Genomic DNA, 144,179 nt, shown 5'->3' on the forward strand with positions numbered 1-144,179 from the left:
TGGTAGCGGGAGCCGGAGGGGTGCCCCAGCTGGAGGGCCGCTGGCTGAGGGGAGGTGTTGGGGGCGGCCCGCGGGGTGGGGGTGACCGACAGTCCCCTCCGCGCTGTGCAGCCTCCGGCCAGGTGTGTGCATGTTGCACGTGTGAGTGTGCGCGTGTGTTTGTCCGGCGCGCGCGCCCCGCGCCCGCCCCGCGCCGTTCCGGGGATTTCCCCCTTGGAAATGGGTCCGCGCCAGGGGCTCGCGAGAGAAGTTGAGCGCGGCCGCTGCACTCCAGCCATGTCCTCGAGGACAGGCCTGGGCGACGGCGGTTCCGTGGGCGTTTGCGGTTGGAGAGGGGCCTTCCCTCCTCCGGCGCGGGGCTCTGGCTCCCCAGTGTGCCTCGACCTTCATTTTGATCTAGATCTGAAGGGTCTGAGGATCATCAGAGGCTTAGCTACCTGGTGGAAAGGACGGGTTTTGTTCCGGGAGTTTATGCGGTTATTCGGTGGGCTGTGAGGTGGGAGCTTTTGCAGAGGCTTCCTGTGTTCTATGGAGGGCTGCTGGATTCCTCCAGATTTGTGTAGGTTCTTCCCCGCTCCCTCTAACAACCCCCTCCAAACGCTTTTGGAAAGCCAATCTGTGTGCTTCTATTTTTAGAAACTAGATGATGGGCATTTAAACAACTCCTTGGGCTCTCCAGTTCAAGCCGACGTGTACTTCCCACGACTGGTAAATGATTTTGTTCTGTGCTCTGTGTCTGCCTGTACCCTCTTCTTTCTTCTTTCCTTAGGTCAGGTCCTAAGGATCTGAGGCCTTGGCTCTTCCCTAACAGGCTGTAAACTTTCTGTTTTTCCTCTCATCCTTTGCAGATCGTGCCATTTTGTGGGCACATCAAAGGTGGCATGAGACCAGGCAAGAAGATATTAGTGATGGGCATCGTAGACCTCAACCCTGAGAGGTAAGGCAGAGTCCTTGTCACCTAGACCCATCAGGCAGTTACAAGGTCCTGCCCACTCCTGTTGTGGTTTACTGCCCCTCCTCTTCCCACCGCTGTGGCCAGTGTTACTAGTTTTAAAGTGCCAAGAAAGTACTATGTTCCCATGAAAAGAATGTGTATGAATCCCAGCCATCATTTCTCTAGACAGCTATTTATATCAGAGATTATAAATATAGACCCACATCATTTTCTCTAAGACCCTTAGGGAGGCTAAAGGATTTTTTTTTTTTCCCCAAACATGGTGTTTGGAGTAAGAACTATCAATATAAATGAGAACCAAACTTTACAAGATATTGTTTCCCCTGGTCAATTAATGGGGCTGTTTTTGAGTCTTCTGAAATGGATTAAGACACAGATGTGTGGGTAGTTTAGGGTATATGAAATGTCTATAGTTAGTTATTTTCATCTCCACTGAAATTTTCACCAGGGCCTCCTCTGGTATACAAAATAAACCAGTTTGATTGTAATCCTATTTCTCCATAGTCTAAAACCCCCCAACGCCCGCCCCCATATGAAGAGTAGTGGCCCATTAAAAGCTGACAAATCCAAAGAAGAAGAAGGAAATGGGAGTCTGGGTCATTGTTAATGTTGTTTTGCTCAACCGTGAATAAATGAGATGATTTTCTTTTCAGCTTTGCCATCAGCTTGACCTGTGGTGATTCGGAGGATCCTCCTGCCGATGTGGCAATTGAACTCAAAGCTGTGTTCACGGATCGGCAGCTACTCAGAAATTCTTGTATATCTGGGGAAAGGGGTGAAGAACAGTCAGCGATCCCTTACTTCCCATTCATCCCAGACCAACCATTCAGGGTGAGTGCCTCGAGTGCTTCCGCTCCAACCACTGGCAGGATGGTGATGTTCTCATCTAGTATCTGCCAAGAACACTTTAAGCAGCCAGAATTTTTGCAATTCTGTTTAGCCAATACATGTAAATAAACCCATATTTACATGTCTAGATTGTTAAAAATAAATACTTTTCCATGTAGTATTTAACATAGTACTAGGCATATAATAGACACCTGTCCCAAAATATCTGTTTGATTAATAAATAATAATAAGTATCTAGAATTTTCCTCATTTTTTTTCTCAACCTTTAAGTAGCACCAAACCATATCAGTTATGTCTTTTTTTAAGAATCTAGTGATTATCATTTTATTTTCTCTTGTTCCCTTTGCTAGTGAGGACTAGTCATGTCCTTATTTCCCTCTCCGGGTTAAGTAGCCTCAGTCTGTTTCACTGTCACAGTCTCTGTGGCTGACAGGTTCCTTCCCTTGGGCCTGGATGAGTATAGATTTGCTCCCCACTATCTGTCAGGCAGGAAGCACAGCCCAAACTTCGATTTCAATCAAGCAGCATTAGCAGCACCTTCCTCTCTGAAGGACGATACCAAGTAAGAGATGCAAGTCAGTAATGTGTTAGGAAAGAATGTACTGACATGTCAGACCTGGTGATGAAGTGTCTACATTACACCTTGTTAACATACATCACAATAATGACAACCCAGTTAAAAGCTCCCTGTTGCATAAACACCTAACAAAGCAGAACTACCCTTAACCTGTTGCTCCTCATCTAAAAATTTACAGGGGCCTGTGAATTAGTCATAATTTTTCTTCCCATCTTACAGTCTGGGGGAAAACAAGAATCCACGACTGTCACATCAATGATAGAGTAGAGACTAATTGCCCTTCTAATTGTAGCCTGGGGAAGACACCCCTACCCTTCTCTAGAATGGTAATGACCCTGAGGCTCCCCTGAACTGTGACAGTTTCTTACTGGTGAATCTTAATGCAGAGCTCATGAGTGTGAGTAACCAAAGCTTCTGCCAGGAGGAATAGTGCTCCCCAACAGTAAAACAAATGGAATCACCCCTTCTTGGTGATATAATTTTAGTAATAATATGAATTAAATGTGACTAATATCACATACGGAGTCCCTCCTTGCATGATGAATACAAATGCTTTTAATAAATACATAGCACAGAACACAGTGATTAAACTCTATGGTGAATTACTTAAGTTAAAAAAAAAGAGGAAGAAAAAGCTTTTACCATATGGAATCAGTATTTCTGTTTGGCTTAACAGAGCCTTGTTAATTACACATCCTTGGTCAAATGGTAATTACTGTGTAACCTCTCTGCTTAGTGTTTAGGAGTGTCTAGACTGTTATTACATGCTACTAATGGGTACCAGTTCTGCTTAGTGAGGGGCTTCTCTGAAGGTGGGATAGAATTGTTCAGGGGATGAGGATGGAGGCATTAAGTGCCATATAAATAAATCTCTGCCACTTTACATCACTTTCTGGCATGCAAGGAGAAGGGAGAAATAGTAAAGCAATTTTAAATCTTTAAAGGACGTTGAATAGTGTAGAGCAATGCTTCACAGAGTGTGTTCCTTATTCTAGCAACACCAGCATCATCTTGGAACTTGATGGAAAAGCACATTCTTAGACCTTACCCTAGCCCTAATAAATGGAAATTTTGGTGGGTGGAGTCCAGCAATCTGTGTTCTAACACGCCTTCTGTATGATCCCAGCGCACTCCCGTGTTTGAGAACCACTGAGGATGTTGCCTTTCTCCAAAATGAAGTACTGTTTGTTCGTTTTCCCCAGCAGCGTTCATTGAAATTATGAACTGAGGTTATAATTTTGTTTCTTCCAGGTGGAAATCCTTTGTGAGCACCCACGTTTCAGAGTGTTTGTGGATGGACACCAACTTTTTGATTTTTACCACCGCATTCAAACGTTATCTGCAATCGACACCATAAAGATAAACGGGGACCTCCAGATCACTAAGCTTGGCTGATGATGTTTAAACCACGTCTGTTTCAGACAGCATCAGGTGCCACAACTGTATGACTGTTGGTCTGGAAGAAGTGTCCTAGCAAGATCTGAGGACTTAAAAAGAAAACAAAAACGAAAAGGGAAACTTCACCGTCTCTTCTTTCTGTGCAGTTTAAACCCAAAATGACTTCAACGGTGGTTTGCCCTTAGGAAGCTGTCGGAACAAAGACACCGAGCCATTATTTCCAGAACAAAGTAATACACTTACGCTGGATTTTATTCAGACTAAACTGAACTGGATTTGTGATTTGGTAGTAAGTTATTCATCGTTTCAAAGCAAGGTGATGTTTAGAACAAAAGTGCTAAAGACTTAAAACAACAACAACAAAGACGGTACACAGGAGTCAACTCATTTCTGCACTGAAGTGGAATTGTGTAGCACAACCGACATTTTAGTCAGGGTATTTAACATAGAATGTAGGTTGTTCAAGGTTTGTTTTGTTTTGTTTTGTTGCACAGCATAATGTTAATTCAGATTTTTAAAGCTTTCTTGTAGTTATTTATTTCTACTCAGTGTATGAGAGAATGATTAATGTCTCAAGAACAGCAAGTTATGAACTTTTGAATGTACAATTATCTTAGGTCTGAGGGGGGAAATTACCTATTACAATCATGATAAAGGTGAATTTCTACCTTAAAGAGTTGAGTCTTATCCTCCATACCCCTAAACTTAGGATATCTTGATATAAATTGCTGTAAGTGCTTTTGGGAAAACTTTGCAACGTTTCGTAAGACTGCTTTTCAAGTTATTGATGATTATTTACATTGCTTCATCTCCTTACTGTGAATTAGCACAGTATTGGCTTCCTTAAGACTAACTACTTTTCCCTAGACCTACATAATAGCTCATTAAGTTGTTATTAAGCTAATTGAAAACACGTAAGAAGTGATTGCATAGACAATTTTTAAATGACTGTTATATAAACTTTTAAAAGTACAGTATGAAAATGATTCTGGAATGCAATGGAAAGCAGAAGCAAATGGCCCCAAATAACTTACCTGGAAATAATTTATATCAACTTAAGCTGTTAGTTCATTGTATCACTTTTATTATGTGACCCTCACTGATATCCCTAAGCAATGCCTTTGGAGCTTCGGAGTGGAGGATGCTTCCTACTGTGTTGGCTCTGCTGAGATATTAGGATAAGACAGGATCCAAATTAGGAAATGATCCAGTTAGTTTATCTGAAAAATTAACTCCCAGGACTCTAGGTCTTTGAGTCCAGCCAATAGTGTGAATGCTTCCAATTAAGCTTTAGGTGTTTCCCTGTACTTGTGGAACTGGTTAGAGAGCAGGGAGTCTCCAGGAGAAGCCTGCAGTGATACAGATGTCACCGCACAGCAAGGGATAGTTGGAGTCCTGGGTGCTGGATTTCACAAACAGCACTGGCCCTGGAGAGTAGGACCCTTGGCATTGCTTTGGTCAGCTGGTGGGGAGAAGAGGGGGTGCTGGGGTGGGGTGTGTATTTATATATAATTTAGGTTTTGTCTGTAGAGCATACTGCGTCTTGTTATGACACGTCCTTCTCCTGCTTTGCTTTTGAGTTTTTTTACACAACATGCAGAGGCACTGAAGTGGCCATGTCATATTCATGTGTCGAGAATGTAGACAGTGTTTCAGTACCAAAGTCTAAGAAAAAGCAAACTAAAATCATGAATTTTTTATAGGTGATATATTTGGATTCTTCTCAACTTTTAAACTGTTTAGCACAGCTCCACTGTGTTATATAAGAAGATGCTTTATCCAACAAGGCTGGCTGAGCATTGAAAAGCTATATGTACCAGCTGAGTTAAGCAGCCATATTCAGCCAGGAGGGCTGTTCTGTGGCTCCGGCTATTTTTGAGCCTGTGATTAACTTGTAGAGCCACTAGGTTTTGATATGTGTTTGTAGAGAGACTTAGAGGGCACCCTGAAATATATTGGTAGGGGTTTTGATTCTCCTTATGGTGGAAGACCCCCACAGGAGGTTTCCTTTGAGTGGCCATCCATTCCCACCCACTGCATAATTCAGCAGAAACTAGAGGAGTTGGGAGTGTAACTGTTTGGAACTGACACTGTTCTCTCTACCTATCAGCTAACTGGTTAGCAGCCAAGCCCTTAGGCAGCCTAGTGTAAAGATTCACTGTTAACCCTTCGTTTCTGTATGGGGAACCTCTTGGTTAAGCCTACTGGAATTAATCTAAATGATGTGATGATTTGATTCAGGTATGGTTAAATTAGCAAGGGGCTAATCCAGCTGTACTAATCATTAGCTGTAAACTGGAAACAATGTTCACATCCTCTCATCAACATGCGAGGTCTAAGGTGGGAATTCAGGATGGAAAGTGCAATTTTAAGCTTCACAGGAAAGCATTTGGGTATGTAAGGTGTTATTTCTGACCAGAGCCCTAATTTTGCAATATGACCAAAACCAAGGAACATAAATAACAATCAGGCTCTGGGGGAATAATAGGCAGGCTTTAGACAATCTGTTCATTTCTGCATCAAAATTGGAGTGAATGTATATATCTACTTAAAAGCTAATAGAAGTGACTTCTACTTTCTGGGCTATCCCAGAATTGTCTTAAATTTTTTTTTTTTAATTTGAAACCCCATTTCATATCTTGCCAACCTCAGTTCAAAACCTCCTAAGAGATGACTCTTAGAATTGTTGGTGATTTGTTAAAATGGCAAGTCCTTTCATTTGTATTAAAAAGCAAATATCCAAAAAGAGGGAGGGAGCCCTGTTGCCTTGAGAGAAACAGCCTTGGCATTTTCCAGCTACATTATTAATGTAGAAATAATGTTCCTATGATGACATATTTTCAAAGAAACACTTTCTTATTTACTGCGTGGTGTAAAATGTTGCTAAACGTGTTCTTACATTACTATGTCACTGCTGAAAGTTATTTGCACTATAATAAAGGAATTTTCTACAAAATGGTTTCCAGTTTATAAGGTGCTAAATTTGGCACGGGGTGTAATGTACTTAGCATGGACCGTATGGTAGAGCAATCCTCCCTCACTTTCACACACACACTCCAAGACCACTTGTTTGTGTGTTGCCAACATTAATAAACTGATCAAGGGAAGGAAAGTGTCTGAGGGCCCTCAGAGACCTAATGAGTTCATGTTATGTGTGCAATGGGTTCTTTTAAAATATTTGCATACAGTAAATTCACATTTTTCTTGGTGTGCAGTTTTACGAGTTTTAACACATGCATAGATTCACATAACAATCACCTCGATCAGGATGTAGAATCCTTCCATCAACCCCCCAAAATTCCCTTATGCTACCCCTTTGTAGTTAAACTTGCCCCCTACTCCTAGCACTAATCAGGCAACCACTGACCCATTCCACCTGCCTGTAGTTTTGCCTTTTCCTGAATATCATTTAAAGAGAATTATACCGTATATAATCCTTGGAGATTGGCTTCTTGCATAATGCAATTGAGATTCATATTGTGTGTATCAAGTTTTTCCTTTTTATTGCTGAGTAGTATTCCATTGTGTGGATGTACCAGTTTCTTTATTCATTCACCTGTTAAGGATGCAATCGGTTCTTAATCATTAATATAGTCTTATTAGAACAGTGTCTATACAAAAGCAAGATTGCATTTCTCTTGCCTTCTCTTTCCTGTGGTTTGAATGATTAGGAAGGAAACTTGATCCCTTAGCTATTTTGACTACAAATAAAACTGGCTTATAGAATTTTGCCTAGCTTCAGTTATGGGTGGTTTAGCGGAGATAATTTACTCAATATGCTGGATTTAGGGTACCTACTTATACCTTAGTTGGTTTTATTAATCCTTTATTTTTTTTTCATTTTTATTTTTTAAGGAAGCAAAGCTGTGAGGCCAGTCTTTGTCACAGCTTTTGCAGTGAAGTATAGGCAGGGAAGGTCCTGTCAAAGTGGGGACAATTTGCTTCGACTGTTGGGCAGAGATAGGAGAGCTTCCCCTGCCCCTGTGGGATATAACATTATACTTGTCCTATGACAGCATTTTGAATTAGACAGTCTGGAAGATATGTATAACTGGAGCCTCCGAGTGCCACAAACACTCAGGACCTTCATTCATTCAGCAGGTATTTATTGAGGTCTGTCAATTGCAGTTCTAGGTACTTGGATACATCAGTGAGTAAAACAGACTCTGGTGCTTTTAAACTTTAGTGTGCTTAAGAATCACCCAGGGGCTTCCCTGGTGGCGCAGTGGTTGAGAGTCCGCCTGCCGACGCAGGGGACACGGGTTTGTGCCCCGGTCCGGGAGGATCCCACATGCCGCGGAGCGGCTAGGCCCATGAGCCATGGCCGCTGAGCTTGCTCGTCCGGAGCCTGTGCTCCGCAAGGGGAGAGGCCACAACAGTGAGAGGCCCGCGTACCGCAAAAAAAAAAAAAAAAAAAGCATCACCCAGGAGTAGAAGTCCAATCTCACCCAGGGAAATTATGTTTCAGTAGGTCTGGAGAAGGTCTCAGGAGTTTGTATTTTTAAGAAACACCCTGTATGGTGTTGGTGGTCCCAGATCCCAAATTAAGCAGCTCTGCCTTTGGGAATTCCAAAAACATTCACTGAATCAAACTTGAATTGTTCCAGGCTGTGGGATTCTGATCTGTGGATATCTTTCTGTGGGAATTTCATTTCAACACTGGGGCATTCTGCTCTGCCAAAAAACAATCATGCAACTTTCATTATAACTTTACAACTAAGTGTCTTCACCCCTGATGTAACCTCTCCTCACTCCCACCCCTACCTCAATACAAACACTGTAGTAAAAGGAAGTGCCTTTCAGTCGAGTTTTGTAAAATATCCTCCTTATTGGGGTTGGTTTAGGACCTCAGTAGAACCCTGACACCTATTGTAAGCAGTGGATTCTCTGAGAAAGATTAAGGTTCATAAGCATTTCAATTAGTTATTCGTTTGCAGAATCACCATGGTGGTTCCCAAACGTTCTGTAAGGCAAATACACAAGGTGGCTTATAACTTGTGAAGAGGGCAGAGGGCAAGTGGTAATGGCCCAAATGAGATTTTCACAACATTTTGGAAATGAATTTCAAGTCTTCCTTTCACCAAATGCAGCTGACTTTGTACAAGGTACTGCATGCCTAACTTGCTTCCTAATCACCATGTTAATTTCACGGTGATATTCTCCTAAAAAAGAAAGTCTCCTGCAAAAGGCAAAGAACTGCCTTGCAAGGCATATATTTCATAATGAATTTAAATGGGTATATACAAGGTACCAAACCAATATTCAACAGAGAGAGAAGGAGAAGAAATAGCCGTTGACGCTTTCTCTTGCTTGGATATACACTTCCATCTCCCAGGGAAAGATGGTGACTAGGTGAGCAAACACAGAAGGTAAGGAGGCATCGTTGTTTGATAGGACAACACAGACAGTTCTAAATAATGGGCCCTGGGAAGTGGCAAGCCGTCCACAGGTGTTGGGGATGATGTGGGGTTTTGGGGACCTTCCAAGCTTTCATGAGTAAGAACAATAATAAACATTTGCCAGTAACTCCAGCACTTCCCTTTCTGTCAGTATTCCGTCATTAATTCTAAAAAGACAGATGCAAATAATCAAAGCTTACCTGAACAGTTGGTCTTGAAAGGGGAAGAAGAGAAGCAGTGAGGCTGTGATAAGGTGAGAAGGAAGAGGCACCTGGGCTTCAGGGATTTGTTGTGTGTTCAGGCAGGCACGTTATTTTTATTTATTTATAAATGTTATTTATTTATTTTTGGCTGCGTTGGGTCTTCGTTGCTGTGCGCAGGCTTTCTCTAGTTGTGGTGAGCGGAGGCTACTCTTGGTTTCGGTGTGCAGGCTTCTCATTGCAGTGGCCTCTCTTGTTGTGGAGCATGGGCTCTAGGCGTGCAGGCTCAATAGTTGTGGCGTGCAGACTCAGGAGTTGTGGCGCACGGGCTTAGTTGCTCCGCGGCACGTGAGACCTTCTGGACCAGGGCTCGAACCTGTGTCTCCTGCATTGGCAGGCGGATTCTTAACCACTGCGCCACCAAGGAAGTCCCAGGTGGGCACTTTAAATCTCCCGTCTTAATTTGCCTCCCGTGGGAAATGGAAATAATGAAACTTGTGACGCTGTGTTTAGAGAGCCATAGGTGACAACGGAGTAAAACATTTCTTACAGCTGATAAGGCCAAAGTTAAAATAATCATGATACCAATTTCTACAATACTCTTCTACGATTTTGTAACGAAACAGCATTAAAAGTATTAATCCTTGAGCCTGTGTCTAATCCATTGGAACATGCTTTTCATATCATTTAATTGAAGCCTATTTTATTTAAAATCTAGCCAAAATTAGCAGTGTATTAGGCAATATTTAGAATGATGTTTGTAAAACGTACTCAGGGATTTTTTACTCTGAATTATTACAGCTGTTCCAACATTAGAAAGCATGGGTTTCTCCTAATGCAATAAAAACGATATTTAGTTCAGCATAAAATGATTTTTAATGTTGTTAAAAGGTGAACAAGGAAGATATGCACAACATGATGAGAAACTACTGAAAAGAAATAATTTTTTTAAATGAGAATCTTCCTGGAGTTGTGTGGTCTGTTACTCTAAGATTCTAATTAACCATTCATTTATCCCGCATTTTTTAAATCCTCAAATGAAAAAAACAAAACAAAACAAAAAACCACATACATATATGGAGCACAAGACCACAGTCTCTTTCTTTGAGAAGGTTAGAAACAGATCTGCTTTTTTTGGTAAGGCTTTGATTAATGTCAAATATTGAGGTTACCTCACCATTTGGGGTTTTTTAAGGCAACTAACATTCTCTTTGCTTTTGCAAATGACGTAAATTCCTGAGTTGGGAACCCCTTTGCAATCCTCAACTTCAAAATTAAGTAAATGGTTTTAAAAATTCAGCTTCCTAAGTTGAAAGGGCAAATACTGGCCTTTTCATATAGTTGGTACTCTTAAAGCATGTCTATAGAGTTAGTTCATATCCTGAGAGAATCACTCATAACTGTTGCTAATGAAGCTACATAGGAATGGAGCACTTTTATATGAAGGTACCGTGTTAAGACACTGTGGGTTGTTAAAAGAGATAAAAGACCTCTGCCATCTGCCCTTGAAGAATTTATGATCAAACTGGAAAGACAGTTGTATGTATAACATATACATAAAGATGACTGTCAATATATAGGACCAGTCCGAGCTGGCAGAACACTGCACCTTACAGGAGTTCCCGGGGACACAGCTTGCCGCTTGCTGGGGTGACCCAGGAGGGCATCTGGGTCTAAAGGATTTTAACTGGGCTTCCAAGGGCCTGAATGCCCTTTGACCTCTGTGCTGCCCTCAAACACCCCAGTATATAGAACAACTTCAGGTTTGATCTGAGGGCCAGTGTCGTGTTTTCCAAAGCTCAGTGATGTAGTTGAAATTCTGGCCTCCCAAAGAAAGAGTTCAAGGAGAAACCTGGTGTTCTTTAACTACAAAACACATGGGTCTCTGGTGGAGAGGAGACCCTTCCTTTAACCAAGCCCCCAGCAAAGAAAGGACGGCCTCATGGAATGTGTGTGGGGAAATCGTATTGTAAATGCGTTTAATGTACTCAACTTCACCTCTCACTGTTGTGGCCTCTCCCGTTGCAGAGCACAGGCTCAGCGGCCATGGCTCACGGGCCTAGCTGCTCTGCGGCATGTGGGATCTTCCCGGACCGGAGCACGAACCCGTGTCCCCTGCATCGGCAGGCAGACTCTCAACCACTACGCCACCAGGGAAGCCCAGCCCTTGAGTTTTAGTGACTGAAAACACAAAGGTTTACATCATGCTCATCACTACGTGTCTATCTCAGGTCGGTGGAGAGTGTTGGGCTCTGCATCATCTTCATTCAAAGATCCAGGCTGATGGAGCCTCCACATTTGGAAAGTCACCAGTCACCCTGGCAGTAAGCACTCAATAAATGGACCTAGCGTTCTCATTCTGGAGTTGGTTCTGTTGAAGATGGTGGAATCAGGGATAGAGAGGATGAGCATATTCAGCACAGGGCAGTGGGAAAGCCAAACAATAAAGGTTCAGGAGACTGATTCCCCCTTTTAAAACTGCCAGTTACTAGCTGTGTGACCTAGGACACCTCATACATGTTATGAACTGTTTCTGTGGCCTTGATTTTGGTCACTGTGATGATTAAATTATCCTCAGTGTGAGTGTGCTTTAAGATGTAGGCTTTGACCATAAAAAGAAACGAAATTGAGTTATTTGTAGTGAGGTGGGTGGACCTAGAGACTGTCATACAGAGTGAAGTAAATCAGAAAGAGAAAAACAAATACCGTATGCTAACACATATATATATGGAATCTAAAAAAAAAAAGTTCTGAAGAACCTAGGGGCAGGACAGGAATAAAGACGCAGACATAGAGAATGGACTTGAGGACACAGGGATGGGGAAGGGTAAGCTGGGACGAAGTGAGAGAGTGGCATGGACTTATATATACTACCAAATGTAAAACAGATAGTGGGAAGCAGACACATAGCACAGGGAGATCAGCTCAGTGCTTTGTGTCCACCTAGAGGGGTGGGATAGGGAGGGTGGGAGGGAGACACAAAAGGGAGGAGATATGGGGATATATGTATATGTATAGCTGATTCACTTTGTTATAAAGCAGAAACTAACACACCATTGTAAAGCAATTATACTTCAAAAAAGATGTTAACAAAATTTTTTTAAAGATGTAGGCTTTGTCTTCAGGCGTAACACATTCTGGCTCTCAGTTCATTGGTGATAAGCCTGGTCATCTAGGGCTTTGGCCCAAGCAGGACTCAGGCTCACCTCCATTCCATGTGGGAAGGAGCCAGGTGGCAGCCTTGTGTGGTCCTCAGACTCACGCTACACTCACTTGATCAACGAGACATACCTGTAGCCATAGTATCCTGTGGCCTCTGGTCTCAAAAGGGTTCAATTTCTGCTGAAAACACTGTAAAAAGAAATCTCTCTGCTTGTCAAACAACACTTTGCAAGCTTCAGAGGGTGTGGACACTGAGACTTCCGTTCTTCTGTTCCTTTTCTGAAATGCAAAGGGCAGCTGATGGGCCAAGAGGCTGTTCCAGATCAAAGCCCTCCTGACAAGCTTCCCACGGACTTGCCAGCACACAGCCTCCTGAAGCACCAAGATGCCCGGGCCAGTCTTTCCGGTCAGGAGTCTCACCTGGACAGGAAGAACAGACAGGCTTCCTAAAAGCATTTGATAAAGCAGAAGAGAACACTTTTAAAAAATCAGACCTTTAAAAAGAGACACTCTCAAACAGTGCTAGGAGAAGCGTGCATTGGAGAGCCTGGTTGGCAAGACATTTGGCAGAAAGTATCAAAGGCATCAAAAGTGCATCTGCCATTTGAGCTGGGAATTCCACTTCCAGGAACTTACCCCAAGGAAACAGTCTAAGATATGCCTAAAGACTGAGATGCCAGGGAATACATTACAGCCTGTTTAGAATAGGGAAAAAGCTGGAAACAACTTAAAGGAGAGCAGCTTCAATAAATAAGTGTGATCATAAGATGAATCTTACCTAGTCTGCCACTACAAGTGATGCCCCGAAAATATTGTAAAATGAAAGAAAGGAGAAAAGAAAGGTGGGGGGAGAGGGAGAGGAAGGAAGGAAACAAACAAAATAGTATGTACCATAAAATCTTATTTTTGTAAAAATGTATGAAGGACACATTTCAAGAGGTAGTTGTGGGATTATGTGTAAATTTTATTGTCTTCCTTTTGCTGCTCAGTACGCTCTAATTTTTCTTCAGGAAACATAAGTACATTCAATCTTTCAACAAATATGTATTGAGTAACTACTAGGTATCAAAGACTGTGTTAGATTGGTACTGAGAGATAAGATTCCTGTCCACCAGAACTTCTGGTCTATTAATACTTGTACAATTAAAAAAAAATTTAATTGTATTATTTAGTACTGTAGTACAAATAGTACTAATCATACTACTTAGGTAATTTTCAGTCTAGAGTCCAGGACGTGAGTTATACCAGAGGCTCTCCAAACGTTCTAGTCTACAAAGCACCTTGCAGTGCTGAAACCCAGGGCCCTCCTGCCTCTTTCTCCCACACCCCACTCCTGCTTGTCATGACAAACCAAGCAAAAGCTTTGGCAGGGCAGTGGGGAAAGCAAGACCTGCTTTTGGAGAAGGCTATACTTTTGTTAAATATCAAAAGCCATTACTAAGTTGTGTGGAAAGCAGGATACCTGTGGTGAGAGATGGAGCAATGGGATGAAGAGAAAGGGTGGCTGTGGTACCAGCCCTGCTGAGGCGTCTGGGTAGCTCTCAGAAAGTCATTAACGTCTCCGTGCCACACTTCCCTTGTGGGAACGTCTGCCCTGCCTGTATGTCTAATCGTATGAAAAGAGGAAAACATATCTGCCCTGTCTACATACATGGGGAGTTGCCCCAGGATGGGCCATGTTTATATACCGTGGCCACAGCTGGTTGGACTGGGAGTGGACACCACCCTCACCCAGGCACAATCAGACTTCCTCTCCTGGGATTTTAGAATAAGCACCAGGAGGTTCAGGCTCAGTCTGGGTTGATTTTTTTTTTTTTAACTTTACTCTTTTTATTAATACATCCCAACCTTTTTATTTTTTATTTTATTTTTTTACTGGAGTATAATTGCTTTACAATGTTGTGTTAGTTCCTGCTGTATAACAAAGTGAATCAGCTATATGTATACATATGTCCCCATATCCCCTCCCTCTTGGGCCTCCCTCCCACCCTCCCTATCCTACCCCTCTAGGTGGACACAAAGCAGCAAGCTGATCTCCCTATGCTATGTGGCTGCTTCCCACTAGCTGTCTATTTTACATTTGGTAGTGTATGTATGTCAATGTTACTCTCTCACTTCATCCCAGCTTCCCTCCCCCACCCCACCATGTCCTCAAGTCCATTCTCTACGTCTGCATCTTTATTCCTGTCCTGCCACTAGGTTCATCAGAACCTTTTTTTTTTAATTCCATATATATGTGTTAGCATACGGTATTTGTTTTTCTCTTCCTGACTTATTTCACTCTGTATGACAGACTATAGGTCCATCCACCTCACTACAAATAACTCAAATTCATTTCTTTTTATGGCTGAGTAATATTCCATTGTATATATGTGCCACATCTTTATCCATTCATCTGTCAATGTAAGGCCAGACACTATAAAACTCTTAGAGGAAAACATAGGCAGAACACTCTATGACATAAATCACAGCAAGATCCTTTTTGCCCCACCTCCTAGAGTAATGGAAATAAAAACAAAAATAAACAAATGGGACCTAATGAAATTTAAAAGCTTTTGCACAGCAAAGGAAACCATAAGCAAGATGAAAAGACAACCCTCAGAATGAGAGAAAATATTTGCAAATGAAGCAACTGACAAAGGATTAATCTCCAAAATATACAAGCAACTCATGCAGCTCAATATCAAAAAAACAAACAACCCAATCCAAAAATGGGCAGAAGACCTAAATAGACATTTCTCCAAAGAAGATATACAGACTGACAACAAACACATGAAAGGATGCTCAGCATCACTAATCATTAGAGAAATGCAAATCAAAACTACAATGAGGTATCACCTCACACCGGTCAGAATGGCCATCATCAAAAAATCTACAAAGAGTAAATGCTGGAGAGGGTGTGGAGAAAAGGGAACCCTCTTGCACTGTTGGTGGGAATGTAAATTGATACAGCGACTATGGAGAACAGTATGGAGGTTCCTTAAAAGACTAAAAATAGAACTACCATATGACCCAGCAATCCCACCCCCGGGCATACACCCTGAGAAAACCATAATTCAAAAAGAGTCATGTACCACAATGTTCATGGCAGCTCTATTGCCAATAGCCAGGACATGGAAGCAACCTAAATGTCCATCGACAGATGAATGGGTTGATTTTTTGAAAGGAAGAAATGAGAAACCTCAGTTTCTGGGCTTGGCCAGAAAGGAAGCTGGCCAGAGAAGAAGCTGGGCTACAGAAGAACAGAGCAGCTTGCCGGGAGAAGCAGAGCTGAGAGACAATCTGACGGATTTCCAGTTCCTGAACCCTGGCCTGGCCTGGCCTGAGGCTGAGCTTTATGCCTATCCTCAAGTCTAAGGAAATGCTTTTATCTTTTTATCATAAATTCCCCAATTTTACTCATGCTAGCTTAAATGGTCTCGGCTTCTCATAACTGAAGAGTTCTAATGAATACCCTTGCTCACAAAGCTTCTATGAAAATCAGATAGATTCATTTTACACAAAACATTTGAAAACTCCTTTTAAAAGACTCCTGAATTTGCAGTTAGGGCAGCATCTCAGGTTCTGACTGTTTGGTTTTAATCTCCAAATTCAAAAAATTCTGCTGATTTCAATCCCACCCTCACCACAGGTTCAAAAGTGCATGTTGTATTCAATGTCTGGGTTTTCAGAGGGGGGTTGCTGTACCACAAAGTAACATGATCCTTGGATTCTGTATTACAGTGGATAACCCTGGCTGCTCTATCAACAAGCCCCCAATTCTCAGTGATTTGCAAAATAAAAAGTTAATGCCCGCTTCCTGTCAAAGTTCAAGGGTGTTGGCAAGGAAGCTGTGCTCCACCCCGTTATCGGGGAACCTAGGTTTCTTCTACCAAGTGCTCTTGCCACTTGGCATACTTTACTTCCAGAGTCTCAGAGTTCTCCACCAGATCCTCTGTACCCAGCCAGCAGATAAGGGAAGAGCAAGTGAGAACACAGAGATCTCCTGGGATGTTGTTAAGGACCCAGGCCTGAAAATAGCAGACTTTATTTCCGTTCATATGCCACTAGTATTCAGAACTCAGTCACGTAGCCCCACCTAACTATGAGAGAGGCTGGGAAAATGTAGGCCACCTACATGTCCATAAGGAAAAGGAAATGCTAGTGAACATAGCAGTCCCTGACCCCACTGTTCAGCCCTTCTTCCCCAACTCCTGTTTGGAGTTGTCTCTGGCCTGCTGTCATGGAACCAATAATCCAGAGACTGGCAAACGGCCTGTGGGTTAAATCCAACCCATGGTCTGTTTTTGTAAATCAAGATTTATTGGAACACAGCCACGCCCATATTGTCTTTGGCGGCATTCCTGTGATAATGGCAGCGTTGAACAATTTTGACGGAGCCCACAGTAACCCGCAATGCCTGAACCATTTACTGTCTAGACCTTTACAGAAAAATTTGACAATTCCTGCAAAAATACATCAGCTTTCCAAATTCCAAAAGTGTGTTGATCTCTCTGAACTCTGACTTTTCTTCTGTTTCTTTCCCCTTGCGGTGCAGCATGCTGCACTGGGCAAACCAGTGGATGAGACCACCTCTGGAGAAGGGTTCTGACGTGCTGGGGAAGAACTTGGAGGCTCGCTTACTCCTCGGTTCATTGGGGCATTTTGGTCATTTTCGTAACATTGCTGAAGTTTTCCATGTTTTTAGGTTTAAGGAAACTTTCTGAATTTAATTCTTTTCACTTATTCAGCTTCCAAATGAAGTTCTCGTATCACTTGGAAGTTTTATATATGTTTTCAAAAATGGAAGAGAAAGCAGACAATGTGACTGTGGTCAACTAAATGCAAAAAAAAAAAAAGGGTTATAGGAAGAGCAAAAATTGGAAAGAGAGCTGAGAAATGTTATGACTCACAAATGTTATCTCACAAACTGCAACCCCAACTCTACCCCTGTAAAATCATCTTATTGTTGCTACTGAAAAAAAGAATAACTGCAAATATGATTTATTGCATAAGTTGTGCTATCTTTGTAAATTCAAAGATTATATGTCACTTAGGTCATTTTTAACTAACAATAGCTATATGTTGCTTCATTTTCCTCTATTATATATAACATTATTAAACTTTGCTGTATGACCAAGGCCTCTTGGATCCTTTATTTAATAAAGATTTTGAGACTTCAAAAGAGGCTGCCTCCCCTCTCGGATGGCCTCTTCTTCCCTGGAGTTTCTGTGATTCACTGCAGCACCATCCAACTCCTGGCTGCTCTGCCGAGCCCTTCTGCCGTGTTTCTAAGGACACAGGTTTGGTTTCTAAAACATCAACACCTCCCCGCCTCTCCCAGTGCTCAGAAAAAGTTTCCACCTTCTGGTTTGGGGCTTTGGCCAGAGCCCACGCCCTGTTCGCAGATGTGCCGGAAGGGAGCCCAGGCCCTCTGGTGGAGGCGCTGTCTTCTCAGCCCATGGAGTGGCTGGTCGGAGGTGATGTGGATGCTGCCCCACGAAAGTCACCGGGAGACTCTGGGGTTGGGGCTGGAAGATTTGCAGACTCTTCCTCTGGGCTCCACCTGAAAGAGAAGTTCTAGGCTATGAAGCTTGTGAGGACTTCTTGTTTCCTGCTTTGTGAGTCTTTTTCACTAATCCCCCTTTTTCATGGATCACTGGGCCATCTGAGATCAGAGCTTCCCTGCACTCCAGCTCAGACCAGGGGAAATCTCTCTCTCCTCTGCCCCCAAAGGGTCCTGCTAAAATGTAAGCTTCATGAAGACAGGGACGTTTGTCTCTTCACTGATGGATTCTAGAACAGTCCTAGTACATATTAGGTGCTCAATAAATATTTGCTGAATGAATGGCTCTTAGATGACTGAGCAAATGGCACTTGGGAATGACTCTGTGTCTGCTTATTGATGATTCTTTTTTCATTTCTTAGAAAAAAAAACAAAAGCAAGAAGAAAAAACAAAACACAGGTTTTACTCAGGTAATATTTACACACAAAGAAACGTACAGGTCTTCAGTGCACAATCTGATGAGCTTTGAAGATATATATTCCCTATGCAACCAATATTCCAATCAAGATTTATAATATTTCCATCACCCCAGAAAATAACAATGCCTTTTATTAATCAGCTTGGGGTCCTACCTTATATTATGTATTCCCCTTCAGAATTCTCATTTCATTTTATCTTATTATAAGAACTCATGTCAGCCTTCACCTACCAAAGTATAAGCTCAGTGAAGTTGGGGACACCGTGACTCATCACGGCCTCTCCAGAGCCAGGTGGCTAAATAAATGTTAAAGAATGCACTCCTGGGCTTCCCTGGTGGCGCAGTGGTTGAGAGTCTGCCTGCCGATGCAGGGGACACGGGTTCGTGCCCCGGTCTGGGAAGATCCCACATGCCGTAGAGCGGTTGGGCCCGTGAGCCATGGCCGTGGAGCCTGCGCGTCCGGAGCCTGTGCTCTGCAACGGGAGAGGCCACAACAGTGAGAGGCCCACATACTGCAAACACACACACACACACACACACACACACAAAACAAAGAATGCACTCCTGGATAATCTGAAGATAAGGCTTACAACAAAGATGCACTGGGGCGCATGTGACCTATTTCTGAGTGAAGTGCTGGGTGGAGAGCACAGAGAGAAAGTACAGGGTGGAGGAGAAGGAAAAGCCAGCTTAGTTGAAGACAGAACAGAACAGAGTTCAAGAAGGGCCAAACAATGGGACACACAGAGACCTCATAATTTTGTCGCAGGTCAGATCTACTTGCAAGCAAAAGGATTCCCTTCCCAATCATTCAATGAAAGATTAGCATGCTTCATCTCCACACCAAAACCCACACCCCAGGTTTGCTAGTTAGCAGTGCTTTGCACCCCCAATGGATGTTCAACACAAGCTTCGTCAATAGAATTTATTGAATACCTGTCTTATCTCATGATACAGCTGTACCTGACCCAAACAACTAGGACTCAAAGGACCCTTCAGGAAATGGGCTAAGATCTGGAACCAACCAATAGCATCACGGCGCAGAATAGGGGATTTGGAGCCAGTTGACTGCATTCAACTTCCAGCACCACTACTAGATTTGCGCCTCTGGGCATGTTATTTAACATCTCTGTTCCACAGTGTTTGCATTTGTAAAGGAGGATGACAAGAGGGACAAGCTTCCTGTGAGGATTAATGAAAACAAAGCACATAAAGAGTTTAGCACGAGCCTAGCATATACTAAGTGCACAAGGACGGTTCTCATTATTAGCAACTCTTGGAAAGTGAGCCTGACAAGAACACCCCCAGCTGCGGGAGCTGAGCAAAAAGTATCTCATCCATTCTGGGGTCAGCTACAGTATTGGGAAGATGTGGCCTCAGCAGGTCCTAGTCCCAGCAGAGAGGGGACCTTGGAGAATCTGAAGGAGGCAGCAGAACAGCCCAATGAGCAGGAACAGAAAAAGCTTGGAATTCAGGGGCAGTGGAGATGGAAGATGAGCCTGGGAGAAATACTCAAAGAAAGGGTGGAAACTGACAATGAGTGACCGGTCCAGAAATGTGGAGGCAGTTCTGCCGTCAAACCTAATACATCAAATTCCTTCCCCCCATTTTTTTCTAATTAGGCTACTGGTACACAGAAGGTATGTGCTCAATGTTGGTACATGCACAAATACATCATGTGTTTGTCATGAGGAAAAGATTATGGTAATTAACACAGAATATTGAAAATACAAATGGAGGAAAAAGAATTTGTGATACATTTCCACGTTAGTGGTTCCCTGATAAAATGTGGCTCTCAGCTCTATAAATCAGACTGATGATGAAATGCAATTGTAAGTTGGTAAGAACTGTGAGAGCTGGGGTCTGGAAACTTGAGCTAAGCATCACTGCATCCCTAGATCAGAGCAAAGCAGGGAGGGAAGAGGCATGTCTTGGATGAGAAGTTGGTTCCATGTAATTTTTTTCCTTTTTCAGGCCACTTTCTCAATATCACAATTATTAATTATCCATTTCTATACTCCCTATTAGAAGGACTCCCTCCAGGGAAAAAGCAGTTGATGTTTAAAAAAATGTAGTTCTTTAAAGGCTTAGGCCTATGACTGTCCCCTCTGTGATGTTCTAAAAATGCTTCCCTTGGCAGTTCAGCTATGACTCACATGGATCAGAATGGCATTTCAGGGAAATTGTCTTTCTCTGTCTCTGAAACTAGGCCTACAGTCTAGTCTCTGTTCTTGGTTTCTCTTGTTCAGCTGATGAGGCTTTATGGTGCCATCTTGGTGAAGGAATCAGTTATACCTGCAAATAGAACCCCTCCACTCCATCATGTGTCCCATTTGCTGTGGCAGAAGCCAAGGCTGAGGGCTTCCGCTTCTTGGTGAGGAGGCCTGGGACAATCTCTCTGGGCCCCGAAATTCCTGGTTGTCCTTCTCCACTGGGGTGGGCTGTTGCAGGCACCCGTGGGAGCAGGTGGCACTGCATCCTCCCTGGCACATTCAGCCTTTGGCTTAACACAGAAGCAATCTGACTTGGAGAGTGAAGAAGGGATTCCTTCCCCAAGGGATCTGTTTAGCTGGCAGCAGTTCTGGTTAGAAATTTACCTGTTGGCACAGAAAGAAAAGAACAGGGTAATTCTGTCAAAGCTGTACAATCAAACTGGTCAGCCCTCTCTGAATGAAGGCCTAATGTTGGAGTTAGCTCCGTGCCCCATCAGCAGGAACAAGTGGACCTATTATTGGATAAAAACAATTACCTGCATGCCAGGAGGCAGCGTGCTACAGTGGAACCAACATGCTTTGCTTGTGTCCCATCACTGCCACTTTCCTGATAAGTGATCTTGAGAAAGTTATGTCAACTCCCCATGCTTCAATTTTCTTATCTATGAAATAGAACTAGTAAAACCAGTCTCATAGGGTTTGGGGAGATGACTAAATGAGACCGGTCATGGAAAGTGGGTTGCAAAGTGCTTGACACATAGTAGGCCCTCATTATTGCTAGTTTCTCAACATATGTCTCTTCCCTGTTCCTTTCCCTTTCCTGCTGGCTCTCAAAAACGCAAGGAGAATGGAAAGAAATAAAAGTTATGAAGAATAAAAGGGTAATACAGGCAGGCAGGAAGACAGAACTGGCAGGAAAAGTCTGAGAAGGAAAGCTCAGGAATTCGGAAACCAGAACAATGATGGTGTTTTGTGTACTAGTAGGTTCTGCAGCGGATATCTGTGTATTTTTTCTGTCTGCTGAATGTCCTTCCTCCCTGTTTAAGTTTTCTGTTGCTGCATAACAAATTACTCTGAAACTTAGCAGCTTAAAGCAATGTACATTGATGACCTCACAGATTTCCTATGGGTCAGGAATGTGAGTGTGGATCATCCAGCTCAGGGTCTCTCACAGGCTGCAATCAAGGAGTCGGCCAGGGCTGCCCTCACTCAAGGTTCAGGTGGGAAAGCATCCACTCCCAAACTCAGTCAGTGGTTATTGGCAGGACTCAGGTCCTTGTGGGCTATTGGATTGAGGGTCTCAGTTCCTCGCTGGCTATTGGCCAGAGGTGATCCTCAGTTTCTTGCCGCATGAGCCTTTCCATAGAGCAGCTTATAACATGGGAGCTGGCTTCATCTGAGTGAGCAAGGGAAAAAGGGGGAATCACAGACTTCAGTAAAATAATGTCAGAAGGAATATCCCATCACTTTCGCCATATTCTATTCATTAGAAGTGAGTCGCTTGGTCAAGCTCACATTCAAGGGGAGGGGATTACATGAAGGCCTAGACATCAGGAAGTGGTGATCTCTGGGAACCTAGAAGGCTGATTACCTCACTGCCCTTCTGGTGAGAGCAACCCTCCTCCCTCTATAAAGGCACATATGATTCTGGTAAGATCACTCTCCATGATACCTGCCATCCCCACCCCACCCCACACTGGGATAACATGACACCCAGGTCACCAATCATCACAACACATCCAGTTGGCCACAGTGATTGGTCCAAGAAGTAGCCATGTGACCCAAGCTGAGCCAATCAGAGTCTTTCCTTGGGATTTATATATACTGAAACAAGGAGGCAGAAGTTCTCTCTTTCATCTGAAATCACTAACATGGAATGATGTAGCCTGGGGTTTTCTTTGGCCATATCCTCTACCAACCATAAAAAAAAGAATTCCAGTTGTACCAGGAACAATTGAAGACATCACATTTTGAAGCAGAGACAAAAGATCTGAGATTAAAAAGAGAGCACAAATAAACTAATGACATTTGTTTTTCACCCTTGAAGCTAGTTCCACCCCTGAAAGCTAATGTAACTCCCTTTTTCACTTGAGATAGTTTAAATTGGGTTATGTCTCTTGAAGCAAAAAGAAACTTGGTTAATTCAGCCTCAGTTTTTGCATCTGTAAAATCAAAGATCTAAATCAAATGATCTCCATGGCTTTTTCCACGTTTCAGGTTCTAAGATTTGGACTTGAATGGTCTGATCCTTTACCAAGAAATAGATTTTTCAGAAGTGGGGAAAGAGTAGAAGGAGCAGCCTGAAGGAAGAGGAGTGCATAAGGGGGTCAGGGGTACTCCTATGACCTATGGAATCCAAAGACCATGTCTGCCTTCTTCATAATTTAGCAAGGTTCCAAGTTTTAACTCAGAACCTTAAGAATCCCACCAAAAAGGACTCATGCCTTAGTGATCCAGGGTAAGACTCAGACACTTGCTTCTTTCACATGCTGCTAGAGCCATGATAATACTGTCTCAGGGACATGGGCTTTAGAGGCAGTAGCCCTGGGCTTAATAATTATAATAATAGGGCTTCCCTGGTGGCGCAGTGGTTGAGAGTCCGCCTGCTGATGCGGGGGATACGGGTTCGTGCCCCGGTCCGGGAAGATCCCACATGCCGCGGAGCAGCTGGGCCCGTGAGCCATGGCCGCTGAGCCTGTGCGTCCGGAGCCTGTGCTCCACAACAGGAGAGGCCACAACAGTGAGAGGCCCGTGTACCGCAAAAAAATAAATAAATAAATTAAATAATTATAATAATAAAATAATAACATCTAATGATTACTGAGTGTGTACTACACACCTGGCAATATCTTACATCACAGCTTCTTGACTTACTAGGTATGTGACTTTAGGCAAGTGACTTACCCTCCCGAAGCCTCTGCTTCTTCATCTGTAAAATGGGGGTAATAATAGTTCCCTTCTCACAGGGCTGTTGTGAGCATTCCTATGAGTCAATGGAGGTAAAGCACCAAGCACAGTACCTGGCATGTGCTGTTCTTCTTCAAATGTTCTTCTTTGCCTTTTACACCCAGCTCAAATACCCTCCATTCCACAAGCTGTCCCCGGTTGCCCTCCACCTCCTCTGTGCTCCCACAGCACTTTACTTCTGCCTGCTTTTCTAGCCCTATGGCCCTGCAATATATTCACCTGTTCACCTAGCTATCACTCCTGGCCGACCATACCTTATTTATCTTTGGGTTCCTGAGGTCTAGATCCATGCCAAACACACAGTAGGATCTCAACAGATCCAAATGGGTTGATAAGCAAAATATATATCAGCCTCTCAAGCAGAGGAGCAGACAGTGTGATTGGGAGCAGGACACACCCAACCAGGACACCGCCTCATTGGGCATTTAGGATTTTTGTCAGGCGAAATTCTGATGTGTTTCTCTAAAACTACTCCTCCAATGAAACCACAAATTGCTCAAGTGAAAAGTAATAGTTCCTCACAACTGGCAGGACAATCCGCCAGTAACCAGTGTGGAGCCCAGTGTTAACGGGTGTGGTGCAGCTGGTTTGGAAGCCTACCAAAGAGACAGCAAGTAAACACGACGGTTGCCTGGGTGCACAAACACCAAACCAGCTTCTCATCACCTCATCCCTGAGACAGTCCAGTCACAGCATCTGTGACACCCAAAAGTGGTTACTTGTCAGCTCCTGTCAAGTGCAGCAGCAAGGGCCAACCACCCCCAAAATGCAGATCTTAAGGACAAAAACACAATAACAGCAGTTTTTATAGGAAACTAAGCAGTGTGTGTGTGTGTTTGTGTGTGAGTGTTCAGAAAAAGTGGTCATTTTCTAAGGTGAGTATAAGACAAGGGACTGTGTTAAAAGAGGAAATATTTCTCCCCTTCTAAGACCACATTCTTCTCTCCAGCTAGAGGCTAGGCAGGGCTAGAAGGGAAAATTGGTTAGAATTTTGCACCCACCCAACCAACTACAGAAAGACACCCTGGGGGACAGTCTGCTAGGCTACACGGGGCTGACCACATGGCACTTCATTTCTCACTCATGTGGGTCTCAGGGAAGCAGTGTGAAGTGCTTTTGGAATCTATAAGGAGAGTGGGGAAGGAAACTGGAAGCATGCCTGGCTGGGGTGGCATGAATAGAGGAATAAAAGATTTTAAATACAATTTTTATCCCCTTGTGTTGATTGGAATTCAACTACAGGGCATAGTAAAGCTTACAGGATTACGGTGGGTGGTCTCCCCCATGACAGGAATTCAATAAAACTCTCTTACCCCCAACTCCTCTTCCCCATCTCTTTGTTTCTATTCATTCACTCATTCATTTATCTATACCCTGCCTGGTTCCCAAAAGCAATGCAGCCTCATATTCTACAGGCCCTGGGGAGCTACCAATGGTTTTTAAGCATGGGAGCTCCATGATCAAATATGACTTTTAGAGCATCTAGAATCAGTGATGAGGATGGAATTAGAGAAGACAGAGGCCAGCAGCCATCCAGATGTGTACAAACTAGTGGCTGTGGAGGAGAGAGGATGGAGATTATTTAAGAGAGAGGATAATCAGGATTTCTTGGCTTGGCCAGAATGTGGTTGGTGGAGAGAGAGCAAAAAATAACTAGAAAATTTCTTCTTTAGGTGATTTTGTGAATTATGACACTACCAAAGATTGACAATACAGAGGAGGAGAATTTTGGAGAAGGGGAGATAAAAAGCACGAGGAACCACTTTAGTGAAAGATGCCATACAATGATACGTCCTGTTACCAGTGCAGGGGACAGATAATGTTGCTAACAAGGGGTCATTTTTTGCTCCAATCATCTGTTGTGGGTTGACCTCCAGCTGCATCACATGAGGTTGCTCTGATCCACATCTACAGCTGGTCTTAGATGCTGATCGTGCCCCATGGTATGATCACTATGGTCACTACAGGAACTTTGAGAGTGTAGGAATGGGGCAATACAAGCCTAGGCCCACCCCTTAGAGACCACCCAGAAGGCCTCTTTTACTGATAGTGCTCCCTGCGTGTACCACTTTCACATCTAAATATCTAGAGGTTGGACAGACATCCGCTGGTGGAAAACTGAGTACACCAGGGTAGGTGATCTGACTGTTGTGATCATCCTCAGGCCCTGCCTTGAGTCTCTGCTCAAATCTGACCTCCTAGCTTGAGGGATGGAGGGGGAAGAGGAATCCTTTCCAAGCAGCCTAGTCTTCTCTCTTTTCCCCCAAAACACCTTCTGCCCATCTCAGAGCCCCTGCTCCTCCTTCCTTGTCCCCAGAATGCCTTCCTTTTCCATACTGGGCAAGTCTATTAGCCGGGCAGCTTCCTGAGTGGGAGAGTTGTTATCTGTTGGAGCAGTCTACCTCTGGACTTGGTAGGCTGTCTGTCTCTGTTTGCTGCACACATAGAAAACTTTCGTTCAGCTTGGAAGTTTTTTTTTGTTTTGTATTGCTTATTTATTCTCACTTTGTTCTAAATAAAAGTTTGAGGGCTTCCCTGGTGGCGCAGTGGTTAAGAATCTGCCTGCCATTGCAGGGGACACGGTTTCGAGCCCTGGTCTAGGAAGATCCCACATGCCGCGGAGCAACTAAGCCCATGCGCTGCAACTACTGAGCCTGTGGTCTAGAGCCCGCGAGCCACAACTACTGAAGCCCGTGCGCCTAGAGCCTGTGCTCCACAACAAGAGAAGCCACCGCAATGAGAAGCACACACACGCAAGGAAGAGTAGCCCCCGCTCGCCACAACTAGAGAAAGCCAGTGTGCAGCAACAAAGACCCAATGCAGCCAAAAATAAAATAAATTAAAGGGAGACCAGGCTAGGCGTGAGGACCTCGCAAGCTCCTCCACGTGGGCTCCCCTCCCCCCTGCGGTGACCCCCGCTCCCACCGACTGGCCCCGAAATGGTGGCGGCGGTTTGTGGTCATTGGTCTCAGGCATTTAGGACCAACATTTGAAGACCGGAGGGGAACTGCAACCATGAATGAAGAAAATACAGATGGAACAAATGGATGCAGTAAAGTCCAAACTGGTACTCAGAATGAAGCAGCATTACTTGCTTTGATGGAAAAGACTGGATACAACATGGTTCAAGAAAATGGGCAAAGGAAGTTTGGTGGTCTGCCTCCAGGCTGGGAAGGTCCACTTCCACCTAGAGGCTGTGAAGTTTTTGTAGGAAAAATACCTCATGATATGTATGAAGATGAGTTAGTTCCTGTATTTGAAAGAGCTGGAAAGATATATGAATTTCGACTTAGGATGGAATTTAGTGGTGAAAATCGAGGTTATGCTTTTGTTATGTGTACTACAAAAGAAGAAGCCCAGTTAGCCATCAGAATTCTTAATAATTATGAGATTCGACCAGGGAAGTTATTCGGTGTGTGTGTAAGCTTGGATAATTGCAGATTAGTTACTGGAGCTATTCTGAAGGAAAAGAAGAAGGAAGAAATCTTGTATGAAATGAAGAAAGTTACAGAAGGAGTTGTAGATGTCATTGTTTACCCAAGCGCAACTGGTAAGACCAAAAATCGCGGTTTTGCGCTTGTTGAGTATGAATCTCACAGAGCTGCTGCTATGGCTAGGAGAAAACTAATTCCAGGAACTTTCAAACTGTAGGGCCATACCATTCAGGTAGATTGGGCTGACCCAGAGAAAGAGGTTGATGAGGAAACCACGCAGAGAGTTAAAGTTCTCTATGTTCGAAAAGTAACGATCTCAACTACAGAGGAAACAATTAAAGCAGAATTCAATAAATTCAAACCTGGTGCAGTTGAATGAGTAAAGAAACTTAGAGATTATGCTTTTGTTCACTTTTTCAACCGAGAAGATGCAGTGGCTGCTATGTCTGTTATGAATGGAAAATGCATTGATGGAGCAAGTATTGAGGTAACACTGGGAAAACCTGTAAATAAAGAAAACACTTGGAGACATCATCTTAATGGTCAGATTAGCCCCAATTTGGAAAACCTGATTGTGTTTGCTAACGAAGAAGAGAGCCACCCAAAAACTCCAGGCATGGCACCAACTCTTCCAGCTTGTCTCAATGGCCAGCATGGCCCAAGCCCCCCTGAAATTGAAAGATGCGCTTATCCATTTTTTCCTGGAACAAAGCTTACTCCAATTAGTATGTATTCTTTAAAATCCAATCATTTCAATTCTGAAGTAATGCATTTGGATTATTACTGCAACAAAAATAATTGGGCACGACCAGAGTATTATTTATATTCAACAACAAGTCAAGATGGGAAAGTACTCTTGGCATATAAAATCGTTATTCCTGCTATTGCAAATGCATCCCAGAGTTACTTCATGCCAGACAAATTCTGTACTACATTGGAAGATGCAAAGGAACTGGCAGCCCAGTTTACGTTACTTCGTTTGGACAGGGGACACAATCTCTTCAGCCTGGACCTATGTAGAAGAATTTGGAGAAAATAAACAGGTCCTTTCTGATGCTGCTTGAGCTTATTCTCCTGCAGTGGATCTCATTTCCGTTGGCTTAATATTAAGTCCCATGACAACACTAAGTTAACATTCATTTTTAGCCCTCATTTATAGCACCAGGAAACTATAGAAAAAATTTTACCTGTGCATTAAATGACCTAATTTCTTCTGTTCCTAGAAACACCGTACATTTTATAAATAATCACTTCATAGTCATTTTCACACCCTTGGCTTACACTACACCAAAGAACATAGTTGAGTTTTTGGAAAGTACAGGATTTACAGATTTGGTCTTTAGTACTCACACACATCTATAAACATTATAACTAATGAAGCAAGAAATTATTGATGCGTAAGATGAATGTTTATTGTGGAACAGTAATATTTCAAATGTTGGTTTTTAAGGAAATAATTTGGTTTAATTTTTGGATTTTTCTGTACTGTAAGTTGATAATAGTTTCTTGAAGTTTATTTTATAAAGATGATTCATTTTACTGTTTTATGGTACCAGTAGAATTCTAATGTTAAATTGGTTTATTGGGTTGTATAAATGTTTACGTTAGTATTTAAATAATGAAATATTAGAGAGTTTTTTCAGTCCAGGGGTAAGTGTTTCTGCTGGTTTGATACCTAATACAGTTTCAAAAAAGAAGCAAATATGAATTCACTGTTTTATATCTTTTCTTCATGGACGACCCCTTAGTGTCAGTACCACATTTAAAAGGAGCTTCACTGTGGATAGAGCAAGAGACATCAGAGATTCCCTTTTCTGGTGATCATAAAAAAACAATTAACAGATATCCAAGAAACAGATATCCAAGAATGCATTCTAGTAAGATCTCTGAAGCATTGTGTCAGTGAAAATTTACTTAATACTGACTGATGAAACTATCAGGATTTGCAATGCAGTGAATGCTGAAACAGTCTTTATCAGCAATATAAGATTATCAGGATTTTGAATGTTAGAACATTATGTGATTATAGTTTTAATGCTTTGTCTCTTTGAATTAAATTTGTAAGCATAAAGATGTGAAGCATAATTGTTATGTATTTATTTACAGACTACAATTTCTGTCACAGTTCAGTAAATAGTCTTTCCCCTGTTAGTGCTACTCTCTCTTCTGGGACTCCCAGTGTGCTTCCTTACACTTTAAGGCTTTATTCTTATCCAAGCTATCTATCCTTTGTCACCAACAGTATCACTTGCTAATGGCAGCCATGTTGGACAGCGGCTATATATCTCCAATCAGGCCTCATCCTTCTGAAGAAAATATTGTAAACAGGAGTATGAAACTTTCCTTGTAAAGCATGCAAATTAAAATACTGTTTTATTGGGCTTCCCTGGTGGCACAGTGGTTGAGAGTCCGCCTGACGATGCAGGGGACAAGGGTTCGTGCCCCGGTCTGGGAAGATCCCACATGCCGCAGAGTGTCTGGGCCCGTGAGCCATGGCCACTGAGCCTGCACGTCTGGAGCCTGTGCTCTGCAACGGGAGAGGCCACAACAGTGAGAGGCCCGTGTACCACAAATAAAATAAAATAAAATACTGTTTTATTTTAGAATCAGGTTTGTACATTTGGTTTTAAAATGATAATTATATATTTATTTCAACATAGTAAATATCAGTCACAATTCATAATAATCTACAGTTGTAAAACTTGTAAAAATGCTAAGTTTTAAAAGTTACTCAGTGATTTCTCTTGATAAAGGTATAACAAACTGCTGTTCTTTTTAAACTTTTGGGATTTTAAATAACTTCTGATTCCTGAGTGGTCAGTAGAACCCAGAAGTTTACATTAAATTTTTTCATTATAACTTTGCTAAATAGAGTTTTGCAAGTATTAAAGCACTTGCAGACAATGGTTACACTAGATTTGATTACCAAGGATCACTATCTGTATTAGCAATTAGACCAATTATATAAACGGAAGCATCTAATTATTATGTAGAAAGAAATGAAGGGCAAAAAGATTAAGATGCAAATTTTATGCAGTACTAAAGAAAAAGCAATCTACCATTGTGCTCCTTGAAAATAACTATAAATATTTTACTTAATAATTGTTGTAGAAATAATTATAATTTTGCTGTTAATGTATTTAAGGTTTTTATAGGTATGCTCCATTTGTGTTTTTGATATTCATTGTATAGTTCTTTGAGTAATAAGTGTTATGGTTTTTAATGTTGAAATCATGTGTTGTTTAATTTTTGTACTTGAATTCAAATTCTTTGACATTAAATATACAATGCTTCTAAAAAAAATAACTTTGTTTTAAATAAAAGTTTGAGGCATCTCTCAGTACAGTGGGTTTTTAAAAAAATAAGAGCAGAGGGCCTGGGGGATAGCTTGCTTAGGGCTAAAAGCCCAAGGAGCAAATGTAGAGTCTCCCCCTGCTGGCTGGTTTAGCCTTTGGGAAGCCCTGCGCAGTTTCACAGGGGAGAATCAGCCAACTTCAGAAGATACTCTTCCTTTCCGAAACAATGGTCAGTGCCCCGATAGACTGACCCTGTTTAAAACTCATTCCATCACTTTCTGCCCCTCTCTTTCACCAGCTCTTGCACAAATATTCAGGGTCTTAATTTGTTCGCCTGTGGAACATTTCCTGGCCCCTGACGCTGAGCCAGCACTTTGCCAGCAGTGGGAGCCTTCAGGCGAATGAATCACACTCCCCGCCCCGGGAGTCCAGCGTTAGCAGAGCTGCTCTCTTTCTGTAGCAAAGCCCTAGCCAGCCCCGGCTGGGCACACTCAGATTAAAGGGGCTCCCCTGCCAAGGGCCCAGATCCAGGCCCGTAAGGGAGGCTTAGAATCTATCTAGGATTTTCAGGAAACGGGTGTATTTTTTCAGGAGTTAATTTAGCAGTTATCCCAGAGCTTCTGCTGGGCTGAGGCAGAACCATGCTGCCCCCTACAGGTAGGAGGGAGAGGTACGCATCCTGAAGGCTGCAACCCTGGCTGGCTGTGCTCCACCTAGGTGACCTTCATCTCAGAGGGCTCCCCCAACTGGGCAATGCTCCCAGTGATGCTCAACACGTGATCCCCAGACTAGCGGCAGAAGCCACACTTGGGAACTCGTTAGAAATGTAAATTCTCAGGCCCCACCCCAGTCCTACTAAAAGGCAACTCCAGGAGTGGGACCAGCAGTCTGCTTTAGCAAGTCCTCCAGGGGATTCTGATGCACCTCAAGTTTGGGAACCACTGGTCCAGAGAGAGCGGTGTGGCCACCTCTGGGGGCCCTACTTTATGGCTTGGCTTCATGAGACTTGGCACCTCCTGCCTCATATCAGCCTCAGAACCACAGCATTTCAGAGGTACCTACTGCAGACCCCTTCCCCTTAAAATGAGAACAATGAGGTGCAAGGGTGTGGTTTGCCCAAGGCAATCCTGTCAGGGAATTCTTCCCCAAACCTCCCAAATTACACGAGAGGAAAAGGAAGGCCAGTAAATGTGACCCTCCCGGGGTTCCTCAGACCTACCTGCTCCGGGTTTGGGGGCTCTGCCCAGCCTCTCCTGTGGGTCTGGCTCTCCCACGCCTGTGCCTGGAGGACTCGGAGCTCTGGGCCCTCGGGACAGAGTCCCCTCCCCTTCTCTTTTCTTCCTTTGAGCCATGTTCCATTCAGCCTTCTTTTTTTTTATTGTTTTTTTTGCGGTACGTGGGCCTCTCACTGTTGTGGCCTCTCCCGTTGTGGAGCACAGGCTCCGGACGCGCAGGTTCAGCGGCCATGGCTCACGGGCCCAGCCGCTCCGCAGCATGTGGGATCTTCCCGGACCACGGCACGAACCCGTGTCCCCTGCATCGGCAGGTGGGTGGGCTTTGCGCAGGCCTGTTCCATTCAGAGGGGCTTCAGCAGGTATTTGTAGCATGGCTGGACTTGGGAACTGGAATTAAAAGAAGAAAAGAGACGATCTTGCAGTGGTGTGGGAAAGGGAGCTCAGGGTATAAAAGGCATGTTCATTACAAACACACTCACTCACACACAAAGCTAATTCTGTTTTGTTTTCTGGGTACCCCACCTCCTCATTCCAAGGAAGTGGCCAATCCTTGTATTTCTTAGCCTCAAGAGCACTTGCTAAGTGGAAAGGTGGTGTTTCCAGAAGATAAACTCTTTTCCTGGCCTAAATGAAAGTTTTCATCTCCTTGAGGATATTCTATTAGTCTGGAAGTGGGCAGTGTTTAGGGAAGGGAATGGGGGGTGAGCTGAAGGAAGAGGGAGATTCATGGGTTCATTGAGGACTGGGACCCACACTGTACTCTCAATGCCCCAGGTATACGGCAGGGCCTCTGGGAGGAATGATGCACCTCAGGAGGCTAGCTGGGGGTCTGGGGTACCCATTTCCCACAAAGTGGTTAAAAGAAATCAGGTGGCCTGGGCTTAAACTCAAGCTCTGCCACTGGCTGGCTATGTGCCATGGGATACCTGCTTCCCTTTATGTGCCTCAGTTTCCTCATCCATGAAAATTAAAATCACATATTCCAAAGCATTTATTGAACTATATGCTAGGTACTGTTCTAGGGGCTTGAGAGATAGAAGTAAACAGATAAAGATCCTACCCTTTTAGAGCTTACATTCTACTGGGGGGAGGCAGACAGAAAACACTATTAGTATGTAAATCATATAGCCTAGAATGTGCTATGGGAACAAAAGTAGAGCAGGGAAAAGGGATGGTGAGTGTAGGGGATGAGGCACAGAGGCAGGTGGTCAGGATAGGCCTCATTGAGAACATAATATTTGGCAAAGACTTAAAGGAGATGAGGGAGAACTGTGAGTTATCTGGGAAAAGTATGTTCTAGGCTAAAGAGCAGTTGGCTCATATGAACTTATTTTTGTAAAGCACTACTGAGTCCCTGGTACTTTAGTAACATTCCATAAACATTGTTGTTGTTTTTATTGTTATTATCATTTTCATGCCCAAGTGTGGTCCAGCAGCTACAAGATACCGGGTTGCCATGTGGGCTAGGAAAAGAGCATATCCACAGTAGCCAACGTGCCCTGAACTGGGGGGACCCCTCCAAATGTTTTGCTCTGTATAAGAGCCCCAAGACCTTTGCCTGACTCTAGAATGAAGGGAGGTATCCCTAATAATGACGAAGACTGAATTTCTCTCCAGCCCTGCCAAATGGGGACTCAGAGGCAGACTCTATGATGATTTAAAGAAATAATGTAGCTTTCTAACCTGAGTTGATAAAGTAAGCTTCCTACCCAACCCAGAGGAAAATGGAAGGAGGCAGTAAAAGGAAGAACAGTCTAGACACACAATAGGGCATGAAAGATCTAAAAATGTCTAAATGCTGCAGATTAAGTAAATGTGACTTTAGTGAGGCATGGGACAAGAAAGGGGAAAAGACAAATAAGAGCTGGGGTCAGGAAGAAGAAAAATGTGTCCACAAGGATCATGTTGGAGGACATATCTGGAGATACTAGAAGGACAATGCATGTGACTCTACCAACAGGAGCAAGTCCTGAACATGTGACCAGAAAAACCAACCCCCCAAAGGAGGTGGGAGCAATAGACAGTCAGAGGGGCTGCTGGAAATGGGGGCCAAGAGTGGCATGTGGCTCCAGTGAACCAAGTTTGCCCACAGTCACAAATGTTTGGGCTCCATAGATCAGTGACCTTAAATGTGTTAGAATTCTGAAATGTTAAAATCCTGGAAAGGGCTCTACTGCTTATCTAATCTGACCCCATCCTTTTTATAAGTGAGGAAGCTGAAACTCAGAAACATGAAACAGCTCACCCAAAGTCACATTAAATTTGTCAGGACTCTCATTCACAGGGACAGAAACCCAACTCAAACCAATTCAATAGGCAAAAGGGAATGTATTGGCTGGTGTAACTATGGGAACCACGACTGGTCCCCACACCAGGACTGAGACAGAAATTTGGCTGTGAACAATTCTAGGATTTTGAGCAGAGACAAGATGAGAAATAGTATTCTGTGAAGATACAGGCAGGCATGGGACTCCCTGGAATTTATAAGACTTTTCCTGAAACTCCTTGTGTTTTATTTCCCAGAACAAAATAAATCAAACATCTACTTTGTGGGAGGTGGGAAACTGCTTGCAGCTCTAAATGGCACTTTTCTCCAAGGACTTCTCAGTAAGGGTCTAAAACAGAAGTTGTAAACTCATGACCCATGAACTAAATCAGATCTCCAACTATGCATCATCTGACCCACATACTGGGTGTTTTTAAAAATTCATTTACTTAACAAATAAATGTTGAGCATTTTCTATGTCCCAGGTACTATTCTAGGCACTTGGCATACAAAAGTGAACAAGACAAAAAAATCCTTGCCTTCGTATACTTTGATCATAATGGTAGGAATGGGCAGATCAATCAAAAAGTTTTTAAGTTACTATCTATTTAGAAGGTAGTAAATAGTATAGAGAAGAAAAAAACAGGGAAGGAGGAGACAGTATAAGGTGGGAGGGAGAGTGTGTTGTGGTCTTAAAGAGGGTGGTTGGGAAAAGCCAAGAGGGTGACATTTGGGCAAAGGCATGGGAGAAGAAACAAGCCTTGCAGGTGCCTAGAGGAAGAACATTCCAGGCAGAAGGGCCAGCAAGTGCAAAAACCTTGAAGCAGAAACATACCTAAGACATTTAGGAAACAGCAAAGATGTCTGTGTTTTGGTTTTTTAATCCGTATGAACTGCCAGCATTTAAAAAGTTGGGAGACTTCACATCAACCCAGATTCCCAGCTTTTCTTGAGAAAATATTCAGTTAGGACCTGGCAATGCTGGCTCCGAAGTATCCCATAAGAGAATGAGCTAGATCTGAGCAGCAGCCCTTCCCCTGTAATGGGACAAGCTTAGTCCCAGAGTCAGGGTAGTCCCCTCCCCACCCGAGTCCTTGCTCTCTGTTAGGCTCTCAGCTACTTCATTCATTTCAGTTGCCTCCTGGTCAGGCCCCTGCAGGCATTGAAGCTCTTGTAGCTACATAGACCAGGCTACAGTCACAGGTAAACCCCGACAGCTCAGTGGCTTAATATAACAGAAGGTTTATTTCTTGTTCACACAAAATCCAACAGGAGTAGAGTGATTCTTCCAGGCATCTATCCTTCATGAAGTGACTTCAGGGGACAGCTTATTTCCATCTTGTGGCTCTGCCGTTTTAACTTGTGGGAGCCTAAAGTGTTTTGACTTTTACAGCACATGCAATTGACGTGCCAGTGGGAGAGAAAGGTGAGAGGCACGAAGAGCATGGTGTTATGGAAACCGTGGTAAGAATCCGAAGAAAGAGAGAACATCTAAGTTGTCTTCCACTCCTGGATATAGTGTTGGATTTGGAGTAACTTGGGTTCTTTAGATTAGATAAAGCTCACTTGGGGTGACCATTAGCAATATGCCTAAGTCCATAAAGTAAGGGGAAACCTCCCTGTGGGCTCTGGGATGTCTGTTCAAATCCCCAGAACAAAAGCCACACGGCCATTCCTCTGCCAAAGCAGTGCTGAACCCAAGCCCACCAGGATGGACAGGACCTTCTGTCTGGCTCCGACAGTAGGGCTTGGGAGCCAACTCTGCCTGCTCTGACCCCACAAAAAGAACAAAGCCCAAGGGCCTGGTGTGTTCGACTCAGCTTTACCTCTTAAATGACTGCTTGCAAAACTGCCCTTCCCTTCCGGAATCTCATTTATGTCCCTCTCACTCTCAAATCTTCACTGTTCCCCTTTTCTAAGCATGGCCCATAGTCAGGAGTGTCAAGGACTGAGGTCATTGGATGTGCTGTCTACTGATGACTTACGAGAGGCCAGTTTTAATAGAAATTGTGGTTCCAGATAAATTGACTAGAGCCTAGATTCTGATAGGAAAGCATAGTCATGCTATAGGTTTTTGCAGTCAAGACATTGGGGTATGTTTTCAATGAGCTAGAAGAGAACAGGATCTTGAAGATGCCAGAAATAGGGAGATAATGGTTGATGGAGGTGGAGATGGGGAGTTACTGGTAAAATCAAGAACTCCAGAAAAGATTAGCTTTGGGAATAAAAATAGGATGTGGCTTCTTTGGAAATATGTAGAAAGAATGAAGGAAAAAAGCAAAGGATGGATGATAATGCAGATCAAATTGAGAGAGTGGAGAGCTGAGGCCTTGACCCCCTCAGTAAACTAGGTGTGGAGGTCATCTATGGGGGTGGGGGAGGTCAGAAGTTCTTTGAGAAAAATGAAAAGGATTTGGAACAGCCGCCTTGAAGAATTCAATAAAAAGTTAAGAGGAATAAAAAGGCTACTCTGACAACAAAATGACTTATGAATTGGAAAAACAAACATGCCTGGATAATGCATTGGGTACAGATTGATTTCCTCCAGCAAAGTCTTTACAGGTCTCTGCTGACCGTAGTGCTGGTTCGAACATCTATCTGAATGTCTAAGTCTGATAGAAATCTTTGGCAGAATAACTAATGGCTGGGATAACTATTAGCCTGCACTTCTCAGTACTTAGAGAAATGAAATGTTCCACTCACAGTAAGCTGTTAAAATCCTAATTATCCCCTTGGAGCCCAGCCCTCCCCATTTCAGAAACTAGCTCCTTTACAAAGAAATCTCTCTCTCTCGCTCTCTCTCTCTCTCTCTCTCTCTCACACACACACACACACACATGCACATGCACACGTACCCATTCATACACACCATGACTAAAATAAATGGATCTTCATTTCCTCATCTGGTTAGATACTCTACGTCACTCCTTGACATGCTGACTTTCTGCTAACCCTATCGTTGATTGTTCCAAACAAAGTAAGCTTTCTCCCAGCTCCAGTGACAGCAGCGGCTGTTTTTTGTGGGAAAATGCATTTATATCAACACCGGACAACTTTTACTCCTTCATCACACTGTGGCTCATTATGAACGAAAGGCCAGTTCCTTTCCTCCTGGGCTTTTGTGGAGAGACTGAGAAAATCATTTCCTGGGGAAATGAAGGCTGAAAGCCCTGGCAGGGAGAGAGACAAGTCTGCAGAGAGGCATTGGAAAAGGCTGGCAGGGGGAGAGACGTAAGAGACTGATTCCAGAAACAAGGTACTGAATGATGACAGCACCTTCTTCGAAGCCTTAAAGGGCTTCTCCGTGGGCTCAGGCTTTTCAGCAAATAGCAGCCTGTGTGAAACAGCAAAAAGAGTTGCCTTTACTTGGTCCTAAGAACAAAGACTGAGTAACACAGCCTGCGAGGCCCCAGGTCAACCAGAAGCCCCATGGCAGGTTGCCCAAAAGGGAACCCAAGAACAGAGTGCAGGTTAGAGGAGGTTTGGGAAGCAGAGCCATGCTTTAACCAAAAGGTGAGCAACAATAGAAGGAAGGGGAATGAAAGTCCTCCTATGTGGTCATCCCTGCACAGAAGATTGAATTAATTAAATTAAAGGCTCCAGTAATACTCTACAAAATTTAGAATTTGCAGCATTTTGTTATTTGGGAGCTGGTTTTAGATTGCAGTTAGATGTGTAGTTTAGTATATACAGATCATATGTGTTATAATTATTATGAATCCACCGATGGTAAAAAGAAAGAAAGAAAGGAAGGAAGGAAGAAAGGAAGACAAAAAAAGAAGGAACCAGCAGGGCTATAAGGAGGGAAGCTGCTATGGGGACATAGTTATGGACAGTTAAAGAGTACAAAGAATGTGGAATTAAATGAATAGAATGGGGCTACCCCTGGGAGATAAACAACTGAGTTGAAGCACAACCAGACAGGTGATATATTGTGTTCTTTCCCAAGGCTGGCTGTTCTTTAATTGTGCTGTTTGTCTCTTTAAGAGCACTTCGGTATTTGCAAAGTCAACTTCTGACCTGAGAACTGAAGAACTGTAAGTTCACTTACAGCCCCCCGATTGCTGTAGACCCCTTGGTGCAGAAGTAAAGGCCCTCCATGGATTGGTCTCAGCCTACCTTTCCAAACTAAGGCATAGAAGAGCTAGTTGGTAAGGCACTAGGTTGGGAAAAGATGAGTTAACATGGGCCTCTCTAATACCATGTTGGTAACTGATAGAAATTACTGGTTGCCTAAAAAGGAGTGAGATGGTGGGTGGGTGAGCTTGCCCATGGGTCCAGGCATTGTCCCACCTCCTCTGCTGCCCTCTCCACTTCCTCCCTCCTTCACTCTCACCCCATTTCCAAGGCATCCAGTTGCACTCTGGAGGTGCTTACCATCACATCCAAAACTAGGCTTGCAGCTCTTCGACATCCTCCAGATTACTACCCCTTTTCCTTCCACTTTCTGCCCCACTCCCAGACAAATCCATCAAGAAATTACGGCATCATTTGTCACAGCAAAACACAGCAGAGACACCTTCGTGCTAATCATCATGGGAATTGGTTAAAAAAATTATAGCAGCATATTATGGAGTACCATACCGGCATAGAAAGGGGAAAGCACTGTGTAAATTGATGGGGGAGATGTCCATAATATATTGCTGAGTTTTTTCTTAGAAAGCAAATTTGCTTACATGAAATTTCTAAAAATCTTATATGCTCTAGTACAATGTTATAAGTCATAATTCTAGTTATTACTTTAAAATTTATATCTCAGAAATAACTAAATTTCCTTGTCAATTGCATTATTATGAACTTTCACCAAATCTTTAACCATGGTCATTTTTAAGTCTTTTGTCATTTACAGACAGTTCTGGATGTACTCTGATGCTTTTGCAAAAATGTTCCTATAAAAGGGTTTAATCTTCAAGGAATTCATGGAAAAGACTCTGACAAGTACAGGTTTCTGGTAACTGACTATACTGCTGAACTGAATGAATAAGCATTTTCAGAACTCTAATGGAAAACTGATGAATTCATAATAGTGCTAACAAAAGATCAAGATGAAAAAAAAATTAATTACATGGGACTGAGTGAACTGATGATTATAATTTTTGTGACTTTCTGTTTGAATAATAATAAAAAAATCCCACAAGGACTCAGAGGCAAAAAATATACATATCAATTTTCACTGCAAAGTAAAGGAGCTGTTACAGTGGAGGATTACTGGACTGAATATCAATATTATGACATAGTATGAGTGTGTTTTGTGTTTGGTAATTGCAATCATTGCTGCTTTTATTGCGGTCATCCATTTACAATGCTTGGTGTCAGTTTATTTATCTCTTGTAAAAATAAAATATAGTGTGTGTGGGTGAAAAAAATTATAACAAAAAGAAAGTCAAGGCTTTATTTAACATCTTAATTTTGAATATTTATTATTGGAATTTGCTACAGGTACTTTGATTAAATAAAACCAGTGTGGTTTGTTTAAATATAAAATTTACTCTTAATAGTAAATAATATTTAAATCATAAAAAAAAGCAAATTTGCTCAAAAGTATGTCTGGAGTCAGATGATTCCATCTTTGTAAAATAAATAAAACAAAACAAAAAATGTATAGATAGATGTCTTGAGACCCCAAGGGTAAGCCTGAGGAACAGCAGATGGTCTGCTTGGCGAGAGCCCAAGACTCACCTTGCTGGGTTGGGTTACACACACTGAGTGGATCTAGAGGTGGAGGTGGTGGAGAACCAGAGTCAGTTTTCCCTCAGAGAGGTTAGAAGGAGGTGGGTTTGGGAGGAGGATGGGCAGGAGAAAAGAAAGGGCTAGAGAGACGCCGTGCCATAGGGAGAGGAACTACTTCAGGGATGTCCTGACAGTTACTCTGCAAGTCATCAGGGCTGTGGTGTGATTGCCACTTTCTAGAGTCAGTTTCTCAGCTCAGATTTTTTTTTTTTTTTTTTGCACACTATTGAAAAACAAAACTCCTCACTGGGTTTTAGGTTTATAAATTGTCAGAAGAACTTTCATTTACTCATTTTTAAACCACTCAGAAGGAAGATAACAGAGCTGGTGTTTGCTGCCTCAAACACCAGAAATCACACTGTATGGTGTTAAAGAAGAAAAACCTGGAGAACAGTGAGAAAGGAGGAGAAAAATGCTTTGAATTTAATGGAAGTTCATGTCTATATTTCCATGTGTTAATAATAGGCAATGTACAAGCCATCATCATCTCCTACAATTGTTTTATTACCTTCCACGCCTCTCTAAGCCTTTATCACAAGACCTTCGTGTCCATACAGATGTAACAGGTTTACATTTTTAGAAAAACCATTTGACAACAATGGCAGTTTTATCCCTTTATAAGTAACGAGAAAATGTGTACCTTGATGGATATCAGTGCACAGACACATTTATTCTAATTTGAGACCTTCATCACTATCCCTGTAAGTCAGCTAACAAAGGTTTTTGGTTTAGTTCATTGGGTCTTCACTTCAGCTTCCTTATCAGCAAAGAGCAGGGCATTTACAATACAACATTGAATAAACAAAATATTTTAGATCGAAGTGATTTTTTATAGATTCCATTTAATAAAAACTGATTCACGAAGGTTGGACCTTCAAGATGGCAGAGCAGTAAGACGTGGAGATCATCGTCCTCCCCATAAATACATCAAAAATACATCTACATGTGGAGCAGCTCCTACAGAACACCTACTGAATGCTGGCAGAAGACCTCAGACTTCCCAAAACACAAGAAAATCCCCACATACCTGGGTAGGGCAAAAGAAAAAAGAAAGAACAGAGACAAAAGAATTGGGATGGGACCTGCACCAGTGGGAGGGAGCTGTGAAGGAGGAAAGGTTTCCACACACTAGGAAGCCCCTTCACTGGTGGAGACAGGGGGATGGCGGGGGGTAAGCTTTGGAGCCACGGAGGAGAGTGCAGCAACAGGGGTGCAGCAGGCAAAGCAGAGAGATTCCCGCACAGAGGATCAGTGCTGACCAGCTCTCACCAGCCTGAGAGCCTTGACTGCTCACCTGCCGGGGTGAGTGGGGACTGGGAGCTGAGGCTCGGGCTTCAGAGGTCAGATCCCAGGCAGAGGACTGAGGCTGGCTGGGTGAACACAGACTGAAGGGGGCTAGTCCACCACAGCTAGCCAGGATGGAGTCCAGGAAAAAGTCTGGACCTGCTGGAGAGGCAAGAGACCATTGTTTCGGGGTGCACAAGGAGAGGGGATTCCTTCCCTGTGTGCCCACAGAAGGCAGAGCACTGCCTAAGCGAGCTCCAGAGATGGGCGTGAGCTGTGGCTATCAGCTCGGACCCCAGAGATGGGCATGAAACTCTAAGGCTGCTGCCGCTGCCACCAAGGATCCTGTGTGCAAGCGTAGGTCACTATCCACACCCCCCTGGGAGCCCATGCAGCTCGCCACTGCCAGGGTTCCAAGATCCAGGAACAACTTCCCCGGGAGAAGACGTGGCGCGCCTCAGGCTGTTGCAACATCACGCTGGCCTCTGTCACCACAGGCTCGCCCCACATTCCAATTATGACTACCGTTCCCCCCCCCCGGCCTGAGTGAGCAAGACAGCCCTAATCAGACGTTGTTTTAACCCCCTCCTGTCCGAGCAGAAACAGATGCCTGAGGGCGACCTACATACAGAGGCAGGGTCAAACCCAAAGCTGAACCCCAGGAGCTATGAGAACAAAGAAAAGAAAGGGAAATTTCTCCCAGCAGCCTCAGGAGCAGCAACGAATGCTCCTAAAATTGAGGCAGTGGACTGTGGGAGCAACTATAGACTTGGGGTTTGCCTTCTGCATCTAATTTGTTTCTGGTTTTATGTTTACCTTAGTATAGTATTTAGTGCTTATTATCACTGGCAGATTTGCTTATTGGTTTGGTTGCTCTCTTCCTTTTATATATACATATTTTTTCCTTTTTCTCTTTTTGTGAGTGTGTATGTGTATGCTTCTTTGTGTGATTTTGTCTGTATAGGTTTGCTTTTACCATTTGTCCTAGGGTTCTGTCTGTTTGTTTTTTTGTTTTGTTTTGGTTTTTTTCTCTCTTCCTTTTCTTCTGAGCCATGTGGCTGGCAGGGTCTTGGTGCTCTGGCCAGCTGTCGGGCCTGAGCCTTTGAGGTGGGAGGGCCAAGTCCAGGACACTGGACCACCAGAAACCTCCCAGCCCCATGTAATATCAATCAGTGCGAGTTCTCCCAGAGATCTCCATCTCAACACTAAGACCCAATTCCACCCAACAGCCAGAAAACTCCAGTGCTGGACACCCCATGCCAAGCAACTAGCAAGACAGGAACACAACACCACCCATTAGCAAAGAGGCTGCCTAAAGTCATACTAAGTTTACAAGACACTCCAAAACACACCACCAGACACAGCCCTGCCCACAAGAAGGACAAGATACAGCCCCATCCACCAGAACACAGGCACTAGTCCCCTCCACCAGGAGGCCCACACAAACCACTGAACAAACCTCGCCCACTGGGGGCAGACACCAAAAATAACGAGAACTATGAACCTGCAGCCTGCGAAAAGGAGACCCCAAACACAGTGAGTTAAACAAAATGAGAAAACAGAGAAATATGCAGCAAATGAAGAAGCAAGGTAAAAACCCACCAGGCCAAACAAATGAAGAGGAAATAGGCAGTCTACCTGAAAAAGAATTCAGAGTAATAATAATAAAGATGACCCAAAATCTTGGAAATAGAATGGAGAAAATACAAGAAATGTTTAACAAAGACCTAGAAGAACTAAAGAGCAAACAAACAATGATGAACAACAAAATAAATGAAATTAAAAATTCTCTAGAAGGAATCAATAGCAGAATAACTGAGGCAGAAGAACGGATAAGTGACCTGGAAGATAAATTAGTGGAAATAACTGCCGCAGAGCAGAATAAAGAAAAAAGAAGGAAAAGAACTGAGGATAGTCTCAGAGACCTCTGGCACAACATTAAACACACCAACATTTGAATTACAGGGGTCCCAGTAGAAGAGAAAAAGAAAAAGTCTGAGAAAATATTTGAAGAGATTATAGCTGAAAACTTCCCTGACATGGAAAGGGAAATAGTCAATCAAGTCCAGGAAGCACAGAGAGTCCCATACAGAATAAATCCAAGGAGAAACAGGCCAAGACACATATTAATTAAACTAACAAAAATTAAATTCAAAGAAAAAAAAATTAAAAGCAGCAAGGGAAAAGCAACTAATAACATACAAGGGAATCCCCATAAGGTTAACCGCTGATCTTTCAAGCAGAAACTCTGCAAGCCAGAAGGGAGTGGCAGGACATTAAATTATTTAAAGTGATGAAAGGGAAAAACCTACAACCAAGATTACTCTACCCAGCAAGGATCTCATTCAGATTAGATTGAGAAATTAAAACCTTTACAGACAAGCAAAAGTTAAGAGAATTCACACCACCAGACCAGCTTTACAACAAATGCTAAAGGAACTTCTCTAGGCAGGAAACAGAAGAGAAGGAAAAGACCTATAATAACAAACCCAAAACAATTAAGAAAATGGTAATAGGAACATACATTTCAATAGTTACCTTAAATGTAAATGGATTAAATGCTCCAACCAAAAGACACAGACTGGCTGAATGGATACAAAAACAAGACCCATATATATGCTGTCTACAAGAGACCCACTTCAGACCTAGGGACACATACAGACTGAAAGTGAGGGGATGGAAAAAGATATTCCATGCAAATGGAAATAAAAAGAAAGCTGGAGTAGCAGTACTCATAGCAGACAAAATAGACTTTAAAATAAAGACTATTACAAGAGATAAAGAAGGACACTACATAATGATCAAGGGATCAATCCAAGAAGAAGATATAACAACTGTAAATATTTATGCACCCAACATAGGAGCACCTCAATACATAAGGCAAATGCTAACAGCCATAAAGGGGAAATTGACAATAACACATTAATAGTAGGGGACTTTAACACCCCACTTTCACCAATGGACAGATCATCCAAAATGAAAATAAATAAGGAAACATAAGCTTTAAATGATACATTAAACAAGGTGGACTTAATTGATATTTATAGGGCATTCCATCCAAAAACAACAGAATACACTTTCTTCTCAAGTGCTCATGGAACATTCTCCAGGATAGATCATATCTTGGGGCACAAATCAAGCCTTGGTAGATTTAAGAAAAGTGAAATCATATCAAGTATCTTTTCCGACCACAACGCTATGAGACTAGATATCAATTACAGGAGAAAAACTGTAAAAAATACAAATACTTGGAGGCTAAACAATATGCTACTAAATAACCAAGAGATCACTGAAGAAACCAAGGAGGAAATCAAAAAATACCTAGAAACAAGTGACAACGAAAACACAACAACCCAAAACCTAAAGGATGCAACAATAGCAGTTCTAAGAGGGAAGTTTATAGCAATACAATCCTACCTCAAGAAACAAGAAACATCTCAAATAAACAACCAAACCTTACACCTAAAGCAATTAGAGAAAGAAGAACAAAAAAACCCCCAAAATTAGCAGAAGGAAAGAAATCATAAAGATCAGATCAGAAATAAATGAAAAAGAAATGAAGGAAACAATAGCTAAGATCAATACAACTAAATGCTGGTTCTTTGAGAAGATAAGCAAAATTGATAAACCATTAGCCAGACTCATCAGGAAAAAAAGGGAGAAGACTCAATCAACAGAATTAGAAACGAAAAAGGAGAAGTAACAACTGACACTGCAGAAATACAAAAGATCATGAGAGATTACTACAAGCAACTCTATGCCAATAAAATGGACAACCTGGAAGAAATGGACAAATTCTTAGAAAAGCACAACCTTCCGAGATGGAACCCGGAAGAAACAGAAAATATAAACAGACCAATCACAAGCACTGAAATTGAAACTGTGATTCAAAATCTTCCAACAAACAAAAGCTCAGGACCAGATGGCTTCACAGGTGAATTCTATCAAACATTTAGAGAAGAGCTAAGACCTATGCGTCTCAAACTCTTCCAAAATATAGCAGAGGAAGGAACACTCCCAAACTCATTCTACATAGCTACCATCACCCTGATACCAAAACCAGACAAAGATGTCACAAAAAAAGAAAACTACAGGCCAGTATCACTGATGAACACAGATGCAAAAATCCTCAATAAAATACTAGCAAACAGAACCCCACAGCACATTAAAAGGATCATATAACATGATCAAGTGGGGTTTATCCCAGGAATGCAAGGATTCTTCAATTTATGCAAATAAATCAGTGTGATACACCATATTAACAAACTGAAGGATGAAAACCATATGATAATCTCAATAGATGCAGAAAAAGCTTTTGACAAAATTCAACTCCCATTTATGATAAAAAACTCTCCAGAAAGTGGGCATAGAGGAAACCTACCTCAACATAATAAAGGCCATATATGACAAACCCACAGCCAACATCATTTTCAGTGGTGAAAAACTGAAACCATTTCCTCTAAGATCAGGAATAAGACAAGGTTGTCCACTCTCACCGCTATTATTCAACATAGTTTTGGAAGTTTTAGCCACAGCAATCAGAGAAGAAAAAGAAATAGAAGGAATCCAAATCAGAAAAGAAGTAAAACTGTCACTGTTTGCAGATGACATGATACTATACATAGAGAATCCTAAAGACATTACCAGAAAACTACTAGAGCTAATCAATGAATTTGGTAAAGTAGCAGGATACAAAATTAATGCACAGAAATCTCTTTCATTCCTGAACACTAACAACAAAATTTCTGAAAGAGAAATTAAGGAAACAATCCCATTTACCATGGGAACAAAAAGAGTAAAATACCTAGGAATAAAACTTCCTAAGGAGACAAAAGACTTGTATGCAGAAAACTATAAGACACTGATGAAAGAAATTAAAGATGATACAAACAGATGGAGAGATATACCATGTTCTTGGATTGGAAGAATCAACATTGTGAAAAAAACTGTACTACCGAAAGCAATCTACAGATTCAATGTAACCTCTATCAAGCTACCAATGGCGTTTTTCACAGAACTAGAACAAAAAAATTTACAATTTGTATGGAAACACAAAAGATCCCAAATAGCCAAAGCAATCTTGAGAAAGAAAAATGGAGCTGGAGGAATCAGGCTCCCTGACTTCAGACTATACTACAAAGCTACAGCAATCAAGACAGTATGGTACTGGCATAAAAACAGAAATATAGATCAGTGGAACAAGATAGAAAGCCCGGAGATAGACCCACGCATATATGGTTAACTTGTCTTTTACATAGGAATACACAATGGAGAATTCTTGTATACAAGAATATACAATGGAGAAAAGACAGCCTCTTCAGTAAGTGGTGCTGGGAAAACTGGACAGCTACATGTAAAAGAATGAAATTAGAACACTTCCTAACACCATACACAAAAATATACTCAAAATGGATTAAAGACTTAAATGTAAGGCCAGACACTATCAAACTCTTAGAGGAAAACATAGGGCGAATGCTCTATGACACAAATCACAGCAAAATCGTTTTTGACCCACCTCCTAGAGAAATGGAAATAAAAACAAAAATAAACAAATGGAACCTAATGAACCTTAAAAGCTTTTGCACAGCAAAGGAAACCATAAACAAGATGAAAAGACAACCCTCAGAAATGGGAGAAAATGTTTGCAAAGCGAAGCAACTGACAAAGGATTAATCTCCAAAATATATAAGCAGCTCATGCAGCTCAATACCAAAAAAGCAAACAATCCAATCCAAAAGTGGGTGGAAGACCTAAATAGACATTCCTCCAAAGAACATATACAGATTGCCAACAAACATATGAAAGGATGCTCAACATCACTAATGATTAGAGAAATGCAAATCAAAACTACAATGAGGTATCACCTCACACCGGTCAGAATGGCCATCATCAAAAAATCTGCAAACAGTAAATGCTGGAGAGGGTGTGGAGAAAAGGGAACCCTCTTGCACTGTTGGTGGGGAAGTAAATGGATACAGCCACTATGGAGAACAGTATGGAGATTCCTTAAAAAACTAAAAATAGAAGTACCATATGACCAAGCCTTCCCACTACTGGGCATATACCCTGAGAAAACCATAACTGAAAAAGAGTCATGTACCACAATGTTCATTGCAGCACTATATACAATAGCCAGGACATGGAAGTAACCTAAGTGTCCACTGACAGATGAATGGACAAAGAAGATGTGGCACATATATATAATGGAATATTACTCGGCCATAAAAAGAAATGAAACTGAGTTATTTGTAGTGAGATGGATGGACCTAGAGTCTGTTTTACAGAGTGAAGTAAGTGAGAAGATAAAAACAAATACCTTATGCTAACACATATATATGAAATCTAAAAAAAAAATGCTTCTGATGAACCTAGGGGCAGGACAGGAATAAAGACACAGATGTAGAAAATGGACTTGAGGACAGGGGAAGGGGGAAGGATAAGCTGGGACGAAGTGAAAGAGTAGCATTGACATATATACACTACCAAATGTAAAATAGCTAGCTAGTGGGAAGCAACTGCATAGCACAGGGAGATCAGCTCGGTGCTTTGTGACCCCCTAGAAGGGTGGGATAGTGAGGGTGGGAGGGAGGTGCAAGAGGGAGGGGATATGGGGATATATATATACATATAACTGATTCACTTTGTATATAATTGGAGCAATTATACTCCAATAAAGATGTTCAGAAAAAGTTACTAAATTTTATTCACCAAAAAGAATAAAACTATATTCAGATATAATAAGGTAAAATAATAAACCTATACAGACAGTTTTAGCTATCATAAAATTGGAAACGAGTAACTGGATAATTTAATAAGTCTTTTTCTAGGTAATACATAAACCCATTCCAAATTGTGTGTACTGGTAAAAACAAAAATTATTCATCGTGACCCATTAGCCAAATCTGGCACACCACCTGTCTTTGTAAATAAAGTTTCATTGGAACATGAAAAAAAAAAACCCCAAAACTGATTCACTTCTTAAGGGAAAATATACTTCTGGTTTTTTGGGGGGGTTTTTTGCGGTACGCGGGCCTCTTACTGTTGTGGCCTCTCCCGTTGCGGAGCACAGGCTCTGGACGCGCAGGCTCCGGACGCACAGGTTCAGCGGCCATGGCTCACGGGCCCAGCCGCTCCGCGGCATGTTGGATCTTCCCATCACAGGCGGACTCTCAACCACTGTGCCACCAGGGAAGTCCTGGTCATAACTTTTAAAAAGCAAATGAAAACAATACTATCATTGGATGCAAATACAATGAATGCTAATGTTTTCATCATCTTCAAAACATTCAGAGATACTTTCTTTTTGTAATACAATTTCGTAAGCATTGGAATGTTGTCTTCAGAATTATGTGTAAGATTACCAATTACAAGTTGGTTGATTGCTCACAAGTCAGCTGGCCAAACAGTGACTCAATTTCTATATACAACGTTGGACACTGATTTCTGTATTGTTGTCCTTAATAGAATTGGTTTCTGCATTTACTTGACAAAAATCATCATTTTGTAATCATGTTATGTAAGAAATTAGGAAGATATTTTTCTGAACGCAGTTTTCTTTTTAATATTTTGATGTTTAAATTTATTCAGTTTAAACATTTTCTTGATGTAGGGTCTGCTTTAGGATTTTGTCATATGTTCTTATTCTGATATTTCTGTTTAGTTGAGCTATCAAATTAGAACAAGCATGTGTTCATCTAAAATCAATTCATTTCCAGTATCTATACACACACACACACACAAATATTTTTGCTTCTTTCCTTCCTGGTCAATAAACACTTATAGCGATATATGTATCGCGTATATAGCATATATATATGTTTTCACACGAGCAAAACCAGCAGGGGGCGAAATACAATAGGATTAAATTTAACAAACTATATAGATTTTTCTTGCTTTAGTGACTGAGCAATAACAAAAAATCCAGCACCTCCACAAAGCAACTGGTACTCCAATTTAAAGTGATGCAGTCTCCGTATATCTTACAGCGACTGAGTTGTAAAGAGACAAATGCGTGTCTCTTCTAGCGCTCCAAGTTAAGTTGTCTAGAACATTGCAGAGGCGGGATCAACCCTGATGAACTGCTTTTGTCCTTATCTTTCCCCTGATTTGTATAATTCCTCAACTCAAAGGGTGGCCACTTCCCTGTGGCTGAGGGGGTGTATTCCAACCTTGTTTCTTTGCGTAGCTGATGAGCCTTGCTATTCCGGGACGATTTTAAATCATTCAAATTGCCGGTGCAGGTTTGGCAAAAGCGAGCAGAATGAGCACGCGGAGGGCTCAGGATTGCAGGATAGGACTCCGGGCTCATTATCCCGGACGATAACAATAATCCTTGCAGTCTGGCGGTCTGGTTTTTACAGTGGCCAGTGTTCTACATTACAAAGGAAGGGGAAAGGTTGTAAAAATGCAAATGACCAAGACTGAAGATAGAAAAATGTTATGACCGCTGTTAAAGAAACGCGGAAGTTGATTTGATTTCTTTCGTTTCATCTAATAGTCTTCCGCAGCATCTACGAAAAATGACCACCGTCTCAATACGTTAGCAAAATCCCCCAATTTTTTTGTTGTTGGTCTCGAAGACGATTTGTCAGTTCGGCATCTGCTTTCCCTCATTTTCCATTTTAAATTTGTTTTCATTCTTCTTTGTTATTTCAATATATCAGCTTCCTCTTCTGTCAGCTTAAATTAGAAAGAGGAAGGGACTTAGACGGTGAACGAAAAAGTCGTTTTTCGGGGCGAAAAGGGCAAGCTGATAAGTGCTCTCCAGTAGGTTTTTGGTGGAGAAGATAGGGCTCCGTATTTCAAAACCTTTGCAATTTTTACTTGGAGAGCAAGAGACTTAACTCGGTCCTGAGCTGAACGTTGACGTTAGCCGGCTGAGGAGCACCTGTCCCTCTTCCGGAGCGCTGCCTCAGGAGCCGCGGAGTGCGAGAGTACTTCTTTCCCTCTCAGAGCTCGATGACTCGCGAGGAAGTCAAGAAAAACGGCAGCTTGCCCGCACCCAAAATGGCGGCCGGCGCTCTGAGCGACGGCGCCTGCGCAGGGGTAAGCGTTCTGTGACACTGAATCCCCTGGAGTGTCCTCCCCCCCACCCACCAGCACTCACCAGCGCCCGGCCCCGACCTAGCCACCTGCGCCCGGAAGTGACGTGTCGGCGGCAGCGGTTCCCCCGCTGCATGATGGGAGAGTGTGTGGAGTGGGCGGGGGGTCTCCGCGGAGGAGGAGGTGGAGGAGGCGGCGGCGGCGGCGGAAGAGGGCGGAGGGTAATGGGATGGGGGTCTCGCGGCAGCGCTGAAACTCCGGGTGGGCGTCCATGGCGCTGTTTCGCTGACAGGGCTGAGAGCAGCCTGCCTTCCGCTCTCACCAGCTCCGCGTCCGAATAACCGGTCCTTCCCCGGGGAGCCAGTTCCTCCTCGGGCCCCTGAGCCATGCCCATCGAGGCCGCCCCGGACGATCCAGGTAAGCGCCACCGCTCCGCTCCCCCAGCCGCGCGGGGGAAAGAGGATGGGGGACCCGGCCCAACCCACCGGCCCGATCCTCACCCGGGCCGGGGGCACCTGCCGCGGAGCTGGGGGCTTCGGGGACGGTGCCGGCTCTGCGGGCCTGCGCGCTCCGGGCTCTGTCCTCTTCCACGGCGGGTGCGGGGACGCCGGCGGCGGCGCCCGAAGCACACGGCCCCTCCTTGCCATCCCGGGCACCGGCCGGGGAAGTGAGAGCCTTTCCAACGTCCCCGGCCGCCACCGTCTCGCCCTGCCCCGCAGCTTCCACCTGCCCACAGCTCCGCACCGGCCGCTCCCTCCCGGGAGCTTGTTGAGAAGTTTGGGGCTTTGCTCCGGCTTCCTCTTTCTCCCTCCCCTCCCTCGTGACAGGTGTAAACACTGACTGCTTCGCCCAGGCCCTAGGCCAGCCTCGACCAGAATGTGATGCTTCCTAGGGTCTCTGAAGCAAGGGGATTTTGAGTCCTCCAACAGGCAGAGGAGACGGCACCAAAGGTCCTTCATCCCTTCCTGAGAGGACCTTTTCTGCTCCCTTCTTGCACTCCTCAAGAAATAGTCTGCGTCCCCTCCCCAGACTGCGTGCGAAAAGTTGGACCATTATTCTTTTAAGTGTCCTGTTTGGCACGTGCTACGTCTTGCTTGGGCAGGGGACGGAGTATAGGGTGAACGGTGGTAGGATCCTTTCACCATTAGGAAAGTGCTGAGAATGACTAGGTTTTTCTCTTGTCGGTTAATTCAAGTTACAGCTTGGTTTCCCACTGAATCTTCTATTGGGACCGAGGGAGGGGCTAACCCATACATGGAAATATTTTACTAGGGAGCAAATGAAACAAAATCAGTAGTTCCGTTTCAAAGTTCTCACTTTAGGAGAAGAAAAGTAAAACTTTACTTTTGAACTTTAATCTTCCCTTTCACGAGCTACGTTTTAGTTTTTTGGTAGGATGGGAGGGGGAGACAGTTTAATCCTTGATGTTACATTTATTTGTAGACAAATAAATGTCCTTTTAGACATGGATATATGCTAAACTCTAAGGGAAACAACTGTTTCAACGCTACTGTGTTGACATAATCTACACAGTTTCTCTACATTTAATGTGCTTTGCCAACTTAAATATTGGCTTTTGTAGTACTCATTTTTAACTCTTTGCAGAAGTAGATGTGTTTAAACAAAGTATCTATGGTAGTCTTCTAAATTTTGTCCAAGATGATATTTCACATGTATTAAAAAGCAGATCCTGTGTAAAACATCTAGGCAAGTAAATGTTACCTATTAAATGCTCATTAGATCGAATTCCTCTGTTTATGTATCATTATATTATTAATCTTCAAGGCATAGACACCCTTTTCTAGATATCTATTAAAAGCATAGATATTCACATAATATGTAGGACATTAAATTTTAGTGTTTTCTGGTCTTTTGACCTAGAGACTATTATAAAAATAATCCTATAATCAAAACAAAGAAAATGTATCCACAATTGCATTGATAAATTTTGTAGAATCCAATTGTCTACGAAAATCTTGTAATCTAGGTGAATCCTATTTTAAAACATCATTTTAAATTTTAATTTTTTTTCTATTTACAGTAAGTTAAAAACTTGTTCAGAAAATGTTTTATTTTGTGTGAAATTCTAAAGTGCCTCCCTTAACAGTCTAAGAAGTCTTTGAATAGCATCTCATTGAAGGATTACCCTACCCCTTCTCTCCCAAGCCTACCCCCAAAAACTCATAAAAGGAGGACATTAAATTTTTAGGCATTTTTAAACAATCATACATTATTTAAATCAAACGTTGATATTCTTATTTAATTTTACCTACAATTTGTAAGTTAAAAAATACCCTTTTCTTTATGCTTAGCACTTTCAATTCCTCTTTAAGTAGGCTAGTGAACCTTTCCAGCCTGAAATTTATAAGTATTTCTAGTTTTTACACAATTTTGGAAATATCTGGTGTTATATGGAGCATATATACATTTCACTTTGATAATTAATCTTTTCTCAGTATATATACACACGCATACATACACATACACAATCACAGATTCTTTTGCAACTTTATATCATAGTTACTAACACTGATATACACTACTTCCTGTGAGCAAGATACTTTTCTTTCTTTCTTTTTTTTTTTTTTTTTTTTGGCTGTGCCATGCGGCTTGCAGGATCTTACTTCCCTGACGAAGGACTGAACCCAAGCCCTAGGCGTTGAAAGCTCAGAGTCCTAACCACTGCATCGCCAGGGAATTCCCAGCAAGATACTTTTCTAAGTGATTTATATGCAATATATTAACTCATTTAGTCCTCACAACAACCCTGTAAGCTAGGAGGTGGTATCCCCACTTTTCAGAAAGGAAACTTAGGCACAGAGATGTTAAGTAAGAGCCAAGATATAATAGTTTTATTTTTCATATTTATATACTCTTTATATAGTTTTTAAAACACGGCAATGCGATATATTTTATGGGAATCGTATAATATGTAGCAAAAGTATGAAAACATGCATTGGAATGATAAATTCCAAATCAGTAAAAGTTACCTCTGGAGAACTGGAGAGGAATAAGGGATTTAGGAAGTGTCCATGGTTTTTCAGCCATAACTGTACTGTCTTTAAAATAAATCTGAAGCAGATTTGGTAAAGATTAAGATTTAACACAGCCAGGTGTTGTGCACTTGATCATTTACTGTACGTATTTTTCTAAACTTTGTTGTATGCTTGAAATCATAATAAAATACAAAGTTCAGGTTTTTCATTTAAAAACAAAGGATCAGGGGGCTTCCCTGGTGGCGCACTGGTTGAGAGTCCGCCTGCCAATGCAGGGGACACGGGTTCGTGCCCTGGTCCGGGAAGATCCCACATGCTGCGGAGCGGCTGGGCCCGTGAGCCATGGCTGCTGAACCTGCGCGTCCGGAGCCTGTGCTCCACAACGGGAGAGGCCACAACGGTGAGAGGCCCGCGTACCGCAAAAAAAGAAAAACAATAAAAAACAAAGCATCACTCTTATCCTTCAGCAGTGTATATTTAAAAAGAGGACAGGAAGGAGTTAGTGTTATTTTGTGTTGATTTCCTTTATATAAGGAGCTTTTAATTGAAAATATTTGAATTAAGTATTGTTGCTCTCCCAGGGGTCCTCTGCAGTAACTTCCCTTGCCTGGGCTCTTCTCTAATTGCTGCCAACCATCTCAACAGCCCTGTATCACACTTCTAATTTCTATTTCTGCCCTTAGCCTAGAGTACGACTTATAGGTCTGGATTAGATGTATTCCCTGGGAAAGAGAAAAGGAAGACACTATATGTGGGGAAGAAGCAGGGAAGTAAGGAGTTTTGGAAAGGTGAAAAAAGAGGAAAAATAAGAGATTTAAGACTCCATCCTATCATTCCTCAGTCACCACCACCCCTATTCCAAATAACTAACTTAAGTAAACCTTGCAGAGATAAAGTGCTAATAAATTAAAGGTTGTATGCTCAAAGCTTAATTTACAAGCACTATTTTGATGAGTAGTTTCCAGAGGAAAATTAAGTAGTAAATTAGAATAAATTCACTGCATGTTCTATTTATGTAAATATTTACAATATGCCACGAACCATTTCAATTAAATATCTACTAACATCATGGTGTTTTCTTCCTTTCATTCATACAGCAGATACCTATTGAGCACTCACTATATGTCAGGCCCTGTTTTAGGTGCTAGGGTCACTGAAATGATCAAATTAAAAAAAATAGCCCTTATAGGGCTTCACTTTCTTGGCATTTGTATATGTGTGTGTGCACATGCATGTTTGTGTATGTGTATTGGAATCAGAGATTTAGAGTGTGAGAGGGCAGTGTTGTAGGGCTTCGTAGAAATTCTAATGTCTTTGGTTTTTTACTGTGTGAGATGGGAAGCTTTTGCAGGGTTTTTGAGTAGAGATGTGACATAATCTATCTTTTAAAAGGATCTGTCTGGCTCCTGTACAGTAAGTAGATTATAGGAGTGCAAGAGTGGAAGCAGGAAGATTTCATTAGGAGTTGGTGACTGATACAGCTAAATGATCATTTTGTAATGAATACAAATGTCAAATCTGTATGTAGTACCCCTGAAACTAACATAATATTGTACATAAACTGTATTTCAATAAATAAATAATACATCAAAAGTTAAAGATAAATAGATGAGGGCCTCCCTGGTGGCACAGTGGTTGAGAGTCTGCCTGCCGATGCAGGGGACACGGGTTCGTGCCCTGGTCTGGGAAGATCCCACATGCCACGGAGCGGCTGGGCCCGTGAGCCATGGCCACTGAGCCTGCACGTCTGGAGCCTGTGCTCCGCAATGGGAGAGGCCACAACAGTGAGAGGCCCGCGTACTGCAAAAAAAAAAAAAAAAAAAAAAAGATGATAGTAGTGGCTTGAACCAAGATGGTAGCAATAGAGATGATGAGAAGTGGTAGGATAGTTACTAGAATTGGAACCTCTAAGATTTTCCCCTTTGCTAAACTCAAAAAACTCAGAGGTACATACTCCCTTCTGAAAAGTCAAGGCCCGCACAGCCTACTTTCCCAGCATACTGCCTACTCGTTTCATATATCCTACATTCCAGCCAAACTCTATGATGTGACTTCCTGCTCTTTGACAGTTGCCCCATGCTTTATCTTTAGTGCCTGCCGTTTCCTCTGTTAATTAAAATCCTTCGCATTTCAAATTCTTTCATGAAGTTTTTTTTTTCTCATTTTCACCACTCTTTCCAATCAAGTGAGATCTTTTTCTTAGAATCTTTAAAACCACATTTTACTTTATTTGGTGTTTATATTCTGCCTTGTATTAATTACTTTTACTGTCTTCCTATATTGGTCCTCATAATTAATTACAAGTTTCATTAAGGTTGTGGCTCCATTACTCAGTCCTACCCCTTATAGAGCCTATCGTATGTAGCACATGCTCAGTAAGGTGCGTGTGTGTGTGTGTGTATAGTTTAATTTTTTAAAAGTCTTATTACAGAAGCATACAGAAGCATCGTAGAAAATAGTCAATCAAAAAAAAATTACATTCCCATTACCCAGGAATCCCACTGTAAACAGTTCAGTGCATATCTTTCCACACATATATTTATGTATGTGTACTTTTTTACCAGAATGAAATCTTATCATACAGACTGTTTTGTAGGTTGTTTTGATTTAGTCAGTTAGACTCCCTTACCACTTCAAGAAATTTTCATCTAAACTAATATTCAAGACCATATTCAAATTTTTCCCCAGTTGACTCAAAACTATCCCTTTACAGCTGACTTGGCCAAAACAGCATTCACTCCATATTCTTCTGGTTATTAAAATTATGAAAGGGTAATATACTTTTACTATAGAAAATTTGGAAAATGTGGAAAGTGTAAAGAAAACTGGTATGCCTCTTAGTGGCAAATATCCATCTGTTTTAACACTTGGGACAAAGTAGCACTCAATAAATATATATATTTAAAGGAATAATAGAAAAATATGTCATTAGTCATCACACTACAAAAAGATAACTGTAAACATTTTGGTTTACATTTAGTTTTGTTTTTTTCTCTATGGATATACGAGTGTCATACACACATACATGTATGAATGAATCATATTGTATCTCGGTGAACAAGTTTGTAGGTAATTTGGTTATTTCCATACGACTGAGTCTTAGAAGTGGAGTTACTAAATCAAAGGGAAAGCCAATTGCTTTCTAAGAGGTAATAAAAATCACTCCTATTAGCAATAGTCGAGAGCACCCATCTTCCTGTAATCTGCTCAGATGGTCAATAAATATGCAGTTTTAAAATTGTTTACCTGAATTTTTATTTCGAATTTGGGCTTTTCAGCAGTGTGGAGTGTTTGCATAATTTAAAATTTTTTGAAGGGTTTAAACGTGAGACATATCCTTGTTGATAGAGGTTAAAATTGTTTAATGTCATGCTCTTTTAAAAATAGCTCTGATTCTGTTAGCGAGCTATTTAAGTACAAGAAGTAGGATATTATTTTCTAGAACTATGTTGTGCAGTACGGAAGCCTGTGGCCACATGTGCCACTTGAAATAAAGCTAGTCCAAAGTAAGATGTGCCTTAAGTATAAAATACCAGATTTCAAAAACTAATGTAAAATATAGATTTTACACTGATTACATGTTAAAATAATATTTTGGATACTTTGGGTTAAGTAAAATATATTAAATTAATTTCACCTCTTTTTTAATTGGCTACTGGGAAATTTTAAATTGTATATGTGGCTTTATTGTATTTTGATTGGACAGTGCTACTCTAGAGTATGACATTTTTACCTATGGAAAAGAAAAGCAAGATAACTTCATTGTTCTAGAAAGTAGTTAATAGTGTTCTTAAAATTACTTCCTACATTTAAGCCTGTCAGTGTGTTTTTTCCAGTATACTCAGTTTGCACATTTTTCAAATTATGTTTTTTATTACAGACTATAACTTATTGCAGTTCTTACGCTCTGAAAGAAATATATGTAGTAGGAATTGGGGGAGGGTGTTAGGAAACTTACTTGAGGAATTGATACCTCTTCTAAGAATCGAAGCATGTGTGGGCATGTTTTATGCAATAGGATTGTAGGTGCAAAGGCCTTGTGGCACAAAAGAATGTTATTGTCTGACTTTCAAAAACTGAAAGAAGGCCTAGTTTGGAGCATTGAAAACAATAGGGGAAGGGAGAAGGAATCTGTGATGGAGAGATGGGAATGGCTTAGACTTTATTAAAGATTTTTTAAAAATCTTTATCACAAGCAGGGGATTGATGTGAACAGACTGACTTTAAGTTTATTTGTTGTGATTGTTTATGAGATATTTCTATATATATATATATTTTTAAATTTATTTTATTTATTTATTTTTGGCTGCATTGGGTCTTCTTTGCTGCACTCGGGCTTTCTCTAGTTGCAGTGAGCCCCAGAGGGCTACTCTTCATTGCAGTGCACGGGCCCTTCATTGCGGTGGCTTCTCTTGTTGCGGAGCACGGGCTCTAGGCGCGCGGGCTTCAGTAGTTGTGGCGCGTGGGCCGGTAGAGTTGTGGCTTGTGGGCTCTAGAGCACAGGCTCAGTAGTTGTGGCACACGGGCTTAGTTGCTCCACGGCGTGTGGGATCTTCCCGGACCAGGGCTCAAACCCGTGTCCCCTGCAATGGCAGGCAGATTCCTAACCACTGAGCCACCAGGGAAGCCCAGATTGACTTTTTAAAAGATTACTTGGGTTGGACATGATTGAATACTAATCAGGGAGACTAGTTTAGGTAATGGAAGCTTACACCAGAATGGAGTCAGGGGAGTTGGAAAGAGGTACAGGTATTCCAAAGTTGAGAGATTCATGAGATAAAAATAATTTTAGAGATAGTGGAGGGTGAGGAGCTTTGTCAAGAATGGCTCTGAAGTTTCTGGCTTAGTGACTGCGTGGGTGGTGGTGCCATCTGCCCAGGGTTATAGAGCCCTGGATGAGGACCAAGTTTGAGGAAGAAAAGGTTGGGTTCTGTTCTTCTTAAGCCCAGTTCCAGGTCTTTGAGCACCTCAAGTGGAGAGGACTGTAGAGAATTGGCTTGGCTGGACTGGGTTTCAGGTTTGAGGGCTGGGCTGCAGGGAAAAATCTGGGAGTCCTAGAATGTACTAATTAAACCTTAGGTGGATGAGATTGTTTGAGGGAGAGTTAAGTAAGAACAGAGCCTAGATGAAACCTGGAAGAACTGATGCCACTAATTTGAGTATGTTCAGTACTTACAAGAAAATATCAGTTTGTTTTGAAGCCTACTTGTAAAAGTGAAAGTAAGGAGTAAGTTGGATCAAATAAGTTAAATACTTCTGTTTGACTTATATGTATTTGAGTAGATAATCTAACACAATTCTTATTTGGTTATTTGGAAACATACCTTTTTCCTGCAGTAGAAAACAAACTGGGCTTCCCTAACATCAAACAGGCTGGGAATATTTATGAATAACTATTGGTATTTTTGCTACATTAGTAGATCTAAGGAAAAATTATGTAATTGTCTCCATAAATACTGAAAAGTCACTTTAAAAACCCATCTTCTGATTTTTTTTTTTTTTTCCTTTTTGCGTTATGTGGGCCTCTCACTGTTGTGGCCTCTCCCGTTGCGGAGCACAGGCTCCGGACGCACAGGCCCAGCGGCCATGGCTCACGGGCCCAGCCGCTCCGTGGCACATGGGATCCTCCCAGACCGGGGCACAAACCCGTATCCCCTGCATCGGCAGGCGGACTCTCAACCACTGCGCCACCAGGGAGGCCCCCATCTTCTGATTTTTTTAAACAAAGCAACTTAAAATAAGAATTATTAGAAAATTCTGTAATATGATAAAACATATATACCTCAAACCAAAAATCAGTACCTTAATTCAGTATCCTAATTAAGGGGAAATACTAGATGCCTGCTATCACCACTACTACTAAATCTGGTATTGGAGGCATTAGCCAGCACAATCAATAAGGAAAAAGACACATAAGAATTGGAAAGGAAAAGGTCAAACTACCCCAATTTGCTTATGATGTGATTGTATACTGTACAAGTAACAAGAGCTTTCAATTTTATAAACAGTACTCAGCAGTTAGAAAATAAGATAGATGAGCAGAAGAAAAAAAAAAAAGGTAAAGTCCTTAACAATAAACTTAATAATAAATGTAAAAACCCTACATTGCTGTTTCAGTTTTATTAACAATTCCGTGTTTAGGTAATAGAAATCATTCTAAGTCATATCTTCTTATTCTTTAAATGCTGACTTTAAATGATACTTTTCAAAGTAAGACTTCTCGGAGTAGGATCTTTAATATTTGTATACATCTTAATGAGACCACAGTTTTTTAAATGGATGAAGTGAATAACATTCCTGCCTCACCCACCCTCCCAAGTGGACATTTTTGTTGTTGTTTTCTTCTTGGTCATTGCTTATGTTTTGTAGTATTTTCTGTTTTGCTGTGGTTTATCATCTCGCATAATAATTGTTTACTGTGTGCATGCAGAGATGTTGACCTGGAGTATTTGCAGATAAAACACTCCTGCTATAGCAACACTCAAAATCTGAAGCATTGATTAATTTTCTCTCTTAAAGCTTTCATTTTTAGTAGCTATTTATAAAAAGTAATGAACCTATCATTAAGAAATAATTTAACTCTCTCTTTTTTTTTTTTTTTTTGGCCACGCGACACAGCTTGTGGGAATCTCAGTTCCCCCACCAGGGATCTAACCCGGGTTATGGCAGCAAAAGCCCAGAATCCTAACTACTAGGCCACCAGGGAACTCCCTAACTCTTTTTACATTGAATATTTTTAATAGCATCTTTGTTCCTTAAAAAAAAAAATTATACAAGAGATTCAGGTATCAAATTCAAATTTTCTCTTAGCTAAAGGCAAACAGAATGTTTCACTATTCATTACTTTTTACTTGTAGTTAAATCACGATTTCTTCTTACTCCTTTGCATATTTCAGACTCCTTCCTCTATATCATAATGAGCCAGCAGATGATAGCATTCTGTCTCATTAAGTTTCAGAAGTTTACTTGAAGCACAGTACAAGTGTTATACCTGAACAAAATGTACAGATTTTAATCAGATAACCAGTGACCTTGGTTTCTGGAGGTGGAGAAAAGTTTCTGTTGTTGCTGCTGTTCACATATTCATTTCTTAGTGTTCAGCTGCAAGTGAAACTGTGATTAATTTTTTAAATGTGGGTTTTTTTCCCCAAGAATTCTATAACATTTAAATTATATAAATAATTATAAATGTTTCAAGGATTAGTGCAGTAATTTAAATCTGATCCTTTAAGAAACTTTTCCAATGTTCATTTTTAAGTAAAGTACTAATTTATCGTGAACTCTTTGTTTTTGAAATCTTAAGAGAGTTAAATGTCATAGTGATATTCTCATGTATGTATACTGACAGAACTTTAAGAAATATTTGTACAATCAAATCACTGTAAGTAAGGGCAAACTTTTTGTAAGAAAAAGTACTATTTCATTGATTTACCTATATTAATGAGTTCAGCAGTGAAGTTTAGAGATGTTTATGTTATCCCCAGAGTTATGAAGTCCAGTAATATTTATATTCTCTGGAAGCTTAACACAGTGGTTCTTAACCTTCGCTAACCATCAGAATTATCTTTGAAACTTTTTTTTTAAATACAGATATTCAGGCCCGTCCATTCTATTAAAAAAATACTTAATACAAAGCTAAGATTGGGACGCATTGGTTTATAGCCTACTAGAGGAGAAAAACATGGAAATAAATTTGATTCACTTTGTTAAATGTAATAAAAGATAGATATAAAGAAGAATTAATTCAGACACGCAACCTGACATAATGAAAAGAACACTGATTTTTTTTTTTTTTTTTTTTTTTTTTTTGCGGTATGCGGGCCTCTCACTGTTGTGGCCTCCCCCGTTGCGGAGCACAGGCTCTGGACGCGCAGGCTCAGCGGCCATGGCTCACGGGCCCAGCCGCTCCGCGGCATATGGGATCCTCCCAGACCGGGGCACGAACCCGTATCCCCTGCATCGGCAGGCGGACTCTCAACCACTTGCGCCACCAGGGAGGCCCCTGAACACTGATTTTTTTAATGTTAGAGTCCTGCTGCATAACTCTTTGTGAGACCTTGAACAGATCTTTTGACCTCTCTGAGCCTATTCCTTTATCTAAAAATGGATGTTTGAGATTAAATTGGATAGTGTACGAATAAGTACCTTGCACAGTTCCTATCACATAATAACTTGATAAATATTGGTGATATCACTTCACAGAAAAACTCTATGCCTGAATAGGGTTTTGAAGGCTTAGTAAATGCGTTTTCTGGACAGATAAGAAGAGTAAATTAGAAGAAGTGGCGTATGTGACAACCTAGAGGTAATGTAGTGCCAGTGGAGAACCCAAGGGGTAGTGTTGTCTGGCTGGAGGAAAGAGGGAGTGTCTTAGCTATATGGCTAAGATAAGGAGTTTAAAGTGGACTACAGGAATCCTGGCCAAAAATAATGAGGCCCTGAAATACGATATTGGTCTTGGGATATTAAATACAGTAAGAGTTGTTAAGGACTTAATTTGTGGTTCGTTTAATTTGAGGGAGGGAGAGGGCAAAGAGGGAGCAGTCAGAGGTAACACTCAGACATCCGGACTTAGAACTCAGAATATTATAAGAACAAGTGGTTTCTGTTTGTTCTTTGAGTAGAGGTTGACTTCAGTTTAGGAATTGGAGGATATGAGTTGTATTTGGGACATCCAGGTAGAGAGATTCAAAAAGGCAGTTGGGTAGGCAGAGGTTGGGCAGCCACAGATAGATAGAGGTTTGGCCATAGTGAACATATAATATCAAACAAAATGGGGAAGAGATAATATTCAAACAAAATGGGGAAGAGATCTCTCAGGGATAAGAATATGAGGAAGCCAAGGCCTGGGGAACATGGACATTTATGAGGCAAGCAGAAGAAGCACATCCACTGAAGGAGGAGAAAGAAAGGATATGATAGGTAGGAGGAGAATCAAGAGAGAATGCCTCTTCAGAAAGGCTTTTTCACTTAAAAATGTGTTTTAGACACCTTTCCCTATTAGCAATATAGCTTTATCTTTTTAAAAAATGGTTACAGTTTCTATTTACCCTAATTCCTTATTGATAGATATTTAAGTTGTTTTCAGTTGCTTCTTTATAAACAAACAATGCAGGAATTAACATTTTGTGGAAATATCTTTGCATACTTATATGAATGCATCTGTCGAATACATTCTTGCAGGTGACATTGCTTAGTCAAAAGAATATGCATTATAAAATTTCTGATATATTACTAAATTGCCTGGAATACGTGAACCAATATATACTCCCACCAGTAGTGTCTTTAATTTTATCTTTAAAGTGGCTTGCTTCCTAGATTGAGGGTCGTATGAATTTGAAAAATAAATAATATTTTTTATTTATTACTTTTATGTAAAATTCTGTAATGAGAAAAGGAATACTTTGATTTTATCAAATTACTTGGTTCATTCAAATAACATAATTTAAGAATGCATTTTGTCCTTCAATGCACCAGATCAAGGAGTTCTTTGTTTTAAAAGAAGCTCTGTTTCCTCTTCTTACATGCTGGAAGCAATAATTGGATTTAGAGGAAGTGGATCAGAAGGAAGGAGAATGATAATATTATTGTGAGGTGAATTAAACTTGAACAGAATTAATGGATGCAAACAGTTCTTGTCATTGTTGTAGACATAATGACATAACCAACACAAATTCTGTGCTAACATTTAGACAGAAGTATTTTGATTTTTTTTTTCTTCTTATATAGACTTTAAGCGATGGCCTCAAGACTGGAAAATGAGTTATTCTTATAAAGCTGATCATAGGAGAGTCGGTGCCTTAGAAAATACCCAGAAATACTGCAGAAGTTTTAAGTTGCCCTCAATTGTACTGCTTACATAATTTAAAGGTAAAGACTATGGACAAATTTCACAGCTTGTTTTTATTTTGTTTAATTACCTTACATTGTTCACAGTACCAGTATGGAACTACCCACTGCCTTTTCCTAACTTCAGTGATACGAACAATATTAGGGGGAAATTGTGGTTAATTTTGGTCATTTTCTCTAAACTCTTTAGTATCCTTTTTGTCAGACTTTGTTTTTTTTTTACACTTTGGGTTATGACCTGTTTCTGGTTTGTAAAATCCACTATAGGGGATCATGACCAGCTTTTAAGAAAGAATGCAATAGAACTAAAAATATCAAGAGTACACAGAGAGTAAGAGTAAATACTGAAACTTTTTTTTTTAATGTATATATTTCTACTGTGAGTTACAGAGGGGAAATTTTTGAAAAATTCTGCTTTATACAATAGGCTAATTCTCAAGTCATTTGTAACCAAAGGTATAATAGTACATTGTAAATAATAAATGTTGTCTGTTTTTTGTTTTTTTTCCTTTTTACCCTTTAGTCTTTCTACCTCTTAGGAGAAAGTAAAACTTTAAACCAAGCAATAACACCACTAAAAGGTCAACTAGCTAAAAATTTGTTTGTAATGGGAATTCCTTTCATAGTTTCCATGAAGTTATCAGTACAGGTAGATCCACTTGTGGTAGTACCTGTATATGACACACACACACACACACCCACACACACACACACACACGAGACACACACACACTCATGAGCACTGTTTTGGAATGTGTTTACATTTGATTTTTCGGATATACAAACCTTTTGTTTTATGATAATTTACCCCAAGAATGCCATTTATGTTATTGTCTGTGGATAATTTATGACTATTTCTAAGCCTGGTTCATTGTCTGGTTTCCTTTTGTTACCTCATGTGTCTCTAGGTCATCTTCTTCTCAATTGATGGGTGGTCAGGGAACAAATTAAAGTAAAACTAATAGTACTTGGGAAAGACATCATTTGTGAGGTAAATCTTCTGTTACATAGGTCATAGCTTAAGGCCAAATTTGTGAGTTTTAGATTATCTAGGACATTGCTTTCTTTCTCATTAGCTCAGATAATTGAATTCTAACTGCATTTGGTTGCAGTTTTATAACTTTAGCTAGATGCTTTTTCCTTCAAAAGGTGAGTTGCTCTCATGGTAGGCGTTATGATACAGAGAGTAACACTGTCAGGAGAAGGGCAGAGCTGCCAAGAGCTTCACAAGGTGTACAAATTTTAGTTACAGACTAAAATGATGTCTTTAGTTTTGAAAGCCCACAAAGTATGGTTTTGGGGTTGGTTAGTTTGTTTTTCCCAGAATACCCTGGGCTCTTGAGGTTTAACTTACCAGTCTTGACCAGAATGCTAATTTAAAACTTTACAGCAAGAAATTTCTTTCAAAGTATGTCAGCTGTTCATGTCAGCTGATTGCAAAATCTGTGGGAAGATTTACATGAAGTACTAAAGAAAGTTGCTGGGAGCAGAGAACAAGAGCAAGGGAAATTAGTTGACTGCCCAGAGTAGTATCACGCTCTGGTGACACCGGGTGACACTGGCTGACACCTCCACTTATGCGGAGAAACGGCCTCAGATTGAAGCAGATATTTATGTTATTTAGTCTGTTTAAACACACGAACAAATTTTTGTCCTTTGGCTGTTTTTTTCCCATAGCTGCATGGGAGTACCGTTCCTCTCCACACATTCTTTCCTCAGACAGGTTGCAGCAAAATGATTGGATTTGTTTTCTTTCTTATGTGTCATATTTCAGACCAGCCTCTCTCAGATCACACTTACTTACCTTGATTGAACTTAGGTATTAGTTAGGTATTTCCTAACTTCTTTGGGTGAGCACGAGGAGACCAGAGCTAGGGTTATAAGAAATCCAGCGAGGGCATGGAGGAGGTGGCAGCTCAAGAGGGTCAGTGGACCAAATGCCCCAGCAAGAACAAAAGGAGTGTATTCAGTTCCTACTGTGAACCAGGCCCTGAGGATGCATTGGTCAACAAGAGGCCTGTGCCTGCACAACCTTGCTAGTCTTTTGAGCTCAAGTAAAGTACCTACCTCTTGGAACAGCAGTTTCAGTGGAGTGGTAGGGTGAAGCCAGATTGTGCTGGGCTGAGGAGTGGGTATAGGAGGTTAGGAAGTAGGGATAGCGAATAGACAGGGCCCTTTCAAGAAGCTTGGTGGTGAGGAGGAGGAGGTGAGCTAAAAGGGCACAGAAGGGAGGGGTTTGTTTTGTTTTGCTCTGATTTGTTTGAGGATGGAAGATTCTTGAACACTGACAGACTGATGAGAAAGCATCAGTAGTAATAGAGAAATTCAAAAGAGGCCCCTGAGCAAGCAGTTGAGAAAGAAAACAGAAGGTCCAGGGATTATCTGTAGATAATACTGTGGATGTAAGCAAGATTTTAGTGAAGGGGCATGAAATTGAAGTAGTTTCTGCTTTTAGATTCTATTTTCAATGTAAAGTTTCAGGGATATTAGGGTGGAAATTTAGCGTGGCTAATTTATTCTGCAGCTATGTAAGAGCAGAGGGTACTGGGGGGAAAAATGGTTTGCTGAGGGCTAATGCATCTGCCTTCATTGCTGCTTCTGTTTCATTGCCTTTTTATCAACAGTTATCCAATGTCATTTATTCAGTTTCAAGTTGAAGTACCTTCTGGGAAAAATAGCTAGTAAACTCTCAAATATGGTCAGTTGATATTACAAGTTAAAGGTAAAACAGTTTCTAATGTTTTTATTTATCTTCCATTTTTACTGTGAAACTACAAATAAGTAAAATACCTTATGGATTTGCATAGAAGGTTAAAATATACAATGAAAGAAAAGCTCTTTCTTAGGAATTTTTGAAAACCAGCCTCTGTAAAGTAATAACTTTTATTGCTGTTTAGCAACATTCATTGAAGAGTGAATATGTGTTGCTGCTCACATTGTCATTTACCTTATATATAGTATATTTGTACTTTTGTGAGTCATCCGTATATTGAAACGAGGGAAGACAGATCATTTGGTTGTCACTTTTGGCAGTCTGGCCTTTTGAGGGTGGTCAACTTAGGTATAAAGATATTTTGCTGTTTATTTCTATTGTTTACCACGTTTTTACCACTTACGTACATTAAAATTGAAACAAATTCACTTCTTGGCATTTTTGTTGGTTATACTTTTTTTTTTTTTAGGTGGGGGCTGCATTGGGTCTTCGTTGCCGAGAGCAGGGGCTATTCTTCGTTGTGGTGCGTGGGCTTCTCATTGCAGTGGCTTCTCTTGTTGCGGAGCACGGGCTCTAGACGCGGGCTTCAGCATTTGTGGCTCGCGGGCTCTAGAGTGCAGGTTCAGTAGTTGTGGCACACGGGCTTCGTTGCTCTGCAGCATGTGGGATCTTCCCGGACCCGGGTTTGAACCTGTGTCCCCTGCATTGCAGGAGGATTCTTAACCACTGCACCACCAGGGAAGCCTGGTTATACTTTCTTCATCTTAGCTCGTAAGCATCTTTTTTTCTCCTTCCAAATTGTTGTGGAAGTTTCAGAAAACTTTTAGGGAAGATTCTTGTAATTCTAATATTTGATGTCAATTATTTCTGCGATAGGACATTCTTCAAATATTTTTATTAGCTTGTTACTGACTCACCACTTACTAGTTATACTACTGTGAGGGATTATTTAACCTCTTTAAGCTTTTATTTCTTCATCTGTAAAATGAAGATAATCATTCCTACCTCATACTATAGTGTGAGGAATAAATGAGGTAATTCATAAGTGCTTTTCACATAGTATTGACACATAGGTAGTGCCCAATAAATATTAATATTGTTATTGATGGAAGCAGAGAATGAAAGTAATATTTTAAGTAATATTGCATATTATTGATACAGTTGATATCAGTGGTATCTTGGGTTTTTGTTTTTAAATTGGCAAGTTCTGAGGAATTCTGAAATCTGAAAAATGCTCAGCTTTGAGACTGTGGGAGTGTGATTAAGTAGCCTTAAAGTTTGCAGCCTATGTTGATGGGAGGATGATAGTCCTAAAAACAAATAAGCAACACCATCTTTCTCAACTCTTTACTAAAAAGCTTTTATTTTTAGGGGCTCTCTTTTTTTTCGTTAGCCGTGAGTGAGCTAATATGCTGAGGACAGACCACTCAAAAAGAGAAAAAATATTATCCTTTTCGTAGATTCTAAATATTAGAGGCGTGAAAACTTTTGTGACATCATATTCCAGTCATCTTTAGATGTATTGAAAACCAAAAAGTTAACTAAATTTAAATCTTCATATGGCTCAGAAGAAGGGCTTTCTCTTTTGTTTCTTTATGACAAGACAACTCTTAAGCAGGAATATGGGCAGGGCGGATTCCTTTACAGTGCATTTTGATAGTGATAGTATCTTAAAACTCCCATGAGGATATTACAGTAAAGATTTGCATAATTAGAACTACTGCAGTAGCAGGCAACATTTGTAATGCAAATTGATGTTGTTAATTGCTTATGTAATATTTTCATTCATTTTTCTAAAGAAAATACAGATTTTTTTCCATTCACCCAAATGATTTAACAAATGATTAATTATAAACCTCAAACACATTGTGGTAAAAAGGTAGTGCTTTTGTGTGTATGTGTGTCTGTGTGTGTGTTTCATTAAATGAGGCTTGTTAGTGTGGTTTGTACTACTTAAGTCAGTAGCATAACATCAGATACAATTGTTTGTCTTTCTTCTCCCTTTTCTTACCACTAACCTTTCTGCTTGTGTTCTTCACCACCACCACCCACTTCTGTCCCAGTCCCTATAAAAATAAGTTTGGAGCGAAGGGTCCTTGGTAAAGCTGGATTGTATCATCTAGAGGTACTGTCTGGCCTTGAAAGTTGATGTACACATTGATAAAGCTGGGCTGATGTCCTGTAAAAGATGGGAATTTCTCTCTGGTGGGTTTTTAGCTTCTCTGGAAGGAACTCTCAATGTTTGATTCTGGGAGATTCCTAGAGGGCCTCTTAGAGACCCCACCACTATCACCAAATGTGAGCCCAAGGATCTTTGGGGTAGTTAACACTTTGTGTGTATGATGGAGGGTAGAGGGTTGGTCAAGGATTAACTCTCTCTTAGAGGAGTATGTGGAATCCTAATCCAACCAGGCACCTTCTTAGAAGCTTTTCTTCTTGTGGTTGTTCCTCTAACTTGAAAGTATCTACAGCCGTATAATTCAGGGTACTACTGGTGAGAACTTCTGGGTCGCCTTGGCCTGTTTCACTTCAAAACCTCCATCTTTTAACAGACTACTATTGGTCCCTTGAGTTGGTTCAGAGGATACAGTCTCAGTCCTTTAACCTTGGGCATTGTTTCCTATTTTCTAGGGATTGGTTATAGAAATGAGAAGTAAAGTCAACTTCATGTATCTTTAATGCGGTTAGTAATAGTTTTCTTTAATGATTTATTCTTTCAGTGACCTATGAAAGTATATGCAGAGTCATGTGAATGTTTGTGCCAACTAAGCAAACGTTGGCTTAGATTTTGTTAAGGGTAGACTATGATTTGAGCCACAGACTTGGTGCAAGTTCAAATGTGATGATAGTTTATAACTTACTGAGTGCACAGAATGTGCCAGGTACTTAAGGTCTGTTATCTTTAATACTTATAACAGTATTGAAAGGTAGGGACTGCTAGCCCCTTTTTATAGATAGGAAACTGAAGCTCAGAGAGGGCAAACTCACATAGTTAGTAAACGGGGAAACCAGAATCTGAACCTAAGATCTGTCTAACTCCAGATCCAACATCTTTCCCCCATAACATACTACCTCTTGAGGCATACATATATAGCCTTAAATCCCAGAATAAGGCAAGGTTAAACAAGCACAACTTTTTTTTAATAGAATGGTATATTTGTAACTCTGATCATATATTCATTCACTTGTAACATAGCTGCTGTTAAGCTAAGTATGTTGATTTTCTGAGAAACACTTTTTGACGTATAGCATACACACAACAAAGCACACAAACCTTAAGTGTACAGTGGGGTGAATTTTTACAAAAGTATGTGCCTGTGTAACTACTACCCAGGTCAAGAGATAGTCACATGATCTCTGTTAGCATCCAACAGGCTCTTCTATGCCCCCTTCCAGTCAATACTCTACCGCCTCCCTATAAATAACCACTGTTCTGAATTACCACCATGGATTAGTTTTGCCTGTTTTGAAGTTCATAGAAATGGACTTATACAGTGTGTATTTATCTGGTTTCTTTTATACATTATGTCTGTGATAGTCATCCATGTTGTTGCACATAGTAATAGTTCTTTTCATTGCCGTGTTTGTCTATACCATGGTTTATCTTAACCATTCACCTGTTGATGGACATTTGGGTTATTTTCAGTTAAGAATAAAGTTGTCATGAGTCTTGTGCATGTCTTTTAATGCATATATATATATGTGGGGTATAAACCTGGTATAGTTTTAGTAGATACTTCCAAAGAGAATCCCAGTTGCTCCACATCTTTGCCATCAGTGGCTATAGTTTAAATTGTTCTAATTTTAGCCATTCTGGTGGGTGTGTAGTTGTGTTTTGTGGTGTGTTTATTTTGTTTGTTTCTTTATTTTGGCTGCATTGGGTCTTCATTGCTGCATGCAGGCTTTCTCTAGTTGTGGCGAGCAGGGGGTTACTCTTCATTGCGGTGCGCAGGCTTCTGATTGTGGTGGCTTCTCTCGTTGCAGAGCATGGGCTCTAGGCGTGCGGGCTTCAGTAGTTGCAGCCCGCAGGCTCAGTAGTTGCAGCTCATAGGCTCTAGCGTCCAGGCTCAGTAGTTGTGGCACATGGGCTTAGTTGCTCCGCGGCATGTGGGATCTTCCCAGACCAGGGCTCAAACCCATGTCCCCTGCATTGGCAGGTGGATTCTTAACCACTGTGCCACCAGGGAAGTCCCTCTTGTTGTGGTCTTAATGTGCATTTCCCTGACGACTTTTCAAATGCTTATTGGCCATTTGGACATCCACCTTTGTGAAATACTCTTTTGTTTACATATTCTGGCCATTTTTCTTTTAGGTCGTCTCACATTGATTTGTAGGAATTTTTTGCATATTCTGGATATGAGTTCTTTGACAGTTACATGTATTGCAGATATCTTCTTCCAGGCATTGGCTTGCCTTTTCATTCTCTTAATGTTGTTCTTTTGATGGACAGAAGTTTTTAATCTTAAGTCCAATTTATCGGTTTTTTTCTTACATGAGTAGTGCTTTCTGTTACTTGTTTAAAACATCTTGTTGGGCTTCCCTGGTTGCGCAGTGGTTGAGAGTTCGCCTGCCAATGCAGGGGACACAGGTTCATGCCCCGGTCTGGGAAGATCCCACATGCCGCGGAGCGGCTAGGCCCGTGAGCCATGGCCGCTGAGCCTGCGTGTCCGGAGCGCCTGTGCTCCAGAATGGGAGAGGCCAAAAAAAAAAAAATCTTGTCTTCCCTAAAGTCATGAAAATATTCTCTTAAACTATCTCCTAGGTTGATTGTTTTACCTTTCACATTGAGGCCTGCAATCTGTATGGAGCTGGCTTTTGGGTAAGATATTAGGTAGAGTCAAAGACCTTTCCCCCAGTTGATCTAGCACCATTTGTTGAGAAGGCTGTTCTTCCCCCCCCAACACTGCATTGGCATCTTTGTTATCATGTGGCCGTATAGCTTTATACCAAGGCTTGGTATCTGGTAGGTTAAATCCTCCAATTTTGTCCTTCTTGAGAAACTATTTTGAAATGGCTAGATAGTCTTAGATGATAGCCCAATCCCTCTTCATTCCTCTGCCTTGCCAAGCCCACCTTGCCACTTAGCCCCAGGGCTTTCAGCCTGGAGACTCACCATCTTTTTTTTCTAAGACTGTTTCAGACTTGAGGCTAGAACTCCTTAAGCAAATGTAGCTCCTCTTCTTGTGAGAGATTAATACGGAATCTCCTTCACTCATTATATGCCCTGTCACCTTGGCTGCTACTCTGGTACAGGGCTGCTCTGACCACCTTTAGGACTACCATTACTACTCAGTCTTGAGAGCCTTGTGTATACTATGACTTGAATCTTTCCTGGATATCCCCATTACTTGTTTACTCTCCTCTAACAGGTCTTGGAATAAGCAGACAAAAAAATGGCAAGTTGAGCACACCCCTTTCCCTGCAGACACACACACACACACACACACGCGCGCGCAAGTGCTTGTTCAAGTTGTAAAGAAATTGGATGATTGATTAGGACTCCTTTTGTGTGGAGTAAGTAGTTCATTAAGGATGAAGAAACATTTATTGAGGTTGTTGTGTGCCAGACACTGTATTAAAATAGCTCATCTATCTTTTTTTCTTTCTTCTGTTAAGTAGAAATAGCTACTTTAAAATCCATATTTTCCCGTGGTTAAAAAAAAAAAAGTTAGATTTGTTTAAGTCAGACTTAATATGTAAATTCATTATACAAATAATACTTCAGTTAACAATGAACAAATATACTTCAGTTAACAAATTTTACTGAATTGCCCTGGGCACAGAAGAACTTTCTGAAAAATTTCAGGCCTCCTCCACACTGGCTTGTTGGCATTCTTGGCTGTGACTCGTGAGCAGTGGCGCTCTCTTAGGTTTCTGAAGGGTGAGTTGGGCCAGAGCCAAGACCTGCTGAAGGGGAATGTGCAGCCCACACTCTTCCCATCAGTAGGTGACACAGGTTTGAGGAATGTGGAAATGTTCAGTCTGGGGGGCTGATAGAGCCTGTTGCACCTAGGAGAAAGAGAGTACCTTGCCAAGGTGTGACAGGAAGAAAAACTACTTTGTGTTGTTGGATTGGTTACAAAGTTCCTGATTTCAGATCTTTATATTTGCCTTAACATCTGAGTTTGAAATAAGCCTTGAAATAATAAAATATTTTATTTTTCAAACAATGAAAAATTTTAGAAAAAGCAATAGATTAACCAAGAATAGATTCTACTTAAACATCACAGATGGTTCTTTAAAAATATAGTATTATGAGAATATAAAATGTACAGCACTCTAGAAAATAGTTTGGCAGTTTTTACAAAACTAAACATGCACTAACTTAGGACCCAGTGATTACACTCTTGGGCATTTATCCCAGAGAAATAAGAACTTATGTTCACACAAAAACCTGTACGTAAATGCTCTTAGCATCTTTATTATAAATACTATTTAAATGTACTATTAGTGTATATATTATTAATGTAGTATATATACTATTTATAATAGTAAAGTATAGGAAATAACCCATATGTCCTTCTGTTGGTCAGTGGTTGAACAAACTGGTATATCTGTACAGTGGAATACTACTCAACAATAAAAATAATTGGCCTACCGATGCACGTAATAACCATACATTGGACCTTAAGGGCATTGTAGTGAGTGAAAAAAGTCAACCTCAAAAGGTTACATGCTGTATGATTCCATTTACATAACATTCTTGAAATGATAAAACTGTGGATATGGAGAACAGATTAGTAGTTGCCCAGGGATAGGAATGAGGTAGGGGAGTGGGGGCAGTTCTGTATCTTGATAGTGGTAGTTTCATAGATCTGTATGTGGGATAAAATTGAGCTATACACAAACACAGATGAATGCAAGTGTTTTGGGTTTTTTTTAATGGTGAAAACTGAATAAGGTCTGTAGTCTAGTTGATAGTAATACCAACATTTCCAGTTTTGCTATTGTACTAGAGCTATTTGAGATGTCACCATTAGGAGGAACTGGGTGAAGGGTGTACAGACGTTACTATTTTTGCAACTGTGTTCATCTATTATTATTTCAAACTAAAAAGTTTTAAAAATAGGGTATGCTGTACACTTACGTTCATGGCAGCGTTATTCCCAATAGCCAAAAGGTGGAAGCAACCTATCCATCTGTCGACAGATGTTAGTATATACATACCATGGAATAATATTCAGCCTTAAAAAGGATGAAATTCTGACTCATGCTACAACGTGTATGAACCTTAAGGACATTATGCTAAGTGAAACAAGCCAGTCACAAAAGGACAAATACCGTATGATTCCACTTATATGGTTAAAATGGTAAATTTTATGTTATGCTTATCTTGCCACAATTTTTAATAAAGCATTATTATTGTATAATAAGTAAGACATTTTTTATAAAATAGGCATATTTTAAATGCAAACATGAATCTCCTGGAATGCTTTTAATCTTTTTCATTTTGCAGTGATCACAAACTTGTAAATAAGTTGCAGGTTCAGTACAAATAAGATTTTTTTCCAGAACAATTTGAGACTGTTGCCAACCTGATGCCCCATCTCTTTCAAATAGCCATTCTCTATTAACCAGCTGTATGACTGTTGGTAAAGTTGCTGACCAGTAGGCCTCGTTTTTCTCATCTCTGAATTAAATTATGTGGTTTCTAAGGTACCTTCTCTGTAAAACTGGAAGATCTTATGAAATTTTATCCTGAGTGTCGGAAGAAAGTTTTGTTGTTGTTGTTTTTAGCTTGCAAAACTGGTTGAATTTTGTAGTAAACGTTTTCCTTATGTGTCTAACGACAACTGTGAATTGCAGTAAGTATCAATTCATTGTCTGTGGGCTGTTTTTTTTTTTTTTTTTCTTTTTGCGGTATGTGGGCCTCTCACTGTTGTGGCCTCTCCCGTTGCGGAGCACAGGCTCCGGATGCGCAGGCCCAGCGGCCATGGCTCACGGGCCCAGCCGCTCCGCGGCATATGGGATCCTCCCAGACCGGGGCACGAACCCGTATCCCCTGCATCGGCAGGCGGACTCTTAACCACTGCGCCACCAGGGAGGCCCCTGTGGGCTGTTTTTGTTCTAGGACTTTGATGTTAATCTTCCCTTTGCTTTTAATGTTAAGTTTGTCGTGTGACACTTTTGACTGTTTAATACAGAGGACCAAAATAACCCAGACATAGATTTCATTTAAGAATTAAATGTATAGAAAAAGAAGGTATCATAAACTGGTGGGCATGGGAAGGATTATTCAATAAATGGGATTATGATAATTGCTAGTCGTAAAAAAATTCACTTAGACCATATGCCAAAATAAATTGTAGATGTATTAAAAATTAAATGTAAAAAAAACCCTCTAAGTAGAAGAAAATAAAAGTGAATATTTATTCAGTTTTAAGCTTATATGATAGCAAAATAATGAAGAAAATTACTAATGGAAAATTAATCAATTTGACCCCTTAAAAATTAATGTGGGAAAACAGTTTGGCTTATAAAGTTAACCACACACTTACCATGTGACCCAGCATTTGCACTCCTGGGTATTCATCTTAAAGAAATGAGAACTCATGTTCACATGATAATCTGTACACAAATGTACATAGCAGCTTTATTTGTAATTGCAAAATACAGAAAATAACCCAAATGACTTGAATGGAGTAAATGGAGAAACAAACTGGTAACATCTATATAATGGAACACTACTTAGCAATAAAAAAGAATGAACTGTGGACACATGCAACAACATGGATACATCTTGAGGGCATTAAGCTGAGTGAAAAAACCAACTTCAAAGGATTACATATTATATGATTCCATTTAGATAACACTCTTGACATAGCAAAATTATAATGATGGAGAGTAGATCAGTGGTTGCCAGCAGTTAGGGTTTAGGGAAGGGCATGACTGTTAAGGGATAACACAAGGGACTTTCTTTATATTGATGAGTATTATTGAACTATTTTTGCAACTGTTCTCATTCCCCAATTGTAGTGACAGTTACTGAAATCTAATCTGCACATATGATCAATTTCATAAAGCTATACAGACACACAAAGAAAAAAGTGGTGAAATCTAAACAAGGTCTGTGGCTGAGTTAATAGGTTGTACTGATGTCAGTTTCAGGGTTTGATCATGTACTATTGTTGTTTACCATATTCTTATTGAGGGAAACTGGGTGGGAGTATACATGAGAACTCTCTGTACTATTTTTGCAACTTCTTGTGAGTCCTAAGCAATTTCAAAGTTGAAAGTTATAAAAAATTAAATAAACTATGGTACATCCAGACAATGGAACATTATTCAGTACCTAAAAAGAAAAAAGAAAAAAGAGCTATTGAGCCATGAAAAGACATGGAGGAAGAACCTTAAATACATAGTACTCAGTGAAAGAAGCCAATCATACAGTGTGTACAGGCTACCTACTCTGTGATTCCCGTTATACAACATTCTGGAAAAAGCAAAACTATGGAGACAGTAAGAAGACCAGTGGTTGCCAGGGCAGGGGAGAGGGAGGGGTGAATAGAATAGGTGGAACACAGGATTTTTAGGGCAGTAAAATCATTTTGTGTGATACTGTAATGGTGGACACGTCTTTATGCATTTGTCCAAACCCATAGAATGTACAGCACCAACAATGAACCCTAATATGAACTATGGACTTCGGGTAATAATGATGTGTCAATGTAGGTTCATCAGTTGTAACAAATATACCACTGGTGGAAGATGTTCATAATAGAGGAGGCTATGCATGAATGGGGGTAGGAGATATATGAGAAATCTCTACCTTCTGCTCAATTTTGCTGTGAACCTAAAACTTATCTAAAAAAATAAAGTCTATTAAAACAAAAAAAAATTAACTTGGGTCAGAAATAAACATTGAAAAGCAAAGTGAGTAAAATATCAATATTCGTAGCCATTATTAGAGATAAAATTTTCATGTCTTTTATTTGTAAAGAACTCGTACAAATCCATAAGGCAAGCCCTGAGTCCCCAATGAACTGGAAAGAGAGCTTAAGAGAACAAGCGAGTGCCCCAAGAGAGACTTTTGTAGATATACTTTTGTAAGTGTTTATTCGAAATTTTCTGGAATCCCCAGATTCAGGAATGTACTACCAATGCCCATGGAAACATAACACTAGAAGAGAGTGTTTTTCTTCTTTTTTTTTTTTGCCATTATATTATAGCTGTGTAATCCCACCTAAGAAAAAAATAGTTTAAAAGATTAAAAATAGAGCACTGTAAATTTGCATAGTTTTGAAGTTTCTTTGAGAGAATTTTGAAAGACTTTGTTCTATGTAATCAGTTCCCTAAAAAAAAATCTTTTTTTTTTCAGGTGTAAATTAATTATTGAAAGCAATTGAACAATGGAGCCAGACATCATTCGAATGTACTCTTCATCCCCACCACCACTAGACAATGGAGCTGAGGATGAGGATGATGATGAATTTGGGGAATTTGGTGGGTTTTCCGAAGTTAGCCCTTCTGGTGTAGGGTTTGTTGATTTTGATACACCAGATTATACTCATCCCAAGGAAGAGTTTGTACCTTCAAACCATTTTATGCCAATTCATGATTTCTCAGAAAATGTAGATAGCCTTACAAGCTTTAAGTCCATTAAAAATGGTAATGATAAGGACATCACTGCTGAACTTTCTTCTTCTGTGAAAGGACAGTCTGATATTTTACTTTCTACCACCAGCAAAGAAATAATTTCATCTAAAACTTTAGATACTTCCATCGATGGCATAGAAAGTCCAAGAGATTTAAATAAAGTAGTGGAGCAGAGACAGAATGTTGGAACACCTGAAAGTTTCTCTCCAGGAGATTTTAGAACTGATATGAATGTTGTTCATCAAAACAAGCAGTTAGAGAGCTGCAATGGTGAAAAGCCTCCTTGTCTGGAGATTCTAACAAATGGGTTTGCAGTATTGGAAACTGTAAATCCTCAGGGAACAGATGATCTGGACACTGTAGCTGATTCAAAAGGACGAAAGCCTCTTAGCACTCACAGTACTGAGTATAATTTAGACTCTGCACCTAGTCCTGCGGAGGAATTTGCAGATTTTGCCACATTTTCCAAAAAAGAAAGGATACAACTAGAAGAAATAGGATGTGCAGTTTTAAATGATAGAGAAGCACTTACCATTCAGGAAAACAATAAAATTAATAGAGTCAATGAACTGAATTCTGTAAAAGAAGTGTCCTTGGATAGAAGCATTGACGATAAAGGAGACAATGCTAGAGAGGATCAGGTTTGTGTTTCAGAAATAAGCATGGTGAGTAATGGAGCTTTCACCAGTGAAAAACAGAGCCTTCCAACATTGCAACAGGATGAATTTTTAAATTCAAGTGTTCAATCAAAGGCTTGGAGTTTGGTAGACTCAGCTGAAAATTCAGAAGCCAGTAGGAGAGAACAATGTAAAACTGAGGAAAATCTTGATTTATTTACTTCTAAATGTGCTGACCTATGCATGGATTCTACTAAAACTTATGAAGCTGATGATGAAGTTGGTTCTTCCAAAGAAGAAAGTAGAAAGTTTACTGATTCCCAAAGCCTCAGCATTGATACTACAGAGGAAAATGTTTTGGATGATTCTATAAGTGTAAAAAACGATGATAGTAGTAATGACTTTGTGACTTGCAATGATACCAATGAGGATGATTTTGGTGACTTTGGCACAGCCAGTGGCACGACTCCACCTTTTGTTACTGGTACACAAGATTCAATGAGTGATGTCACTTTTGAAGAGTCCTCAGAGCACTTTCCACATTTTAGTGAACCAGGTGATGACTTTGGAGAATTTGGGGAATCAAATGCTGTCTCTTGCCCAGAGGAAGTTATATTTACTGAGTCAGTTCTAAAACAGACTTCTGATAGTTTATCAGAGGGATGCAATTTGGCAAGAAAATCTACTGGGACAGACACTGAACCTGTTTCAGAACTGAAAATTGGGCAAGAAGGTGAGTTTGGAGATTTTGATTCTGTGCCAAATATTCAAGATGACTGCAGTGATTTTCAGGACTCTGATGATTTTGCAGACTTCAGTTCAGCTGGTCCTAGCCAGGTTGTAGACTGGAATGCTTTTGAGGATGGACAGAAAGATAGCTGCTCTTGGGCTGCTTTTGGAGACCAGCAAGCTACTGAATCTCATCATCGAAAGGAAGCCTGGCAGTCACATGAGACAAATGAGAAGATTGATACTCCAGGAACCCCCAAAACGCATAGTGTCCCTTTAGCAGCTTCCAAAGGAGCAGTTGCTGGTGGTCATTTACAGGAAACAGCCACTTCAGCTCAGGTATTTACTCATTTTCTCTATTTTGCATGACATATTAATTGCTGTGGAGGTTTCTAATTCAGCTTTTCAAAAAGTATTTTTTAATTGGGTACCTGTTAAAGGCGTCTCTTTATGATACACAATGCTTGCCAGATTTGTAGATTAGTTACATGTTTCACAGTCATTTGGTTAATGTTAAAGAGACATTCTTATAATAATGCTTGGTAAGATTTTTCTTTATCTCAGTGGGTTTCTTTAATATTTACAGAAATATTAAATAATCATAATCATCAACTTGGTTTTTTGATAAATATAAATACCACTCAAGTAAAAATTCATTAATTAGTTAGTGAACTATTCCAGCAAATCCTTCAGTTTTTACCTTTATAGTGATTTTAAAAGAAGGTTAAACTGAGATTTAGAAGATTTTTTAAGCTTCAGAAAATAATGTCTCTTAATTTTGTCTATGAAAGACCTAGTTTTGATTACAAAAAAGAGCAAGCAGAGTTTGAAACCTCAATCTGTGCTGAAAGCTATAGGGACTTGAAGGATAGAAAAAGAATTTGAAGAAAGCAGATATGGGCCTCATAATTTAACAGCTAATAAAAGGCCTGAGGTGAGGGTGTCAGATGGATTAAGGGTTAGAGCTAGAACATGCAACAGCCGTAGTTGACTTAGCCATACTGTGACTATTTATTTGCTTATAATTTCTTGCAAATGTATATTTATGTTTACTCTTAGGAAGTAGGATTGTCAGGAATATTTTTACCCCTTAGCCTCTGTACTTTATCCTTTTCTGGTCCAGATTCTTTCAGAGAAGATTCATTAAGATTTATTTTGACCTAAAGTAGCCCCTAGAGGTGCAGTTTGATATCCAGATTGTTCCCCAGTCCTGAGTTGTACCCTGTGCTAAATTTAACCAGGGGTATGGAAGAGAGCACTCCCTTGAATATCACTGCTTTTTATTGATATATGTAACACTTGGTCCACAGGCCTATTTTAAAAATACTGAGAACAAAATCAGAATCTATAAACTTTGCTTCTCCAATTATCTTTTGCTAAGCAAACCATTTTCGATTGGAAATATTTCCAGAGTCTGTTAATTAAAACGGTTATACATCATTGCTTTGATATTGCTGATACATTAAGATATTGTAGAAATTGTGGTGCCACCAGTTGGAGTGCACAGCTAATCACTTTTCATTTGACATTGAGTGTCTGAATAGCTTAATTTGCTAATTCAGTTATTACATGGTTTGGCTAATGTGTATTATTCCTGTGGAGTAATTCATTATTGAGGCAGAAGCTTACAATTTTAAACAAGGAATGAATTAATTATATAATGCAAAGTGAAGACTGTTGGTTTTTGACCTGATCCTTTCCCTGTTTAGTTTCATCTTATTAGAGTATAGGGTGACACTAGTATCAGATAATCTTTAATTTATAGCCTTAGAACTTTTAACATCATCATATAATGTATTTTTTAAAGTATGACCGCTTCAAAAAGGAATTTTTTGCATCATATAAGTTGATTGAAGTTATTTATGTGTAATCTGATAACTGGTTATAGGAGGAAATAAAGTACAAGGGCTTTATGGAATCTTACAGATCTGAGTTTGAATCTTGACTCAGAGTCATATAAGCATTATGATTTTGGACAAGTTACTTCTGAACTCAGTTGTCTGTAAAAAGGTGGTATTATCTGTTGCAAAGGACTTTTGTGAAGATAAAATGACAGTAAACGTTAAAACGAGTGAAAAAATCTATTGAAAAATAAGAATCTTGTAGTATGATTCTATTTTGTAAAAATAAAACAAAAACTATAGGGATGTGTCAAGATGCTTTGACTTCCTGAGATTTGTCTGGTTCAGTCCTCAGGCTTTTCTTTTTGCTGAATGGCTATGCAAAATGAGCAGAACTTGGAGATGCATGTTGGAAAGGAGAAACTGCTGGAAGGGGGGCTAGAAGAGAAGTTTGGAAGGAAATTGAGGTGGGGAAATGGAAAGTGACTGAGTTGGAAAGTGACTTCCATTCTTATCCTTCTGTTGTAAAGGAGGGTTGTGACCTGTAGTTTCTTCCTTTTCCAGAATCTGCTGGAAATGCACATTAATCTAGTTCGCTAGAAGAGGATTAGATTTATTAATATTTTTCTTAAAATGTTTCTCCTAGTTGCTACCATTTTGGGGACAGCACAGAAATCCTCACATATTAATGACACTAAAAGTTAGATTTTTTAATCATAAAATGATTTATCCCTGTTGAATCTTACCTGGATACAACAATTCTGTCTTGAACAGAGTGCCCTCAAATTGTGTTTTGACAGAATGTTGTGAGACTCTTAGAATTCAGAGCTCAGTTAATTCAGTTAAGCAAGCATGGAGAACAATTCTTTGTGAAGTTAGACAAATGGTATAGTTGTCATTTCATATTTCTTTGACTTTTTTGCTATGCTATGTATGTGACATTGTCCAGGTCCCTGTTTTTTTAGTACTTTCCTTTTTTCAGCCTACCAAAAGGATATCTTAACATTTTAATAAAATATATCTTCCCTGGGTCAAGAGACAATCAATTATTGCAACTTTATTGCTATAATTTGTTACTTAGGGAAAAGTCAACCAAGAAGAAATCTTTGAAACTTATAAAATGTTTTTAGTCAAGCCAATTCTCAGATGGTGAGTCCAGCAAACCTCAGAGGGTTCAGGCCTTGATGTAAAAGCCATAATGACCATTTATTGAAAAACATTCTTCCCCTTCAGTGAATATTTTTTTCTGAGAACGCAGAGTTCAGTTTATTTCATTCTCCTGTTAACATTCTTTTTTTTTTTTAATTAATTAATTTATTTATTTTGGGGTGCATTGGGTCCTCATTGCTGTGCGTGGGCTTCTCATTGCAGTGGCTTCTCTTGTTGCGGAGCATAGGCTCTAGGCACTCAGGCTCAGTAGTTGTGGTGCACAGGCTTAGTTGCTCCGCGGCATGTGGGATCTTCCCGGACCAGGGCTCAAACCCGTGTCCCCTGCATTGGCAGGCGGACTCTTAAGCACTGCGCCACCAGGGAAGCCCTGTTAACATTCTTATAAATTGTAGAGAAAAGCAAGTTAGTGGTATCTCTATTGTAGAAATTGGAAAAAGGTCAAAATTATTCTTCACTTTTGGGGCTAAGATTTAAAACAAAATAAAATGACTAACAAAAAACAAAAATCTCCTTACTTTGAAAGCAGTTCTTTTTCCAAAAGACCATTATATGTATTGTTCTAAACAGTTTTTTGTTTTTCGGGTTTTTTTAACCTGTTAATGTTCCAGAAAGGAACCTTGATTGAAATAGCCAAGATGCCTTTTCTTTGGTATAAGGTGAAGGAGATAATGTCATGAGCACTGCATTAAACTCTGAGCTTTTGTAAAATTTTCAAAATATTGCTCTGGGTGTTATTTGAGAATTTAGGTAATTGGTAAGTAATCTTATATTAATTGGCTATAGAAAAGGAAGCTATGAGTCATTTTCTTTTATTAGCCATCTAATTGATAATGCTACTGGGAAAATGTTATTAGAAGATTTACCTTGAGAGCTTTAAAAATTGAGTATCACAAAAAGGAAAAAGAAGAGAGTCACTAATACTTTGGCTTATGTTATTTTGAGAATAAGTTATTGATTTGCTCACCAGAAAGTCAGCATTCTCAAACTGAGTGTAACTACATTTTCACCTTCATTTATTTAATCATCTGCCTAAGATTTGTGCAGGTTTTCCTTAATGTGGGTGAACACCTGAACTTATGACTGAAAGCATAAGTAAGCAACAAAATAAAGAAATTAAGTGGTCAAAAGGTACAACCTTCCAGTCATAAAATAAATAAGTTCTGGAGGTACAATGTAGAGCATGGTGACTATTGTTAATAATACTGCATTGTGTATTTGAAAGTTGCTAAGAGTAGTTCTTAAAAGTTCTCATATGAGAAAAGAAAAATTTGTAACTATGGTGACCATTTTGCAATATATACATATATTGAACCCTTACGTTGTACGTATGAAACTAATATAATATGTCAATTATATCTCAATTTAAAAAAAAAAAAGAAAGAAATGCAGATTTTGGCCGTATAGCTCTTTGCTTGCTTGAAGTATTTGGACAGCAATTCCTTTTGTTATTTTTCCCTCAGAAAATTTGAAATTCTGTCTTTAATTCCAAAATAGATAGAAATATTCTATTAGATTTATCCAGAAACTGTGCAGAAGGGGCAAACCATCTTTTTAGAGCATAGTGAGTACTACAATTGGTTACTCTTCTTACATAGCTTGAAACTGGGGATTGATAAGTGTACAGTTGTAGATTGTACTTGATATCTTACTTAATATTTAATGGTGGTAAGGCATAAGGTATCCTCTTAAATGGAAGATTAAATTGCCCGGTGGATTTTATGTTTCTTCTAAACTTCCACTTAAGAACAAGACCTAATGCTATCAATATTAAAACTATTGACATTAATCAACTACTGTTTGTAAGGAAGAAAGGAAAACTAACTAGAAATATGTTGAAGGAATTTTAGAAATTACCTTAAAATCAAGATACTTTAAAGGGGATATGCCTTTGAGTGGCCTCAGAACCATAGTCTAGGATCCTCGGTGCTGGTCTTATACACTCCTTTGGAAAACTGAATGAGAGTTTCAATACACAATCTTTTTATACTCTACTGTAGTCATTTACAACATAGAGGTGTATTAATCATGGTTCTCCAGAGAAGTAGAACCATGCATGCATGCATGCATGGAGAGACAGACAGACAGACTGATGTATTATAAGGAATTGGCTCATGCAGTGATGGAGATGATCCCTAAGTTCTAAGACCTGTAGTCCGCAAACTGTCTTCAATTGATTGAATGAGCCCCATCCATACTAAGGAAGACAATCTGCTTTACTTAGTCTACTAATTCAAATATTAATCGCATCCAGCAACAACCTCACAGACGTATCTAAAATAACGTTTGACCAAATGTCTGGGCACCCCTTGGCCCTGTCAAGTTGATGCATAAAATTAACTGTCACAAGAGGGAACACCAAATATCCATATATAGCTTTCAGGATTTTTGGAAGACCTGTAACCTATTTGTAACTGAGCCACGTCAGTTGAGAAGCTCTGCATTAGATAATATGACTTATTTGCACCAGTGTATAAAATGAAAGGGTCTTCTTCCTCCAAACCCAGACATGGAGATAGGACAGAACTGGGAATGAGTATAAGTGAATTCATGCATAGTGCTTTGCCCTCATTGATGAATTAAAACATTGGGTAATTGTTTTTGCTTTTCCAGAAACACTCTATGAATTGAAAAAAAAAAAAAATACAGGGATTCAAGGTAAAAAGGACCCTGATAGGAAAACAAATATATGAGAAATGAGAAAATTGGGAAAGGTAGAGAAATCCTATAAAAGCCGGTGTACCTTTGGAGAGTAGTATAGCTAAGACCACATATGACTTTTGTGAGCCCCTTCCCCATAAATGATATTTAAAATTCTATTTTATAACTTGGTATAAGGTTGAGTATGTTAATATTAACTATTAAAACATTTTCATGAACCCCTAAAATTATTGTGGACCCTAGGCCCTGTGCCTACTGCATAAGTTGGCCCTGGTTATAGTATAGTACCTAAAAATCAAGGCTCTGGAGTCACACTGCTAGATTCAGATCCAGCTTTCAGCACTGACTTGCATTAGCCACTTCTCTGAACATGAGATTTAGAGAATAATAATAGTACTTACTTCAAAACTCTCATTATGAAGATAAAATGAAATTGTGCATATTAAAGGTGCTTAGCACAGTGTCTTGCACATAACTAGTGCTCAATAAATGTTAGCTGTTACTGAATAATCTCAGAAATGCGCTTCTTAGAAAATGGTCTTCAAAGGTGCAAGAGGGTTTCCCTGGTGGCGCAGCGGTTGAGAGTCCGCCTGCCGATGCAGGGGACACGGGTTCGTGCCCAGGTCAGGGAAGATCCCACATGCCACGGAGTGGCTAGGCCCGTGAGCCATGGCCGCTGAGCCTGCGCGTCCGGAGCCTGTGCTGTGCAACAGGAGAGGCCACAACAGTGAGAGGCCTGCATACTGCAAAAAAAGCTGCAAGAAATAGTGTTGCCAACTGGATTTTTTGGTGAATAGCAAAAAGTAATAGGGAGATAAATGAGAATTTGTGTGGGAGTACCCCTAGTTCAGCTGTATACTCACCTGTCAGACTATTTTGAGAGCAAAAATGCTGCTTCTGGCTAGTTTCCCTTCTCAGAATAGTTTTGACATGTAGGAACTCTTCTGAGCCCAAGTGTGCTTGTCTGCAAGTAGCAGACCTTCTCCTTTGGCTTCCTAGCGCTGGAAACAATAGAGAAAGTAAAAAGGGAGTCTGGTACCTGTCTGGAAAAGCATTTGCCTTTCAACCCTGCATTTATCAGAGCCCCCTGTTCTTAAAATGTTTAATGGCCAGATGTGCTGCTGTTTGCAGGTTTAGAATTTGATATGTGTTTGAATTGACAGACGTGGCTCAATCACCAGTTTCCTAATTCCAAATACAAGGGAGAACTGATGACTATTTTTCCTCTTTGACTTTGAAGTTGAAGGCATTTGAAATTCAAGTAACTGGAGTGAATATTATTTTATTTAGTTTGCTATTTAGTTACTGTTGTAACCTCAGCTAAATATTTAATATGCTAAGTGTGTGTGTACTTATTTTGTTACCCTCACATTAATTTAGAGTGCAGCACTGGCTCTTTAGTAAAAATTTACTATTTGCTTTGTTGGAAACTATGAATAGTAGTGTTAGATGAATAATTTGCTTATGCACAGTAGAATAAATCGAAGTTTAAATAATATTTCACTTTACCGACTTTAAAGCTGTTGCATGTGTTAAACTACCTTGGCTGACAATGTTGAGGAAAAAACTGAATATATTTTAAAACAATTAAAATTATTTAATAATCTTCAAGAAACAAAAAAAACCCAAAACCTTTACCAGTATCAACCTTTACCTTTTTTTTTGGCTGCGTTGGGTCTTCGTTGCTGCATGCAGGCTTTCTCTAGTTGCGGTGAGCATGGGCTTCTCATTGTGGTGGCTTCTCGTTGCAGAGCACAGGCTCCAGGCGCGTGGGCTTCAGTAGTTGCAGCGCGCAGGCTCTAGGGCACACAGGCTTCAGTAGTTGTGGCGCGCCAGCTCAGTAGTTGTGGCTCTCAGGCTCTAGAGCGCAGGCTCAGTAGTTGTGGCGCACAGGCTTAGTTGCTCTGCGGCATGTGGGATCTTCCCGGACCAGGGATTGAACTTGTGTCCCCTGCGTTGGCAGGCGGATTCTTAACCACTGCACCACCAGGGAAGTCCCAACCTTTACCTTTTATCTCATGCTCAAATTTTATGTTTTTAAAAATTGAGTGTGTGATTACAGTGTTTTGGGAAATCTGTTTTTTTGAAAGAAATTTATCTGCTTGGTCATAAGAGAAACTATTCTTGTGGTAGGTTAGTTTCACTTCTTCTGAGTGTTAATGTTAGTTATATTCTTGTACCTCTTCTACTTACCAACTTACTTGGGCTATGTTCCATCGTATCTTTCAACTTTATTGTGCTTCTTGGGAAGTAAAGCATTTTAACACACCTCATGTGTGGTTTACACTCTTTGATTTTCATAATGTGATCAAGGTTTAAGTCACAAATGCCAACAATCAACCATAATGTTCACGAATTTTCAAAATTTAAAATCCCCAAGGAGTAGCAGTAACAGGTTCTCATTATATAAGCCGTTCTTAACAACAGATATTTTTTAATTAGGTACCTTTTTCCCAACTTGATAGGAGGATCTTGGGGAGGATGCAAAATATTTGGATTATTTAATTTCTTGATATAATATGGTAGAAATTGATATAAATTGAGGCAGGTATTTTCATAATGATTTAGAATGCTAAATAGTGGTGGAGAAATAGCCTTAGTGAGATTTGAACCTGGTTTTGACATTTATTCCTTGGCAGGCCACTGTGTCTGTATGTATCATCTATATAATAACAACAGTAGTGATAAAAGCTGTCACTTCTTGAGCACACACTGGGTGTCAAGCATTTACTCCTCTAATTTATTCTTCACCTTGTAAGGTAGGCCCTGAGAGCTCCAGTTTATAAATCCTGAAACTGAGTCTCAGCCCCTTGGGTCCACAGTCCTCTATTGAAGTGTTATAATTACATCAGCTATTTACTTACTGGAATTAGCTAGTAGTAAATGAAATTTGGCGTTATTTATTACCATGAACAAGATAGTAGCCCTTTTAGCATCAAACCGGTCTTGTAGATAGTTGGAAATTAATATACTTCAAAAAGTAAAATGTTAGGAAATTTAATTTTAATCAAAATCGTTGTTAATTCTATTAGCTGCTTTCTTGTTGAATTGTTGAGGAGTTCCTCCTTGTGGTGAGTGGTGCTGGTCAGTTAGTGGATTCTGGTTGTTTGAATATTTATTTTAAAAATTTATTTATGGCTCTACCTCCGGGGTCGGCAAACTATGGCTTAGCAGACAAATCTGTCCTGCCACCTGTTTTAGTAAATCAAGTTTCATCGGAACACACCCACACTTACTTGTTTATGGATGGCCTGCAACACGAAAAATATTCACTATCTAGCCCTATAGGGAAAACTCTGCCAACTCCTGTTCTACCTCATTCAACAAAAGATTTGAAGCAATTGACTCTAATATCTAATCCTAAAGACATATGGAACTTTCTTTTAAAATGTCCATGTAATTTTATTCTTTATGAGAAAAGGTTGGGAAGAAGTCTAAAACAAAGTTTAAACGTGATTGGGTTAAAATAATGTTCTGTTTCCTCAAGTACATTCCACTAATTTGAGAATTTGCTCACTGGTATACCTAAGACCTGGTAGTTATGTGTAATGATTGATCCAAATCATTGAATATGTTTTGAGGTCCTTTCTTTCATCCTTAGATAAATGTTTTTTCTATCCTATTAAAAGGATAACAAAGAGGATACAAGAAAGATTCTGTTTTAATTTACAGAGAAATAAAATTTGGTCCTATGTGAGTTTTTGCTTACCCTCCCTGCCCAAGAGGAGCCAATGCTTATTATGTTTCCAATTAGATGGTTATCTGATCCCTTTAAAAGTAATGTCTGTCCATTCCCTCTGTGGAAGTGAGTTAAGTATGGGTCCCCTTGATGCACTCAAGTTTCACAAGCCTTGGGATCTTGAGTCTACTCTTTTCTGTAGGTTTCATAATTGATACTGAGAACCTTTTCCCATATCACATACATGAATATAATGAAGATGTTAAACTTTTGTAGAGATAGCACAAGAGTACCCTGAGACCAATTATGCAGCATCAAGTTTTTTGCTCTGATGCTGCTTCCAAAAGAGATTTTGTTTTGGAAAATATGTATGTGAAAATTTTTCCTATTGTTTTTCATTTTCCTGTTTGCTGACTATACTAAACAACAGAAATCAAGCATTAACTTGTCTTGTAACTTGGCAGGAAGTGCCACCATGATGTGGCATTTTCTTGTACACAGGATGTCATTTCAGTAGTACGCTTCATCTTCCAACAAGTTTTGACTTAAAAGTTTGTATTCCTAGTTGATGTTTAAGTAGTAAGGTGAGCTGAGTTGAAAATATTTTACATGTATCTGAAATAAAGTTAGGAAAGTGGGAATAAATGTTATTGTAGGTTACACATGTAGACTAAACCTACTAGTGCCCCCAAAATCTAAGTTAATCTAAATCCAACAAGTTTTAATTAATAAAAATACTCCCAAAATGCCAGTGTTCTCAGAGAAAATACTCTAGGATATATGCAGGCTTTGCTTGGAGGAAAAGTAGTGTACTATTCAGAAATACAAATATGCACACCATAGAAGAGTAGAGAAATGGAATTTCTAAAAGATAGCACACATCATCAAAATGATAAATGAGCCATTGAATTTCTTGGTAAAAACTGAGACATTCTGTCCTACTTTGGTTTCTTCTATTAGCAGATATTTCTAAAAGGTTTTCACAACAAGGTCATTCTGTATAGCACAGGGAACTATAATCAATATTCTGTGACAAACCATAATGGAAAAGAATATGAAAAAGAATATATATATATGTATAACTGAGTCACTTTGCTGTACAGAAGAAATTAACAAAACATTGTAAATCAACTATACTTCAATAAAATTTTTTAAAAATAAAAAAAAAAGGTTTTCAGAATTCACGTGTTCATATCCAGGTTCTGTTCAACTATAATAGGATAATACTTTTTGCAAGCATCCAATCTTATTGTTCTAAATATAGAGTATGTGAGTGGTAGTAGGAAACACCCCAGTGTTATGGAAAGATTATGAATACTGTCTGGTTTTTTTGGGTTTGTTTTTGCTTGCAGATTATTCAAACTTTGAGATTGCTTTCTCACTGTACAATGGGGTAGTAATTTCTTCTTTGTAGAATTTTGTAATGGATTAAGTAAGATAATGTTTGTAAAGTGCCAGGCATGATGCTTGGTGTGTAATGACATTTATTTGTCATTACACAATTATTTAAAGCTGTTCTATGAGTAGTTATTCTTCTTTCACTTAGTGTTTCCTGTATCTGACTGGTAGTTACCCCACCCCATAGTAGCAGACAGGGTATTGTTGTATGGGGGTGTGTGTGTGTGTAGTAATGATAAAGCTACGACATTATTAAAATTACAAAAATGAAAATAAACTTTTGGGGGGTGTTTTGATGCAGACAGCTTTACTAAACCGCCTGGAGCGAATTTTCGAAGCATGTTTTCCTTCCATATTTGTCCCTGATACTGAAGAAGAAGTTACTTCCCTGAAGCACTTGTTGGAAACAAGCACCTTGCCAATAAAAAGAAGAGAGGCCTTAGCTGAAAGTGGGTAAGTAGTAGATATTTTTCAGATAGCATGTATATTTGTTAGTTTCAACTGTTCTAATTTATAAGGTTATCTAAGGTTATCTTAAACCATTAAGGCTCTAAAACATTACTGTGTTTAAGTTTAAAAAATTATATTGTGCTAAAAGATATGATTTAAAAAACTCTCTACTTGTCTATTTTTGAGCTTTTTAAAAAAAATTCTAAATCGGTATTCTAATCAATTTTATATATTATTTTTTGATTTCCTAGTATGATAGATGAAAATTTAGATCTTACTTACATCTGCTATTCTCTTCTCTTCATCTTCCCAGTATACTTACATCATAGTTTTTGGTTAAATTGTTATTTGGTATTTTCATTATTATGATCATATATATAGTGTTCACAGCTAAGCCACTATTTTCTTTATAGTATACCTTTTTCCTGGATTTGATAATTGCCTGTCTTTTTCATTTACTGAGTCTTTCCCTACCCTCCAACAGCCTGTTAATATAATTTTACTTGTGATAAGACCTATCAAGCTGATGAGTCCATTTTTTACCTGGAGTCCTCCATCTTCCAATTCCTTCCAATCTGGAATGGATCAGTCTAGGCCCCCTAAACACATGTTGTCTTGGGACTTCCCTTCACTTAAATCCCATTTTGGTGGAGCACATCCTCTAATAGCCTCCTGGAGAAAAAGGAACACAGGAGGTAAAATTTTACTTTATTCTACCCCTACATCAAAGTTATAATTTAGGGTCTTTTGTTGCTGGTGTTCTGAAATTTCACAATGACGTATCTCGATATGAATCTTTTTTCATTCATTGGACTGAGTATTAGGTAGGAACCTTTCAATCTGGAAGCTTCTGTTCTTCAGTATTGAGCAATTCTCTTATAATCACAATTACTTTCCCTCCATTGCCTCTGTTTTCTTTCTGGAACTCCTATTAATTATTAGATGTTAGAAGGTCTAGATTGACTTGCTAATTTTAATTTCAAAGTTATTCTTATTCCTGGATACTTCTGTTACATTTCATTACTCCCCACCTCTGGAGGCAGTATTTCTTAATTTCATTGAAGATGAATATTATTTTTGCTTCTTGACTTTTGTTTTGGGGTGATTTCTGAGAACAGAAGGGGACAAAAAGGTTGATGTTTTGCCATCTTTAAACTGTAGATATTTTTTAAAAATATGCTAGCTGTACAGATAGTTCATACTCTTAGACCCAAGAGATTCATTCTAAGGAAATAACACAATTCTGCAATAACACACACCATAAAATACAGGAAGATATTCTTGCACTACTAGTAATAGGAGCCAAACAGTAAGAACAACTTAATTAAAACTGTATGCTGATTGTGGCTAAATAAATGATGATGCATCTGTCTAATAGAACATTACACAACCACTGAAAAAGATACATATGTACATAAGGAAATGCTTAAAATCTGAAAAAAGAATACAGAATTTTAAATATGCTGTAATTGCAACTGGATATTTGTGGGTCAAGACTCAAGGAGAAAACATATTAAATAGCTCCAGAAAGATGGTGGGATGCTGGGTGGTATCTTTCCTCCTTTTAAATATTTTTGCCTTACAATTTAAAAAGAATAACATACAGGCCAAATTTTTGCTTGATTGTTTCAAATGAGTTTAATTTAGTTACTTTTCTAATGACTAAGTGTTGGCTGTTGATTTCATTCAGATAGTAGTTACATACTCATGTTAGACACAAGATTAATTGAAATGTATATTTCACAGTCACATTAAAAGTAGAATTCATGGTGAAAGCTATTGAGTAACCCATTGTTGGTGGCTTCATCGTGACCTTTGCAGGGAACTGCTGGATGTGTGGGCTGAGCTACAGGACATCCATGATGCACATGGCTTGAGATATCAGTGGGGCGGCTCCCATAGCAACAAGAAGCTCTTGTGCTCCTTGGGAATAGACACCCGAAACATTGTGAGTTTATTAGTACCTTGGAAAATCCTTTAATCAACCTATGAATGTTTTTTAATTCTGTCACACTTCTGTTGAAACTAGTTCCTCAGAAAAATAAATATTAGTTGGTTTAACATGTTCATGTATTTTTGAATATGCCAACTTTTAGGCATAAATCTATCTAGATTTTTCTGCAATATTTCTTATTTTTAGGAAAAGTTGTTTTAGTGTTTTTCCTTAACTATGAAATGAAGGAATTGGGCTAGGAGATCAGAAATATAACCCCATAAGGGCAATTTAACAATTTCTTCAATTTATCATTCACAATGTATGTAATAAAGCATTACAAGCATCTTTTGGAAACTTTCATTCTATGACAGATCATTCTCTAAATATATGTTCTTTCTCTCTAACGTACGTATATAGCTCTTCACGGGCAATAAGAAGCAACCTGTTATAGTGCCCATGTATGCAGCAGGGTTGGTAAGTACAAAGATGTCTTTGCATTTGTTTATCATTGCTGCATTTATTCTGTAACATCATCTCGCATAGCACGACATGGAAAGTGTATTTTAAGGGGCGTTTACTGTGGGGCCATTAAGAGAATAAATACAGTATCCTTTTTCAATCTCATAAATTCCTTCCAAGTTTTGATCTGAGGATATTTTTCTGTATTCTATTAATTATAGACACTTTTGTTTTAGACTGAAAATTATTTTTTATCGTAGTAATATTAGTGCTCATAACTTTTTGTAAAATCCACCTTTGGAAGTCTCTCTCTTTTAATTTGCTTTTAAAAATAAGAAGCTGAAGTATCTGAAGCCTTAACTATCACTTGTTTTAATGCATTTGCGATTATTTTTAAATAGTGCAGTATTGAAGCCATGGATGTATATCAAAGCTTGGAAATATCAAATTATAACAAATGAAAATGAGTCAGGACCCATAATTGGTATTTAGTTTTTCTATTAATGTTTTAAACGTGTTGAATTTTGTTTTTTCAGATATGCCAGGTAGTCCAGGAAAACTGAGGAATTTTCATTCTGTACCTTATCAAGACTCAGTCACATTTTAAAGTTTGACTTGTTTGTGGTTTTTGGCGTGTCTTTGAGTTATTGGTGCATAAAAATGTCCTATCAACCTAAAAATATTTTAAAATTCTTTCACCAATAACTTGAAAATAAGAAAAAAATACTGTGTTTAAGATAGAGAATAAAATAACTGAGGAACCCTTGGTATGGAGTTTAAGTTTAAAAACGCTTTATGTGCATGTGAAAATGAATTTGCTGTGGAACTTGACCTTTTTTTTAATCTGCAAACTTTTCCATGAATAAGCTCTAATTATTGTTATTGAAATGTTTGCTTTGTTTTGTTTTGTGGAATTGCACAAAACTTCTGTGCTTGACCTTTTTTTAAAAAATCAGTTTCTGCTCCTTTGTGAATGGTTATCTTGTATTTTCAAAACACCTTGATCATCCCTACTCTCTTTTATGTTGTAGGTAAATGTAATCCAGAACGTTTCTTTAACTTTCTGGTTACGTGCATCTCTTTCCTCAGGGAGTAGCATTCTAGAGACTGTTGGTGGTGGTATTGTCACATTCTGAATAGGAAGTAGGAATTTAATTTGTGGGCACTTTTCATTCACCATGTTGGCGACAGTAACCTACTTAATGCTCTGTGTTAGGGTCAGCACATTAGCCAATTCTTTAAGTTTTATGTGGAGTTAGAGACTAATGTCTATGCTTTTTTTCCTATCTTAATCACAACCTTTTATTAGTAATGTAATTTTACCATTTTTGTAAGCTTTTAATACCAAAGTTGGTTTAGTGAATGTATCATCTCCTCCTCCATCTTTGTGATGCCTTATATTTAGAAACTTATTCTTTTTCATATCTGGTTTCAAATTTTAATGATACCTGAATTTTTCCCATGGTGCTTTACACACATGAGATGTTCAGTATGTTTTGATCTCATCTGGAGGAATAGTACCTGAAATTGTCATTTAAGTCACTGGCTCTGAGACTTTAATGTGCATTGGAATGGCTTGGAAGACCCGTTAAAACACAGAATGCTGAGCACCACCCCCATAGTTTCTTATTCGGTAGGTGTGGGGTAGGGCTCAAAAATTTGCACATTTGACAAGTTCCCAGGTGATAGAGAAGCTACTGATGGGGACCACTTTGAGAACCACTGACTTAAGGGAGAGTTCATATTAGAAAAGTTGGCTAAGACTAGTAATTGTTTGCCAAATGCATGGAGCCTTTGTAGAAGGGCACACTAGGAAGCCTGTATAATGTGTATGGTATTGAATTAGACCATGAATTTATTTTCATTTTTCAAGCTGCTAGATTAAAGCCTTTCACATGCACTGTTAAGAACTAAATCTGTAAATTGCTTATTAAGCTTATGCTTGATTTTATGAGGGTAGGGGGATTCTTCTGAAAACTTGGTTTTAGAAATGTATAGATTCTAACTATAAGATTCCTGACTTAGCAGCTTTGGGTTTTTTTCCCCAGTAGTAAAGGGAGACTTTTATTTGGTTGATAACTATTCAAGAGCTTTTCAAGTATTATTTTAAAATTTGTAAAAGCTTGGGCCTTTTTTCATGCCAGTAACCTGGATTATTACCCATTATTTTTAGTGTTTGGTAGAACATTAATGCAAAATGCTGATTTTTTTCTCCTTTGTTTCTACATCCATCTTGAATGTTTTTCTCTCTTACTCAAAAAGTGTGTTAGATTCATAGTGGAATATGTAAGATGTTTTCCCCTCTGAAATGACTGTCTCTGCTTTGCCAGTCCAAAGAACCAAGAACTAAGGTTCCCATCTATAGTGGAGCAAGGATCAAACACTAAATTCACATTGAAGCATGTAGACGTCATCACATTATATGGTGTGTTTTAGAATCAGCTCTCACCTCTCCAAGCACCACCATGGTGTAATGTGTTTGAAGAGTGCCCTTTCCTGCAGTTTCAGATCTGAAACATCAGAATAATGTTGGATTCTTAGGGCCTGGATGTGATATACTGTTCTGTTTGCCTCTTCCCCACCCCCACCATCCCATGTGCTTATGCTTTTGTGTGACAGTGATAACCAGGCACTTTACAACAAATCCAGTTCAATTACAACGTTTTGCTTCAAAAAGTTTGGATTCCAAAGGTATTATTATTGAAACATTTCCCATTATAGTGCTGTAAGATTTTCACGAAGCAAAATTTAGGACTAGTTCCTTTCTGTCTTCAGTTCTTTTCAGATGACCTGTTTTCTTTCTGCTTTCTGCTAGATTAACTTTCTTGTAAAGTTTATGGGCTGATCCTTCCCCCCCACCCATTAATGGCCAATATGCCTTTTTCAGGGTATGTTAGAGCCCACCAAGGAACCATTGAAACCACTATCTGCTGCAGAGAAAATCGCTTCCATCGGTCAGACAACCACTATGTCACCAGAAATGAACACATGTACATCTGACCAATTCCAGGTAAAAATATCTGGATGTATATAGATATTTTTATGCATGTATATACACATATGTCCACACACATTGTTGTTTCCCTTAATATATAACTTTTAGTTTTTAAAATATTTTTAAAATTTAGTTTCATGATAGATGTGATTTCAGTTACTTATTAACATCCCTTGAAATACAATGAGCAAATTCTCTTTAATTTTAAAAAATAGAAAAGGCAATTTGGGAACTGGCTGGTTATGGGTAAGTCCTTTAAACCTATCCAGGACTTAGTCTTTTTACCTATAAAATGAGGACTTTGAAGCAAGCATCTCTAAAAATCCCTTACAGCTTGAACATTATATGATCATTATTACTGACACACAAATCTGGTAAGTGCTAGATTTCAAAATAATGGAAAACACTGCATTTATACCAGCTCTTCAAGTCTGCTGTAGTGTGTTTTTCCTGAAGCCTGCAAAAGTTTTATAAAGTAATAAAATTTAGGTGTGTTTATTACATCAGAAACTGTTGTTTTGAGAGTTTGAATAAAGCTGTTAAGTTAAAAATGACGTAGCCTTTAACAAAACATTCTATGGATTAGGAAAAAAAGAAAGCGCTCTTACCTTTCTTATCCTTTACCTCCTTGGGACATTTAAGCACAAATCATATTTCAGTCTAATATGTTTAATATCAAAGCCTTCCCTCTCACTTTTTATCTGGGAGGGCATAGCCACTTTGGTTTGCTTACTTTTTCGACATTGAATTAGAAACTGACTCAGTGCTGGTTAAACATTGTTTTTTAAAATATTAGTATTCTTAATGAACATTACCGTTTCTAAAACATATTCTTGCTGTGTTTGTCATTTCTTAACCTTAAATATTATCTTTGATTATGTCTAACACAATAATGTATGTTTGGACAGCCTTTTCCAAAATGTGTGTTCCATTGAACACTAATCCCCAGAAATGCTCCACTAAAGAAGGGTTCCATAGTGAAGTAAGTTTGGGAAATATTTTATATCATACCCTACAACCACCCTTGGAGATTTGCAACCCACACATTAAGGACTCTGAAGAATCTTGCAGTGAAGAACCCTATTTAATTTTACTTCATTTCTCAAATTTACTTGGCCACAGGACCCTTTTCTGAAGAACATACTTTGGAAAATAATTTTGTAAAGCAAGGTCCTACTTTTTCAGGTGTGTTTCAAGAAACATCTAATATTACTGCTATGTACCACTGTGGTTTATACTTGGGCTTAGGTTAAACATCCCTCTGAAGCCAGTTTATTACTGGCACTGAATTAGTGGGCAAGGGGACCTAATGCGTAAAATGCTTGGCCTTATTGTTGGTTGGGCAGCAGGCAAGGTGCCTTGGGCAAAATGTCTCAGTAGGTTGAATCTGTCCTTAGCTCTCTTTTCATTGGCCTTATATTGCCCTCTGGCTATCAACTGCTCTCCCAGGCCTGCCATGTCTATGCAGGTTCCAAAATGACTTCTCCCACAGCACATTCTCACTTCTGCCTCAGTCAACATTCTTATTCCTACAATGCTAGGTATTAGGAAAGTAATTTGAGTAACTGCCTGGTATGTTTTCTGGAAATGGAGCTGTTCTTACTTGAGGCCACTTGTTGCTACTTTTACTTGCCTCCTTCTCTTCTTCTCCTCTATCCAACCACTTCCACGTGTTACAGCCCCATAAGTTATTGCTTATTTTATCAGAGTTAGCTGTCACCTGTCATTTTTGCCTAGTCGTACTTATCATCTTTCTTATATAATTTAATTATAGACTTGGTTAGAAGTCTAGATAACCTAATAAAAAGCATGTGTGTTAATTCAACGGAAGATTTTTAATAGAAATTAATGTGTGTTAACTTAATGGAGGTTAGTTGCAGCTCCATATGTATTCAGCTGCTGCCACCTCTATGCATACATATACACCCCTATGTACTTGTAATCAAGGGACTCTCTCCCTACTTATAGGGCAAGTGTAGGAATTTTCAGCAACATTTAAGCATATCTAACATTTTTGCTGGAAGATGGAACTTGGTCTCTTGCTACTTATATTTTTTAAAAGCTCTTTTTAAGCAAATATGTCCTTTTATTCTATTTCATGCACACATTTCTCTTTTTAAAAAATACACATATAAATAATGAATTAACAAGTTTATTCTGTACTTTGTTATGGTAGTTTGTGATCCTCACTGGCTTTAGTTTTTAGGCTTTTGGGAAACCAGTGAAAACAATATTTCCCAGTGGAAATTCAAACTTATTTCTGAATTGACTTGAGCCTGTGTAGGTCTGCATTCTAACATTCAAATTTTGAAGATTTCAGCATGCATATCAGAATTTTGTGCTGAGATGCCTAACCCCCATCACTAGATTGCATGACCTTTGCTTGGCTCCATACTTCTGATTAAGGTTAAGATACTTAACAAACATCTGAAATGCATTGTAAAGATTCTCTATATAAAGTGATATTTCTTACCACTATTCTTTGGCATGCAATGTATATATTATATATACATTATATAAACATGTATATATTTTTCACTTAACATTTTGGCCATGCAGTCTTTCTCCTAGTGATAATTTTCAGATGAAACAGCCATAGCCATTAGTGCTAGAAGCTTAGCAAAATGTGTCAGGAAAGACCTGTTCAATACCAAAATTTCCCCCCGCCCCCGCCCAAAACGTATAGCAGACCTTCCTCTTATGCTTTGGCATCACTGAACAGTGACTTTCAAACTTAGCATAGTTGTATAATTCTCATTATGACTGCATTTTTTTGGTCTGTCTTTTCTATTTCAGTTTGGTACCCACTGAATTTTTATCTTCCACATCAGTTTGTACTCATCAATCTTGTAGCCATTGCATCTCTTGTTTAGGAATTTAATATTTTACTAACAACTGTTAACGTTTTTTTAAAAGATACTTTTACCTGAAAAAAGTTTATAGGTAAAAAGCAGTAGTGATACTTTTTATTGTTGTTGTTGTTTGCATCTTTATCCACTGAATTTCAAGGTCACACCATTCACGGTGCCATTATTGATTCCCCTCTAAGATCAGTACTTTAACCATACTTTATTCACTGCTGAGTAAAGTCAGCTCTCTGGCTAGCAGTTATCCAACTAGTCACCACTAGCAAACTTCTTTTCTTAGGCTACTTTATGTTGCTATTTCAGTTGTGAATCAGAATTTTAGAGACAGAAGAAAGAAAAAATGACTATCTAGCACTGTACTCTCTTTTTACATTTAGAAAACATATTTGGAAAGACTAAGTGATGTACCCAAAAGCACACATCAGTGCTATAGCTAGGACTAGAACCAGAGTCTCCTGTCTCTAGTCTTTTCTTTCCCCCTCTTTTTATTGTGACCTTGTCTCCTTTCTTTTGTCTCTGCATTAATCATTCATGCCACATTACTTAAAGTTGTTTGAAAATGTTTCATTCCAGTGCTTTCTCTTTAAGTTGCCTACTTGTCTGTGCCGTTAGTTAGCCTATAATTATTTAGGTATCTGTTTTTCATCTATCTCTTTTCCACTAAATTTTGATTCATGATTTAGCACCTCATCATTACAATATTGGCTGTGTCTTCAAAATGCCATACACATCTGTGAGAAGCTAAAATTCCAGAAAATCACTGAAATATTTCAAAACATCCAGCTACTTGACATCATTTAGGTAAAACATGTTAATGAAAGACCTTTGCTCCATTTACCCAGAAACTTTGTTATTATGTAAATCTGGGTTTGGTCCATCCAGTCAGTGTTGAATAGTTCTAAAGGTGTTTCTGATCTAAAAGTAGAATAATATAAGTTGAATCTGTTGGAATGCCTAGAGCTTTTTGTTTGTTTTTGAGATCAGCTAAAGAAAATCTTTTCTAAATGTTATTTATCGGTCTTGCAGGTAGGTTATAAACTAGATTTTCACCAGGATTTTTTAAAATTTTATTTGAAATAATTATAGATTCACAGGAAGTTGCAAAGGTAGTACAGAAGAGGTGCCTTGTGTCTTCACCAGTTTCCCCCATGATTACATCTTACATAATCATAGTATAATATCAAAACCAAGAATCTGACATTTATGCAATATGTGTGTGTAGTTCTATGTCATCTTTCCATGTGACCACCTCCACAGTCAGCATACAGCATTTCTTCCATTGCCACAGCCAAGCCCCCGCCCCACCCCACTCCAGCTCCCACAGCTCTCTCTCACCCCTGGCAACCACTAATTTTAGTGTTTTATTTTGTTTAAACCTAGCCCCTCCACCTCCAGGCCCGACTTATATGGGGGAGACTAAGTGCTTTATAGTAACATGCCTATAATTGGTTATCAAAGCAATTGTATTATAATGTCATGGGATTGGACTTTCAAAAATAGCCGATTCATGTTCCCTTCCTACAGGGAACAACGTCTTTGTCTACACAGAAAAAATGATTATAAAGTTGTTTTTTTTTAATTTATTTTTTTATATTTTATTCATTTATTTTTGGCTGCATTGGGTCTTTGTTGCTGTGCGCGGGCTCTCTCTAGTTATGGCGGGCAGGGGCTACTCTTTGCTAAGGTGCGCGTGTTGCTCCGCGGCATGTGGGATCCTCCCGGGCCAGGGCTCAAACCCATGTCCCCTGCATTGGCAGGCAGGTTCCTAACCACTGCACCACCAGGGAAGTCCCGATTATAAAGTTTTAATAAGTGCCTACCTTACAGTAAAGCATGGTGGTGAGCAATACAGAAAAAAAAAGATGGCAACATGTTGATAGTAAGAGTCTAATAAAACACAGGTTATTTCAATAATTGTTGCCAACACCACCCTCAAAATAAAAGAAGAAAATGAAAAAAAGGCATTTTTTTTCTTGTCAAGAATATTCTTAAAATAAAGCAGTGATCATTTTAAAATGTGTTGTACTACCTTCCATCGTCTATGTATCATTTGCTCATTTTATCTTTATGTGTTTGGTAATTAACAGAATTTTAAAACCTAGAATACTCAAATGAGTTCTGAGTATACTTTTCAGTACATTATTTTAAAAATTAAATTATGATACTGATTATAAGTAATTTCTAAATTAAAGAAGATGATTAATTTAAAAAAATTTTTATATATAAGGAAACCAACTAAATTAACCATACATGTTTATACAACTAGTTACTTAGTCTTTAATAACCCAAATTGCCTCACTTTCAGTGGTACCTTCTCTATTGCATTATATTAACTATTAAGAAATTTTAAGTGGATAGTCATTTAAAATAAAGTGGATAACTCTTTAGTGAAAAAAAATCAGTGATGTTTTAAAATATTTTTATTGTAATCAAGCCAGTAGTTTAAATCATGATTCGAGAATAGATTGAAATTTTGACATAGGATCAGTCCATAAATTTCTGTTTGAAAATGTAAAGATAATTCCATTTCTCAGATACAACATTTTTAATGTCAACAAGCTGCACTGTTTATAAATTTTGCAATTTCAGTTTGTGTTAATATTTGTAGATAACCTTCTGAAATTGTAAATTATCCCAATTTTGTCTTTAGGTATCTTATTGCCTAATGATCTTGCTATAATAGTGTTTCGTTTTATTTTTAAGGATTCTTTATGTTGCTACAACCTATACTGATTAATTTTGATTTTTTGGTTTTCAACTCTAGGAGTCTCTACCACCCGTCCAGTTTGACTGGAGTAGCAGTGGCCTTACTAACCCTTTAGATGGTACGTCTCTCCGTAGAGCCTCTAGCACCAGAGCTAGAGTTAAGAAAGCTACAAAGTTCAGACAGACTTCTCTCTGCTGACTTCATTTTTTGTTTGAACATAACTTCTTATCTTTGGAAATTCAGGCTTTCTTTCTGAATAGTGATTGCTCAAGAAACCAGCTGTTACTATTATTAACAGTATTAATGTCCATATATAGGTAGTAGTAGCCAGATAAAATTTTAGTTTCTTTATCTCAAGTCAAAAACAAGCTTCTTTATTTTCCACAAATATCTAGGCAGTTTAAATGATATTTTAGGTAAGACCAATTTACTTGAAATTTTTTTCTGTAGTTTTAGTTTATGGAATTTTCTTGGATGCAAAGTCTTGTGTGTAGAGGCTGCTTTAAAGCACAATTATTTAACCAAAAACAATGTGCAGATAGATCCATATTTATTGACTCAAAGGAGTTTTCAGATTTAATAATATTTTATAGTGCACTTATATGCAAATGAAAAACGAATGATTTTCATGATCCTTTTCTAAAACTTATCTCAAAATACTAGTAGGTAGTTCCAGAAATAATTGGTTTCACTTATGGCTTTAAAAGAAAATCCTGAAAAAGGATTAACTTATTCCAATAAGGTGGGGTTTTTAAGTAATACAAAATGCTAGTTTTCCTGTGTGTTGACATCACAAGTTTTAATTGGACTCTGAGGTATAATTACTCTTACTCCTTATACTTCATAAGTTGTTTGAGCCATGGTCTAAAACACCTGTTATTCTATCAGCTTTGCCTTAGAGTGGGGGATCCCAGGATATCTGGAAAGCATCCAATTGAATATCCGTGCTGAAGGAAAGCCTGGATGCACCTTCTGCTGTTGTCTGGTGTCTTATTCAGTCAAATCATCATGCTTTTTATTAACAAACAACTTTAAAAATGTATACTATTTCTGATTACTGTTTCAGAGTTAAAGGGGAACAGTACAGCTTGAGGTTGCACATCAGGGTAGGGCAGTTATGACATTCCTTATTACGTTATTTTATTTTAAACTAAGTTAATATATTGGTGCCTGTCCTGAAACTGACAACTTTGTCACTTTTAAAAAGCATTAATTAGAAACCAACACTACTAACATAAAAGATTTATTTGGGCATGTACAGTGATTTAATGTTGGGTTGAGATTAAAGTATTGTTTCCCTTTAACGGGTATACTTTCCCCTTGGTCTTTCTGGTATGGCTTCAAGTTTCGATTGAAAGAACCGAACTCCTAACTAAAACCTTTCTAAGTGTCAAATTATTTACGTTGTACATGAGAAAATGTACATTGAATTAAATTGTTACTTTAGAAATGTCCTTAGCAGTGAAAAACTAATACTGTACACATTGTTTTAATGTTGATTTAAAAATATGTAATGACTACTAATTATAACCTGCATGTTCAAGTGTGTGTCTTACCCCTTTTTACACATAACCCCTCCTCCCTTGGCTTACCTTCTGTGTGGCTGCCTACCAACACGGTCACTGAATTTCAAGCTAGTGGAGGTTCCACTCTTCTGAACCTTGATTTCTTTGGGCCCGTGGATGACAGTAGCTCTAGCAGCAGCACCACAATCCCAGGTCAGCAGAGTGTTAAAACCATAATTCTAGTTTATTTACTAAAAGCATGACCACATCACTTGACTTTCCTATAAACAAGGAAACAAGTAGATTGTATTCTCTATAATGTCTACTACTTTTCTTTCATCTATCTACTGTTGTTTTCTAGTAGTATAACTATAACAAATGACTTATGTGAAATGTATTTTGAGGAAAGCTTTGTCAGAGTGTAATATTCAGAGCTGAAAGTAGCTTCTAGATATAAAACAGCCCTAATGTCCTTACACAGTTAAAGGCAGGGTTTTTTTTCCCCCTGTAAATAGAAAATGTGATATTTTATATGCTTATTTTTAAAGCATATTCTACAAAGCCACTTGAAAAAAATACAAATTTAGAGATATAAGAATATTTTAGTACACAAAGATGACTTTACATTATAGTGTCTGTGATAATAGAACCTTTTACAAATTCTAGCATTCAATTAGTTGTTCATTAGTGCTGCTAAATGTATAATTAGGTTCCAAAATGTTGGAGTCTAGCACTTAGTTATATAGTCCCACATAGAATTATTACTGTTTTTATGTAGCTCTTAAATAGAAAGTTTACTGTTTTCCATGAAGGAAAAAAAAATGTTAAAGGTAATAATAGAAAATAATTGCTATGAGATACTAAAAGCTAGAAATTAAAACTTACTGGAGTGCCTGTTAAATTAATGTTCAGCCTGGCAGAAGTTCAGTTCATTGACCAAAGGCCTAATGTACTTTGTCATTTTCTAACTGAATAAACGATTAAAATATAATGGCATTTTTATGTTTACATTTTATTTAATATTTTAATGACTCCCTGTCATCCCAACTTGTGATCTGGTAATCATGCCCATTGATACCAGATGGCTGTTGAGGTGCTATATAGATGCCGATGCCCAGAATGCATAGGGAGGGTCCCTCTCAGTCCCCACTAGGATCAGTTAGACAGCCAGCCTGGTTCCTGAGAATCTGCGGGTTTTGTTCAGCTAGATAACCCTGCCACCCACTTCTAGCAATTTAGGAGCCATGATGGGAAATGGGGGAGACTAAGACAATCAGCTAAGGGTGAACCTGGGACCCAGAATGCCCTTCTCCAAGAGCTGGTTATGGAAATCTGATTGTGCTATAAGGACATTCCAAGGCCGTTTTGTAGAATGACTGGATTCCACAAATCTAACCCCCTGGTTATCATTTTCATTGTTTCCAAGATTTTACAAGCGTATGAAAAACTAATGTGTCTGGTTTTGACTTGAAAATATTTCACTATTTAAATTACTTCTAAATACATGTGAGCTATGGAATGACCTGGGTGAGCTAATTAGTTTTTAATACTTACTGGGGGGAAGAAACCCAAAAACTTGTGTATCAGTTTCCTTATTACTATAATCCCAAGAATGAATGACCAAGCTCCTATTTTTAATTTGCTCTCAGCTTTGTTTTGTCATGGACTGTATCATAATTTAAATGAGGTCACTATTTTTGGGTGTCTAAAAACCTGGTTTAAATTTAATTTTTGGTTACATTTCAAACTCAGTTAAAAATCACCCATAAGAGCACAAATCATCTGACCGTATAAAGAAGTACAGAAATGACCTGATAAACCAGGCTCAGTATACATACACAGCTTTGAGAAGAGCAAGCAGTTTCAGAAGCTTAGAGCTGTAATGGAAATGAAATTAGCATGGTCAATGGCGGTCCTTATTACTTTGGAACCTTTTAAATATTTTCCTTCCGTATTTTCATTAATATACTCTAGCTGCTGTGTAAACCTAATTACTATAAATTTGCTTTGGCTTGTTTTATTGCTATTGGGTTTTGTTAAAACTTACCATCAAGCTACAGGTGTCAACACTTTCCTGAGTATTCCATTTCACCACTTGCTTGCACTTTTTCTGACTTGTTTCTGGGAAAGTCATTTTGTCTTAGCTTGCGGTTATTTAATTATTTTGTATTTGAGACTTAGGAGGTTGGCATAGAACTTGGTTGGCTAGCTTTATTTATGTAACTAAACTATGCCTCATTAAGGTTCTGTTAAAAAAAAACAAAACTCTTCCATTAAAAAAATTACTCTTCAGTTTTTTGTGTAGAGTAAGTAGTTGTCTTGTTTTTGAAAAGTATAAAGTATAGCCATAGTACTTTTTTTGGTGATAATGGTTTTGGGGGGTTGGGGGAGGTTGAAGGGTTTTTTAAAAAATCTCCCACTTCAGTGTTTGACAGCCAAGTTGTCAGTATTGTATAAACCCAACTAAATTTTTACTAGCACTTTCCTGTTGCCAGTCAGAATGCAATTGTTTACTCTGCATTGTGCAGTCACCATCTACTTAAATTTTGTGGTTACTTGGAATCTAACCTTTCATAGCGGAGGAAGGAGGTGCTTTGGGTTCGTCTGGTCCCTTTACAGTCATCTGTAAATTTTTACATTTTAATTGCAACCTTAATACTTATTATAGAAATACAAAGAAAGGGCCTTTTAAATTATATTTTGAAACTGTACCTTAATGAAATACTAAGAACTTCGGAGAGTCAACAAACATTTTCTATAGCCTTCCTCCCTTGTTGGACATGGTAACTGTGGAAGCCGCTTTTGCTAGTATGATTTCTGTAAACATCTGAGATCTGTGTTTACATCTGCTAGTCAGCTACAAAGTTGGTTAATAGAAGGCAGTTCCTGATTTTTTTTCTTAACCTAGAACTATCCTAAAGGAGGAAACTTGTTTGTTAATATCGATATGGTACATGTATATATAATTTTATCTACGGATCCTAGGGCTTTTTTAGAAATAATAAGTAGAAATTGATGAAGCTGTAAGACATTTGTACTTACAGTCTGCTTTTCTATTATACCCTGAAACTACTGAATTTGCTAAAACCAAAGAGAGTCTAGGATTAAAAATTTTTTATCTGATTATCTTTATTTTCAAACGCTTAGCTTGAGTTGAAAATATTTAATTGTTCCTTGTTTTTTGTAGTCATCATATTTGATATAAATTCATATTCAAGGGAAGTTTTAAAATATGTATGTATATTTTAATGAAGTCAGATGGGAAGAATTTTAATAGATTTTACAATAAATCTAATCCTCTAACTCAGCTTTGTTTTGAATTTTTCTAACAAGATATTTGAACTGTTAGCCACTAGATTCAGCTATGAGACAATAAAAGTATAACCCTTGAGACAATTTTCATTTTGTTCAAAAGTAGTGCTTTTATTCACTTTTTCTGAAAATATTTTACCCTCCCCACTTCTTACCTGAAGAAAGAACAATGTGGTATTTAACTTTTCTTTAGTAATAATTTGATACTTTGGGTAATATTTCATGTCCTCAGATAGTCAGAATATATTTAAACTAACCAAATCATTTACTGTATCTGAGACTTTATATTAACTTACAAATTTGGGGGTATGGATGAAAATAATGGAGGATAAATGGTCAGGGAGGTAAGGGAAAAGGGAAGTTCAAAAAATGAGGTTAAATCAGTCAATTTAAAAATTGAGGTGTCATATGTAACAGATGTGCATTCTATTTATAAAACATTGATAACCTTCATATCACAAACAAATACAAAATTTAGGGAGTTTTCTATAGCAGATAGAATTTTTTAGAAGTATTTTGATCGTATCTTCTACATAAACGTTAGATTAATTAAGGCTATATTTATACCAAAGTGGAATTCTAAGAGTATTTTCCTACTTTATAAAAACTCCGAAGAGTGGAATTTATAATTTAAAAACTAAATGCGATATTACAGTGTTCTAAAGATGTCTTGTGCTTACAAAGACTCAGATGTTTACAGAGTAATTGCCTTTTGCATCTTGGATTGTGGCTGAGTACCCATTGCAGCTTGCCATCACTGACTATCATTTTATACTATAAGGTGTGGATCCAGAGTTGTATGAGTTAACAACTTCTAAGCTGGAAATCTCCACCTCAAGCCTCAAAGTGACTGATGCATTTGCGAGACTCATGTCCACAGTAGAGAAGACAAGCACATCTACCAGGTAAAAGCTAGTGCTCATTACACCCTAATTTTGAATTCTGTGTTAAACAAAGTAGCCCAGATGGGAAAGCACATAAGTTGGCAGTATTTCAATATATTATATTAAAATTCACTTTACATTTATAAAACCAATAGATGCCTAATTCCAGAAAATAGTATCAAATTATGTTTAATTATGGATTTACTAGAGTGGAGCTATTTCATGAGAGACTGGAAAGGGCTGACAGATGTCGTTTTCTCTCCTTCCCTACCCCTACACCCAACTTTGTAGAGAAGAATCTGATAGAAGAATTGAGATCATGAAGCCATTACAGAAATGCTCCCCCTTTTCTTTCATAACTACTGAGATGATCATCTTTGGGAACCCAGTTTCACACTCCCAGAGTTACCTAGGCTGATCCTTTCACCTCTGGGCTAAGAGAGAGTAGGGAATGGCCACTGTTTTATTTTCTGAATTTTTGCTGATGTGTAGCACCTCTGATTTGGGTCGTGAAGCCTTGCTTTTAACAAGCTTTCTGGGAGCCCCTCAGGGGCAGGGCCTTTAGAAAAGCAGTTATCTCAGGTACAGGAATGTCATGTGGGCGTTGTGTGCAGGATTCAGGAAACCTTTAGTTTTACGTAATTAAGCACTGGAATAATCCGTTGCTTTGACATGTTAGCCATAAGAATAAGGCAGTTTCTAATAATAAGGTAATCATTATGAACCAGGAAATCATTACTGCAAGAGCAAATACTGGTTGATTGGCATACCAACTCTGCTGTACCAAATCTATGATTCATCAGCACTTTAAAGTGAAAATATTTACCTGTTTTTGCCCAGTTAGGCAGAAATATTATAGCTCTTTCCCCATTTAAATACATTCCACTCACACGTCAAATTCAGATTTATCTTTTAAAGCAATTCTTTTGTAGAAAAACATCCATTTAATACAGCCGTGTTTTCCTTGCAAATAATAAATGCTAACCTGTCTTAAAACTTTGGCTTGAATTATCACATCGCCTTTAAAACTGTGTTTGTGCCTAAGTATCCATTCAACAGATATTTACTATTACTAATACAATTAATATTTATAATCATGAAAATCCATTATTATTTGTTTTATAATTAAGGCTACCCTGAACTTTTCCCGGGAATGAATTTGTAGTCTGCACATTTTTGTTTAGCCACAGATTCTCTCCCTGTTCTTATCACCCCTATTTCTTGGTAGTAACACCACCTGGCGCTGTTAAAGCCTCCTATTAAGTGAACTTGCTTGTAAATGAAGCTAGTGTGGATTTTTTGCTTGCTTTCTAATTTCTCTTTCCAAATAAATCATATTTTCAAATTAATGTTCTCTTTATGCAAATTTCTCATCCATTTTTTCTATATGTTAACCAAAAGCTAATGACTTTTAAAACAGACAAACAAAAAACTGACGCTTTTATCATTTGGGCTTTCTCCCGCTACTTTTTGGACAACTTTTTCTGAGGACAGTCCTAGCGTTTCCTCACCTTTTTCCCTCTGCAGTCTCAATGAGTGAACTGTAGTAGTGTTGAAAGTCCCGGTGGTGAGAATTCATTCTTTGTGCCAGTAGGAGGAGCTCTAAGCCACATTGTTAACTTGCTTGCTCTCCTAACTTTTCAACTCACCTTTAAAACATTCTATACACTAGGGCACTCTTCCACCTCCTACCACTTTATTTTCATTTTTTCTCTTATTCTGTACTATTATGGAATGAACTGAAACTATAGTGTGTATCCTGGGGTCAGTGTTGTAACTGCATTGAATTAGTCTCTGGTACCTGTCCAGCTTCACATTTAAAAGAAAATAAATTGCAAAGAAAACAAGTTGTCAACTTCGTATTTTCTCTTTGGAGGAATTAACTATTTGGAAGTGGTGAGAAGTGCAAATATTCACAAGTCTTATAATTAGAAGGTAATACTGTAAAATGCTCCCATGAGTGATTCTTAGTTGTACAGGGAAGAGAAAGGCGGGGTGGCATAATTCTAAAGGAATTTTAAGCATCTTTGCTGTTTTTTGGTTTTGCTTCATTTTTTGTTTTTGTTTTTGAATAAAATAAAATTTAAAGTGTACACCTCAGCAAAATCTTGGCTTTTGTCAATACACAGAAGATAGAGTGAAAAAGCACTGAGGAACTGTAGGGTAAGAAAAGGTTAAGAAACAGTGGTCTAGGTAGAGGAAATTTGCCATGTAACAAACAACATCCCATACTCTTTTCCAAATGCCTTTGCATATGTAAGAGAAAGTACATGTGCTCTTCACTTTCTAAACATAGGTTGTGAAAGTGACTTCTTATTTTAAAGAAATGCAAGTTCTCAGTTTTAAAATAGTTCCATCTTCTTGCTTACCTTTTCTAATACAGAGAAAAATTACTTCCTAATCTTAATCAGTGGGTAGCCAGCTAGTTAGTAGCCACAGACCTCTAACTGAAGATTATACAGGCCAGAGGACTAGTTGCCAAAAGTCATGCATGGTTTTTTCTTTTCTTTTTTTTGAACTTTTAATTGAGATATAATTCACATGCCATGAAATTCACCCTTGTCAAGTGTACAATTCAGTGGCTTTTAGTATATTCGCAAGGTTGTGCAACCATTACCGCTAATTCCAGAACATTACTATCTAATTCCAGAACATTACTATCTAATTCCAGAACATCACTATCTAATTCCAGAACATCACTATCTAATTCCAGAACATCACTATCTAATTCCAGAACATCACTATCTAATTCCAGAAGATTTTTATCATCCCCGAAAGAAACCCCGTACCCATTAGCAGTCACTCCCTATATGCCAGTTTTCCCAGCCCCTGGCAGCTATTAATCTGCCTTCTATCTCTATGGATTTGCATATTCTGGTTATTTCATACTAACAGAATAATACATTATATAGCCTTTTGTGTCTGGCTTCTTTCAGCTAGCATAATGTTTTAAAGCTCAGCCAAGTTGTTGCATGTATTGGCACTTTCTATTCCTTTTTATGGCTGCATAATATTCCATTGTGTGGCTGTACCACATTTTGCTTACCCCATTAATCAATTAATGGACATTTGGGTTGTTTTCACTTTTTGACTGTTATGAGTAATGCTGCCATGAACATTCATGTACAAGTTTTTGTGTGGACAAATGCTTTCAATTTCCTTGGGAGTGGAACTTCTGGGTCATGTGGTAACACTGTTTAATTTTTTGAAGAACTACCAAACTGTTTTCCAAAGCAGTGGCCCCATTTTGCATTTCCACCAATAAAGTTTGAGGGTTCCAATGTCGCCACATTCTCACAAGGCTTGTTACTGTCTTTTGGTTATAGTCATCCCAATGGGTATGAAGTGATATCTCATTGTCATTTTGATTTACATTTCCCTGATGGCCAATGATATTGAGCAGTTTTTCAGGTGCTTATTGACCAGTTGTATCTCTTCTTTAGGGAAGTTGTTGCTGTTAAGAACTCTTTACATATTCTGCATACTAGACCTTTATCAGATACAGGATATGCAAATATTTTATCTCATTCTGCAGGCTGTTTTTTCACTTTCTTGGTAGTGTCCTGTGAAACACAAAAGTTTCTTAATTTTGATGAAGCCCTACATACATGCATATATATGTATATATCTCTCTATATAGATATACATATAAATAAATTTTTATACATATAAATAAATAGATATACATAAATAAATTTATGTGTACATAAATAGGTACATATATATTTCATTGCTTGTGCCTTAGGTGTCATATCTAAGAAGCCATTGCCTACTTCAAGGTCAGGAAGGGTTACACCTAGGTTTTCTTTTAAAAGTTTCAAAGTTTCAACTCTTATATTTAGACCTTTGATATATTTTGAATTAATTTTTGAATATGGTGTAAGGTAGGGGTCCAACTTCATTCTTTTGCACGTGGATATCCAGTTGTACCAGCACTGGTTGTTGAAAAGACTGTTCCTGCCCCATTTCCCTCTTGTTGAAAATCAGTTTAACCATAAATGTATGGGTTTCTTTCTGAACTCTTAATTGTACTTCATTGGCCAAAAGGATAAATCTTAACTAGGGAGAGTATAAATCAAAATTAGGTCACTGTCTTTGGCTTCGAGGAAAGGTCATGATGTAACTTTTTATTTTCAAATTCCTCTCAAGCATTTTCTTCTTTCTTATATTCTAAGAAAACTAGATCATGTCAACGCATAGCGACTACAGATAAATGCACAAACTATGAACTAGGTAAACTTTTTCTTATTTTTAAATACAACTTCAGACAGCCTTCAAGTAGTGTCTCTGAAATAAGGCAATTGGTAGAAACTCTAGAATAATATTTACCAACCATTCCTTGGGTGAAAACTTCTTCTTTGTTCTCCTTCCCCACACCCCAACTGCACTCCACAAATGAGAAGTCCATTTAGGTGAGATTTTACTGGTTACTGTTTTTTAATAATTTTTTATCTTTACAGAAGCAGTAAGAGTAGAAAGATAGAAAATAGACAAAAAAATTTTAATGAAAGTATCACATTCTTACCAGTCAGATCACTATAACTCCTTAGTGCATATTCTTTCAGATCTTTATCTTTGCACATATACACATATGGGTGTTGTTTTAACCAAAAAGGAGATTTTATAGTCTATACGGAATTGAGCCTTCCCTTGCAGTCAGTGGTCTCCATCTACTGATATCAGTAAATTTTCATTTCATCTAATACCCAGGCTATATGTATTCAAATTCCCCAACAATGTCCTTTCTCTCTGCTTTCTCCAAATCAACATCCAATCTAGGACTATTGTACCTAGCTGCTATGGCTAAGTCACTTTTAAACTAGTATGTATACCCCCATCCCTTCTGTTTGCTTTTCAGTTTAATAACACTAGCTTGTTGAGAAGATCGGTCCACTTGTCCTGCAGAACGTCCCAATCTCTGGATTTGTCCATTTGCTTCCTTCAAGTAGTTTTCAAATATTTCTCTATTCCCCTTATTTCCTGTAAACTGGACATTATATCTAAAGGTTTGATGGATTCAGGTAAAACCTTTTGGCTGGAATACATCATAGGTGTTGTATCGCATCAGAAGACACATAATGTCTGGTTGACCCCATCGTGACTGATGCTAAGATTGACCATGGTGAGAGGCTGCCCTTTCCCATGTAGTCTTCCAGTTTTTCACTTTGAGACTAAAAAGTGAACTATCTGGTTTTATTTTGGAATGATGCAGATAGGCAACTTCCCATCAACCATCCACTTAATAGTTTTACCATGATTTAAGTGCAATTAAAAATGTAGATTTTAATCGGAAAATATTTGGAGTGCTATTCCATTCTTCTGAGAAACCGTGGAACTGAGTTCAGTATTGGTTGATCTACTGATGGTTTCAGTGTGCCTGAAGCTGATCCCCATATTGAAGAACTTTGGTCCTAAAAGTCTGATGTTTGGTTTTTCAGTCTTTCCGTAAAATCTTTTTATTTCAGCCTGAACTTAAATGTGGTAACAACAGAAAAGTCCAGGTATAAAACAAAGACCTGCATCTATCTTTTCTTTCTTGTTTCATCTCCTGACCTCCTGCACCTCATCCCAAGGACGAAGAAAATACTTAGGTGGGAGAAATAACTTGTGTCACACCTAATAGAGTACCAACTATCATTTACCATAAAAGAGAATTTGGCCTTTTAGAGTCAACAATTTTAAATTACTTTGATCTAAAATTAATATCTTTATGACTGTAGCTATCTTTCAGTATATTTAACATCCTAGAAAAAATAAAGATTGGATTACAATCATGTGCTCAATTTGAGCCCCATTTGAGGCTCAGTTGGCATTTTCTGTGGCTCACCTGCTGGGAAGACCCGGGTCAGCAGGAGCTCTTCCTCTCTGTGTCGCCACACTGCTCACTTCTTATATTAGGGGCATTTCATCTATAGGACCCAACAGATTTCGAGATTTCCCCTCTCCCTGAGTCCTTCCTGCCCGTGTGCATTCTCGGCATGAGTAGCTGGCCCTAGTGCTGCGGCCTTTGGACCTACCATCTATCTGCATCCCAGTGGGGCAGAGGCTGGGTGTTTTTGAGCTGAGGGCTTTCTGTCTTAGAATTCCCCTTTGGGGTTGAAGAAAGCCTGAGGTTAAAATGACTTACAAGGACTGTGCCAGACATACTTTGCTTTATGTTGAGGCAACTTTGGTAGTTTCTCAGCGGGAAGGGGGAAATCCAGTTGGGCAGAGTGTTATCAACTAGGGCTTCAGCATTATATTTCTGCTTTGTAACTTTTTTTGGCTGTGCCACACAGCATGCAGGATCTTCGTTCCCCGACCAGGGATCGAACACGTGACCCCTGCAGTGGAAGCACGGAATCCTAACCACTGGACCACCAGGAAGTTCCCTAGTAACATTTTAAAAGTATGCCTAGGTAGATGCTTCTAAGCTTAAATAGAGCTGCGAGCTGTGCATAGGTACATGTGAATGTCTATGTACATGCCTAACTGTAATGAACATACATAAATTCGGTGTGAATCTTTGTAAGAGATTTGGCCTCTGGCACAGGAAGCACTCAACACAAAGGTATTATGAGGTTCAGGGACTGGCAGAGGGAAAGATAACTCAAGTCCCCACAGATTGCTGTCTACCTTGAGAGTAGATTTTCTCCCGTTTGACCTACAGCAAAAGTCACTTTAACACACTTCTCTTTTCTCATTTGTCAACAGGAAACCGAAAAGAGAAGAGCACCTGAGTGAGGAAGCCATCGAGGTGATCGCCCGCCTCCCTGACCTGACGTTCATGCATGCCAAGGTGCTGATGTTCCCAACCACCCTGACACCTTCCACAGGCTCCCAGGAGAAGGCAGACTGATAAATGAGGTGAACTGGACGGTTTCAGTTGCTTTTCCTTCCCTCCAGCCCTTCCCCACCATCAAAAGCATACCTGCTCTAATTTAAAAAAAAAACACACAAAAACTTAAAGTTCAGCTGATTGGTTGGTAAGCCGCACTAGAAAGGTATACATAGTAATGTATATTTATTTACATACTGAAGTCCTAAATTTATATTAGAAACAAATGTAAATAATCGGGGTGAACATTTTTGAAGATTTATTCTTTTTGTGTTGCTGGGGTGTATACATTTATGTCTTTGTGAAATACACTGGTGGTGTCCTTCTTACAAAACTTTTGAAATAAAAAAATGAAAACTAAAAAGTCAAATCTCCACTGTCTGAAATCCCCTTCTGTCTTTTCAGATTGCATTGACTGTCCTATTAATTTTTCACATCATACACTGAATTACTTTTGCTCTCATAAATAAGCTCCAAGTCCCTGTTTAAAATTTTTTTTTTAATTTTATGTGTGGTGGGTTTGTTTCAGATCTGGCTTTTGTTACCATTTTTGTGCTCTTTTTTAATCTTTTCAGTCTGGCCTGTTGCTGTTTGACCTTTTGCAAGGTACTTTCATCGATTACTCTTTTGTTCTAGGGTATGGATCATTGTCAGAACTTGATTGAAGGGGTTTAAAGAGATTGTGTCTGTCTGTTTTAAATCAGTTTGGTTTAGAGAAGGACCAAATTACATGAATGTCTTACCATGAAATTTACTTGTTACTGATTTTTTTTGTTCTATCATACCACTATTTTTTGAGGATTTTGCACAGTGTAAAATGACATAATCATAGATTGCTATGGTTTAGGCTGTATATACGGTAAAAACTATGGGTTTTAAATGTTTGGGGAAATTCCTATGGAAAAAAAGAGACATGTAGAGGAACCTCTAACAAGGTTAATGTGCATGCCCACGGTCTTTTGAGATTTCAGTGTGTAAATTTCCTTTTAGCTTACACAAAAATAAAATAATTTAAAAGAAGTTTGGTCTGGTGTCTGTACTTTGGTATCCGAGGGAAAATGTAATGAATTTGAACGTTAAGTTTTATTTCATCTTAATGTGTTTCAATCCAGAGGAAATCATTTGGTAGGGCTTCCAGTTTATTAAAACCAAGAAGAATTAGATTCTCACCCATAAGAATTTGAATCAACCCTTTAAGTAGCTGAGCTGTTTTTATGTAGAACACGAGATCATACAAGAAATTCCCATGATCATTATAATGTATCTTCATCAGAATTGGCAAAGTTAAATAGGGATTTGTAGGGAATTTTTTTTCTTCCCAAGGAAATGTATGCATGAAATTAAGGTGAGCAGAAAATTTCTTAAAAGCACTTTTAAAATATTGTTATTAGATTAGATGTTGCTTCAGCAAAAAGTCACATGACGTATTTCAGTAAAAACAGGCAATCAGCCCAACAGTAGTACACCTCATCGGCTATGGGAATGTTCCATTGGAACTCTTCTGTACCTCTGTCATTGACAGAGATTCCTGTGTTGCCAGGTTATTACACGGGCCATTGGAACAGTTACCTGAGTGTAATTTAAGTAAGGCCTGGAGCAAGAATGCTTATCCAGTCCATCTCCTGCCGTTTCCCCAACTTTTTTTTTTTCTTCCAGAGAAGGCTTTCCTTCAGAATAGTCACAAGTCTTCAGTGCCCAGTGGACCTTCTGAATGGAAGGATAAAAGTATTCCTCAGCAGACCTTTACATGTTTCAGTAACTGAAGCTTAAAGGGCTGCTTCTACAGTCCATTACAACTAAATGATAATCGTAGCCTTCATCCACCTAGGTTCAGAGCCCATTTATTAGCTGTGTGTGATACCATGAGAAAGTTAATCAACTTCCCTGAGCCACAGTTATATTATCTTTAAAAATGGGAATGATACCACCTACCTGTGGGGTTGATGTGTTAAATAATAATGTAAAACATTTATCAGATGAGGAGACCGTCAATAAACGATAGCCAGAGCATAGAATCCGCAAAATCTATAAAGGCCCCTGGTGTCCTGGTAGATTCAAGAAGCAGTCACAGGAGATAGGATCAATTAAAATAAGTTATTCTGTTATAATTTAAAAGTGATCAAGTGGACATTTCTCATGAAAGTGCCCCTGCTTTAATGACACACAAAGTGGATAGTCCATCTTATAACCACTTTTCAATAAGCCAGATTTCCCTTTCCCTTTCGTGTGTCATATTGGCCTTTGATGTTTTAATCGCTCAGGTACATTAATACTAGGTTGTCATAGCTTAAGGTCAGGGCTGTAGTGCTGAGGACCAAAAGTGCTCAGCTTTGCACCAGATCAAGGTTCAAATTACACTGGAAAGCAGTAGCAGGGCTGGTGCGGGAAAAGCATCTCCATGCGAATCTCAGCTAAGGGAGAGCCTGTTGGCTGCAAGCTTGTCTTGGTCATCAGCTGCTTCTCCAGCAGCTGCCCATTTGTCCTTCTCAAAGTCAGCCAGGAGGACCCTGCAGAGTTGGGGAGAAGAAACGGAGGAGTCAGAGACCCTAAAACCAAATCACACACAATGGAGACCAGCCTAGCAATCCCCTTTGGGTATTTGATATCTTAAAACCAGCCCACTCATCCCCTGGAGTCTCATCTCACGTGATGGCCAAATCCAAATAGCCATACATAATTCCTCAGTTAATTCAAGCCAGACTGGGAAGTTATAGGAGAAACTTCCCTAAATTGAGTCATGTGTCACTACTATTTTTATGAGTCATTCTTTTATAGAGACTTGTTCTTCCCTCTACATGATTGTCATGCTCTTTATTTAGAACTTGTCTTTTTGCTCCCTCGTGTTTCTTGAAACAGGATTAGGCTTGGCTATGAGTAACAAAAACCAAAAATACTGCGTTTCATGTAATAAGACTCATCCTTTTGCTACATTTGAACTTCTCTGAAATTGGAATGGGTTAGCTGGATGGGGTAGCTGTTTAATTTGGCAGTGGTTTCTTTTTCATAGCGATGTATGAAATAACGCTGTTCTTACATTCAATGACAGAGCTGGTGGAAAATGGCAATGGTGGCTTCAACGTTAGGAGTTTACTTCTCTTGCCTGTAAAACATGAGGAAACAGTCTGGGGCTGGTAAAGAGGCTTCATAAGCTCATCAGAGATGCAAGCTCTTACCATCCTGTTCCACCCTTATCAACACGTGGTTTCTAGCTTATGGTCCACGGTGGCTGCTGGGGGTCCAGCCACCAAGTCTGCATTCCATCCATCACGGGTGAAGGGCATGCTCCTTCCTGCTAAGGACACTTTCCATAAGTCTCTCTAATTCCAACCTATTGGCCAGAACTTAGTTGCAATGCCACATCTAGCTGCAAAAGAGACTGGGGAATACCTTTATTCTGGGTGGCCATCTAAAAGGGACTCTAGTAGTAAGGAAGGAGAGAACAGATCATGTAGGACAACCGGAAGCCTGAGTCACTCCTGTTTTTCACTTCTCAGTCCATACAAACAGTATTTCATGGAGCTAAAATAATACACAGTGAAATGAAATCTGGGATCGTTGTCTCACGCTGCAGCGATGCCTCAAACAGGATCTGTTGCCTTCCTGGTGTTTTTCCAAGGGGGGAAAGAATCAATAGGGGGCAGCTCAGGTTTACCGGGACCTTCTAGGGACACAGATGCTAAGACAAATCATGGGTGGTGAGGTAGAAGGGGCAGCGGATTAAGCTAGGAGTTGTGTGTTCTAAGTATAGCTCTGCCACCGGTCAGCTGTAAGATCTTGGATAAACCCCTTTTCTAAGTCACAGGTACTTGATGCATAAAATGAGGGGTTGGAATCTATAGAATCAAAAGCTAAAGTAGGAAGAAACCTTAGAGAATCAGAATTTTAGGACTGAAAGTTCAGCTGGTCCAGTGCTTTGCAATCCACTCCCAGGAGCAGCACTGCAGGAGGGCTCAGCCCTGCAGTCATGGGGGTGTCCACTAGTAACACACTGGGCTTATATGGGGAGCAGGGGGATTTGCAGAAGATTTCATTTGATAAAAGGGTTCCATTGCCACCAAACGTCGAAAGCCAATGATGATTAAACTTCCAGAGCTGAAGAAACTGAAGCCTGGAAAAGGAAATTGGCTTTCACAGCATTACTCATCTATAACCAGAGGCAGGACATGAATCCAGCTTCCTGATTCTCGGTCTTTTCATTTACACCCTCCTGCATCTCCCCTCTGAATGGGCAGCCAGTCCAGCCTTTGCCTGAACATTTGCAGGGACCTCATGTGTGCTCAGAATCTCACAAGGTCGCTTGCCCCCCAAGACACATGCTTTGTTGGCCAGAACTGATTCTTAGGACTTCTACTGAGTGGAAGCCTGGCTCCCCATAACCTCCTGTTGGTTCAAGCCATCCCCTCTCAAGCTTCACGGGATAGACCTAATCCCTTTACCATAAATACTGAAGACCACTATCATGTTCCCTGTCCCCTTCTTCTACAAGGTCTCCCATGATGACATGGTTTCCAGGCCTTTCCCATATATGTCATCCTTCCCTGGACATTGTTCCAGTTTACCAAAGTTCCTCTTAAAATGTACTCCTGAGACTGGGCCAGATGTTGCTTCATCACTAGCAAGGGGCTCATATTTAATTTCAGACACTTTTTAAAAAGTTAGCCTACAATTACATTATTGTATAGGGCAATAATGTTGCCTCTTTAAATTGTATAAATGGCCTTTTCCCCCATAACTGCCATCAAGCCAGATTTTCTCTATCATCTACTTGCGCACTTGAGTTTTTAGATCTGAAAACAGAGTTCTACGTTTGTCCTTTTACAACTTTATTTTGTTAGCTTTGGATGATCACTTCAGCCTGTCCCTCTCATCAAGTCTTTATTGTACCATCTAGCATGTAGGAAACTCCTTCCTCAGTTTTGTCATCCGCAGATTGATAAATAACCTTTATGAGCCAGATCACTGACCCAGATGTTGACCAGTACAAATCCCTGCAACTCCCCTAACAGAGAGCCAGGAAGACTCAGCACACATCTTCCCAGCACAGTGACACCCACGTTTCTCTATCGTGCCCACGGATCCTAAGAACAGGCGAAGCCTTGCTGAATCTCTCACACTCTGCCTGTGGCAATTCGTGGGTACCCTGAGCATTTCTACACATGATCCCCAATTCCTCATCCAGCTTGATAATGTCTGTGCCCTAGTGCTCCCAAAGAAGCATAAGGGTGATAAAACTAGTAGGAGATAAAATGACATCTCCTCGGGCTTCCCTGGTGGCGCAGTGGTTGAGAGTCCGCCTGCCGATGCAGGGGACGCGGGTTCGTGCCCCTGTCTGGGAAGATCCCACATGTGGCGGAGCGGCTGGGCCCATGAGCTGTGGCTGCTGAGCCTGCGCATCCGGAGCCTGTGCTCCGCAGCGGGAGAGGCCACAACAGTGAGAGGATCGCGTACCACCGAAAAAAAAAAAAGACATCTACTCAGGATGCGAGGTTAAATGAGGCTAATCCATAGAGTCACTGGCACGTAGTAAGAACTCAATAAATACTGTTGTATTATCATCACTCATCCAGGTCAGTACTCCATCGCTGATGATGCAGATAAAAGGCGGATGGTGGGAAAAATGATTGTCTTCCTGACAGTAAAGTCAGAAAGTCCACCCAACGTCCACAAACCTCAGGTTGCCCTCCGAGTACCTCATGCCTCAGTTGCCCTTCACTTGACCTCATCTTTTCAGGGGGACTATCTCTGGGGATAGCATTCATATCACTTCATATAATAATCTTTTATTTTACTTTAAATTTACCTCTTTCAAGAACTGTTCCCTTCCTTCAGTTTTCCACAATCAGGATTTAAGGATGACAGACCCCTTATCTATATCCTGAACTTGACTGTGAACGGTGACGTTGACTCCTTTGGCCCTCACCTCTGGACTCACCTTTTGACCACGCTCATGCGCCTCTCCGGTGTTGTCATCTCCCTCCTGGGGGTCAGCGACGAGGGTTGCGAAAAATCACAAGGGTCAGCGGGTGAGAATGTCATCAGCGCTGTGTCTGCCTCAGGAAAGGGGCTACTCTGGTCACCTGCATAGTGTTTCCCATATGGCTCCTCAGCCCAAACAGGTAACCAAGAGTCTTGCTGGAGATCCTTACCCTTGCCCCTCCCCGAGCTCTGCACCAGGATTTGATGGCCCCATCGCCCCCACCCAGACGGCCCACAGACCCCTGCACTGAAGCCCGTGTGCCACACAGCCCTGCGCTTCCCTGCCTCCACACCCCCGCCCCTGGCCTTGGTGGCCAAACTCCACGCTCGCTCTTGGCCCGCTCCCCTGCTCACCCCTGATCCTGTCGGTTCTGGAGTCCTACCAGCGACGCCTCCTACATCCCTATCTCCTCCGTCTTCAGGCCCCCAGAGTCTCTTACGCGCCCACTGTTACAGCGCACGCTGACGCTCCCCGCCTTGCCTTCTTTCCCATCTAATCTTCTGCTGACGGCAGAGCGCTCTTCTCTCGTCAGAAAGCCTCCCCAGGAGCCCTTCACCCTCCCAACAAAGTCTTAACTCCTTGGCACGTCACAGAGCACCTGGGGGCTCTGTCGCCCGCGCAGTGGGCTCCGCCGGGACTGCCGGCTGCTCTCCGGGACCCAAACGCCCCCTCCCAGGGTCGCTCTTCCTCACCATGTGGCCAGCATCACCCTCTGGGAGCCCTTCTGGACCGCCCCCCCGGCCCACCCCGAACAGCAGACGACTGGTCTCCAGCCACCCTGGGTGCTTGGCAAGCTTCTCTGATAATACTAGGTTTACATTATTATCATCAAACGAGCTTCTCTGCATTATTAGGAGCACCACCGTGGGCCAGGCACGTGCTTTGCACACGCTCAGTCTCTGAATCCTCCCCAGAACCCTAGGAGGTACCTGAACTGTACTCACCCCCAGTTTGCTGCGGAGGAAACCAAGACCTGGAACATTGTGCAACTTCCCCAAGATCACTCAGCCAGGAAGCAGAAGAGTCTAGAAGCCAGGTCCGTCTGACGCCAGAGGCTGAACGCTTCACCGCGTGATGAGGGCTGTCAAGGCACCCGTGGCCTTGCTTCATGAGGACCGGTTTGCTCCTTTCTCCCTCAGGCCGTGAGCTTCTTGAGGGTAGGACCATGTCTGGCTCTGGTTGGGCCCGTGGTTTCTGGCACAGGGCCTGGCAGGTGGATGGACTTTCACCTTGTTTTCTTCCTGAACCTGTGAACACTGAACCCCTCGGTGAAATGGAGGGATCCTTCCAGAACCTGTGCTGTGTGTGCCTTTGCCTGCAAGTATTATGAGCCCTACCTCAAGTCCTGTCTGAATTTTTCCGAGATACCCTATGCCATTCATCACCAACTCGATTCTCCAAGCTCTGAAGCCACGCCCCAATGCCAACACCAACCCCGTGGGGTTTCCATTTTGCCCAAAGCTGTCTGTTTTGTTTTGGTTTGGCCTCGATTCCTGCCTTGTGCAAGCAGCAAGTAGGGACTGGACATGGGGGTATCTCGGCCGCCCCTGGGGCACAGCTCGCACCGCCAGGCAAGCCCCGTTTGGAAAGCACACAGCTCTGTAGGAGGTTCCCAAACCCAGAATCCCGACCTTTCCCCAGAGGGGGCCCTCAGTGGATGGTGCTGGACAGTCAGCCTCTGAGCAAGGCCTGGGTGTACTCAGAGGGGCTCAGACGAGCACACTGAGGGGCGTCAGACAGAGCTTGATATCCCTGAAAGGGGGTGTCATGCTGATAGTTACTGAACTCAGTGGCACGACAAGGGAACCTGAAGGCTTGCTCCACGTCGAAACTTGCCCAGCCGGCTCTGGGCTTTCAACAGTCCTCCCACGCTCCACCCCTCTTTTCCTGTTCTGTTCTCCAAAGCAGCGCTTCTGCGTTGCGTCTGGAGGTGGTGTGGTCATGGCAGGGGGAATTGCTCTTGACTTTTCGGCTCTGGGTCCAGGCTCCCCATCATGGCCCCAGCACCCCAAACCCAGCAGGATTACTGCCAGAGACAGCTATGCCAGGGGCTCTCCTCCCATTATAAATTCAAGCCTCAGTTGAATGAAAACCTTTCACTGAAATCAGTATTTTTACTCAGAAGGAGCAGAGAAGTGTGACTCAAGGGCCGTCCAACTCCTGGCTTCATGCTTTGGTCATGAGAAGCCTGGTTTGAACGGGTTATAATTTGTTTCACTTTATTTTTGCTGAGTTGCCTTGGGAGCCTGAACTTTGATCTGGGTGGGAATCACTAATTCATTGGCACAAGAGAAGACACAGACCAGTGTTCTACCTCCTGTCAGAACAAGCTACTCCCCCTTGGCTCAAGGAAGAGGCCTGAGCACTGTCCCCAGCACCCTGGCCCCATCCCACCCACCCGCCGGGCTAATCACCTTTCTTGGCCGCCTGGCCACACCAGGCGCACACCAGCCACAACCAGAGAGCAGGGAGGCGTTGTTTCCCTTCAGCTACTATCTTGTAACTCCCTCTTAATTTACAATCTGTTTGCACTTTCAGATGTTTGGAGAGAAAACTCCTTAGTCAGCAACCCTGAAATGCCTCATTTTCAGTGAAATCTGGATCCTTCTTTCCCACCCCAGTTTTTTTTTTTTTTTTTTTTTTTTTTTTTTGGTTTTGTGGCTGGAACCTAACATCTGTGCGGCAGGCAGGACCTCATGAGTCCTGTGTCACCAGACACCTGTTGAGAGGATGCCTTCAGGGGAAGAACATCGGGGCAGAACCCACCAGTGACAACTGGTCTTTATCTAATATCAGCCTCCGCTGGTGGGGAGATGGATGGGCTATCGGCCCTGAGAGAGAAGCAAAGATGAGAAATGGTCTATCCTAGCTCAGATGCTAGTGGGGACCCGCCAGGAACCCCTAATGACTGACAAGAAAGCCAGGGGACCTGAACGTTTTCCTGGCTGAAGGGGAGTGTCTGCAACCAGGGTACTCACCTCTGCAGGCTGGCCTCTGGGAAAGGGTCCTCCCAGGCACTTCCATAAAAGGTGACACATCAACCTGTCTGACTTTCAACCATCCTGTGGGTTGCCTCTGAGGATTGTGAAAGAAGGGGCACGAGCTATTATTCTGGATAATCATTTCAACATGCAGCTTGGTCAGGAACAAACACAATAACCGGAGTTGCAGCTCTTGGGCCCTGGGGGCTCAGGGCTTTCCCAGCTGTCCTCAAGCATTCACCAGCCCCACGACTAAGGAATCCTGAACTTTCGAGGACCACAGAAGATGTGGCCTAAACATTGTTCCTGGGAGAGAAGCAGGAATGAGGCAACCGGAGTTTGAATACTGGCACTGCCACTTCCTAATGGTGAAACTAGGAACCGATCTGCAAAATGGGGGTCAGAATTAAAGTAAAAAATACCAGAACATGGGCTCCCCTGGTGGCGCAGTGGTTGAGAGTCCGCCTGCCAATGCAGGGGACACGGGTTTGTGCCCCGGTCTGGGAAGATCCCACATGCCGCGGAGCGGCTGGGCCCGTGAGCCATGGCCGCTGAGCCTGCGCGTCCGGAGCCTGTGCTCCGCAACGGGAGAGGCCACAACAGTGAGAGGCCCGCGTACCGCAAAAAAAGAAAGAAAGAAAGAAAGAAAGAAAGAAAGAAAAGCAGGGGCTTCCCTGGTGGCGCAGTGGTTGAGAGTCCGCCTGCCGATGCAGGGGATGTGGGTTCTGTGCCCCGGTCCGGGAAGATCCCACATGCCGCGGAGCGGCTGGGCCCGTGAGCCATGGCCGCTGAGCCTGCACCTCTGGAGCCTGTGCTCCGCAACGGGAGAGGCTACAGCAGTGAGAGGCCCGCATACCGCAAAAAAAAACAAAAACAAAAACAGGCTTTTTAGGAGAATTAAAGAAAGAACTTTTGTTAAACAGTTAGCATGACACTTGGAAACAGTAAGTGCTGAATAAATGTTACATATTATTATTTTTATTAATTATTATTATTATTTAGGATACCAAGTTCTTATTGGGTACCTATAATGTGTCTCACCTGACTTGGGAGCCTTAAGGGGAATAGGGCTGTTTACCATGCAGCACCTGATTCGATGACATAATTAGGGACCAGCAGGCCAGCCGTTCATGATTAAATGATTATGAGCAACTGACTTTTGATCTGAACGGTGGGGCTACAGAAGTAGCTGAGCTCCACAAGGAGGCCTCCAGGAGATGCTGAAGGGGTTTGGAGAGAGGTGCTGGCGGCGATGCTTGGAATCATCCAGGGAGACCTCAGAGGACCCTCCCAGGAACTTCCCTCAAAGGTGATCCTTGGCAGTCTGCCCATGTTTTTAATTGTCTTGTGATGAGTTTGAAGGACAGTGGGTGTAAACGTGGGAGGGGGGTGGTGATCAGCCAGAACCCATCCTAGGAGATGAATCCCACAAAGACCATCCATTCATTCATTCAACTTCGGTTAAGCACCTACTATGTGCCAGGTGCTGCTGCACATTTCCTTCCTAAACCCACAGGAAGTGCACACCCTGGGGTTTGTCAAGCATTTGGGGCCCAGCCAAGCCCAGGAAGGTGAGCCGTGTTCCCTGGGGCATCTCATTCTCTTCCCTTGAGCCATTCTGAACCTTAGAAAGCTTAGGTTTTATTTACTTAGTTACTTTATGAAGAATTTCAGAGTAAATTATGGACATCATTACCTGTCATGTCCACACACCAACATCATGTCCAAACTAAAGGAATATTCTCCTAACTGCAAATATTGTTATCACACCTAAGAAAATTAACAATAATTTCTGAATACCATTTGAAACCAAGTCTATTGAAATTCCCCCAAAGGTCCCTAAAGTATCTTTTACAGTTCACCTGTTCAAAGCAGGGTCCACTCATGGAGTACACATCCATTTGGTTGTATGTTCCTTTTAATCTAGAACAGTTCTCCCATCCTCTTATTTTTCATTGCATTGATATTTGTGAAGAGACCAAGCCAGTTGTCTTATAAAATGTCCCACATTCTGGATTTATCTGATTGTTTCCTCCTGGTGTCATTTAGCTTTTTCCCTCTATGCCCTATATTTCTTCTAAGAGCGTCTTAGTCCCTTCAGGTTGTTTTAAGAAAAATACTGTAGACTGGGCTGCTTACAAACAACAGAAACTTACTTCTCACAGTTCTGGAGCCTGGGAAGTAAGAGATCAAAGCTGCAGCTTGGCTGGGTTCTGGTAAGAGCCTGCTTCCTGGTTCATAGAAAACTGTCTTCTTGCTGTGTCCTCACATGGCAGAAGGGGTGAGGGAGCTCTCTGGCTCTCGTATAAAGGCACTAATCCCATTCATTAGGACTCCACCCTCATGATCTAATTACCTCCCAAAGGCCCCACCTCCTCATACCATTACACTGGGTGTTAGGATTTCAACATATTAATTTAGGGGAACACATTCAGTCTATAGCAAATAGTATAACCTTCCTAAAAGTCAATGTCTTGAAATATTGCCAACTTCATCCAGCTTTCAGCAGAAGTTTTTGGGCTCTGCAAAGCATAGGTACAATAGGGAGGGGTAAGGATGAGGAAGAAACAGCCCTGGGGGTGCTTTTGGCTTGGCAGGGAGGCCCAAGGCCACGGCCAGGAAGGACCTATGTGCCCCAGGAAAAGTTCCAGCAGAGGACTGGGGGCCTTCAGCAAACTTGTCATCCAGAAACCCCCAGCTGTGGGAACTGGTCCTGTGGGTCATTAGTCTTGCTGGGCTGTCCCAACCCAAATAAGACTGGCCACCTGGTGGATGGCCCTCCTCCCTTCCTGGGACCCTCCCCAAACCTCACTCCTTCAGGCCTCTACTCTGAACACTCACTAAAATAGTGCCCAGCCCTCTCCAGCCCCCACCTGCTTTGACTTTCTTCTCAGCACACATTACCACCCAACATCTATTTATTGTTTATTTTGTGTTATCTGTCTCTCCTGCCAAGACTATAAACTTCATTAAGACAGGAACCTCGGGCTTCCCTGGTGGCGCAGTGGTTGAGAGTCCGCCTGCCGATGCAGGGGACACGGGTTCGTGCCCTGGTCCGGGAAGATCCCACATGCCGCGGAGCGGCTGGGCCCGTGAGCCATGGCCGCTGAGCCTGCGCGTCCGGAGCCTGTGCTCCGCAACGGGAGAGGCCACAACAGTGAGAGGCCCGCGTACCGCAAAAAAAGAAAGAAAGAAAGAAAGAAAGAAAGAAAAGCAGGGGCTTCCCTGGTGGCGCAGTGGTTGAGAGTCCGCCTGCCGATGCAGGGGATGTGGGTTCTGTGCCCCGGTCCGGGAAGATCCCACATGCCGCGGAGCGGCTGGGCCCGTGAGCCATGGCCGCTGAGCCTGCACCTCTGGAGCCTGTGCTCCGCAACGGGAGAGGCTACAGCAGTGAGAGGCCCGCATACCGCAAAAAAAAACAAAAACAAAAACAGGCTTTTTAGGAGAATTAAAGAAAGAACTTTTGTTAAACAGTTAGCATGACACTTGGAAACAGTAAGTGCTGAATAAATGTTACATATTATTATTTTTATTAATTATTATTATTATTTAGGATACCAAGTTCTTATTGGGTACCTATAATGTGTCTCACCTGACTTGGGAGCCTTAAGGGGAATAGGGCTGTTTACCATGCAGCACCTGATTCGATGACATAATTAGGGACCAGCAGGCCAGCCGTTCATGATTAAATGATTATGAGCAACTGACTTTTGATCTGAACGGTGGGGCTACAGAAGTAGCTGAGCTCCACAAGGAGGCCTCCAGGAGATGCTGAAGGGGTTTGGAGAGAGGTGCTGGCGGCGATGCTTGGAATCATCCAGGGAGACCTCAGAGGACCCTCCCAGGAACTTCCCTCAAAGGTGATCCTTGGCAGTCTGCCCATGTTTTTAATTGTCTTGTGATGAGTTTGAAGGACAGTGGGTGTAAACGTGGGAGGGGGGTGGTGATCAGCCAGAACCCATCCTAGGAGATGAATCCCACAAAGACCATCCATTCATTCATTCAACTTCGGTTAAGCACCTACTATGTGCCAGGTGCTGCTGCACATTTCCTTCCTAAACCCACAGGAAGTGCACACCCTGGGGTTTGTCAAGCATTTGGGGCCCAGCCAAGCCCAGGAAGGTGAGCCGTGTTCCCTGGGGCATCTCATTCTCTTCCCTTGAGCCATTCTGAACCTTAGAAAGCTTAGGTTTTATTTACTTAGTTACTTTATGAAGAATTTCAGAGTAAATTATGGACATCATTACCTGTCATGTCCACACACCAACATCATGTCCAAACTAAAGGAATATTCTCCTAACTGCAAATATTGTTATCACACCTAAGAAAATTAACAATAATTTCTGAATACCATTTGAAACCAAGTCTATTGAAATTCCCCCAAAGGTCCCTAAAGTATCTTTTACAGTTCACCTGTTCAAAGCAGGGTCCACTCATGGAGTACACATCCATTTGGTTGTATGTTCCTTTTAATCTAGAACAGTTCTCCCATCCTCTTATTTTTCATTGCATTGATATTTGTGAAGAGACCAAGCCAGTTGTCTTATAAAATGTCCCACATTCTGGATTTATCTGATTGTTTCCTCCTGGTGTCATTTAGCTTTTTCCCTCTATGCCCTATATTTCTTCTAAGAGCGTCTTAGTCCCTTCAGGTTGTTTTAAGAAAAATACTGTAGACTGGGCTGCTTACAAACAACAGAAACTTACTTCTCACAGTTCTGGAGCCTGGGAAGTAAGAGATCAAAGCTGCAGCTTGGCTGGGTTCTGGTAAGAGCCTGCTTCCTGGTTCATAGAAAACTGTCTTCTTGCTGTGTCCTCACATGGCAGAAGGGGTGAGGGAGCTCTCTGGCTCTCGTATAAAGGCACTAATCCCATTCATTAGGACTCCACCCTCATGATCTAATTACCTCCCAAAGGCCCCACCTCCTCATACCATTACACTGGGTGTTAGGATTTCAACATATTAATTTAGGGGAACACATTCAGTCTATAGCAAATAGTATAACCTTCCTAAAAGTCAATGTCTTGAAATATTGCCAACTTCATCCAGCTTTCAGCAGAAGTTTTTGGGCTCTGCAAAGCATAGGTACAATAGGGAGGGGTAAGGATGAGGAAGAAACAGCCCTGGGGGTGCTTTTGGCTTGGCAGGGAGGCCCAAGGCCACGGCCAGGAAGGACCTATGTGCCCCAGGAAAAGTTCCAGCAGAGGACTGGGGGCCTTCAGCAAACTTGTCATCCAGAAACCCCCAGCTGTGGGAACTGGTCCTGTGGGTCATTAGTCTTGCTGGGCTGTCCCAACCCAAATAAGACTGGCCACCTGGTGGATGGCCCTCCTCCCTTCCTGGGACCCTCCCCAAACCTCACTCCTTCAGGCCTCTACTCTGAACACTCACTAAAATAGTGCCCAGCCCTCTCCAGCCCCCACCTGCTTTGACTTTCTTCTCAGCACACATTACCACCCAACATCTATTTATTGTTTATTTTGTGTTATCTGTCTCTCCTGCCAAGACTATAAACTTCATTAAGACAGGAACCTCGGGCTTCCCTGGTGGCGCAGTGGTTGAGAGTCCGCCTGCCGATGCAGGGGACACGGGTTCGTGCCCTGGTCCGGGAAGATCCCACATGCCGCGGAGCGGCTGGGCCCGTGAGCCATGGCCGCTGAGCCTGCGCGTCCGGAGCCTGTGCTCCGCAACGGGAGAGGCCACAACAGTGAGAGGCCCGCGTACCGCAAAAAAAAAAAAAAAAAAAAAAAAAAAGACAGGAACCTCTGTTGCCTTGTTCGTGGCTGTATCCCGGGTGTCCGGAACAGGTTCTCATATAAAGAAGGCACCTAATAAACCTTGAATGAATGAATGAATGAATGGGCACCACCCACAGCAAATAGCCCAATTCCAAGCACATAATTGGCCTCAAGGAAACAATTGTTTGAAGTTATCATTTTCCCAGGAACATGTACTAAAATTCCAAAATTACACTTAACATTAAGCGGGGGAAAAAAATCCCATCATCTGTGAACAACAGTAAAATCTTCCCCTGCCAGTTGTCTGATCTCCCGGCCCTGGGTCGCCCCTGCCCTCTCCACTCTGCTGCCAGAGTTTGGGCAACTCCTGGATGGCTCATCTCGGTGATTCCAGGGCCTCTTGGCTGTAAATATCATTTAGTCCCACTCAGTGAATAAGAGCCCCATGAATTATGGCGTTTGGCCTGGAGGATGATCCCTTCTGATTTTTTTTAAAGTTGAGTCAGTTTTTCTTTTTCTTTTTTAGCCCTCAAATGCCGAACAGGTGCTGTATTCATCTCCTCTCCAAGGTTTGCGGCTTGGAGTGGGCATTGAGCCAGGGGGCCTGGGGTGGGGGGTGAAGGTGGCTGGGAGCTGGGGTAGAAGCTGGGATACCGCCCACTGAAGGGTGAGGGAGGAGGACCAGCTTTTGTTTTGTTGGAGTAAAACCAACAAATGAGACATGGGAGAGGGTGTCATCTAGAGACGGGCTTCTTGCCCTGGTCCTCAGCGGGGGTCAGGGATCCCCTGAAAGTCTGTGCAACACATTGTGATGTTTGCTTCTGAGCACCTTTCTGGGGAGAGGGTCTGTAGTTTCCATCAGTTTTCACAGCCACCAAAAAAAAAAAAAAAAAAAAAAAAGTAAGAAGAAAAACACAGAGATGGCACCTGGCAGCTTTTTGGATATATGAATCAACCAAGTTGTGTCAAACTCCTGCTGTTCCCCCATCCCATCCAGGAGCTCAGGCTAATTGGGAAGATAAGGCCCAAAGGGAGAAGGCAGGTTGGGGTGTTTTGGTTTGGGTTTGGGTTTTTTTTTTCTTAAGTTATTTCTTGAGGACTTCCTATATGCACAGTATCGTGTTAAACCCTACAACAACAATAATAATAATGGCTGGCTCTTACCTAGCACGTGGTAAGTGGCAGACACTATTCAAAGAGCTTTCCGTGTATTAGCTTGTTTAATCCCCCCATAAGTCCTATGAAATAGGCACTATTATTCTTCTCATCTTACACATGATAAAACTGAGGCCCAGAGAGGTTAAAAAGTTGCCCCAAAACCCACAGCAGACCAGATCTAAACCCGGAGGAGCTGGCTGCCCGTCCATGTGTCCATGTGACGCCCCCAAGCTCTGCTATCACATTTGAGCCTCACAACCCACCCCCTGAAGGATCTCCTATGTTATCTCCATTCTGCAGGTGATGACACTGAGGTTGGGCAAGTGGCCCAAGGTCGCCCTGGGTGTCACACACCTCCTGCTGTGAAGGCTGAGAGCCAAGGAAGAATCAGGGGAACTGAGAGGGGCGAGAGGTCACACTGGGCAGGGGCAGTGGGAATCTAGAAGGCCCCTCAGCTCAGAAGCATGTTCCTGAGGGAGAGCTCGTGGCGGCCAACAGTCCGGCCGCATCGCACTGCCTCCCCTCTAGAGCCCCAGCCCAGAGAGGTGGCCTGTGGAAGTGGGGATGGTCTCCAGGTTAACACCCACTCTCGTTCCCCGACTCTTGTTCCCCATTCTGCATCAGAGTCACAGGGGTCGGGCTTCCCTGGTGGCATAGTGGTTGAGAGTCCACCTGCCGATGCAGGGGACACGGGTTCGTGCCCCGGTCTGGGAAGATCCCACATGCCGCGGAGCGGCTGGGCCTGTGAGCCATGGCCGCTGAGCCTGCGCATCCGGAGCCTGTGCTCCGCAACGGGAGAGGCCACAACAGTGAGAGGCCCGCGTACCGCAAAAAAAAAAAAAAAAAAAGTCACAGGGATCATCCAAGGAGTGCTTTTTATGGGTAGAGAGAGGTCAACAAGGCAGCATGCCCAGCCTGTCCCCACCCCGGCCTCCTCCTTGGGCCTTGACCAGGTGCCTGTTTGCCCTTCTGCAGGAGAGCTCTCCCTCTCATGGGGAGTCCCCGTGGTGCCAGAACTCAGGCCACATGGAGACCGGGCTTATCAGGGCCACACGCAGGGCAGCTACAAGACAAGCCAGACCTGCTGCCCCGACCCTTCAGCGCAGATGGCACCTAAGTGCCCACAACCAACCAGGTAGAGGTGGAAGTGTGATGATTCCCACTTCATAGATGAGAAAAGTGAGGGTTGGAGGCCATAGGGGCTAGGTTGACTGGCAGCCCCCTCAAAAGAGACATCTCCCCAAAATTTTAAACTACGATCTTATTTGGGAAAAAAAAAAGTCTTTGCAGATGTAATTAAGGAGCTCAAAATGAGACCTCCTGGATCAGGGTCGGCTCTATACCCAATGACAACTGTCTTTGTAAAAGAGGAAAGGATGTGAACGTACTTAATGCTATTGAACTATATGCTTAAAAGTGGTTAAGATGGTAAATTTTATGCTATGCATATTTTACCACACAAAAAAATTAAATTCAGGGTTTTTTTAATTTTTTTTTTTTACTTCTTGGCCACGCAGCATGCAGGATCTTAGTTCCCATTGAACTATATGCTTAAATATGCTATGCATATTTTACCAAAATAAAAAATTAAATTCAGGGTGTTTTTTTTTTTTTTTTACTTTTTGGCCACGCCACGTGCAGGTCCCTGACCAGGGATCAAACCCGCACCCCCTGCAGTAGAAGCACAGAGTCTTAACCACTGGACCACTAGGGAAGTCCCTAATTTAGTTTTTTAAAAAGAGGGAGAAGAGGAAGGGAGAAGTGACACACTGCGAGAAGGGGATGTGAAGATGGAGGCGGAGACTGCAGTGATGTGTCTGCAAGCCAAGGAACGTGTGGATAGCCAGCAACCAGCAGAAGCCAGGAGAAAGGCATAGGACTGTTTTTCCCTCAGAGCCTCTAGAAGGAACCAATCCTGCTGACTCCCTGATTTGGATTTGAGGCCTCCAGAACTGTGAGAGAATAAATTTCTGTTGTTTCGTGCCCCCCAGTTTGTGGTAATTTGTTACTCAGTCCTAGGAAACTACCACATAGAATGACACTTGACCAAGGTCACATGGCTCCCCTTTCATGGAGGTCTGGGGCTTCTAACTACAAATCCAGTGCTTGGGCCACTCTGGGGATGTTCCCTGCAGCTGCAAGGCAGGCCTCGGTGGTTCACAGGGCAGGTGGGGCCTGAAGCAAGGCTTCCATCTGTGTTTACCACAATGACCAGTGCACCCCACCCTGAGAATGCAGTGTGACCCCCAGAGAAATCAAGTCACCATACCATGGCCGGTGGCTTCCATGAGGCCATGTGTGTGCAGGTACCTCAGGAAGCTCTGTTTCTAATCTGTTTCTAAAGATCACCTGGTTGTCCTGAATAACAGGAATGCCTCCAGAGCCACACGCACTGTACGCTTCACAACTCCAGGGGGCGCCTTCACAGAGTCAACAGCACAAATAGCACCTCCGGGGCTGCAGTGCACAACCCGCACCACTCCACACAGTGGCTTTGACCACTTATGCTGAACAGGTCAAATTCTCACGTGGCCACCCTTTCGGGGAGGCTGGCCTCACCCTGCTGGTCCCAGCTCTCTGGCAGAACTGGCTGGTGGGTGCCAGCCTGAGAATTGTGTGGGCTTCATCAGTCCTGAGCAGTGGAGGTCCTTGTATTTTGGAGCCATTACCAGGAAGTAGGCTCCCCATGCCCTGTGCAGGCTCAGGTCTAAAGGAGCCTCTCCCCAGACCCAGAGCCTGGTGAAGTGGTCTGGGCCTCTGGCAGACCCTTCTCAGATAGGTTTGCTAAGGATCCCCTCGCTCTACGATTTTTGGAAAAATTTGCAGTGAGACTTTAAGTTGTTAAGCTTGGGAGCTGCCATCAGAGAGTCCTATCATATTCAGGGCCCAACAGCATCCCTGTCCTTCTACCAGTTTTTAACCTTTATTTAGACTCTGTGAGCCAAATACACATATAAAATACTGTCTATATTTATATATTTTATAGGTACATATATCTTTAAGCTATTTGGAGAGGCATTTCTGCCACTTGCAAACAGACTGTCTTACATACTTCTCTGAACCATCTGGACATTTTGTGGGCGCTTCCTTTCCTGCAGAGGGGAGCAGGGGTGGGCTGAGGAGGATATGAGGCCTTCGGGTTAATGTGTTGGAAGCTGCCGCCAAGGCTGTAAATTAAGAACTCTTAATTTTGAACATCTTTGAACTCATTGAGTAAATCTGTAGGAAGATGGATTTAAGTTGAAAATAATATTTCCACACAGTCTTGGGAGCACGTGTGTGCAGCCTCAAAGCTAAAAGCTACCAGACTTTTGGCTCAGGAGCTCTCAGCCCAGTGGCAGCTGTGCCCCTGGATGGGGCTCCCCAGGGTCCAGCAGGGCATGTGCCGTGGAGACAGGGCCAAGCAAGGCTTCGGCCTCCAGTGTGAGGTGCAGTCAGGGCTCCTCCTGCCCAGCTGGATTTTCCAGTCCAGCCTGCACGTTCCTTCCTGTCCCTTTCCTCATCCTCTGGCAAACAGTGACTGCAAACCAGGCACCCAGATAGCGAGGGGATTCCCATGGGCGCCTTCCCTGGGTAGGGGCTCTGCCAGCCCGCACCTGGAGGCCAGGACTGAGGGCAGGCAGAGCTGGCAAGGGTACCTGGGAGGCCCCCTCCCGCTTCCCCTCTTCCTTTTCTCCACCACCTCACAGCCCCTACCCGGCTTCAACCGTGTTCTTCCTGCACCAGACCCCATCCCACCACCTGCCACTCACAGGTCAAGGTGGATAGGATAGGAAGTTCAGAAACATCCCCCTCCAACCCAGTTGCCTTACACCAGGACAAACTGAGGCCAGGGAGCTGAGGTGAGCTGTAAAGGCCACATGGCTGTGAGAAGCCGCTCTGGGGATGGAATCTGGGGCTCTAGACGGCGGCCCCTGGTGCTGGGCGGGTAGTGAGAGTAGCGACTGTATGTGGAGCGCGCTCTTCTCCCCGCGCCCCCGCCGTGGGCAGGGAGGAGAGCCCAACGCCAATGACAGCCATGAAGGAGGAAGGGTTTGAGAAGCAGGGGCCCAGACAGTCTGGACATTCAGGAGGGACGCTCCAGTTCCGTCCTCCGTGGTGCCTTTGTCTCCCTTCCGGGCGGTGGGCGCAGAAGCCCGGGAAGCCGCGCGGGGAGCCCCGGAGCTGCCGCGGGGCCGGGGAGGGAGGCCGGGCCGCCGCGCCCTGGGTGGCCGGAGGGGCCTCTCGCCGCCGCCGCCTCCGAGGCGCCCGCCGCCCCCGTGTCACCCGGACCAAGTCGCCGCGCCGCCGCCCGCGGTTCCGGCCTCCGCCGCTTCCCTCTCGGGAGGCCCCGGGCCCGGCGTCCGCGCCCCTCCGCCCCGGGGTGTGAGCCCGGCGCCCACCTGGGGCGCGCCCCTTGTTCCCTCTCTCCGAGCTCCCGGGCCAGCGTCCTCTAAGTGTGACCCTGGGACCAGCAGCCTCGGCATTCCCCCGGAACTTGAACTTAAGAAATGCAGACTCTCGGGCAAGCACTGGTCTCTGGACCCAGCAGGCTGTGTTCCCAGGCCCTGCCGGAGACCCTCACGTTCGCGAAGTTTGAGAACCGCCGCTCTGGAGCACGGACACCGCCCAGCCCAGCTCGGTGGGAGGGCAGGCTGAGCTCCTTGAGGACGACGATCCTGCCTGGTTCCCTCAGTTAGCGGGCTGTTCTGTGCAGCCATCCACCTCTGCTGAGTGTCGACTGGTGAGGGAGCGGGGAGGCTGTCCCTACAGGCAGCCCTGGGGTTCTTTAATAAAAATTGTCTTTCCTGGACGACGATGACCAGGAGTGACTTGGAAATTGATACAAATTACCTCAAAGAATTGACCCACTTAGAATCTCTTTAGATTAAATCCCAAATTGTTTACAATGGAGCTGGAAAAGCACTCTGGCTGTATTGGCCATGGCCTCTGAGGGGCTCACAGCACCTGGTGGCTCATATATCCAGCCCTGTGCTAGAGACCCATGGCCATTGCTTTATGGATGTCATTATAGGCTGAATGAAAATCTATCCAAGAAAGTGCTGGATACTTTTGAAGATACTGATCTAAAGGTTCACTAAAGGTTATTTCCCTTTCATAGAGACTACTTCCCTGACCTAGAAAAATGTGGGAAAAGGGAAAAGATGTAGGCATGATATTTTGTCTTTTTTCCCCAGATTAATCTTTAATATTTTTACATAATATCTTCAATAAAATTAAAAACATGCATAACTTTGTAATGTCCCAATCCCTGAAGCCCAAGTCTCGGATGTTAATCTAGTGACAAAGAAGATCTGCCTAGTGGCCATGGCTTAGTGGGAATGTCTCCAACTAGAAGTCCATTTTACAAACAACAACTTTTGAGTCACACTGCCCTTAACCCAAAAGAGTAATTCTGATGATGGAGTGCAGATCAAAGAGGGGTAGATTTGGGCATCGGTTGGCCAAGTCTCTCAAGTCCCATCTCCCAGGACCCTCCCACCTGCTTCTGACCATTTGAAAAGGCAGGGGGAGTTGAAATGAGAGAGGGGGCCCTAGGGCACTGGGCCTTCCAGCTGGTAGGTGAGTACATCTGGGTGGGTGGGGATGGAAGAGGGTTTGATAGAGCAGGGCTTTGTTCAGAGCCAACTGTAATGTGTCAAGAGCCTTGGAAATATCCTTGCTCTTTGTCTCAGCAATTCCACTTCAGGTATTTCTCCTCTGGGAATAATCAGAGAGGCTGTAAATGAACCACAACATTTGGAGTTGTTTATGGGAGTGGTTTAAAGAGGAGGGGCACCGTCACAGGGGAGAGCAATCTACAGCCATCAAAAAACACCATTTTCAAAGAATTTCTAATGATGTGGGAATTGCTCATGATATAAGGTAAAAAAGCATCATAGGGACTTCCCTGGTGGCACAGTGGTTAAGACTCCGCGCTCCCAAAGCAGGGGGCCCGGGTTCGATCCCTGGTCAGGGAACTAGATCCCACATTCATGCCGCAACTAAAAGTTCCCACGTCACAACTAAGGAGCCCGCCTGCCACAACTAAGACCTGGTGCAACCAAATAAATTACTAAAATAAATATTTTTTAAAAAGTCAAAAGCAGGGGCTTCCCTGGTGGCGCAGTGGTTGGGAGTCCGCCTGCCGATGCAGGGGACGCGGGTTCGTGCCCCGGTCTGGGAAGATCCCACATACTGCGGAGCGGCTGGGACCGTGAGCCATGGCCGCTGAGCCTGCACGTCCGGACCGCAATGGGAGAGGCCACGACAGTGAGAGGCCCGTGTACCGCAAAAAAAAAAAAAAAAAAAAAAAAAGTCAAAAGCAAAGAGTACTTTAAAAAAAAAGCATCATAGAAAATGGTATTGTAAGATGTCTACTTTATGCAGAATAAAAACTATATATCTATAAATACTATATATAGAGAGAGATACTGGAAGGAAATTTGCCTAAATACTAACAATAGTTTTCTCTGGGTAGTGGGATCATAGGTGATATTTGTTTTCTGCTTTACTTTTTCTGTGTTTTCCTTTTTTTTTTTTTTTCTATACTGAACACGTTACTTTAGAATTAGAAACATAATTTAAGAACCTACAGTGTTCTAAGCTTTGTGCCAGACTCAGAGATGAAGATACAAAGACACATTTTCTGCCCTGGGGGAACCCATGGTCAAAGGAGATGAGAGGTCCCCAGAAAATAGCCATGCAAGGCAGGGTGGGATAAGTGGTGAAGAGGGAGCGGAGCAAGATGCAGTGGGAGCCGAGGGGAGGGAGAGAGAACATCTACTGGAATTTAAGCTCCTTGGGGCAGGCACATAGGCAGTCAGTGTATATCATCCCAAACACAGCATGGTGGCATGAGAATCCAGTTCTGTTCCCTAATGCCCTGTGATTTTACAAAGAACTAGTCTGACTTCCCTCCTCTGTAAAATGGGGTAACAAAAATCTTCCTGTGAACAATTAATAAGGTAATGGAGATGAAGCTTGGTCCCTGGCACAAAGTAAGTGCTCAATAAATATTAGGTTTACAGTACGTGTTTTAGTTAAGTCTGGGCAGGAAAGTGCAAAGGCGTGGGGTTCGCAAGGAGATGGTAGGAGAGAAGGCAGGAAGGTTGGGCGCGGCCTGGGCACAGGCGGAGGGGTGCAGCTTCCGGGGCAAGCTCCGCTCAGCTCTGGGAGCCTGGAGACCATGTAAGCAGGGCCGCCTTCCCTGTCCCTAAGAAATGGAATAAGTGCGGGCTGTGGGGATGAAAAAGGGGATGGAGATTCCTGAGCTCGACTGGAGCCCTCAGCTCTGACAGGCGAGGGTAGGGAAAGGGCGTGGAGGGGCAGGCACAGAGAGCTCCTGGCATTTACTGAGGACCTGCAATGTGCCACATACCGCTTTTTTTAGTCCTCTTGGCAGCCCTGACCATCAGCATCCAACTGCATTTTACAGATGAAGAAACAGAGGCTTGGGTTCACACACAGGCACCAGGTGGGCCAGGGTTCAAGCAGAGACACGTGTTCTACCACCTTCGGGCGCAGCGGCGGCGGCGGTGGTGGGAAGGCTCGCGTTTGCTGTGCTCCGTGTGCCCGACCTGGAGTGGCACCAAGCCAGCCTGGGGGTTTCCAGGGACCTTCCTGCCTGAGTCACCAGAAAGACCCTTTCATTCCATCCTGTCCCCCAGGTGGGACCTGCGTGGCCTGCACTATGGTGGGGGGAAGGGGACAGAGCCTTTGAGCTTTAAAGGTATTCAAGTTTGTTTTGAGCATGTCATAACCCCCTTGAGAGGACTACAGGTGGTGGAGGCAGCCCCTGAACCGACCCAGGGATCCGTCCCATCCCCAGGGCAGGCCTGGGTGCCAGGGGCATGGCTCCCTCCTGAAGGACCTGATTCCTCGGCTGCTGACATCTGAAAGGAGATGAAATGCCTCAGATAAGACTTTAACTCTACACCTTGAAGCCCCAGAGAGGGCAAGATTGCTGTGCATCTGAAGGCAGGTGCAGTAGAGAAGCAAACGTGTTCTGAAGAACACCAGCTTTGTCCCCTCCATTTAGGGCTCAGGCTGTCTTCAGGGAAAGTCTAATTGCCTGAGTGAGCATTTTTAATTTTTTCCAATCCACCTGACAGAGAGCCTGACCACAGTGTCTTTCTCACCCTCTTTCCTGAAACTCCAGCCTCCTTGATGGGATTTATAGAATTTGGGACGAGGGTGCTGTGTTCCTTCCCAGTTCTGCTGCCCATTTTTCACAAGAGAAAACTGGGTGTCAAAGGAATGAAAATAGATTCTGCGATGAAAGCATTTGGAGCCAGACAGTGGGAGAAATCTAATTAATAACAAGGGTCTCAGCCAGGGCTGCAAATTAGAAGCACGAGAACACTTTAAAAAATATTGAAATCCAGCCTCCACCAAATATTTACTCTGGGATGGGGGGCCTTTTCCCTTCCTTCCTTCCTTCCCTTGCCATTCTTCCCTCCCTCCCTTTTTTCTTTCTTTGTTTAAAGTCCTCCGGCTGATTCTAATATGCCAGGGTTGAGAACTACTCACCTAAAGAGGACAACTGTGCTAAAAAGAAGACTATCCAATAGAAAAATGGACAAAGGACATGAACGGGCAACTGAGAGAAGAAATAAAAGTAGCTAATAGGCACATGAAAACTGTTGACCCCAATGAATAATGAAAGAAATGCTAAATAAAACAATAATGAGATAGTATTTCATGTATCAAATTGTCAACCTGTTTTTTAAATGAAAGAATATTCCAGGAATAGCAACTGTGTGTGTGTGTGTGTGTGTGCGTGTGTGCGTGTGTGCTTGCGGGCACTGGGGTGGGGCAGGGGCAGGGGTCTCCGTTTATGAGAATAAATGGCTACAACCTTTCCTGAGGGCTCTTGGGCAACACACGCGCACCTTTTGACTCATTAATTTCACTTCAAGGTTCTACATGAGGATGTACTGAGATTTTAATTCGAGCTGCTGATCACAGCAGGAACAAAAAGTAGAAATTCCTAAATATTTACCATTAGGAGATTAGTTCAACGAATTATGGTCCAGCCGTAGAATAGAATGCCACACAGTTGTTGAATATGATATAGTGGGTGAATAAATATGTCCCTACTTAGGAAGATGTTTAGATAAATTACTGAGTGAAAAAAAATAAGCAGTTTCCAAATAATAACGTTTTTGCTCTGTTAGAAATATAGTGTGAAAAAGCATGTGCGTATATGTGTCTGCACTTAGAAAATGCATATTGACAAAATATTTGCATATTGACAAAAATATATGCAAGGTTGTAGCAGTCATCTCCTCTGAGTAATAGAAAGGCATTTTACATTTTTATTTTTGTGTCTCTGTATTTTCTGGCTTTGCTTTTGTTAAAAGGAAAAAAAAACCTTTTCATTTAAAAATTCTACTTTCAAGAGCAAAATTTGCTAATCTGTTTTCTTCTGAGAGGAGAGGGGTCATCCTGGAGCAATAAAATATCCAGATAATCTCCTGACCACTCATCTTCTTCACTGCAACTCACCTTTGACCAAGAGGCCAAACTAGAGGCTCAAACTGGATTTTTCCTCCTCTTCCAGGCCTTTTCCACATTGCTGGGCTGTGAAATGGCTGAGGGAGGTGGCCCTGGGGAAGTAGGAGATCCAGAGGTCTTCGGGATCCCCATCAGAAGAGAGCAGAGCCCAGGTTTTGAAGTCCTGGCTCCCCCTCCATTTAGCCATTTGATCTTGGGTCAGGCCCTTAACTTCTCTAAGCCTCGGTGTGCACAGCTATAAAATGGGAATAATAATAGTGCTGACCTCATGGGTGGTTACAAGTCTTCACTGAGCTAATGCAACGTAAAGAGCTTAGCATGTCACCTGGCATGTGGTACTCAATAAATGGCACTTCTGATCATTACTGATTTGGGAAGCCAGACCCTTCCTGCCCCAGGGGTGGGCAGATACACACAGGGAGCCTCTGATGGTCGTGACTCTCACTGAGGTCCTGTGACCATCTTGGGAGGGAAACTGGAGAGAGAAGCCGAGCCCCAGAGCCACAGAATGCAGAAGGGCCTGCCTAGTCTCTGTGCCAGGACCGATTACCTGCGAGCCACACTTGGTGAGGTCTCCCGACCCCAGCCCTTCTCCACACCCCATCCTTAGATGCCCGCAGATCTGTACCCATCTTGACCTTCCCCCCACAGTAGTAACCCCATTTATCGCAGTCCACGTGCGGATGCATCAGTGCCGCCCAAGGCCTGTGGACTCATCTTGCCGCCCCCAACCCCCGTCCCTTACAATGTAGGACAAAGGGATTAAAAACTACCTGCATTCACCGATCCTCTCAACCCCCAGGACCATCTCTGTGCCTCCAAGCCCCTTGCTGTCAACCTGGAGGGAAGCTCCTATGGACGGGACCCAGTGCAGAGCGAGGTGTCCCTGGGCACGGGGTTCCGCAGGCGGTGCAGCAGCCGGGGTCTGTCACCCAGCCTCGGGGAGCCTCCTCAGCAACAGTGCAGGTGCCCTCTGACAAAACCAGGAATGGAGTGGCTTTCTGGCTTCCAGAAGGTTCCATCCCGGAGTTGGAGGAGATGCACCCGCTCCCTGACCCAGAGGAGGCCATTGTCCTGGAGGCAGCACGTGGCCCACCTATTCTTCACTCGCCTCTGGAGGGGGGCTGCCGGAGACCAGGTCCACTAGAAACAGTGCCGGGAGGAGAGAGCCTTTATAGCACCTGTGAAATCCCCTTCCCCAAAGACCAGGAAAGAGTTGGGACAACATTTGGGGCTGTTAGTACAGAGGACCTGGTGGGCCAGCCTGATTTCAGCTCTCCTGAATGAGTGAGGGAATGAATGAACAAATGATTCGAGTTCACCCTTTTATTTCTAGAATTAATTAAGGTAGACTAAAACATCTGTGGATGTGCTAACAACCACTAGAAAATTGTTCATTAAGCCCGGAACCTTGGTTGTAGCAGGCAGCCACATTTTGCATCTCCTGCCCAGCAGCTAAAGCAGAACTTGGCCTGCAGAGCGGTACTTCAGTCAACTATTGAATGAATGAATGAATATTACGAGACATCTCAGATAAGGTAGAGAAATGCGGAGGAAGCTCGGGGTATGTCTCCGCACCACAGAGAGTTAAAACAACTTGTACTTCACTGTGTCACCCAACAGCTCCACAGCTCGGTGAGCCTTTGGGGTCAAACAGCCACAGATGGGGAGCGCATTGAAAAAGTGAAATTCACAAAGCAGGAGGGGCAGGGGCAGATTGGGGGGTGGGGTTCAGTTCACACCTCAGGCCGCTTATTAATCTAGTAATGAGAGCAGAGCTTCTGCTACGTAAACTAGTCAAATAACACCTGCCTGGGGCGGCAGGTCTTCCCTGTCAGAATTACTGGACATTCTAAGACAACACACACACACACACACACACACACACACACACACACACACACCATGACCCTGTCCCAGGCTATTCTGAGTGTTTGATGCCTCAGCCAGAGTTAGAGTTTGTGGGGACTGGAGTCTCTGGAGGTTGAGCATCTGGCTGGGACCACGTGTCCAAGGACTCCTCGGGAGAGCCAGATGCAGGCCACTAGGCAGCCCAGTGCCTCAGGCCCTCTGCCCTTATTGCTGTGCGGTTGACTTGGCTGGGGACTCCTGGGGACTTTGAGGCTCTCCCTGATCTGGACTCGGGCCCTGGGGCTTCAGCCTTCCGCCTGCTCCCTATTTCCTGTCTCCCCCCATCCTGGACTTCCCTGGGTAGTGGGCTGCCCCAGTGTGAAAGAGGCGGTACCGGGGCAGGGCACAGGCCCTGTCAGGCTGGGGCCGAGGCCCAGACAGCATCTGGAGTGGACAGCAGGCCCGTGAAGCTGGTGTTTTTCTCCTGGGGAGTGGCCTTTTTTTGTGACTCAGACCCTGGGAATTTGGGAGCCCTGCTAGGCTCTGGCTGAAGTTGGGCTCCCAGGAGCCCTCACCAGGCTCAGAGTGAATGCACTTGGGTTTCTTAGCTCCCCTGGCCCCCTCCCATTCCCCTCAGTGGGTTCCTTTTGTTGTCACTAAATCCCCTCCAATCTCCCCTTCCAAAAGCTGGCAGATCCAAATGGAATTCAACACCCAAACACTCACACAAAAGCTAGGATTAATAGCTGGCTTTGTCTGGGCACAGATGTGCAGCAGCTTGGAAGGGTGGGGGGACATTTTTCCTGCCACTTTAGTCAACTCGGCTGGCTCCACACTGGGGGAGGGAGAGGAAAGGAAGGAGGGACGGCTGCATGGACCCCTCTCCAGGGCGCTGTGGCCCAGCTTCTTGAGCTGGTGTGCTCTTAGGGGTCTGGACCCACCAAGGAGGAGACAAAGGTCCTCTCCCACTGGGAGGCCCCTCAGTCTCCCCTCCTTCCCCTTCCAACAAGTCACACTCTGCAGCCAGCTGGCGCTCACACTCCCTGGACTCAGTCCCTGTTCTTCTGGAGCCCAAGCTCTGAAACAGGCCCCAGCAATCCTCAAAACCCCATGAGCTGAGCAAACTAATGGCGGAGGCGGGGGGGCCACAGGAGCCTGTGAGCACAGGCAGTCAGGGAAGGTTCCCAGAGGAGGTGTGCCTGAACTCCAGAGGATGGGAAGGGCCTGGGAGGTAGGGAGGGGAAGAGGGCATCCTAGGCGGGGGGCCTTTTGGAAGAGTCAGTGGGATGCGAGAAAGCAGGGCCTCGAAAGCCTGAAAAGGGGTTTGCATATTTCCTCCTGGCAATAGGCAGCCACTAAAGGTTGTGCATCAGAGTAGGAGCTGAGGGAACATGGTAAGTGTAAGGAAAGCTATTCTATTGTTACGGGGGGACAGGCTGGAGGAGGTGGTTGCTGGGGCAAAGCTGGTTCCCACCCAGTCCTCTCTGCCTCCAGCCCATGCTGCTGTTCCGCTCTACCAACGGAGGAGGCTTTGAACTTGGCCCTCAACACGTAAGGGGAAAATATCATGTTTCGCTATTGTTCTGTCAGGTAAATCAGGCTCTGTTCCCAACCAGAGAGCTGGCTGGAAATATGACATCAGTCAAATTTCAGGGGCAGTGGGGTAGCTTCCCCCTCCCTAGGGTGGTACAATTATCTGGGGTCCCCAGACCATCTGTTCTCTGAGAAGCTTATTGACCAAGACAAGGTCCCTACGGTCAGGAGGTTTATATACTACAGGAGAGAAAAAAAGGAAGAAGAAAAAGAAGAAGAAGAAGAAGAGGAAGGAGGAGGAGGAGGAGGAGGAGAAGGAGAAGAAAGCAAACAAATAAATGAGATAACCTCACATGGTAATAAATGCTACCAAGAAAATAAAACAGAGTGATACGCCTACTTGGGAGTGGGATGTCAGGCAGGGCCACTCTGAGGAGGAGGCATCTGAGCTGAGATTTGGAGGATGAGAAGGAATAAGATATATTAAGAATCCTGATATTTAACCATTTTTTAATCTACAAAAATAGTCATTTCATAGGGTTCAATGAAATACAAAGATAGAGGGGAAGGGAACAGTAAATGCAAAGGTCCTGAGGCAGACCAGAGCTTGGGGTGCTTCACCCAAAACTCTGTCTCAGAGAGTTGATTCGGCACTGACGTACAGAGAGGCTGAGCTTTCGGCATCAATAGACAACGTTTTGTTTATCCATTCACCTATTGAAGGACATCTTGGTTGCTTCCAGTTTCTGGCAGTTACGAATAAAGCTGCTATAAATATTTGTGTGCCGAATTTTTGTGTGGACATTATATTTCAACTTGTTTGGATAAATATCTATGAGCATGATTGCTGGATCATATGGTAAGAGTATTCTTAGCTTTGTAAGAAACTGCCAAACTGTCTTCCAAAGTGTACCATTTTGCATTTTCACCAAGAATGAATGAGAGTTCCTGTTGCTCCACATCTTCACCAACATTTGGTGTTGTCAGTGTTTTGGGGTGTGTGGTGGTATCTCATTATTGTTTTAATTTACAATTCCCTAATTACATATGATGTTGACCATCTTTTCATGTGCTTACGTGTTATCTGTATATCTTCTTTGGTGAGGTATCTGTTCAGATCTTTTGCTCATTTTTAACTGGACTTGATCTGTTTACTTTGTTTTGCTAAGATTTTCTCCCAGTCTGTGGCTTCTTTTCATTCTCCTAATAGTGTCTTTCGCAGAGCAGAGATGTTAAATTTTAATAAGGTCCAATTTATAATTTTCATGGGTCATACTTTTGGTGTTTTATCTAAAAAGTCATCACCAAATGCAAGATCACCTAGATTATCTCCTGTGTTTTCTTGTAGAAGTTTTAAACAGTTTTGCATGTTACATGTAAGTCTGTGATCTCTTTTGAGTTAATTTTGGTGAAGAGCATAAGGCTTTTGTCTAGATTCTTTTAGTGTGTGTGTGTGTGTGTGTGTGTGTGTGAATGGCCAGTTGTTCCAGCACCATTTGTTGAAAATACTATCCTGTGTCCACTGAATTGCCTTTGCTCCTTTGTCAAAGATTAGTTGACTGTATTTGTGTGTGTCTACTTCTGGGCACTCTATTCTATTCCGTTTATCTATTTGTTTATTCTTTTTTCTATACCGTGCTTTCTGTCTTGATTGCTGTAGCTTTATAGTAAGTCTGGAAGTTAGGTAGTTAGTCCTCCAACTTTGTTTTTCTCCTTTAATATTGTGTTGACTGTTCTGGGTCTTTTGCCTCTCTACGTAAACTCTAGGATCAGTTTGTCACCGTCCACAAACTAAGTTGCTGGGATTTTGACTGGGACTGTGTTGAATCTATAGGTCAAGTTGGGAAGAGCTGACCTCTAAAGAGTATTGATTCTTCCTCTCCATGAACATGGAATATCTCTCCATTTATTTAGATCTTCTGTGATTTGTTTCATCAGTGCTTTGTAGTTTTCCTCATATCAGTTTTGTACATATTTTGTTAGATTCATACCTAAGTATATAGTGCTAATGTGAATGGTTTCATGTTTTTAATTTCAAATTTCAAATTCATTCTAAACATGAATCAGGCCACTTCCTGGCCCTCCAGCAACTTCCCATTGAACTTAAACTCCCACCTCCTTCCCTGACCAGTCCTGCCTTACAACCTCATTTTTCCTAAGCCCTCCCCAGCTCAGGGCCCTGCTACTGCACTAGAAAGGACAGAACAGAAGCTCTGAATAACTTCAGTTCCCAATGAGTCTGTTACAAAGCTCCAAGGGATTTGTAACTTCTAGCTCCATGGCTGGCTGTTGACCATTATTTTTCATAACGAAGTTTCTGGCCAGTTTCTTTAGGCTCTGAAGCGCCAGAAGGTAGTAAATGTAGGCGTCCAGAGCCTGGGTCTGCAGCCCTGCCTCTCTGTGTGCCTCAGTTTCCCCAAGCAAGCTCAGCCTCCCTCCATCGCCACCCCCTCCAGAGTCGTCCTGAGAATCAAACAGCACGAATATATGTGAAATGCTTCCTACACCATTAAGCTATACACAAATGTCCAGGATCCCTGGAACGTCTCCAGGCCCAGGAAGGCGGTATTTCCCATGAGCGCGTGGATTAGACTGACTTCGAACAACACCATTTTCAAAGCACTTGGCCACCTGGCACTGTTTTCAGCACTCAGCTGGGAGACAAGTGACCATAAATCCTTTTCTAGAGGCAGCCTGACGCGGTAACACTAACACACAAAGACAGTGACACGCACATCCTCCAGTGATGACATCCCGGGAAGACAAGTGTGAAAAAGTCTGCTGGGGGTGTTTGTGCTCCAGCTTCTCCAGGCAGCCAGGCCAAGCCCCCTCGAAGACATTTCCCCAGCTCGGCCCGCCCTTCCCCCTTTCTGTCTCCAGCCCTTCCCGGGTCTGGGCCCCTGCAGCCATTTCTTGTCACTGCTGAACAATAGGCCTTGCTAGCAGCTGGCAGCTTGGCTTCCCCGCCGGGGAGGGAGGGAGGGAGGGAGGGAAGCAGGGCCGGGCTGTGGGACTCGGGCAGTCAGCCTGCCTCATGGGGATTCCCAGCTCCAGGGATTGTGTGTGTTCCTTCCCGGTCTTGCACAACAGAAGCCGGGAAGGCTGGCACTGCAGGACTTAGAGCAGCAGCTCTCCTCCCACCTGAGCGATTCTGTAAGATCCCGAGGCCTAGGGCTTCGTGCCCAGAGATGCTGGCGGAGGCCCCCATGCTTCCAACTTGCAGCCAAGAAGAACCATGGCCCGAAGCATGTGGCATGCATGTGCCTCCTTCCTTTGCCACCCAGCCAACTGAG

General features: G+C 41.4%; 4 protein-coding genes across 9 annotated transcripts in view; 3 read left to right on the top strand and 1 right to left on the bottom strand.

Annotated features, from left to right (window-relative positions):
• Positions 1-6,715, top strand: part of LGALSL (galectin like) — a 6,918-nt gene extending 203 nt beyond the window's left edge. Inside the window, exons 2-5 of the mRNA XM_060117119.1 lie at positions 637-708; positions 849-937; positions 1,609-1,786; positions 3,633-6,715. Coding sequence (XP_059973102.1) covers positions 637-708; positions 849-937; positions 1,609-1,786; positions 3,633-3,776 — 483 coding nt within the window. The 3' untranslated portion in view covers positions 3,777-6,715. The remainder of the gene's footprint in view (positions 1-636; positions 709-848; positions 938-1,608; positions 1,787-3,632) is intronic.
• A 10,758-nt stretch (positions 6,716-17,473) lies between these two features.
• LOC132501665 (uncharacterized) lies at positions 17,474-49,939 on the bottom strand. 2 transcript variants are annotated; one of them, XM_060117334.1, is made up of 4 exons: positions 49,098-49,939; positions 47,969-48,134; positions 31,634-32,036; positions 17,474-18,085 (listed from the first exon to the last, which is right to left on the bottom strand). In XM_060117334.1, exons 1-4 carry the CDS (start codon positions 49,235-49,237, stop codon positions 17,832-17,834), a joined length of 963 nt encoding a protein of 320 aa, XP_059973317.1. In that variant the 5' UTR covers positions 49,238-49,939; the 3' UTR covers positions 17,474-17,831. The 2 variants fall into 2 exon arrangements, 1 of the variants encoding a protein (XP_059973317.1); XR_009534279.1 differs by lacking the exons at positions 17,474-18,085; positions 31,634-32,036 and having other exon boundaries at positions 47,709-48,134; positions 48,857-49,939.
• On the top strand, positions 26,700-29,428 carry LOC132501954 (probable RNA-binding protein 46). Its single transcript, XM_060117734.1, is given in 3 exon segments — positions 26,700-28,095; positions 29,225-29,337; positions 29,339-29,428. Coding segments are annotated over 3 exon segments (1,599 nt in total).
• Positions 49,940-50,182: 243 nt separating the features above from the next.
• AFTPH (aftiphilin) lies at positions 50,183-113,169 on the top strand. Of its 5 annotated transcripts, none has more exons than XM_060117565.1 (10): positions 50,183-50,388; positions 62,697-62,837; positions 75,848-77,810; positions 88,519-88,670; positions 90,489-90,615; positions 91,021-91,077; positions 93,950-94,072; positions 99,689-99,749; positions 105,230-105,353; positions 112,026-113,169. In XM_060117565.1, the coding sequence occupies exons 3-10, from the start codon at positions 75,879-75,881 to the stop codon at positions 112,168-112,170; spliced, it is 2,721 nt and encodes a 906-aa protein (XP_059973548.1). In that variant the 5' UTR covers positions 50,183-50,388; positions 62,697-62,837; positions 75,848-75,878; the 3' UTR covers positions 112,171-113,169. The 5 variants fall into 5 exon arrangements, with proteins under 5 accessions (XP_059973548.1, XP_059973551.1, XP_059973547.1 ...); XM_060117568.1 differs by lacking the exon at positions 62,697-62,837 and adding an exon at positions 101,176-101,349; XM_060117564.1 differs by lacking the exon at positions 62,697-62,837.
• The last annotated feature ends 31,010 nt before the right edge of the window (positions 113,170-144,179 follow it).

Source organism: Mesoplodon densirostris, chromosome 14, assembly GCF_025265405.1.
Source record: "Mesoplodon densirostris isolate mMesDen1 chromosome 14, mMesDen1 primary haplotype, whole genome shotgun sequence".
NCBI lineage: Eukaryota > Metazoa > Chordata > Mammalia > Artiodactyla > Ziphiidae > Mesoplodon > Mesoplodon densirostris.

Coding starts and splice junctions, on each gene's coding strand:
- LOC132501665 (XM_060117334.1), bottom strand. CDS start 49,237: ATGAGCCCGGAGTCCTATCCTGCAATCCTGAGCCCTCCGCGTGCTCAT. Junction 32,037..47,968: donor CAACGGGAGAGGCCACAACA/GTAAGAGGCCCG, acceptor TTTTAATTCCAG/TTCCCAAGTCCAGCCATGCT. Junction 18,086..31,633: donor AGCCCCCAAACCCGGAGCAG/GTAGGTCTGAGG, acceptor CTTCTCTTTCAG/GTGGAGCCCAGAGGAAGAGT.
- AFTPH (XM_060117568.1), top strand. CDS start 75,879: ATGGAGCCAGACATCATTCGAATGTACTCTTCATCCCCACCACCACTA. Junction 88,671..90,488: donor GAGGCCTTAGCTGAAAGTGG/GTAAGTAGTAGA, acceptor TGACCTTTGCAG/GGAACTGCTGGATGTGTGGG. Junction 91,078..93,949: donor CCATGTATGCAGCAGGGTTG/GTAAGTACAAAG, acceptor TGCCTTTTTCAG/GGTATGTTAGAGCCCACCAA.